The following is a 144,179-nucleotide window of genomic DNA, read 5'->3' on the forward strand; positions in this document are numbered from 1 at the left end:
TTTCCTACTTTCTTCAATTTCTGTCTGAATTTGGAAATAAGGAGTTCATGATCTGAGCCACAGTCAGCTCCTGGTCTTGTTTTTGCTGACTGTATAGAGCTTCTCCATTTTTGGCTGCAAAGAATATAATCAATCTGATTTTGGTGTTGACCATCTGGTGATGTCCATGTGTAGAGTCTTCTCTTGTGTTGTTGGAAGAGGGTGTTTCCTATGACCAGTGCATTTTTTTGGCAAAACTCTTTTAGTCTTTGCCCTGCTTCATTCTGTATTCCAAGGCCAAATTTGCCTGTTACTCCAGGTGTTTCTTGACTTTCTACTTTTGGATTCCAGTCCCCTATAATGAAAAGGACATCTTTTTTGGGTGTTAGTTCTAAAAGGTCTTGTAGGTCTTCATAGAACCGTTCAACTTCAGCTTCTTCAGTGTTACTGGTTGGGGCATAGACTTGGATTACTGTGATATTGAATGGTTTGCCTTGGAAACGAACAGAGATCATTCTGTCGTTTTTGAGATTGCATCCAAGTACTGCATTTCGAACTCTTTTGTTGACCATGATGGCTACTCCATTTCTTCTGAAGGATTCCTGCCTGCAGTAGTAGATATAATGGTCATCTGAGTTAAATTCACCCATTCCAGTCCATGTTAGTTTGCTGATTCCTAGAATGTCCATGTTCACTCTTGCCATCTCTTGTTTGACCACTTCTAATTTGCCTTGATTCATGGACTTGACATTCCAGGTTCCTATGTAATATTGCTCTTTACAGTATCGAAACTTGCTTCTGTCACATCCACAGCTGGGTATTGTTTTTGCTTTGGCTCCATCCCTTCATTCTTTCTGGAGTTATTTCTCCACTGATCTCCAGTAGCATATTGGGCACCTACTGACCTGGGGAGTTCCTCTTTCAGTATCCTATCATTTTGCCTTTTCATACTGTTCATGGGGTTCTCAAGGCAAGAATACTGAAGTGGTTTGCCATTCCCTTCTCCAGTGGACCACATTCTGTCAGACCTCTCCACCATGACCCACCCGAACTGTATGATTAGAAAAGATTAAAAAGAACCCTTATTACTGGCGCAGGGCTTTATAGTCAATAAAGAAGTTTTGCATCTTTCACTTCATTTTATTTTCAAGAGTTTGTGGAATACCCATGAAACACATCACTCACACTTGGTCGTTTAGTCCTAGGTTGTGTCTGAATCTTTCGTGACCCCATGGACTCTAGCCCACCAGACTCATCTGTCCTTGGGATTCTTGAGGCAAGAATACTGGAATGGGTTGCATTTTCCTTCTCTAGCAGATCTTCCTGACCAGGGATTAAACCCGCATCTCCTGCATTAGCTGGTGCATTCTTTACCAGTGAGCCACCAGGGAAGCCCCTCACTCACACTTACAAGTAAGAAATTGAAGGTTAGAGAGGTCACATTACTAGTCCAAGGTCGCATGATAGAACTGAAGCTAGGGGCCTGATCCTCTCTGGATCATATGGTTCAAAGTGGCTGCTTGGTTGTGTTTATTACTGGGTTAGATTCCCACCCCCCACCCCCATTTTAAGCCCATGAGCCCTGGTGGGCAGAAATGATACAGATATCCTTAGTGAACCCCGGGAGTTTTCATCTCATCCAGAAAGTTGGTGACTCTGGATAGCTAAGGCCACTTTGAACAAACATCATGCGATCAGGACACAGCAGTTATTTCATGGTGGGAATACAGTCACCCCTATTTCACTGGGTACATCACTCCTCTGACCCTGGCCCCAAACAGGCTGTGTCATGGACTCAAGAAGCATTTCTATACTCAATGTATACTCTTTTGCTGGCTCACCAGATGATCCTTCATAATCATGATGGCTTTATGCTGCTCTAAAGCCTTAACCTCAGAAGAGACGCAGACACAGCTCCTATTAGAATTTGCCGAAAAACAACCATGTTGTTCTAAGAGATGATTCCACAATATATTGAGTACTGGTAAGATGATACAACTTATAGAGCATAAGATGAGGCGTGTTCTTTTTGCTCTGGCCAAAGCCATGGACAGTAACGTCAATGCTCAGTGAACTGTTTAAAGAGGCAAGTCTCCAGGAAAGCTTCTGAGAGTCGAATTAGCCTTGGAATTAGTCTCTGGTTGAAAAACATCTGGGAACATCTAATTTTGAAGCCTCTTATCTACCAGGTGACCTGTTATGAATAGGTCACCAGGATAGAAGATGGAGAAACGCTCCCATCTGAGTCAGCCCAGCAACAGTCACCACTGCCGATTTTGCCAGCAGCAAACTCCCACTGAGCGCCTACGTGTGTCCAGAGCTGGGCCTGCCCTGAAATCTAAGCTTTAGTTGTCTTGTTTCGTCCTTTTCATTACCTAATACGAACTTATGAATTTCAATGTAAGTACTGTGGAATTGATTATAGATGCTTCTCTAAGCAAAGATACATATATTGCAAAAGGGATATGGGGACCTCCCTGGTGGTCCAGTGGTTAGGACTCTGTGCTTCCACTGCAGAGGGCACAGGTTTGACCCCTGGTCAGGGAACTCAGATCTTGCCCAAAGCCCTGTAAAATTAGACCATGAGGTCAGAGTGGTAAGGAAGCAGGGGCAGATCATGGAAGACTTTGGGGCCAGTGTAAGGACTTAGGTGTTTACTCTGAATGAACTGAGTAACTACCTTACACATTCCCTATAACAACAAATAAATAATCTGATGACTATTTCAGACCATTGAATCCTTGGGGATAATCAACAGAAGGCAAGAGCATGCTGACTCTAAAAAAGAAGTGATGCTTTCTTTTTGACTATAGATGACCATAACCCTGGAACTAAGGAAATGATGACTAAGACCTAATGATAGTATGGAATTAAAGTCAGATAAGAAGTATGTGAGTGTATGTGTGTGTGTATGTGAGTATGTGTGCACATGAGTTCTCTTACCAAGTACAGTTTTGATAGTTTGTTTTGTTAGGAGGATATTAACTCGAGAAAACTTGGTTTGGTAAAATAACTAATACTGGTGAGAAATGAAGCTGTATATTCAGAAGTCACAGATTGTTTTTAAAACTCTGAAGCTCACATTTCAGTGATTCCCCTTGTCAAGTTTTGGGCTCCACTTAACCAGTGCCTTCATGTTCATCATCAACATTTTAATAGGTTGATTTTCATTCAAGAAATATCAAAACATACACTGAGAATAACTACTGTATGTGGGAGTCTTTATGATACCATGATTAAGAGCTCAGTCACTGGAGGCAAAATACAACAGACTGGGTGGTGGATAAATAATAAAAACTTATTTGTCACAGCTCTGGAGTCTGGGAAGTCCAGGATTAAGGCACCATCAATTCAGTGTCTGGAGAGAGCTCACTTCCAGGTTCACAAATGGCTTATTTTCTTGCTGTGTCCTACACGGTGGAAGGGGCAAGAGAGCTGGGGTCTCTCATAAGGGCACTAATCCCATTCATGAGGGCTCTGCCGTCAGCTCCCAAAGGCTCAACCTCCAAACACCATCACATGGGGGCTTAGGTTTCAACATATGAATTTTAGAGGGACACAAGCATTCAGTCTATAATACTGTGTTGATGTTCTAGCTCAGCCTCTACTAAGGAAATGACCTTAAACATCTCTCCAAATCTCAGTTTCAGCATTTTTAAAAAATGTAGAATAATCATAAGTATTTACCTAAATGGTTTTTGTGAGGGTTAACTGAGATAATGCCTAGAAGATGTTCAATAAACATAACTTATTTTTATTATTATAAGGCAGTTGGCTAACTGGTTTGGAGAAAAGGAGAAAAATAAGATAACATTTAGTCTCAAGAAATTGGTAAGCAAATAAGTAAACAGTTAACCATAATAGGCTTCCCTAGTGGCTTAGACAGTAAAGAATCCGCCTGCAATGCAGGAGACCCGGTTTGGATCCCTGGGCCAGGAAGATCCCCTGGAGAAGGAAATGGCAACCCACTCCAGCATTCTTGCCTGGAGAATCCCATGGACAGAGGAGCCTGGTGGGTTACAGTTCATGGGTTTGCAAAGAGTTGGAGACGACTGAGCAACTAACACCCTCCTCCATCCTAACCATAAAAGGAGTAAGAATAAGATATATGATAATAGAAACATAAGCAAAGTGTTTTGAGAAAAAATAAATTCTGCCTAGAAATATTTAAAGAAATCGTGAAAAAGGATAGTTTAAGGCTTCATAGTGAGTTGGATTCCATTCATAAGGGAGGGACTGAAAAGTCAAGCCTATCAAAAGTGTAATAATCTCCCAGGTCACCCGGAGCCTCCCAGTGAAGCTTCCCTGCATTACATTCCTACTGAGGAGTGTTGCTTAAGAACATGGCAATCTGTGGCGGATTCATGTTGATGTATGGCAAAACCAATACAATATTGTAAAGTAAAATAAATAAATAAATAAATGCCATGATAGGCTTCTAAAGAAAGAGAAAAAAAAAAAAAAAAGAACATGCAATCAGTATTAAGTCCTAAGGCATGCTCACCCTACCCTACCCTTACCCCTTGAAGTGATATTTCACGGTTTCTCCACCACAGCTTGGTCTTCTGCAGCATTCTTTTCTTGAACTCAACCTCTTTTGAGGGGTGGTGATTGTGTATTTCAATGTAATGTTTCATTCTGTGTGTGTAGAATTTTATTTATTTTTAAACAGTGGCAGCTTAAGAATCTACCTAATTTAAACCAATACTGTTATGGAGACTAACTCAGAATTCTCCCCAGCATGTTCACAGTGCCTGGTCACCTTTTCTCATGTATTAAACAGTGATTGTCACAAAGAACCCAATATTCATGTGTGCATGTGTGCTGTCGTGTCCGACTCTGCGACCCCATGGACTGTAACCCACCGGGCTCCTCTGTCCATGGAATTTTCCAGGCAAGAATACTAGAGTGGGTTGCCATTTCCTTCTCTAGGGGATCTTCCTGACCTAGGGATCAAACCTGCGTGTCTTGTGTCTCCTGCACTGGCAGGTGGATTCTTTACTGATGCACCCCAATGTTTTATTTTGACATTCATTGTGGGTCAAGACACACCAGTTTAGCATATGAATTTTGAAGGGTCACAGATAGCAGTCCATAGCATCATCATTCAAAGCATTTAAAATCTACTTGCCCTCCACTCCATCCCACCTGTCTACTGCTACTTTTTAATATTCTCCAATATATAATCTCAGATTTAATCAGTCTTCTGACATCATACCACACACATTAAACAGTGTGAAAGTGAAAGGCTCAGCCTTTCCTCTTCACTCAACTGATTCTCTTTTCAGTCACTGTCCCAATGTCTTGACTGGGATTTGATTCTATCCCACTTACAAGTTAATAGTCAACCTGTTACTGTATCATGCAGGCTGGCAGAAGAGATAAAATTTCTGGGCCAATGAACAAAAACTCTTAATCACAGCAGAGCAGACAGTGTGAGTGTTGTGTTTGCATTGGTTCCCTTTGCATCCTATGTTCTCGGGAGAACAACACAGAAAACTAAGATGGTTACCTGCACAAACTGTGCACGATGTCGTAGGAGAGAACACTGAACTTGGGTCATCACTGTTTCATAGCAAGAAGTAATCAAACCTGCTTTTTGTCCAAGAGAGAGATTATTCTCTCAAGGCAGGTTGTGCAAACACAACCCTAAGAGATGACCTAGTAAAAAGCAGTCAGAGCCTTGCGTTCCGGGCATACTAGTAAGACATGCAAGAGCACAAGAATTCATGGAGGGCTATCTCCCATCACACAATATCTTCCAACTTTCAAGCCCTGTTTCAAATCGTACCTCCCCCTCAATGCATTCCCCAACTACATCAGTCCACACAACTTCCTTCTCTGAACTCTCGCAATGACACCTCTCAAACTCAGTGTAGCACTTGATCATATACCTGTTTTGTTTCACATTAAAATTGTGTGTTTTCTCTTCCAAGAATGATTTTATGCCTTCTGAAGACTTAAAAAAGAGATTATCTTGTAAATGTCACAAAACAACAACAAAATTGATTAAAACCAAGTGAGAATAATTAAATATATTTATTCTTTCGTTAAGAAGAAAAAATAGTTTAAGTATCACAAATACTTCTTGAAATTTTAAGACACAAAACCCATGACCATGAAAATATATCAATAACCAGAGATTGCATTTTGGTCAATACACTACCATTTCTTGACTTGAAAACCATGTGTTTGTAAATTATGTGATTTTTTTTAATGTTATTTTTTGGTCTTTTGTGTATGGTACTCCATTTCTTAAAGGCAGATTATAGCAAAGGAAAACAGTTACAAAAATATATTTAATTTTTTTTTTTTGCATATAGGAATGAAACAAAACTTAAAAGACAAAAGTTTTTCCTCATGGAGTATCCACTAACAACTTGAGTTACTGATGTTCCACAGACCACAGTTTGGGACCCAGTACCTCCGATAATCAGAGACAGATGGAAAATCAACTGTTGTTTGGACTGCCTCACAGTATTCTCAAATCATATAGTCTATCCAAAAATAGCAACTTGAATGAACTCAAGTCCGAGACATGGTCAAGTTATGGGGCAACATTTCAACAGCCAAGCAAGTAGATGGATACATAGGGGATTCATTAAACTGTAGTTTATTTCATGGAGACCAGATCATCATGTGTATAGGCATCTTTAAAGATACTTAAAAGCACTAGGAGAGAGGGCAGTGCATAAAATAAAGAACAGATGTTGTTCCTCTTAAAAATCAAAACAATCCTAACCCCTTTCTCAGCTCCCAGCTCTGCTCAAGATTTCTTGATGAGACAACTGTTCCAATTCAATTTCTATGCAATCTAAGAAGACTAACTTTAACAAGCCTACATTATTTACCTTTAAATCTGCTTGCCACTGTTCATACCAACAGAATCCCACAATCCTGCCAGCTTCTAACCACTGACACATTTATTCCCACTAGGTGCTGCCTAACTCTCTCTGCAGACGTGTGCTAAAGCTCTCTCTATAAAATGGGCATTATATTTTCCAAAAATCTACATCTTTACTCTGTATCCTCTATATCCCCACTCCAATTTGAGATTCAGTAATTTATACTTGTTTAAAGAATGCTTAATAAATGCAATCATCAGCAGTGAAAGGCAATCCAAAGAGGTACTTCTGGTTAACATGGTTGGTTTGAAAGTATGTATTCAACCACGATCAAAATGAAAAGTTTTTTTTTTTTTTTCATGTCATAAAGCAACCAGAGAAAAGGAGAGGAAAAAGCAGTAGATTTTTTGGAAGTTGGAAAGCAGATGGTAAGTGGTGATTGTCCTAACAGACCTGGGTGAAATCTGAATCCCGAGCCAGAACAGGAGAAAGATAAGAAGCAATATGATTCGTGCCATGGAATCTGTAAAAATGCATGAGGAATCAACAGCACCGGTCATCTCGAAATGGGGCTGGCAGCAGAGTTAAAAGTATGATTGACTGAAACCTGGTTTAAGAATTGATCCCTCAGATGACTGCCTCCATTCCAAGCAGCTGGACAGCTATTTTTCCCTAACTTAGCAAACATGGGGGTTTTAATTGCCAGATAGAGGGTTTCTTTTCTTTTTTTTTAATGTGGTATTTTCATCTTTATTCAGTTCAAAATTTGTCTTCTTGGCTGTGCAGCATGCAGGATCTTAGTTCCTCAACTAGGGACCGAACCCTCGCCCCCTGCAGTAGAAACACAGAGTCCCAACCACTGGACCAAGGGAAGTTCCTAGATACAGTTTTTTTTCAACATTTCTGAACTCAGACAACCGGCTAGTTGAAGGCAGGAGTACTGTACTGAACAAAGTGGAATAAAAGTTAAAACATACATACTGAATTTTATTTTCCCTTGCTTGGCTCCCAGAATGCTGGCATTTAGGCCTATATTCTCCAGGCAGTAGATCAGAAGAATAGCAAATTGAACTACCCAAGAGAAGAGGTCTCAATAAAATGACACATCTTGAGATTCACATTTAAGTTCCCCAACTTGCCCTACTGCCAGGGTGGCAGGCAGCTGGGACAACTAACACCAGGTCTGCAGTCTAAGTGGCAAGCCCACCAATTCCCTGGGGTGCTTTTAGCACACCAATTTAAAAATGCAAAATCCTTTAAGAATTGATTTTTTTCTCTTTCTGTCTTCCCCACCTTCTAAAGAAGGGCTGTGTATCTCACTTATCATTCCTGCCCCTCTATGAGCCTGAGTTTTAGTGCCAGGGCTCTCACACAAATCCAGTTTCACATCCTGAGTGGAATATAATTTCACAGGAATATCATTCTGGAATGATCTCACATCCAGCAGAGGCTGTGAACAAACTTCAGGCTTGTCCACTCACACCCAGAACCAAGGAGAATGCAGACCCCTCTCCCTTAAACAGATAATGTGGTTGGGGCTCACAGCAAAGTCTACCAGCTGCTCAAGGATATTATCCTGCCCACAGCCACCTGTCTGCTTGCAGACTGAAGCCTGGGCCCAGAACGGCCACCACCTCAAATTACTCAGCACGGTATGAGGAGAGACTCAAGAGAGCATCTGAGCAAACAGGCCTTGCCTCATAGACACTCCCTGTGTTCCACGGGAGAGATCTGGGTCAGGAAACACCAGCAGAAATGATTAACATTCCCCTACACAGTCCCATGAGAGAGAAGGATGTCCAGAAGCCAAATGTTAAGGATCCCTCCTGTACCTGCCTGCCATCCTTAACTCTCTCAGTTGCTATCCAACTCTATTGACAGAGTCAGAAAGCAGGCTATTTAACTCTGAAACTCAATGTCAAAGCCAGGTCTAGCTCAGTCTATCAGGGCTGAGATAAAGTGGGACCAGAGAAGAAATAATGTGCTTTCAGAAGCTTTCTAAAATCCTAGCTGAAAAATCACCAGGTTGTAATTTTTGGGAAAAAGTCCTTACTCCAATCTGTACCCCACTCCCAATGAATCGTCATAAAATGATCCAGAAGAGGAGAAAACAAATGAGTGGCCTGCAGGGTTATAAATCTAAAGCTACTTTAAAGTAAAATGTTTACTAAAATTAAAAAATGATAAAATAAAATCTTTCAGTTTGTTATTCTATGTTGAAGCCCATAATCTGCAAGTTCCACCAAAGTTCATATTTTATTCAATATGAGCAGAAAACCAAGGAGCTCCAGTGATTTGAGAAAAGTATGAAAGAAATCAAAACAAATGGAAAAAGTTACTGGAGGATGCAAACTGCACTTTGAAGAAAACTTAAAAAAAATCTTCCATTATAGATTTTAGAGATATAAGAGGAGACACGACATATATGAGATGAGAACAGAATTGTATTAAAAACATTTAAAGACAAAGGAATTCTTGTGAATTAACAGCATGATAGCAGAAATTAAAAACTGCAATGGGAAGTTTGGAAGATAAACTTGAGGAAATCTCCCAGGAAGTAAACTATTAAGATAAAGAGATGGAAAGGAGAGAAAATAAAAATAGAGAACCAGTCTAGAATATCTAACATCCTACTAATAAGAGTCTAGGGGGAAACAGGAAAAATGGATAGAATAGGATAAGAAATCATCAAAGAAATAATTTGATATGTTTTTAACCAAATAGATGATAGGTTTCTATATTGAAGAGTTCATCAGATGATCAGCACATTGGAAGGACACAGACCCAGCATGAGATGCATCATGGCACAATTTTGGAACAATGAGAATAAGAAGATCCTAAAGTTTTCCAGAGAAATAACAGACCAAGAATCCAAAATCAAATGGCACTGAATTTCTGAAAAACAGTTGGAAGCTTAATGATCATGTTTTCACAGACTTTGTCCCCTGTTCACTCTTTATCATGAAGCCCCTAAGGTATGCAATTTCAGAAGAGGGAGGATTCTAAGAAAGGAAAGTCATAGGATCAAGGAAACAAGGGGTCTCATAGAAGATGGAGGACAAGGAAATCTTTATGACAGTGAGAGGAAAAGGCAAAAATGATGGTAAAATTAGCCCCTGATAATAAGATTAGCTAGCTGAGATTAGTTGAGGGCTAGAGAGGAAGTTGAATCATGCAAAGATGCCGGGATTCTTGGCCCCCAGAGGAGACAATTTCAATCCGGGGCCAGAGACAAGGCTTGATCGCTTAGAGCTTTTGTGTAATAAAGTTTTATTAAAGTATAAAGGAGATAGAGAAAGCTTCTGACATAGGCATCAGAAGGGGGCAGAAAGAGTAACGCTGGCTCTGAGAAGGCAATGGCACCCCACTCCAGTACTCTTGCCTGGAAAATCCCATGGACGGAGGAGCCTGGTGGGCTGTGGTCCATGGGGTCGCTAAGAGTCGGACATGACTGAAGCGACTTAGCAGCAGTAGCAGCATGAGAGAGGAAGTTCAAAACGTAACAAAATTATACCTTCTTGGTATTTTGAAGGAAAACCACTGAGACATCTTTCAAATAGCATGTGGTGTTTTTAAAACACCTTCCTTGAGGAGATAGAGATGAGGACTTCCCTGGTGGTTCATTGGTTAAGACTTTACCCTTCCACCGCAGGGGCATGGATTCGATCCCTGGTCAGGGAACTAAGATCCCACATGCCATGTGAGCAGTCAAAAAGAGAGAGAGAGAGAGATGAATTCCCTTTATTGATTGTGAGCTGAACTTAGTGACTCATTTCTAACAGATGGGAAAACAGTGGAAGCAATGATACTGGTGTCTTCAGAACTTAGGTCATAAAAATGTGCTGCCGCCTTTTCTCTCTCTCCTAAATTGCTTTCTCTGGTGGAGTTTAGTTGCCAGGTTTTGAGGGTGATGGAGCAGCCAGTGGAGAGGCCCATGTGGTGAGAAATTGAAATTTCCTGCCAGTAACCATGTGAGTGGCCTGTCTTGGAACTAAGCCCTCCAGTTTTCATCAGCCTTCGGATGGCTACAGACTCTGCTGACATCCTGATCACAGCTTTGAGAGAAACCTTGAACCAGAATGAACCAGGGTTAAGTGTTAGTCACTCAGTCATGTCTGACTCTTTGTGACTCTATGGACTGTAGCCCACCAGGCTCCTCTGTCCGTGGGCTTCTCCAGGCAAGAATACTGGAGTGGGTTGCCATTCCCTTCTCCAGGGAATCTTCCCTACCCAGGGACTAAACCTGGGTCTCCTTCATTTGCAGGTGGATTCTTTACCATCTGAACCACTAGAGAAGCCCAGAACGAGTCAGGGTAAGCTGCTACTGAATTCTGGACCCACAGAGACTGTGAGATAGCTAATTGTTATTAGGTAATTATTTTTAATTATATTAACATTTTTGGAAGGAAGAGGAACTAAAGGAGAACGAAAGAGTCTTTGAACCAATAGCCAGCTAAAATGGAGAAGAATCAGGATGGAGAAATTTAAGATATGTATTTTAACAGAGAATTGTCCAGTTTCAAACCTGGCATTCTGTCTTTATTTGGTCTGCGATCACAAAATTTCATAGGTTTAGTGGCTTAAACAACAACAAAAAAATTTTTTTTCTCACAATTCTGGAGGCTGGGAAATTCAGTATCAAAGTGCAGGCAGATTTGGTGTTTCTGAGAGGCCTCCTCCTGGTTTTCAGATGGTTGCCCTGCTGTACCCTCACTGGGCCGGGAGAGAGAGCCATCCTGTGGCTCTCTTCTTAGAAGAGAATTAATCCCATCATGAGGGCCTCACCCTCAAGAACTAATCTAACCCTAATAACCTGCCAAAGATCCCACCTCCAAATATCACACTGGGGTGAGGGCTTCAACCTAAGACATTCTGTGGGAAACCAACATAACCAACATTCAGTTCATAGATTAGTCTTTCTGCTAAATTATTATTTTTTTTAAAGTTTTCCAGTGAACAAATCAAGGAGACATTGGTGGTCTATTAAAGAAGCAGTGTCAAAAATATATTTTTTGTTTTTTTAGGATTGTAGAGACTTGAGCATACTTTTAGGCTAATGAGAAGGAACCATGTGAAGGTGAAGGCAGATAAGTGACTAGGAAAGGTTCCTGAGGAGGTAGTGGGAGCTACAGTGGGCCTGTGTCTCTACAGGCAAATCTATAGACTGGAAATTATTCATTAATTTCTCTTCCTGGGGTCTTCCTCCTGACATCAATATCAAGCCTTCAGGTCTCAGTAACCTTATTAATTTTTTGAAAAGTAGTACTTTCCAAATGGCTCAGTGGTAAAGAATTCACTTGCATTACAGGAGAAGCAGGAGACTTGGGTCTGTTTCCTGGGTCAGAAAGATCCCTTGGAGAAGGAAATGGCAACCCACTCGAGTATTCTTGCCTGAGAAATCCCAGGGGCAGAGGAACCTGGCGGGCTACAGTCCATAAGGTCACATAAGAGTCGGGTATGACTTAGCGACTAAATGATAACAACAAAGGATACTTTAGATAATCTCGAAGACCATGTTTGGTACTCAACTTTTATTTTTATAGCTTTTTCTATAAAATCTACCATCCCAAAGCTGAAATGAACTTTCTGGGTTATCACATGGTCTGCCTCCCTACCACCAAGCCAGATTTGCTGCAGACATTTTTACCTCTAAAAGGTAGCTACCAGGCATATCACTGTGTTCAGGTACATTTAACTTTTGACTATCAACTAGCACAAATCTTTGCCAAGAGATGGTTGGCCCAGTCTGTGCATAGAAACACCATCTTATTCAACTACTGGACCTGGAGAAGTTGAATTCTTGGCAAAAAATTTGCCCCTGGAGCTGTCTAAAGTGAGGCAACTAGTATTGGCCTCCTTTCCCCCATTCATTCATTTTGGTTTGACATCCTTAGGAGAGACCCCACCCAGCGGCTGTTTAGAAAAGTTTAAAGAGGCAATTTCCACCTCTCGAGGGGGTTGAAAGGCACACAGTTCACACCTGGAGCTCTTCCAGACTGTCTGAAATCTTTTAGGCGGCCATATGACAGTTATAGGTTACAGATTTTAGGGACTGCTGATAGTGGGGATGGGGATTTGCTTCTTTCTGTTATTTTTTAAAATTTAACTTTTGTTTTATGTATGGAGCATAGTTGATTTACAATGTTATATTAGTTTCAAGTATACAGCAAAGGGATTCAGTTATACATATACTCTTTCTGTTAGTTTTAGAGTATCTCTGCAGCAGTAAAATTTATGACCATGGACATTTTTTACTTATTGGATCCAGCTTTCATACAGCTTTTCCTGTTTTTTTCTTTTCCCTAATAGTGGCATTTGTCAGCTTTTTACAGGATTCTGTGTGAACCTTTGGAAAATCTTTCCCAAAGAGAAACTATGCCATTTCTTCTAATCTTTGGTAAAATCGTTTTGGAAGAGTTGGTCATTCAGCTCTGTGACTGTCCATGGCCATCCTCAGCGGTCACTTTTTGGTGTGTACCAACAGCAGTTTCAGAACACAGGGCATTCTGGAGCAACTTTGTAGCCACAGTTCTACCCATCACGAGGAAGAGCTCCTTAAAAGAGCCCACTGCCGAATCTCCCCATCTCCTTCCCAGATGGAGGGAATTTCGCTTATGATCCATGTGGAGTCTGAGGGAAGAGCACCCAGTGAGGCTGTTATAGCCCGGGTGTTGATGCCAGGGTGCAGGATGGTCCGTTAGGGCTCAGGGGAAGAAAAGGTGATCTGTATTTTCCCCTCAGGCTTGTGTACAGTCTTCAAGCTGAAGGTAGGGCGTTTTCTGTTTCTGGGTGTGAGTGCTGAGAGGATGGGCCGTGACCTGCCCCAGCAGGTATCTTCATACAGCCTCTGCCCACCTCCATCTCCACAAAGGCCTTGCATATTGCTTCAAGGCAAAGACTGAGGCCGGGGGTGACAAGCTGCATCAAGGTCTACCCCTCACGCTACCAATCCCACTCCTGTGTGTGCCCACGCTCACCATCATCACTTTTCTGAGGGGAAGGGTAGTCTTTTTGTTGTTTAGAGTCAAATGTTTTTCTTATGATCTGAATCTTGTCCGTTTCTACCTTCTAACAATCTTATTTTATCAATCCTTCTCTCTCTCCTGTATTTTTATGCCTGCATTCTTTAAAAATAAAAAGGAGAGAGCAAAAGCCCAACTTTATACCAACTATCCTACATCTCTTTCTACTTATGGTCAAGTTCCAAGAATCACCTGTCCTAGCATCTCACCTTGCACTGACCCTTCAACCTACCATAATGAGGCTGCTGCCTTCGTCTTGCCCTGTAGCTACCCTGAGACAAAGACCCTCTCCTCATCAATCCAGTGTCCCTTTTCTGGACTGATTTTCTTGGCTGTTCTATGGCATCTAATCCCTTGACCACTCTCCTCTCCTTGAAACTCTCTTGACCTCAGTATTACCAGTTTCCCCATCTCCATCTCTGACTGAAGGTCCAGCCTCACCTGTGTTCTTCTTTCTGTGCTACCTCTTGAATGGTGATATTTCTCAAGATTCTATCTTTGCTCCTTGTATTTTGTCTTCTTTCTTTCATCTTTTGGCTGTGTGGTACAGCATGTGGGATCTTAGTTCCCCAACCAGGGATTGAACCCAAGCGCTCTGCTTTGACAGTGTAGAGTCTTAACTACTGGTCCACCAGGAAGTCTTGCTCCTTGTATTTGCTGAGGTCCATGCTCTCCCCGGATGTGGCCATTCTTATCCTCTGCTTTTACTATTGTTCATATACTGATGACTCCAAAGTCCATCTTCAATTCAGACTTCTGAGCTCCTCATATTTTTTGGATGTTTCAAAGGCATCTCAAGACTCAAAATACTCAAAGCTTGTTAGCTTCTTTCCTAAGCTGCCTCCTTTTCTTGCATACCTCACTCAGCCTCTGAAGTCTGATTGCCAACTCTCTTGACTTACTGCTTCCATGAATAATTCACTTAAGGCAGGCACATTTAGACCCTTTGTGGTTTCAGCTCCAGCCCCTTCTCTCTGTTACCGACTTAATACCTCACAGCTTGTTAAGAAAATGAAGTGACATACCACATAATTAACATGCCTAGCACCTGATAGAAATCTTAACTGAATTTTAAACCAAGAAAGCAGCCTTTCCAGGTGTTTCTGTTGTTTGGTATACACGGACCACTGGGAGTTTCAGCACTTCCTTTTTTAAGTCATTAAAATCAATGTGGTTCACAGGCTACACGGAAATAGCAAGTCACTAAATACAGTTTGCTGACTTGAAAGATTTAGGCCACTGGGAGGCTCCAGAAATTAGAAGGTTTTGACTTGGAAATCCTCAGGTGACTCCAGGTGTGATTTAAGTTTTCAGTAGAAATAGTTGAAGCAGCAACTTGAAATGTATGATTTTTTTTTTTAAAGAGCTACCACTGATTGCAAATGTCTTCTTTCTATGAAACTTCATTTTTCTGGAACCTGTGCCACGTAGACACACACTATAATTCAGGTTCTATTCTCTGTCCTGTAACCTTTTCCTCTCTGTGAGGAAAAGAGCTATTGTCAATTCAAATTTTATTCCACTGAGCAATCAATCACGTAAAAAAAAAAAAAGCATTGATAAAGAGTTATTCTCTTTGGTATTCTCCAGTGTGTTGCAAATTGTCTGGCCTATCACATATTTATCATGCCATGAACTTTGCTGCATTATTTTAACAGAAACCCAACTCTGTTTGCTTAAGGAATATAGTACATTTATTGCCTCATGTAACAGACAGGTTTTTTTTTTCTTTTCAATCCATTCAGTCTCAACCCTTCCCTATGTCAGCAGTGGTGATTCTGTTCTGGCCAATGCCATGTCCTGATTGGCTTGGAACTAGGTGGGATTTTCACCCGGGAAAAAGCCACTATGCCTAGCTAATAGCAGTGGAGCTGGGGCTGTGGATGACTTACCCTGAAGTAGACACATTGCCTCATAAAATGGGGGGCACCTGAATAGAAGCATGTCATTCTTTTAAGAGGGGTAAGATACAGTCAGCCAACAAATGTCCATTACATGAAGCATAGTGATCGAGAGAACTTAAAAAGGAAGTAAAGGAGTAGTAGGGACATTTCTTTGGAAGAAAAGGTGCACGCAGTGGCACTAGACCTCCTAGAAGAAAAAGAAAGTGGAAGACAAAAGAGACTGAAAGAAGAAAAGCAAAGAAAGATCTAAGTGGGAAAGACAGAGTCTGGGTATAAGGGAGAAGAAGGAATTATCCTAGGACATTTATTTCTTAACTGTTTTTAGTGAAGTATTTCCAACTGTTCATGTGCTTTGTTTAACCTCTTGTCTCTCTCTCTTTTTTTTTTTTTTTATTTAACTTTACAATAAGCTCTCGTCTCTTAAGGAAACACTTGAAAAATAAAATTTTGCTTTTCTGTGGCTATGGCTTTTTTTTTTTTTTTTTTCAATTTTAGAGCAACTATTGCTGACTGAATAAAGACTACACGTTTCCTTCTCAGATCACAAATAGGTACCTTATACCGACTGCATCTCTCTACTATCTGCTGATTATTTGCCATAGCCACTATAGGATGACCACTAGTCATGTCCAGTTACAGTTCTGGAAGATTCCCAGAATAAGGAAGTACAGCAACTGGACTGATTCTTTAAGGAATATGCAACGAAGTGTAAAGGAAACTCAGCTCTCTTTTTTAAAGAGAGCATCCTTTGTTACACCAGGTTTCTAGGGCTGGGAGGCACCCTCATCAGGGACAGCTTCAGTGTTACTGAGAAGAAATGAATTAGACTTTGTAGCTGGTGGATGAAGCTGTGAACTATCACAACTACCCAGAGTCTATGGTCCCAAGTGGAGAGACACTAAGCAATGAATAATATATCTTTTAGCATTTACTGTATTACTTAACCAGAGAAGGCAAGTACTGGCACCCCGCTCCAGTACTCTTGCCTGGAGAATCCCATGGACGGAGGAGCCTGGTGGGCTGCAGTCCATAGAGTCACTAACAGTCGGACACGACTGAGTGACTTCACTTTCACTTTTCACTTTCATGCATTGGAGAAGGAAATGGCAGCCCACTCCAGTGTTCTTGCCTGGAGAATCCCAGGGACGGGGGAGCCTGGTGGGCTGTAGGAGTTGTAGGGACATTTCTTTGTCTATGAGGTCTCACAGAGTCGGACACGACTGACGCGACTTAGCAGCAGCAGCAGTGTTACTTAACATTGAGCAGATATTGGTTAAAGTGACCTCTTTGGTTATAAAATTTTAATATCATCTTTGCATGTCAAGCATCTGGGTTTCCGAATTTCTACTTTGGTCCTTCATAAACGAGGAGAGGGAACTTTCCACTTATTCTTGATAGTCCATTGTAACTAAAGAGATCCAGGCTTCCAATAACTAGTGGATGAAAGTGAGAGATTTGAGAAGACAATAAATAGATGAGCAGGCTGCTGAGAGACATGTGTCTGATTCCTGGCAGCTTTAAATGGCGAACAGGCAACCAAGGCAGGCCTCCTCGGCAAACAGCTGGGGAACCATTTGACGATGCCATTTGAATAACCCCAAATTACTCCTCTGTCCCAAACCTTTCTTCCCTTTTGGCTTTACCAAGATGATAGAAATCTCTGCATTGATCAAGGTTTGGGGTTCAGAGTGAAAGCTTTTATGAAATAAAGATATTATATAACTCTGTAGTTTATGCTGTGCAGTTTCCATGTTCTTTGTGTAAAGACTCAACTTCACACAAAGGCAATGAAGAGACACTTGGAGCCCAGCAGGTGGTGTGCAACCTTCCTTTACTAAGAAATGTTTCTGTTTTCTTGGATTCCCACTCTGTTTGCAGAGAGACACCATTTCATGAATCTTGGATGTTCTCCCTCCTCACCTTTTATCTTTTCAATTCATCTCTTCTGTCCCTCTCCATGAACCTGGATCCTTCCCACTTATTCTTTATGTTCAAGGTCGATCCCCTTTGACAGAGAATTCTGGACCTGTGTTACATAGTACAGCAACTGAAGCCACATATAGCTATTGAACATTTATAATGTGACTAGTGTGACTGAGGAAATGAATTTTTAATGTAGTTTAATTTTAACTAATTTAGATTTAAAAACTGAAACTATTGAACAACACTAAACACTGTTTTGTTGTTTTGGTAGAACTGCATTTCACTGTAAATTTACACTTTGAAAATTTAGCATTGAATTGAGATGTGCTAAAAGTGTAAAATACACATTAGAGCTCAAAGATTTAGTACAAAAAAGAATGTAATATATCGATAGTAATTTTTATATTAGCTAAATATTAAAATAATATTTTTGATAGTCTAAATGAAATAAATTATTAAAATTAATGTTACCTATTTCTTTTTATTTTTAATGTAAAGAATTTAATTAGAAAATTTATATATGAGTCTCATAATTCTATTGAATGGCACTTTCTAGATTCTTATTTTTCAGAAAGGAGCAACAATTGAATACAAACAAGCCACTCTCTTGGTTACATGGATCACCTTTCATAGAATAAATTCAAGGCCAAGAGAACTGTCTCCCAGGGTGAGGAAAACAAAAAAGAATAGAAAACAAACCTCATCCTGAAGCCACTACCAGTTTCAACACTCAGTGCCACTGAGAGTATTAGATTAGCTGCCTTCAGAGGGTGGGTAATGAAGACATGCACCAAGTGAGTTTTGATGACTGGGTTGGGAGAGAAAGGAGAGGATGGTGTAGACAAGTAGGAGAATACCCCAGGGCCTGGAACATTTGCAAGATGGCTAGTTGAGTGCTATCTTCAGAGGGAGGCCCTTAGACATGAATATCTTGGGTTTCTGGAGGAGTGAGTCTAGTATAAAGAAGAAATAGAAAGCTGAGCAGAAGATGGAAACATTCCAAAATAAGTTTTGGGGTGGACTGTAGGCCAACATTCTTCTTGAAGGCATCCATGGAATTGTGATATTATCCCTTCTGATACAGATAACATCCTTCTTCCATCCTTCTACTCCTGGTCTTCTGTGCAACTGGCTTGAAACTCCTTCCACTGATGCTGCAGCTGCTCCAGTGACCTTAACTGGTTCTTGATACCTACCTCAATGTCCTTTCAAAGACACAGCTAGGGAGATGGGGAACAAACAATTTTCCATAGCCTTCTCAAGTCCAAAAATATGGAATTTCAGTGGTGGTTAGTTATATCTTTTAAGCTCATTGGTATAATTTCAGATATTTATCACATCCAATCCTCTCAGTTTACAGATAAGTGAGTGAGAGAGACAGAGGCAGAGAGAGGCTGAGAGATGATGTGCCAGGATCAGCCACTGGTCAGGATTAACTGAAGCCACTAGAAACAGAACTGAGCCTGTATGTTTAGGTTCCTGAGACGTAGCTGAGGTCTATCACTACCGTATCATTCACACCAGCTTTAACTGATGGTGCCACACTAACTGTAACTTTACTTATCTTCTGAGTTCTCTGCAGAGCCTAGTAGATCCTGGACTGCTATATGCTTAAGTGAGTGAAGTGGCTCAGTCATGTCTGATTCTTTGCGACCCCATGGACTGTAGCATACCAGGCTCCTCCTTCCATGGGATTCTCCAGGCAAGAGTACTGGAGTGGGTTGCCATTTCCTTCTCCAGGGGATCTTCCCAACCCAGGGATCGAACCTGGGTCTCCCGCATTCCAGGCAGACGCTTTAACCTCTGAGCCACCAGGGAAGCATAAGCTATATGCTTATGGTCTGGTAAAGATTATCATTTATTTAATCCAGTACATTGTGAATTTTAAGTATGTTCTGGTGACAGAATATACTTTGTACAATTATTTTTAAGGGATAAAAATGACCAAAATTTCTAACTGAAAATAAGAAAGTATTCTCAAAGAACATTATGTATCTCTCATTTTATTTCCTGGCCTGACCAACAGCAATATTTCATGAATAAAGGAAGGAATTTAGTTACTACCAGCTATCTAAAAATTAAATTAATTAAAATTAAATGTTATTTTAAAATATTTCAGAGTTACCATCCAAATAAATAGGTTGTCTTGATAATTATAAACCAGTAGTAACTTCAGGAGGCTGAAGCTATAAGCCAAGCCAATATATGAGAAAAGTCTATGGCTATAGATATTTAGTCTATATCTACAGCTTCATAAAACTATGGAAAATTGTGGCAATTGATATCATTTCTATAGAGAATGCAATACACAATATCTAGAAACTATCTTTATATAGTGAATTTTATATCTTTTCATCCATTTTTCCAACAAGAAGAGATAAATACCCCAACTGTGTAGGTGGTATGCTTCTTTTCCATTGCCATAAGTAAATGAAATAAACAGACTCTTTTAGACTAGACTATATAATATATAGAATTCATGCTTGCTATCTTACAAGGAGTTATTTGTATGTGAAATCTTGTGGACTTGAGATTGAAAATGTGTGATTTACAAGCAAAGAAAAAACAGCTTTAAATCTTAATGCCCTGCATTTCAAATTTCTGGCTGATTTATAAGCCTTTTAAATCCCATGCTATTAAGAAATTCAAAATTTATATGGCTATATATATTTAGCTAATATTAACTCCTCAGCCAGCCAGCCTGTGGCATTTTGCATGCTTTTCTTCATTTTTTCCATCTGTATTTTTTCTCATCTAGCTTTTTCAGAAATGTTATTCCTATTTCTGTCACACTGTCGCCTTTTAGTCTGTCTTGCAAGAATGTAACATCAGCCGCCAAATGAACCTAGGGGGGAAAAAAACAGGCTTATATCATTCAGCTTTTTAAAAAAACTCTTAAATTTTTCTATTTTTCAGTTTGATATACCCCATAAAGAGCTCACTTTCCTTGTGGAATGATAAAAAGGGCTTGTTTTGTGGACGAAGGACCCTTTACTGTCTGTCTTCCTCTGATGGTCTGGCTGTGGTCAGCTCTGTGTGTGAGTCTGCAAAGAGAAGGGTGGTCCAGGACAGGCTCAAATCATCCTGGTTGATTGTCAGGCAAGCCCAGAATGTGGGCCCATTTTTGCTCACAGTATAGGTCTAAACTGTGGATCCATCTCAGGAAGAACACAAATTCCCAACTCAGTGATGGCCTTGACCCAACGTGCCTTGCCAAACAGAACTTCCAAGGATAAATGGCTTCTTAAACGATTCTTCTCCAGCTGACTTGCTATAAGTCATTCTGTCATTAGCTCAATAACATAATCATTTGTCCTAACAACATTTAGCAATCACTTACGGCTTTGAGAACTATGAAACAACACCAACTAAATAAATTATAAGTATAAAATTAAACATTGAGATTGTGGACTTGAATATTTGATACCCAGGCCTTCTTTTCCATGATGAAGCATTTCTCATTTCTCAGACATTGAAGTAAACCCTTAGGGCTTACTTCTCTATTTGTTAAAATACTCACAAAAGAGCAGCATATTGCTGACCTACCCTCAACAGAGTGCCTTTTCAGTTATTTTAAGTCACAGGAATACTGCTAAGTCACGTCAGTCGTGTCCGACTCTGTGTGACCCCATAGACGGCAGCCCACCAGGCTCCCCCGTCCCTGGGATTCTCCAGGCAAGAACACTGGAGTGGGTTGCCATTTCCTTCTCCAATGCATGAAAGTGAAAAGTTGAAAGTGAAGTCGCTCAGTCGTTTCTGACTCTTCGCGACCCCATGGACTGTAGCCCACCAGGCTCCTCCGTCCATGGGATTTTCCAGGCAAAAGTACTGGAGTGGGGTGCCATTGCCTTCTCCGAAGTCACAGGAATAAATAAGATAAATAAGCAAAAATACCTAGTAAAAGCAAATAAGTGAAAAAGCCTGAGTCTACTAATTAATATTTATTGAGATCTGACTCATTCCCCTCTCTTACTAAGAATTCCTTGGTCAACCAGCTTGCCTTTGTTAAACCGTAGACTTTGGTGTGCCGAATTATTTGCTATTTGAGTGCAAAAATATACCTTTGTGATGCCCATCACCTGGTAAAAGGATATACACTGCACTTTGAAATAAAAAGCCTCTTGATGAAAGTGAAAGAGGAGAGTGAAAAAGTTGGCTTAAAGCTCAACATTCAGAAAACAAAGAGCATGGCATCTGGTCCCATAATTTCATGGGAAATAGATGGGGAAACAGGGGAAACAGTGGAAACAGTGTTAGACTTTATTTTTTTGGGCTCCAAAATCACTACAGATGGTGATTGCAGCCATGAAATTAAAAGACGCTTGCTCCTTGGAAGGAAAATTATGACCAACCTAGATAGCATATTCAAAAACAGAGACATTACTTTGCCAATAAAGGTCTGTCTAGTCAAGGCTATGGTATTTCCAGTGGTTATGTATGGATGTGAGAGTTGGACTGGGAAGAAAACTGAGTGCCAAAGAATTGATGCTTTTGAAGTGTGGTGTTGGAGAAGACTCTTGAGAGTCCCTTGGACTGCAAGGAGATCCAACCAGTCCATCCTAAATGAGATCAGTCCTGGGTGTTCTTTGGAAGGACTGATGCTAAAGCTGAAACTCCAGTACTTTGGCCACCTCATGCAAAGAGTTGACTCCTTGGAAAAGACTCTGATGCTGGGAAGGATTGGGGGCAGGAGGAGAAGGGGACGACAGAGGATGAGATGGCTGGATGACGTTACCGACTCGATGGACATGAGTTTGCGTGAACTCCGGGAGTTGGTGATGGACAAGGAGGCCTGGCGTGCTGCAATTCATGGGGTCGCAGAGTCGAACATGACTGAGCAACTGAACTGAAACTGAACTTGAAATATGGAAGTTAAATGCACTCTCATTTTTTTCTCATAAGATCTTTCTTGTATTTGTCATAATTTAACTGAAAATCAATTAAAATAATAAGAAGACTACATCGAAATTATTTGAGTATATGGGACCACATGAGGTCTGATACATATATGTCATTCAGCACATATAATCAATTATCCATGAAAACTGAAGAGACTTCTTTATCCTATTTTGGACTTGACTTTTTTTCTCTATCTATATGCAATTGACGCTGAATTAATTCAACTTCTTTGTCCCTTAATGAAACATTTTTTGTATGCTTTAGGGCATAGTTCTCCTTTTACCTGGAATATTATTTTCTCCTTCCCCCAAGATCTTCTTGTCTGCTTCTTGATCTTCTAACTGCTTTGTCATCTTTCAGATGTCAGCTCACAGTTTCCCTAGGAAGGCTTCCCTCTCCCCACCCCTGTCCTGCCCCAGATCCTCCCATGATCCTGAGTCATTTGGCTCCTATACTGGACAAAAGACTCTCGAAGGGCAACAACTGTGTCTTGTTCTTCTCTGTATGCTCAACGCTGCTTCACAGAGGCTGATCCCTATCTTAGTTAAATCAATGAATGATTAGATTAGATTTGATTTAACTAAGCCTCCAGCGGCCCCCAGTGACCCCACCTCCTATCATTCAAGTAGTTCCCTCCAAAGTCCAGCAGAACTGACAGCACCTGTGGTGATTAGAGCACTACGGAGACCTATGTGACAAGGAACTTGAGGAAGCCTCTGGCCAGCTGTGAGCAAGGCACTGAGACCAGTGAGTGAGCTTGGAGGTAGATTCCCAGCCTTAGTCAAGTCTTCAGAGACTGCAGCTCCAACCATCTGCTTGACTGCCTGTGCACTGCGCCGTGAAAGGCTTTGAACCATGGCCACCTAGCAAGGCCGTCCCAGGTTTCCAGTCCTCAGAAACTGTGTGAGACAATAAATGTTTGTTGTTTCAAGCAGCTACCTTTGAGGGTAATTAGTTAGCCAGCACTAGATAATGAATGCTGTGCCATGCTTAGTCGCTCAATCATGCCCAACTCTTTTCGATCCCATGGACGGTAGCCTGCTAGGTTTCCCTGTCCATGGGATTCTTCAGGCAAGAATACTGGAGTGGGTTGCCATGCTCTCCTCTAGGGGATCTTCCCAACCCAGGGATTGAACCCAGGTTTCCCACATTGCAGGCAGATTCTTTACCATCTGAGCCACCAGAGAACCCCAAGAATAGTAGAGTGGGTAGCCTATTCCTTCTCCAAGGGATCTTCCCAATCCAGGAATTGAACCAAGGTCTCCTGCATTGCAGGTGGATTCTTTACCAGCTGACTACCAGGGAAGCCCAGATAATGACTGTACACCTGGCAAAATAAAGTATGTGCCTTACCATTTCCAGGGCCCCTCTGATAATCCCACAGAGTAAGTTGCAGTAGCACAGAGAAGACCGCCCAGTGGGGAGCTCTTCCACAAACTCCACCAGAGGATTCTTGTCTAGAATCAGGGAAAATTCATTTCTGCTTGTGTTGTTACAGGTCACACTTGGTGTAATTCCTAAGTACATCTTGAAAGCAACCTAGCAAATAGGAAAAGAAAAAAATTACAAAACTTGGCCTGGAATAAATAACTATTAGTGGAGAAGGAAATGGCAATCTACTCCAGTATTCTTGCCTGGGAAATGCCCGGGACAGAGGAGCCTGACGGGCTACAGCCCATGGGGTCGCACAAGAGATACCACTTAATGACTAAACAATGACAGCAAAGTGGCTGAACTGCGTTGTTGTACAGGAGAAACCAACACAATATTGTAAAGCAGTTTTCCTCTGATTAAAGAATAAATGAATAAAAATAAAGAACTGTTAGTAAGACACCCAAATACCATTCCAGGCACAATTGTTAAGCTTCTGGAGTTCATAGTCAGAAAGCCTGAGTTCACGCTCAGCTTTGAAATTTACTGATCTTACAACTTGTACAATTCTTAAACTCTTTTCATGGAATCTCCTAAAGTATTCATTTTCTGTGGAAACCATATGGTTTATGAAACACAAAGTTAAGGCAATATTTTTGGAAAAAAAATCTTTTTCAAAAAAAATATTCCTTAGAAGGGTAAGAAATTAAAATATTACTCATCAGCAGCATACTAGCATAATATTTGTTACATGAGCCCAGCAAAGTCTTCTGAATTAGAAGGGACCCAAGACACATGTGCCACAACAGGAAAGTGACAGAGTCGGGGACAGAGGGAGTCGAGGAAGATTAAACCCAAGAGTATGCTTTGGGAAGTGGAGGCAGTCATATCACCAAGAATAACGTCTCTGAGAAGGAGCAAGGGCCCACGGTGGCAGGCACATAAGTGGGTCATAAAGTAGCTTTTCAAGAAAGTCCGCTGTTTTAAAGAGCTTCAAGAATTTTACAAGGTAGAGATAGAGGAAACCTTGGGGACTATTTCTTTTTACCTCCAGCTTCACAAACGAGTAAACTGGGATTCAGAGAAGTAAAACGACATGGCTAAGGTTACACTATAACGTAGCTCCTTGGCTTCTAGTCCAAGTGGCTTTCTTGTCACGAAATATACAGACCTGGAAACTGAGGTTTGTTAATGGAAATTTGTCAGCTTGATCGTTGTTGTCTTTCAAGTGATTTCATTAATTTTCATATTAAAAGCAGTGTATTTAATATTAAAAGCAGTGTAGAAGCGAAGTGAAGACAATTTCCTTAAATTATACATAATTAGAAGTACTAAAAGGCTCATGATTCAGTCATTCATTCAATAGTACACGTTGAGCACTGCCTGTCTAGTACAGTGACTGGCACACAGGGGAATTCAACAACTATTTGAAAAACGAATTATTGAACAGGCATGCATTCTGTGTTTGACATCATCTTTACACCCAGAATACAAAATGTATTATGATGTAGTTCCTGTTTTATAAGAGCTTACAGTTAAAAAGGAGCTGCTGCTGCTGCTGCTGTTAAGTTGCTTCAGTCGTGTCCGACTCTGTGCGACCCCATAGACGGCAGCCCACCAGGCCCCGCCGTCCCTGGGATTCTCCAGGCAAGAACACTGGAGTGGGTTGCCGTTTCCTCCTCCAATGCATGAAAGCGAAAAGTGAAAGTGAAGTCGCTCAGTCATGTCTGACTCTTAGCGACCCCATGGACTGCAGCCTACCAGGCTCCTCTGTCCATGGGATTTTCCAGGCAAGAGTACTGGAGTGGGGTGCCATTGCATTCTCCCAAAAAGGAGCTATAGATATTCAATAAATAACTGCAATATTACGATAAGCTCCACAAGTACAATGTTGTATATTAGGAAGTAACCCTTGAAATATTTACAGAGGAAGAAGCTTCTACACTGTTTGTGAATACTGAGTGAGTGTTTGCCAGGTAGACAAGGTCAGGTGTGTGTGTGTGTGGGCATGGGGTGGGGGGTGGGGATATTCCAGATAGAAGGAACATGTCAAGGGCACAGAATACCATGATGAGGTTCAGGTAAAGTTTGCATTTATCAACTTGTGGGCAACAGGGAGCCCCAAAGATGTGAGTAGGCTAGGGAGGAACTGGATTTCTATATTAGAGGGATCTCCTTCGTGTCAGCATAGAGAACGAATTTAAGGTTGAGAATGGGGGCAGGCATGAAGTCAAAGGCAGAAATACCAATCAAGAGGTTACTATGATAGTCTAGGAAAGAAATGATGAGGACCCTTCTCACTTTGTCTTTCACTCAAAACTCAAACTCTCTCTGAACTTTTCCATATAAATTTCAAACAGCTCAAATCCAAAAATATGATAAAGTACAAGAGGACATAAAATGAAGCTTCCAGATCTTAAGTCAAAGCAGCAAAAGTTCTTAGTAACAAGAGAAAAATACCATCATGAAAGTCTAGGCTAGGAGACTTGATTTGGCTCCCAACCAATTGGCTGAAACCCGATTTCTGCTAATGTTTATTCCTTTGGATGGAAAATTCCTAAACTATTATTATCTGTAATAGTCGGAATTTCTTTCTGATTCTCAATCCAAGCCACATGGAAATAACATAAAAGTGGGGGCTGTTCACTGTGAATTTACTCTTATTCCCAGTGTTTTGGCTCTAGTTTCATGGCCTAACATCCACCAGTAGGAGGCATTATCTGAACACTGTTGGGAAATACTCATTCCTAGGGAATGACATTGTTTCCTTATCTGGCTGAATTCAGTCTGAGAAGGAGGACTGTTGTTTCTAATGAAGAAAGAGCTCCACCCTCGGCCACTGCCACAGCGGCTCTGCCAACAAATAAGAGCAAAGCGTTTTCCCTCTGTGTATCTCCAACATGGATGCTCTTCAGGGGTTTCTAAAATTCATCCTCAACCAGAAAACTGTCATTGGCTACAGCTTCATGGCTCTGCTGACCGTGGGAGGTGAGCGTCTCTTTTCACTCGTGGCTTTCAAGTGTCCCTGCGGCACTGAGAATGTGATCTACGGGCTGGCTTTCCTGTTTGCTCCCGCCTGGGTGTTACTGATCCTGGGATTCTTTCTGAACAACAGGTCATGGAGACTCTTCACAGGCTGCTGTGTGAATCCCAGGAAAATCTTCCCCAGGGGCCACAACTGCCGCTTCTTCTCCGTCCTGGGGCAGATCATTCTGAGCTCATTGGTGGCTCCAGTGATGTGGCTGTCTGTGGCTTTGCTCAATGGGACTTTTTATGAATGTGCAATGAGCGGGACCCAAAGTCCAAGACTCCTTGATCTGATTTGCAAAGGCAAGCCTGAAGAGTGCTGGAAAGAACTTTACAAAGTATCTTGTGGAAAAACCAGCATGACCCCCACGGACAACGAAGAACTGAAATTGTCGCTGCAAGCCCAGTCTCAGGTAAGAAGGGACACAGGTGCCTTTCCCCCACACCCCCCTGCCCCCCAGCGTGAGCTTGAAGTATTCTCTCTGTACTTCGTTCAGCCAGGGTAGAGCCTGAATCCTGCCAGAACATTCTGAAACTCTGGAAATTGGAATGTGGTGCAGCGTTAAGACAGTCTCAGGAAAAGCTTTTCCGAGGTTGGATGGCTAATAAAATTGCTGATTGGATTGTCTTTTCCACTTTCGAAAAGAAAATCTCCTCTTGAGTTAGACATCTGTAAACACTTAAGTACTTTAAAACAATCTCTCTGGGTTGACTTTGTAAATGATGCATGACACTAACTCATTATAAAGTGTTAATGGCAGAGCTGTAATTAGAAATTACTGCCTTCTATTAATTATTTTCAAACTGGTTTTTCAGAGAAACACACACATACATGCATAGCATATATCCATTAAAATACAGCTGAATCAAGTGAGCTAATACTTTTCAAAGTTGCACATCATATAATCAGTGTAGAGATTCCCTTGCATGATTTCTGGCAACTGCTATCTCTATGTGTAAATATTGTTAAGATGGAAAAGAATTTCCTGTATAAAATGGGGTGTTGGCAGACTTTAAATAGCCTTCAGTGAAACAGGACCATATTCTCCAGGGAGTTTTCCTCCTATGTTCTGTGCTCTATAGCTAAAAAGTTCTTCTTACGTTACTTTAGGAGCTCAAGATTTGGGGCATTGTTTTATTTAACAGAAGGAAATTGTAGCTTTACCTAACTGATACAAGGAAGTAGCTTGTCATTCTTTCAGAGACATGAGCACAAATCCAGATGTGAGCCTGGCCCTGGCCTCAGGAAAAGACTGAATTCCTACTTGTGAGGAGCAGGAATGATATTCCACAAATCAAAACAAGCAATAGGAGTAGATAAACAGGTCCACAGTCTGTGAGGAAGGCTATTTGTTTAAGAATAAATGCGCTGAAAATACTGAGACTTTACTCTTTTTTTTTTTTTTCAATATAGACTGGTCTTTTCAACAACACATCAAATCAAAAATTGTGTCCAAACTGGTTGGCAATATATTCAGACTCTCTTTATAAACTAATAAGCCTATAAATGCTCCTCCATAAAACCCTTTGTTTAATGCATAAAGCACATTTTAGACAAAAACATGCCAGGCTGCCAAATATCTTCCTTCTTTTGCTGAAGGAAGGTCTTAATTACAAATGTGATGATGCAATGAGTGATTTATGATTTGTGTCCTGGGGTACCAGGCTCCATTCAGGTAGCAGCGGATCCAAACACTTACCACTGGGTGAGCTTTTCCATCTCTAAATACAGGCATAAGGAAATCATGCCTGTCCTTGCCACAGCTGAGCCTGGGCACGCTGACCTGTTTATTTTTCAGAGGAATGAGAAGGACCCGGGGCTGATTCCTTAGGGGATGATGCATAAGAGATGCGGACAAAGGGAGCTGTATCAGCAGGTGCTGACCGCAGTGCTTCCGATAGGCAGGGGCAGCAAACAGTCTGGACCCACAGCTGGGTATGTGGGTGGGGGTGGAAAAAGTGCCACGGTCCATGGGTGGGGCAGAGGAACGAAATCCAGCTGGGTGGCTTTCCGTCCTTTGGGTAGGTAGAGTAGTGGCAAGAACTCCATCTTGGAGTTGCCTAGCCTTGGGTTTGATCCTGATTCTACTGCTCACCAGGTATGTGACCCAGAGCTACTGTTTGACCCCTGAGAGCCCCAGTGTCCTCAGTAGTTGGGGGTAATAACACCTACCCTTGAAAGTACAGAGATGATGGACATAAATGGGCATAAAACTGCTGGCACACAGTATTTTAAACTGATGAGAAAAATGCCAAGGTTTGAGGGAGAAGACACATGCAGAATGGTGTATTATTGAGGGCTGGGGTGGGACCATCCATCATGTCTAGTTAGATCCTGGGTACCATGAATTAGTGAAGAACAAGAGGGCTCAGTGCTCAGCACTCACGTGAAAGCAAGTGGATGCTAAGGCCACGCAATGAGGGGAGGAGGGCCTGAAGCTGATCAAACAGTGAATAACTCAGCAGAATTGGTTTAGATACTGAAGTGAGATGGCCTGCAGGAGGATGGGCTGTGTGGAAAAAGATAGAGGTTAGAGAAAAGAGGAAAATCTGATGTAGCCAACCACAAGTGACTAAAGTAAATATAAGTAAATATAAATCGCGTCAGAAAGATACCCTATGTTCAGTAATGCCTTTACATAGACATGGATATGATTGAAAAATAGCAGCCCATGCTAATAGCTGATACTTACTGAGTCATGTGGATTTCTACATCACCTCATTTTAATCCTCTAAATTACATTCTGAGGAGGGTAACCCCTACTTTACAGCTGAGGAATCAGAGGCACAGAGAATACCTGTAAAAAAGTGAAAGCTGAGATTTAAACCCAACCAGTGCCAACCCAGAGCTGGCACTCATGTAGGGTCTGAGATCCTGCACAGTGACCTCCGTAGTCTGAGTCAGAGTTTGGAAACCATTGGTTTCCAAATAAACATTGGAGCTTATTTGTTGTTCTATTATGGTCAGCATGGGTTCATTTGCAGATTGTTATTTTTATGTTCAAATTATGTTCAAATATTTTATGTTCAAATGTTCAAATAGTATTTCTCATCTGCTGAGAAATACTAAGGGCCATTTAACTAAAATATTAAGAGAAACTTGGAAAGAGCTTTTTTAGTTGTTCACATATGAAATTAACTCCAATTATGAAAAATATTGGGTTGGCCAAAAAATTCATTCCGGTTTTGTTTTTTTTTTTTACATAATATCCTTTCAATGTGTTATTTTTGAGAACTGATGTCCAAAAGTTCATTTTTTTCCCCTTGGCTTTTACACAAGCTTCTGATTCTTATAACTTCAGTTTCCTTATTGTGTTACATTTGTCTTGCTTTACAGTGAGATAGGATAGGGTAATGAGTGATGCTACTTCTCTCAGGAAGGGTCTGCAGTTCTCTGTAAACAATGTAACGTGGGAAAAATCAGTCACTGGTCATGAATATCCACGTATCAATGCCTGAAGATACTCCACTAAGGAACTGGTAATATGCTCACACACAGAATTCTTTCCTTTAAAGCTAGAACTATATGAGGGCTTGGTTCTTCCGGTTCTTGGATAATCTATATTTTTACTCATTTCCATTTGCCTGCCTTCTGGCTATTTCTTTGCATACCAGCAATAGTGGGTAGGATGGAGTACAGAGGTTAGGTAAACCTTAACTTTGTTAAAAACAAAAACAAAAACAAAAAACAAAACTTGTTAATTAAGATGAAGGATGTCAACTGAGGTCTGCTATTAAATTAGCCATACACTTCCCAATAACATTACCCCGTCTCCTTGAGAAGTGGCTTTGCTTTTGGTATGCTCAATATTTCTTTCTTCTAAGATTCTAGGATGGTTCCTGATTTGTTCCGCATCTTTCTTCTCTCTGCTCACCACGTGTTATGCTCGCTGCCGATCTAAAGTTAGTTACCTTCAGCTGAGTTTTTGGAAGATGTATGCACAGAAGGAGAAGGAGCAGTTGGAAAACACATTCGTGGACTACGCCAAAAAGCTGAGTGACAGAAACCTGAAATGCTTCTTGGAAAACAAGAGGCCAGATGTCTTCCCCATGCCCACCTTTGCAGCCTGGGAGGCTGCTTCGGAGCTCCATTCGTTCCACCAAAATCGGCAACACTACAGCACCCTCCACAGGGTAGTAGAGGAGGGTCTAGACCTTCGTCCAGAGGATGAGGAGACCACAATGATGCTTATGGGTACAGCCCAAAACATGCAGTTCACCCACCATCACTGACTCACGGGGTCCAGACATCTTCCTCCTGCATCAACAGCTACCGGAGTATCTCTGTGTTTTCTTCCATTTAGTATTTCTTAATCAGACAATAACACAAAGGGAAGCAGCTTTTTAGACATGACAAAGGTTTCACATGCTCAAACTGATGCTGAGTGACTGGCCAAAGATGGTTGGGGGTTGGGAGTCGGGCTCAGGGGCTTCAGGTTCTAAGATTTGATGACGGACAGTGAGACTCATGCAAGAAGTTCTGGCACTCTATGTAAATACAGTCACAGAATCCAGGGGGAGCAGTGGTGACTTGTGAGTGAGCGTGGTCCCCTTAACAGACTTCTGTTATTAACAGACTTCCCACTTCCACACAGTGGGATATGCGGTGTAGTTGGTAGAAATCCTCGTAGTAAATCTATCTTACTACCTTCCAAGGATGTAATGAAATGCTACCATTTAAAATTCATTTCCTTGGAATCTGAAGACATCAGTTCTCAAAAATGATACGTTGAAAGGATATGATGCCAAAAATTCAGAGCTTTTCTCATGTTTCCACTATGCATTGAAAATAGACCCCTGGAGTCAGAGCTGTATTATGACTCTTGTGGGCTCTAGGCACTTTTGCCTTCATGGGCTTCTTTCTACATTAAAAAATACACATGTACACATACACACAAGCACACACACACCTATACTTATGACTATTGATATAAGTGAAAGTGAAGTTGCGCAGTCATGTCTGACTCTTTGCAACCCCATGAACTGTAGCCTACCAGGCTCCTCCATCCGTGGGATTCTCCAGGCAAGAGTACTGGAGTGGGTTGCCGTTTCCTTCTCTAAAGGCATATATTAATATTGTATAGGGCTTCCCAGATGGCTCAGTGGTAAAGAATCTGTCTGCAATGCAGGAGGCCCAGGTTCAATCCCTAGGTCAGGAATATCCCCTGGAGAAGTAAATGGCAACCCACTCCAGTATTCTTGCTTGGGAAATCCCATGGACAGAGGAGCCTGGCAGGCTACAGTCCATAGGGTCACAAAAGAGTTGGACATGACTAAACAGCAACAACAGTATTAATATTATACGTTAGAACTTTTTTCAACCTTGAAGTTCATTTATTACCTTGTGACTTTATAAGAAACTAAAAACACTTTAGTGGGCTCCTACAGGATACAAATTTTGTATTCTATTGTATAATATATCCACATTAGTTTAAATATATAGATACATTAGTTCCCTCTAAATCTCTGAATGGAATCAATATTTAAGGAAGAGGTACCATGCTTTATGCTGTGGCTCACATCTTATACCATGGAGGGTCCTTGCCTCCTCATTGGAGAATCCTGGGGCTGAATTCCTTATTATCATGTGGCATTATCCCAAACTGGGGAAAGGATTCTATAGGTATAAGACCTGACACATATCCTTGGGAACCTGGAGGTGCAGAGTCAGGGGGTGTGTGTGTATGTGTGTGTGTGTGTGTTTATGTGTAGGTGGGAGAGTGGGAGGCAGGGGCTGTGAGGTTGCAATATTGTTTGGGTTTTAAACATGGTGTGTGACAAATGTGTAACAATTGGTTCCTGGAAAAAAAAAGTGGTTATTTGAAGTGTTTGCCCATTTCTATGTTGTAATTTCAAGTTACCAAGGTGATGTCACTGAAATCAGAGTTAGGAAGAGACGATATGAGCCAGAACTTTCTAAGAAGATTTTGTGGTGCATTTACTTTCATTCTAGCCAAACTGTCTCTGGTACCACTTTGGTGGATCTGAGTTTCACTGCCATAAGCCCTAACCACGGTAGATTAAACATGGCTTAATGGCGCCAATTGAGAGAGAGAGAGTCTTTTACTCTTTTCCTTGAGTCTGACCTTAACGAATCAACAATATGTAGCAGAGGTGAAGCCAGGTTGCAGAATTATTCCAGCTTATGCCTTGGTCTCTGGCAATGATTACTCTGGTAAAAACCAGCCACCATGTAAGAAATGCAATTACCTTAATGAAGAGTCCCAAGCCCTGAAGAAGGCTAAAGTAGCCAAGTGGAGAGAGACTGAGACAAAGAGAGATCATAGCTGGCCAGCTCCAACTGTTTGAATCCTTCTAGGTTGGTTACCAGGCATATGAGTAAAGAAGTCATTTGGACATTCCAGCTTCAGCAGACAAGACATGGAGAAGAACCAGAGGACCCAGCAAACAGCCAGGAAAAAGACCCTAGATCTATGGTCTGAGTGAAGCCACACCAGCCGTGCAGACTTCTCAGCCACACCATCTGCTGCAAATATTAAAAAAGGGTCCCCACTGTGTCCTGTCCAAATGCCCTGAGCTTAAATAAATGTTGGTTGTTTGAAGCCAATGAAATTATGGGCATTATGAAGATATCCTGAACACTAATATGTGAAAATCAGAATTTGTTAAATGAGAGATTAGAGGCACATTGAATTTATATATAGATTATGCAAATATCTCCTTATGCATAGATTTTTCTTAATAACATTTACCTCTTGATTTCAGTAAGTAGTGAATGAGCTGTGGAATGATTTGATAGATGCTGAATAGTTACTTCTCCAAACTGGCTCCACCAAAGCCTGAGATTCATTTTTAATGATTTTTTGTTAAATTTGGTTTGAGAGGAACACACTGCTATGAGTTAATTTGGTTTAAAATAAACAAATTACTGAGAAAGTGACATATTTTTAGCATTAATACCCAGAAAAAGATGACAGTGGAAGGCACAGGACAGGCTGGCCTTGAGTAAGTTAGAAACAGATTGGTCTTCTAGCTTTGCTCCTCAAAGTGTTGCATTCAAACCAAAGCATCAGCATCATGAGGGAGCCTGTTAGAAATGCAGAATCAGACTCCATCCCAGACCTGTTGAATCAAGCCGTCCATTAAACGAGATCTTGAGTGATTCTATGCAACTTAAACTTTAGAAGTGCTGGTTCTCAAACTTTAATGTGTGCCAAAAATCATCTGGATGGCTTGTTAAAATGTAGATTGCTGAGCCCAAGTGTCTGATTTGACACGTTGGGGGTAAGAATTTGCATTTCTAACAACTTCTCAGATGCTGCTGCTGCTGGTCTAGGGACCACATCTTGAGAACAACAGCTGTAAAGCACAAAGCAGGCTACACTGGGGAAGGCAAGACAGAAGTAACTCAGAATCCTGGGCCTCACCCCAGATCTACAGAATTAGACTCTGTGCTATTATCAACCTTTCTGAGAACATGGGGTGACTTTCCATGTATTTTCTCTTTATTCAAGGCTACCTTTCATCACTTAGGGATAATTTTAAAGTTTTCCTCACCTAAGTTTTGCAAATATTGTACATCTTCATTCTTCTTTGCCACTAGTCTAATGTTTTCTTTTTTCCATGGTATTTTCTAAGTGCTAGTTATTTGAGTACATGAAAAAGCTATTACTTAATGAATATATAAAGAAAGATAAGCGCAGAAGAATTGATGCTTTTGAACTGTGGTGTTGGAGAAGACTCTTGAGAGTCCCTTGTACAGCAAGGAGATTCAACCAGTCCATCCTAGAGGAAATCAGTCCTGAATATTCATTGGAAGGACTGATGCTAAAGCTGAAACTCCAAGACTTTGGCCATATGATGCAAACAACTGACTCATTTGTAAAGACCCCGATGCTGGGAATGATTGAAGGCAGGAGGAGAAGGGGACAACACAGGATGAGTTGGTTGGATGGCAACCAACATGCTATTCAGTTCAGTTCAGTTCAGTTCAGTCGCTCAGTTGTGTCCGACTCTTTGCGACCCCATGAATTGCAGCACGCCAGGCCTCCCTGTCCAACATCAACTCCTGGAGTTCACTCAGACTCATGTCCATTGAGTCAGTGATGCCATCCAGCCATCTCATCCTCTGTCGTCCCTTTGTCCTCCTGCCCCTAATCCCTCCCAGCATCAGAGTCTTTTCCAAGGAGTCAACTCTTCGAATGAGGTGGCCAAAGTACTGGAGTTTCAGCTTCAGCATCATTCCTTCCAAAGAAATCCCAGGGCTGATCTCCTTCAGAATGGACTGGTTGGATCCCCTTGCAGTCCAAGGGACTCTCAGGAGTCTTCCCCAACACCACAGTTCAAAAGCATCAATTCTTCGGTGCTCAGCTTTCTTCACAGTCCAACTCTCACATCCATACATGACCACTGGAAAAACCATAGTCTTGACTAGACGGACCTTTGTTGGCAAAGTAATGTCTCTGCTTTTGAATATGCCATCTAGGTTGGTCATAACTTTCCTTCCAAGGAGTAAGCGTCTTTTAATTTCATGGCTGCAGTCACCATCTGCAGTGATTTTGGAGCCCCCAAAAATAAAGTCTGACACTGTTTCTCCATCTATTTCTCATGAAGTGGTGGGACCAGATTAGGAGGCACATAATATGTGGTAATTCAAGGAATTGTTCATTTTTATGTGCCTGATAATAGCATGTTCGTTTGTTCTCCTTTGTTCACTCATGCAACCAGAATAAAGTTAATAGTTGACTTTTTGACATTTGCAGCCTCTTACCTATGACCTAAAGAGCAAGGAGCGTTGGATCTGTACATGCTCCTTTTATGTGGCAGCTGCAAGGATGACTATTCTCATTGGTGTGGTTTCAGCCTTGATTGTTATCATGTATTCAACCAATCTGTTCATTCCCCAAAGTTCCCAAGGGAGCCTAGATTGCCCTCGGGAGCTGACACAAGGAAGGATCTGGCTCCAGTTTTAATTGTTTAATGCAGTGGCTTCTTACTAAAACTTAATGAAGCCCTAAATGAGTACTGGGACATAATGAGGTTTTAGGAGAGGTAAGGAGTCAAGCTGAGCTACTGAGGCTGACCTTGAACATGGAGGGTAGCCCCAGAAGGAGGCCTGTGTTACTTGCAGGCAAGGCAAGTGCCAGTGCCTTTGTACTTACACCTACTGGAGTAGGGTTTTGGTCAAGAGCATTAGGTTAGTTTAATTCATTTTGGAGGCTGGAAGATTCTTCTTACAAATATAAAATGTCATATTTGATTCTGGAAGAAAACTGCTTTTAGGCTGCTTCAAATAATATTTTCAAAGTTCAGTTGTTTGTTAAAATTGAGTTATGCAGAAAGAATATTTGCCTAGCCAAATAAAAGGATATTTGTAAGAGAGATTATATTCTAAATTTTGCTACTCCACTAAAGAGGAAAGGGAGAATTAAAATTTGTTAACCAACTATTATGTGTTGGATGTTTTACATATAATTTGTATTTAAAATTTCAAAAGCATACTGGGAAAGATGATTGTTTCTACCTTTATGAATAATATTAAATTTCAAAAAGGTTATGTTTAAGCCACAGGTAAGAGATGGAGCTTAAGTTTGGACCTGAATTGGACCTGAATTAGTGTAATTCAACTTCTGTCACATAAATACTGCTTCATGGTGGTGTATTCTCAAGTGTTCATTTAGTCTTTTAAAGTGAATTTCCTCACTTGTAATATTTGAGTGTTGGATTAGTACATCAGAGTTGTTTTCAATTCTGTTGTCCTGAGTCTTAAGGCAGTAGTCCATAAATTCCTAGTCCGTTGTCTTCTGGGTGTACTCTTGGGGATTGATGTCTGTCTCCAAGTTGCTTGGTCTCTATTTGGGCCCTTGGCCTCTTTCCCTTTCTGTACAGTGTTTTTACTTGGGTTTCTAGACATTTGAGATAGTTATGCTTGAACTGTGCTTCTCGTTCACCGTATTGATGAGGTGAACCAGAAGCACAGTTAGAACTCAGCATCACTATCATATTTTATTTCCTCGGGTAAAAATTACAATTGATAAAGAAGAAATTTTCAGCAATGGAAAGTTCATAAAAGATTTAGAAGAGTACCCAAACTTGAATATTTTATCTTTGAGAGCACATCTTTCTGTCTGTCTGTATGACCAGCTGTCTTTTCACAGTTTCAAATTTCCTGACCCTACAGCCGCATCAGTGCCAGAAAAAAAAAATCTTTAAAACATTTTAAATTGTAGTGGCTGAGATTAAATTGGGGAAAATGAATTAATTTACTTAATCACATTCTCTAGATCGTTTCAAGGAAGAGGATAAAGTAAGAAAAGTTATTAATTCAGGTGATGTTGAATAATTTTGCTTTAGAAAATACCTCAAAATATACACATCCTTTGGCAGAGTACACAACCTATAAAATGGTTACTAGTTGCATGGTGGTAGTGGTTTAGTCACTAAGTCATGTCTGACTCTTTGCAACCCCATGGACTGTATGCTTTCAGGCAAGAATACTGGAGTGGGTTGCCATTTTCGTCTCCACTCTTTGCATGGTAACAACATTTTATTCTTAGATTTTTAACATAAAAGGATGTGCTTCTGCAGTAATAATAATAATTGCTGATGGTATCAACAGATCAGGAAGATTTCTCCCAGGTGTTTTGTTGGTGTTTGTGCCAAGAGACGAAACATGAGAGATAGTAATCAGGGTTTTTAAAAGGCTTGCTTCCTTAAACTATTGGCTAACTATGAGTGAGTTTCTGCTGCTGCTGCTAAGTCGCTTCAGTCGTGTCCGACTCTGTGCGACCCCATAGACGGCAGCCCACCAGGGTCCCCCGTCCCTGGGATTCTCCAGGCAAGAACACTGGAGTGGGTTGCCATTTCCTTCTCCAATGCATGAAAGTGAAAAGTGAAAGTGAAGTCCCTCAGTCGTGTCCGACTCTCAGTGACCCCATAGACTGCAGCCCACCAGGCTCCTCCGTCCCTGGGATTTTCCAGGCAAGAGTGCTGGAGTGGGGTGCCATTGCCTTCTCCAAAGAGTGAGTTTCACCGGATACTAAAAAGGAAGTAAAGCAGTTAAAGAAATACGTAGTTGCAAACATACAGTTACAAATTGGTGTTTGATCAGTTTCATCTTCTTTGGAGTGAAGGTCCTGAAAGAAGCAGTTTCTTTCCCTACCTCCTCCCTGATGGGATAAACTAGTTACCCCAACACTGGCCGGCATTGTTTCAATCAAGACTCTCCTTGGTTACAACCCTCTAATGTTTTCCACTTTTTTCCCAATTACATTTTATTTTATTTGAAGCACTTAAAGGAAATAAAAGGGAGTGGTAACTCTGGAAGCATCTGAACTGAGGGAAGGAGGAGTAGCAGTCCCCACATACCACCCCACCTCTGCAGTGATCACCCTGGGGCATCAAGAAAACCGTGCTCTAAAGCAGTGTGTGCCATTAAAGATCACATGCGTGTGTGAGTGCATGCTAAGTCACTTCAGTCACATCTGACTCTTTGAGACCCTGTGGCCCACAGTCCACCAGGCTCCTCTGTCCATGGGATTCTCCAGGCAAGACTACTGGAGGGGTTGCCATGCCCCTTTCCAGGGGCTCTTGACCCAGGGATCAAACTCTCTTCTCTTACGTCTCCTGCATTGGGAGACAGGTTCTACAGGCACCACTAGCGCTGCCTGGGAAGTCCAAAGATTACAGAGGGAGCATTTTAAAATTTCTGATGCCTGGGCCTTTTTCCCAGAGACTATCATTTAATTGGTCAAAATTAGGGCCTGGGCATCAGAATTTGGGGTTGGGAGGAGCTGATGATTCTAGGAAATAGTCAGGGTCGATAACCATTACTCTGGCACAGCACTGAGAGGTCAGGGCAAATCCGGACAGAATCTTACTTCTGACACAAACTACGAGACACACCAAGCAGGGCTCACCGACCCAGAACGTGGCTGGCCTGCCCACGTGTCTCCGAATCTCCGGGCTCAGGTAGAGCTTGCTTGAGCTTTTGGGGTTTTGTTTCTCAGTGTTTCCTCAACTGTTTTCACCCCCTAGTCAGGAATTTCATGATAAATTTACATTAATGAAATGCTCCCAATGCTATTGCTGTTTTCAACCTGAACACTTAAGTTTGTTTCATAAGTCAGTCTCTTTCAAGAGTTTCTTCCAAATAAGTTAAGCCACAGGAATAAAACCAAGAGTCTCCAATGGAAACTTAAGGACAGCCTGGATTTCATGTGCTGAGATACCTGAAAGATTGAACACTTCCTTCTGGAACATCTTTGGTAATAGTGCTAAGGAGACAAGATGCCTGGAAAGAGCCAGTTTGCCTGTAAGACTTGATCATGAACAGAAGTGGAAGATAGACATTCACAAGTAAGGGGAGGTAACTTGCAGAATTTACTGAGAGTCGAGCCTTAAGAGATACTTCTATGTGTCTAAAAGAAAAATAACATTATACAAATGTAGTCTATAAAAAGTTAAAGGGTAATTTTCCTGCAGGTGCCTTGGCTTCATACTGAGAATCTGCCAAAGCAATTGATGCAGTCCTCTGGGTTAGACCCCCTCAGCCTACAGAATCCGCCGACCTTGTGGTTATGCACACAAGCTTGTTCACAAAGGAAAACTTCCCACGCTTTTTTTCTTTCACCCCTCCCAGAGCTACAAAGGGAACAGAGAGAGTGTGGGGGTGTTTATATAAGTCAGTTCTTGCCTAATCAGAGGGGAAAAATTCAGTCTAAATGGTTATGTTTGCTTAAAAAAGTTTTCTGATTTTTAAGAAACACATTTCTGGACCAAATGGTAAGAATTTTCAAAATATTTTGTGTGTGCCCTTTGCTGTTAATATTCATCATTTTTAAATATTGAGAATTTTCTGACTATAAAGGATTTTTCTTTCCTTTTAGTTTTTCTGTCTTCTCTGCTCGACAATGTTATGAACTAGGAAAATGGTCTGACATTCAGCTAACTGTGAGACCAGCCTTCCCTGGAATGCTGTGTGGTGCTGTGCTGTGACTTCCATGGAATTTAATCCCTGTTTACTAAGGGCTCCCACTTACGTTAATACCATATGTTGGAAAAAAGTAAAGTAAGTCAGTAGGCCTCTACCACTAGATTATGAGCTAGCCTTTGAAAACTAGCAATTAATAGCAAAGAAAGATGTTCTGTTGAGGCTTAGTCTGATTCACTTCCATTGCTTGACTGCGGGATGAGAGGAAGCAGGAATCCTAGGAAGGAGCTGGGGATGGGCACGTGTGGTGTGTCAGCCCTGAAACCCACATCCACTGTGCTGTGTTAGGAACAGCTCTCTGACTTGCTCTCCAGTTGCCACCCTGTTGGTTGTGAACCTGACCCTCCTGGTCTGCCCAGACGCTTCTGATGAGTGACCCAGGCTTTCACTTCGCTTCTTTCCCACCGCTGCTTCAGTTCCCTGTACGCATCACAGGTAAGGAGTGCCTGCCTCCTGAATGCCAGGTAGATTTCTGAGGACTCACTCCATTGTTCTAGGACCTCAGTTTCCCACTTCAATCTTTTGGGTGCGGATGGGAGCCCATATCATAATGTCTAAATCCTCAAACATCTACTTAAAAATTATTCTAGTATAAAACAGTGGCAAGATACCTAAAAATTCAGGATTGGGGGCTCTTTGTCCCAGAGTCACAATTGTTGGCTGTTAAACAATTTCATGGAGGTGAAATTAGCGGTGGCCCGCTGCACCCTCTCCCTCTTCCCACCCCACAGTGTTAGGATTCCTGGCAGGTTATCCGCATTACGGCTTTGAGTTGCCTGACGTGGAGAGATTTGAGCTGAGTGTGGAGAGCACGTGTTGCAGAAGAAGGAAGGTGTGTTCTCACTGGTGATGCTGACCACTAACTAGGCAGCATCAGAGGCGTGCTCCTGGTCCTGAGGCAGTAAAAGCAGCATGAACGCATTACCAAAAGGATCAGCGAAAACCAGGCCTCCACATCAGTGAGAGACTTTAACGAAGGCCAAGTGTTGCCTAGCCATAAAAATGTTCCAAGGCTCCCTTTATTTTATGCCATTCAGGCTGCATTTCTTTGTCTATCCCTTTAAGTAAGTGGTGTGTAAAAGGCAAGTGTGTGTATCTGTTTATGTGTATCTCTGTGTTGCGGGGGTTGGGGAGGCATCGTGGGAATGGAGGCAACTTTAAAATTGAGATTTAAATTTTTATCCTGGTAAGAGAAAAAAAAAAAAAAAACATTTAAAGCACAGAAAAAAAGCCTCCCCCTTTTGTGCACAGAATTAAGGTGTCAACATAATCATGTATGTTGTGCATGGTACTGGGTGCATTCCATTTAGGCTTACACTCAGAATTGGAAGGCAACCCACCCCAGTATCCTTGGGCCTCCCTGGTGGCTCAGTCGGTAAAGAATCCACCTGCAATGTGGGAGACCTTGGTTCAATCCATGGGTTGGGAAGATTTCCTTGGGGGAGGGCATGGCAAACCACTCAAATATTCTTGCTGGGAGAATCCCCATGGACAGAGGAGCCTGACGGGCTACAGTCCATGGGGTTGCAAAGAGTTGGACACAACTGAGTGATTGATTATTACCAAAGAATTGTGAAATATGGTGATTTTCGTGGAAGGTATTTTTTTTTAAAAGATAAAGTATATTGTTAAGAAAACGAAGGAAGCCAAATACAATCAGGAAAAAAAAAAGCAAAAGTAAAATACAGAAGCATAAGGAACAAAACTGTTTGCTTTGTTTTGTTTTTAAGAGGAGAAAAACACCCTAAAATACACTGATGTCTCTGACTTGAATGGCCTGGTTTAAGTTCACTTCACCCAGGCAGTTTCTCTATTCACATAAAAATATCAGGTCATCTCTGGTAACAGTCTCTGAAAAAACAGAATGCCAAGAGAAAGGACTGCAAGGGATTTAGAAAAAGAGAAGCAAAAGCAAAACCCTCATAGGATTAGAGGACCAGAACTTTTATGATTGGTTCTTTTCTTTTATTTTTTTTTTTAATGATTGGTTCTTTTATAAGAAATTGAAAAGAAAAACCAAATACTATCTACTGAAGCACAACATAATTTTTGTCTTAGAAGAACTTGGTTATCTCCCTTCCACCAAAGTATCTCTGAGTTTAGTGTTCTAAGAAATGTCTGCCCCACTCTTGCTAATGGTCTAAAATATTTACTTTGAACTAACAATGTGGTTTCACTTGGACTACTTCCTAGGGGAAACCTTTTCTTTTTTTGGAAAGGTTTGCTTACTTGATTATTGTCTGCAAAATGCATAACAATGACAATTCCCTTCTTCAGTACCTCGTAGCTAGCATGCTAAATGGAGCCTGCTACACTATTGTATACAGGAATTCTGGCGGCTGGAACAAAGGAAAACAAACAGTAGCATCCGTAAGATGAATAAAACAAGTAGAGTGTTCACAGGTAAAGTAAGACCCATAAATTACTGCTACCAATTTCCTAGATGGAAAGAATAAGGTTCTTTTTCCTTTTCCCCATTTGGGAAAGTCTCAGGATGTTTTTTGGAGAAGGCAATGACACCCTACTCCAGTACTCTTGCCTGAAAAATCCCATGGACGGAGGAGCCTGGTGGGCTGCAGTCCATGGGGTCACGAAGAGTTGGACACGACTGAGCGACTTCACTTTTACTTTTCACTTTCATGCATTGGAGAAGGACAAGGCAACCCACTCCAGTGTTCTTGCCTGGAGAATCCCAGGGACGGGGGAGCCTGTGGGCTGCCGTCTATGGGGTCACAAAGAGTCGGCCACGACTGAAGCGGCTTAGCAGCAGCAGCAGACTGTTTTTCATGCCCGAGTTCCCTTTCTGAGGCGTTCCCTCTGATGGCCGTGCTTTATGTTTCATTACCCTGTTGTTTCCCCTGGTGGCTCAGATGGTGAAGAATCTGCCTGCAATGCAGGAGACTTGAGTCTGATCCCTGGGTCAGGAAGATCTCCTGCAGGAAGGCATGGCAACCCACTCCAGTATTCTTGCCTAGAGAGTTCCACAGACAGAGGAACCTGGCAGGCTACAGTCCATGGGGTTGCAAAGAGTCGGACACGACTGAGCACAGTGGACAAGGACAGGCATTTGAAAACCAAGACAGTCAGTCCATAGTTTGGCTATGGGTCTGTGGAAGTGGCTTAGTGTAAAAACTCTACCCAACAGAGGGCTAGTGACTGGCTGTACTGGCTAGAGGCTCTCTTCTTGGGATTTTGAATGTGAGACACACAGAGAGAATCACAGATTAGATGATTGGGCAGAAAGCAAAAAAAATGCCTGGAGTAAATGACTAAGTAGAAATAAAGAGGAGGCCAAAACTGTGAGGCAGCAGAATCACTGAGATGGAGAGAAGATAAAGAAGAATAAAACGATATTAGTAGGTAGCTGCAAGAGCTTAATAACCAGAGTAATTGAGTCACTAAAATGGCAGAAGACTGAAGTAAGGAACCATAAATGCCGGCTACTGAGATGACAAGATAGACTCCATTTCTATTCTTCCATGAGGCCCCGAACATCCTCATAACAGGCCCATACAATGTGACAACCCAAATGTTAACAACATAAAGTCTCCCTAACACAATTTTGTTCCATGAGGAGTTTTAGGATACATTTCAAACATTTTCCATAATAAATGGGAATGATTTATTTAAATGATCAATTTTGTCTCTAGCTTCTCAAGATTGTAAAACTTAACCATAAGTGTGTTTGGAAAGCATGAGAAATATTTTTCTGTAACTTAGGAGATGTTTCTTAGATCTTAGACCAGAGAAAGGTACAACTGTATTTTCTATTTGCCCTTATAATAAACTGGAAGACATATGAACCCATTAAGTTAAATGAAATGGTATTGGATTACCTCTTTAATGCTTGCATTTTGTAATCACAATTGACATCAATGTAACAAGAATGAATCTTCTCCTGAATATTTCTACACTTCTATAAATCATGGAAAAAATAAACATTTCAGTAAAATTATCAAGATGAGTTCATTGTCTATTATTCAGTGAGAGTCTGGAGAAGGCAATGGCACCCCACTCCAGTACTCTTGCCTGGAAAATCCCATGGACGGAGGAGCCTGGTAATCTGCAGTCCATGGGGTCGCTAAGAGTCGGGCACGACTGAGCGACTTCACTTTCAGTTTTCACTTTCCCCGAATTAGAAAAGGCAATGGCACCCCACTCCAGTACTCTTGCCTGGAGAATCCCAGGGATGGTGGAGCCTGGAGGGCTGCCGTCTATGGGGTCGCACAGAGTCAGACACGACTGAAGTGACTTAGCAACAGCAGCAGCAGCAGCGAAAGCGTTATTTTCCTGTTCAGGATCCTTTTGTAATTCAAATCTTGTTATTGCTGATTTGCTGTGTGAGCAACTAGAGACTTTTAGAGCACTGTATTTTCACCGTAGTAAATATTACTTGAAATAAGGGGGCTTTTGCAGGTAATGAGAGTTACAGTAAGAGAGGAAGAGAGGAGTCTATTTGGCAATGAATACGGCCCACTGCCCTCTTCTGGACAGACTAGGAAGAGCAACAGTGTAGATGTGAAAAAAAAATCTTCAAATACTTTCTAAATTCATTTCAACAATATTTAATGAATGTCTACAATGTGCTGGTTTGCCATGGCATGATGGGCCAAACCCCAAGAATGCCAGAAATTATCCTTCCCTTTGAAAAGCTTACAGACATGACGGGGAAATGAAATTCAATATAATTTTTCTGGATAATCTATTTAAGTATCAAGTCAAATTTTATGTGTATTACCGTAACTCAGGAAAACTTCATATTATTTTCATTCATTGTAAAACAGTCTTGTTCTTGTTGGATGGAGAACAGAAATACATATAAAAGAAGCTGGCCAGCAGCAAATTCTTGGAAGATCAACAGGCATAAAACACAGTGAAACTGTGTGTCATGGCCTGATTAAAAGATTGAACTAAAATAAAGCCTTATGTTGCCCTATTTTCATAATAAAGATGTTCTCAGTAAGGCTGATCATGAGTTCCTTTACCTTTCCAAGGTTTCAACTTATACTATTCAAAGTAAAAGATTTCGCTTTTGCTTTTCAGAATTTATTGCAAGCACAATATATGGAGTTCCAATTTTTTCAGCCTAAGGATCAGAATTTCAAGTTTTATAAGTCTGTTATCTTTTATATATTTTATATCATATTTTTCTCTATTTAAAAATTTCATCTTACTGTGACAACACCAATGATGTGATGTTTATTCTAGAAAACCATAAATTTCGTCTATACCCCTCAGGGCAACCATCATAATGACATTGACCTAACAGTAAAAAGCTTTCCAGGCTTTGATGAACAGAGTTTACACCTGGCCAACTATTTGTAAACACTATCAGTAACGAGAAGGCACAGATGCTCTGAGAGAGACTTTGGAAGCTACAATCAACATACTCAGCTGTTTATGATTACAGTTCTGTGTCCAGAGTTTAGCTAGGGACAGCAATACCTGAAAATCCGGAAACCACAGCTGGAAGAGGTCTCACCTGATACATGTGGACATTGACCTTTGGACAAGCTGTATGATTTGCTCAGGGTCGCAGAGAGGGAATGTGGCAGAGCAGGATGTGGACTCATATTTAATCTCCTGGATGTGAGAGTTGGACTGTGAAGAAGGCTGAGCGCCAAAGAATTGATGCTTTTGAACCGTGGTGTTGGAGAAGACTCTTGAGAGTCCCTTGGGCTACAAGGAGATCCAACCAGTCCATTCTGAAGGAGATCAGCCCTGGGATTTCTTTGGAGGAAACGATGCTGAAGCTGAGTACTTTGGCCACCTCATGCGAAGAGTTGACTCATTGGAAAAGACTCTGATGCTGGGAGGGATTGGGGGCAGGAGAAGGGGACGACAGAGAATGAGATGGCTGGATGGCATCACTGACTCGATGGACGTGAGTCTTAGTGAACTCCGGGAGTTGGTGTTGGACAGGGAATCTTGGCGTGCTGCGATTCATGGGGTCGCAAAGAGTTGGACACGACTGAGTGACTGAACTGAACTGAACACTGAACTTGGTTAGACTACTGCTCTGAATCTGATGAGGATCGGAGCTCCTCATGTTTAAGCTACTCTTATAGGCAACATTCCAATAATTCTTGTCAGGCCCATCCTTTATTATTATCTTGATTCAATGGTGAAGTTTTTCTCTGATTCAATTCTTCTAATAATAAAATTTTTAACATAAATGTGTTTGGAAACCATGAAGCACATTTTTGTGTAATAAGGAGCTCTCTTTTAGACCTTAGACCAGAGAGAAGTACAATTTTATTTTTGACCTGCTCTTACAATAAACACAGGGATGTATGCCTGTTAAGTTTAAACGCTCCAATATTTCATTACTACAACTAAAATCATCTAGGGTAACTCTACTGCAAATTCTGCATTTTCATTTTTCTCAGAATGGTGGTCATAATAGGAGAAAAATCTTCAAAGGTACATTTTATATTTTTATTGGAGTATAGTTGATTTACATGTATTAGTTTCTGATTCGGTTATATATATATGTGTGTGTGTATATATGTATATTCTATTCAAAGGTCTATTTTAAAGAAACAATTAATTTTTGGAAAAAGCACTGGAACAAAGTCAAAAGAATTAAATTCTAAGCTGGCTTTTTTTCTCTGAAAGCTATACATTTTAAAAATTGAAGTATAGTTGATTTGCACCTTTATATTTGTTTCAGGTGTATAGTAGTGATTTATATTTTTATAGATTATACATATTATTAAAACTATTTTCTATATTTCTTGTGCTGTACATTACATCCATGTGACTTATTGATCTTATGACTGATAGTTTGTACCTCTTAATCCCCTTCAACCATTTCATCCCTCCTCTCAAATCTCCCTGCTCTGGCAAACACTAGTTTGTTCTCTGTATCTGTAAGTCTGTTTCTTTTTTGTTATGTTTGTTCATTTCTTTTGCTTTTTAGATTCCACATATAAGTAAAGCCATACACCATTTGTCTTTCTCTGTCTGACATCTCACTTAGCATAATACACTCTAGGTCCATCCATGTTGTTGCAAATTGCAAGATTTTATTCTTTTTTATGGTTGAGTGTAGTCCATTATATACACACACACATGTGTATGTCTGTGTGTGTGTGCGTGTATTTCACATCTTCTTTATCCATTCATCTATTTAGGGGCACTTAGGTTGCTTCCATATCTTGGCTACTGTAAACAATTCTGCAATGAGCATAAAACTTTTCCAATTAGTGTTTTTATTTTCTTCAGGTAAATACTCGAGTGAAATTGCTAAATTTTATGTTAGTTCTATTTTAACTTTTTTAGGAATCTCCATGAAAATAGTGAATGCATCAATTTAGATTCACATCAACAGTTAAACTGGCTTTTCTTCTTTATGTGTTCGTGGTGACATCATCTAAGTCTTAATTACATTGTCAGTAAAATGAGGCTAATGACAGATGCCTTTGTACTTCACACGGTTCTTGTAATAGAAAAATAGATAATAGGTGGAATTACTTTGAGCTTTTCTGAAGAAAAGCCCTGTATTACTCATGTTTTAAAATATTATATGCTGCTACATATCAGGTTATAATGCTAATTACATATTGTCTTACTTAAAATTTGTAGTTGTATTTTGAAGCAATAATCACAAAAGGTACACTTGTATATGACAAAGTAACATTAGAAATTCATACATGTTTAATGTTTCAGGAAGTTGAGTTCATAATTAGCCTATGTCCTTTTTTCTATAAAATGTAAGGCTGACTATAAAAATTCTTTAGATCAGTGATTTGGTGTCTGGCATGAGATTTCTTCTCACACCACTAGATGGCGCAATTTAAGGGTTCAGTTCAGTTTAGTCAGCCGTGTCCGATTCTGCGACCCCATGGACTGCAGCACGCCAGGCCTCCTTGTTCATCACTAATTCCAGATGTTCATCACTAATTCCCGGAGTGTACTCAAACTCATGTCTATTGAGTCAGTGATGACATCCAACCATCTAATCCTCTGTCATCCCCTTCTTCTCCCGCCTTCAGTCTTTCCCAGCATCAGGGTCTTTTCAAATGAGTCAGTTGTTTGCATCAGGTGGCCAAAGTATTGGAGTTTCAGCTTCAGCATCCTTCCAGTGAATATTCAGGACTGATTTCTTTTAGGATCGACTGGTTGGGTCTCTTCACAGTCCAAGGGACTCTCAAGAGTCTTCTCCAACACCACAGTTCAAAAGCATCAATTCTTTGGCACTCAGCTTTCTTTATAGTCCAACTCTCACATCCATACATGACTACCGGAAAAACCATAACTTTGACTAGATGGACCTTTGTTGGCAAGGTAATGTCTCTGCTTTTTAATAAGCTAAGTTGATAAAGACTGTCAAAAGAATTTGTCAGCAGCCTAGTGACAGAGTGACAATCTGTTGTGTGGAGAAGATGAAGAAAGCTAGAGAGGGGGAAATGTTATTAGTATCCAAAGTCAAATAGTTGTCCCCTCTCAGAGGCAGAGGCATAAAGTCAGGAGACCTGTTCCTACGTGCAGTCTTTCACTAACCAGCTCTTCGGAGAATCACTTCACTCATATGGGCATAGATTTCTTCATCTGGTCAATTTCCTTCAAATGCATCCTCTTTCTCTTTCCTGGTTTGGAGCCAGGACAACAATCATGAATTCTGTGGAAGCCATGACATGTCAGTATACAGTAGGTACTCGGGAAGAATGATGGCGGTGTTCTGTTCAAATGCGTGGTCTGAGAGGGCAGCCAAACGGAAGTCTCACCATTAGGTTCTGTTCCCGATTGTGCTGTGCCCCACGGCAGCACGTGACTAGGTGAACTCCCTCTGACCTTGCCCCACTTCTCTATAACACCAGCTCTGGAACATTTTACACTTGCCTCCTCCAGGAGAGTTTACAAGGGCTAATGAGATAATGCTACGGAAAGCCAAACCTTTTAACAAAAGCTACTAATTATAAGCAAAGCATCAGTGGCTGAGTATAAAGTCTGACCCATCATCTGTGTTAAAATGCTCTTGAACTGGGTGACATCATCCCCACATGTAAAAGAACACTTTGCTGGGGAGGTGGAAATGATCAAGAGGGAGGAAATCAGGTCTTTGAAGGCAAGGGCAAAGGCCAAGAGACAGCCTCTCTGCACAAGAGAAGGGCGAGGTCCTTCTTATTCTTCATTAATAAGGAATCTTGTATGGGAGTGAAAGTGGATTTTTTTCCCAATCACTGAGGATAGGAGGGGCTGACAAGAATTTACATGACATTGGAAAGACCAAAAAGACATAAAATGTTTAGAGAAGAGATATTTGGAAAGTGATGTTGCACATGTTCTTAGTTTTATATCAAACAGACTTGTTTCTTTTAAGTCTTTTTTTACAACAGACCTCTAGAACTTACTTTTTTGGTGGGGGCTGCATGGCATAGCACATGAGATCTTAGTTGCCCAACCAGGGATCAAACCTACATTGGAAGCATCGAGTCTTAACCACTGGACCATCAGAGAAGTCTCATAGAGCTCATTCATCTTGCTTGACTGAAACTTTATGCCTGTTGATTAGTGATTCCTTATTTCTCCCTTCCCTCAGCTGCTGGCAACCATCATTCTACTCTTTGATTCTGTGAATTTGACTATTTTAGATAATTCATATAAGTGGAATCATACCAGATTTGTCATTCTGTAATTGACTTCAACCATGTTGTTGCATATTGCAGAATGTCCCTCTTTTTAAAGACTGAGTAGTATGCTATTGTAGTATTGATCACCTTATCTATTCATCAGTCAATCAACTTTCGGGTTGTTTCCTAGAGTACAGGAGTGCTAGTATCTTTTCCAGACCCTGATTTCAATTCTTTCTGGTACATATCCAGAAGAGGCATGGTAGGTCATATGGTAATTGCATTTTTTAATGTTTTAAGGAACTTCCTTACTATTTTCCACAGTGGCTGCATTTTGTATTCCCACTGACAGTATGCAAGGGTTCCAATTTCTGAGCATCTTCAGCAACATTAAAAAAACCACCAGCCATTTTGGCAGTTGTGAGGTTATATCTTATTGTGGTTTTGGTTTGCATTTTCCTGACAGTGACTGTTTTCATATACCTCTTGGCCATTTGTATATTTTCTTTGGAGAAATGTCTACTTAGGTCCTTAACCTATTTCTTAATTAGGTTATTAGTTTGGTTTATTCTTTTTAATTAGAGTTATAGAAATTTCTAATGTATTTTGGAGATTAATTCCTTATTGCATAGGTGGTTTCAAATATTTGCTCTAATTCCATAGGTTATCTTTACACTCTGTTGATTGCTTTCTGTGCAGAACCTTTTTAGTTTGGTGTAATCTCACCTGCTTATTTTGCTTTCGTTGCCTGTGCTGTTGATGTCGTATCCATGAAATCACCAATGTCGTGAGACTTTCCCCTATAGTCTGTTTCAGGAGTTTTAGAGTTTGGGATTTTATGGTTTTTTAAATCCATTTTGAGTTGGTTTTGTGTATGGTATAAGATAAGGGTCCAAGTTCATTGTTCTGTGCTTTCTCAGCACCATTTGTTGAAGAGGTTGTGCTTTTTCCATTGCCTTACTCAATAGTGAAAACTAAGGGCTTGTCTTCTAAGATCAGGAACCAGGTAGGGCTGCCTGCTCTTACTATTTCAACTTGACATAGTACTGGAAATCACAGTAAAAATGATTAGGCAATAAAAAGAAAGAAAACACACCCCAATTGGATAAGAAGTAAAACTCTCTTTTTGCAGATGATATGATCTTATACATTAAAATCCTAACAATCATACAAAAAACTGTTAGAACTAATACATAATTTCAGTAAGCTGCAGAATACAAAATCAACATACAAAAATCAGTACTGTTCTATACACTGACAACGAACTATCTCCCCTCAAAAAGAAAAAAGAAAAAGTCCATCTATAGTAGCACTGAAAAAGGATGAAATTCCTAGGACCAAACCTAACTAAGGAGGTAAAAGACTTGTATACTGAAGACTGTAAAACATTAATGAAAAAAAATTAGATAAGACACAAAAAATAGACTTACATTTTATATTCATGGATTGGAGAAACTTGCTATTGTTAAAATGTCCATACTACCAAGCGATCTAATGATGCAATGCAATCCTTATCAAAATCCAAATGGCATTTTTTTTTACAGAAATAGAATACAACCATGCACATTTATACATTTTAAGTATTTACTTTCCATTAAAACAGCTAGTATTCTTGTAGCATTACCCATAGCAGTGATTGAGTGAAAAATTATTTCATTTTTCAAATTACTGCTTCAGTATCTTAGTTACCATCTGCAAATATGGAAAGAGAATTTTTTTAACCTGTTTAGTGGTATTATAAACTGACTACGCTAGGACTGGAAGACCTGGATTTTAATTTCAACTACATGATTCACTAGCCACAAAATAATGAAAGTAATAATAATAATATGTGAAAACATCTTTCATTTGGTTGTGTTTTTTTTGGTATAATTTTTTTCACATATACTATATTCAGTTTTTATCATATTCTTTCTGGAGCTCAAGATTTCTTCACTGTCTACCTCATGGAGATACTTTTAGAATGAAAGACAAAAAGTATGTAAAATTTCACTTAGAATCACAAAGCACTATGTCAAACCATTATCACCACTTAGATGAAGAGTCAGTATGACAACATAGAATTATATTAAGAATGGGAGAAAAGGAAAATGATATGGACTTAACTGGTCAGTTGTGTGAACTGGAGGCAGCTTACTGACTCCATCAATATCTCATGTCCATGCCTGTTTTCTAGGGCTCCCACAAACAGACAGCACCAGGTTAATAGCCATAAGACCTGCAGATTAAATGAATTTTGGCTAAGGATTCAGTTCCTAATCTTATATCCAAGAAATCTGAGCTTGTGCTGGATGATTCAAAGTTATTTCTTATATATAAGGGCTATGAAAGTTCTTAGAGCACATGCTTTTACAGGAAGCTTATTTTTTCCTCTGGGGAAAACATTGTTCTGGGAACAAAATGACTATACCAATATTCTCTGAGCTAACCAAAGGTTACCTCCTTCCATGTGCTAAAACTGATTATGCAAAGAAATTAGTTTGGGGCGTATGTGTTATATGCACGTTAAGTTGCTTCAGTTATGTCAGACTCTGAGATCCTATATACCGTAGCCCACCAGCCTCCTCTGTCCATGGGATTCTCCAGGCAAGAATACTGGAGTGGGTTGCTATCCCCTTCTCCATACCCTTATATGTGTTATAAGGCTGCCTTTTACACTGTCTTTCTGTTTACCTTCTCAAAACATTTTTCCCAGTGTGGGACATACACACCCCACAAGTGGTCAGAAAAATCAATAGATATTTAAAAGCCTGGCAGCATTTATCTCTGGTCACAGTAGCTTTATCTCTGTGCAGAAATAAAATGCGTTTTGATCAGAATTCCTTCTCTTAGCACCTAGTAACAAAAACAGTTGAAACCCATTCAATTGGAGAAGAAAACCACCAAACAGGACCAATCAAAATTTTTCAAAACAAACTGCCAAAGCTAAAATGCACTTACCTGGGCAATTATGTCTGCAATTTCTGAATAACTGTGGCATCTTCTCACACATGATCGAGCCAAAAAGTCTTCTACCAGCCGTGTTCCAATATCGTATCCCCTGTGGAGGAAGGGAAAGAGTGTCCTATGAAAATAATATTTGAGACATCAGTGAAGTCCCTCCATGTTTCAGCATGGAATCATCTGTTAGGACATTTGTAAATAAATAATAAAGTAAACCAAGTTGACAAGTCAAATGGCAATTTGGCAGGGGGTTCCTTATGACCCGGAGAAGGCAGTGGCACCCCACTCCAGTACTCTTGCCTGGAAGATCCCATGGCCGGAGAAGCCTGGTGGGCTGCAGTCCATGGGGTCGCTAAGAGTTGGACACGACTGAGCAGCTTCACTTTCACTCACTGGAGAAGGAAATGGCAACCCACTTCAGTGTTCTTGCCTGGAGAATCCCAGGGACAGGGGAGCCTGGTGGGCTGCCGTCTATGGGGTCGCACAGAGTCGAACACGACTGAAGTGACTTAGCAGCAGCAGCCTTATGACCCATAGAGCACAACTCATCCAGGAAATTTTAACTAGTCTCCTTTAAGCAAAAGAGTCTGAGGAGTGAAGGCTGACCCAAACTTGACAGTGTAAATTAAAATTAAAAGAGGTTGGTGTTTGCAGCCTAATGTGTCTCATTGGCAGCTAGCTTTCTCATCACTGGCCATTATCAGAAACAGAATGAGGCTCTAGCTGACTTGGCTGCTACAGGTGTGGTACCTAGATGCTCATCTTTTCTTAGCATAGTTTCCATGGTAGGAGAGCAGGTATGTCTGGGATCGGTTCTGGAAGGAGAGGAAGAAGGGAATGGAGAAATAATTTTTTTTGTGCCATTTAGTTTTCAGCTACACTGAAGTTGGAACACTGGTTTAGTGAAAAGAACAAAAAAAGCAAAGTTCAGAAAGTTCTTTTTTTTTTTTTTAATTTTAGGGAAATTAAATGTATGGGACTTGGGAGAAGGTATTTGTATTATGTGTTCACTCTACCTCACAGCAGATGGCTTGAGTGGTACCCAAAGCACAATTCTGCAAGCATTTTATTGAGATGTGATAATATATCTGAGCAGACAGATTCAACAAGACAGACCTAAAACTTTCAATCTACTTGAGGAATTATGAACTTAACAGTGGAAATAAAAGAAAGAAGATTGTTTTTGCTTACCAACTGGCACAAAATCAGTCTTTTAATGTCACAGTGCATGCCGCATGTCCATGACTAGTGAAACGATTTGAACAGGGCAACAGAAAGCTCAACAAGTCAAAAGACATCACAGTCTGTACGGGGCTATATTTGTTCCACAGGCCTTGAAAAGTGTGGGAGTGGATATTCAGTGACCAGTCCACTGGGAGAGGAAGGTGGATTTGATGTCAAAGTGATTTACTAAAAGTTATCTGTTTATATTTCTGAGTAGACAGAAATATTCAGTTTAGCTTACTTGCCTTCCAAGAAAAGTGCTTTGTGATTCTAGGCAGGAAGTTCACGTTGAAAAGACTTTTAAAAAATAGAAACTATAGAAATAGTTGTACCAGGATTTTAGAAAAAAACGTTTCCAGTGTTTTCTATATTATGCATATCTGCAGGCTCAGCTGCTAGGACAGGTAATGGAAAGGCAGAATGTTGTAGTCATTGTAGTATATATCTTGCTTTGGTCAAACAGTATATTTCTGCAAAGCAGATATTTTATATATCAAATTAAAAATGTAAGATGCTGTCAGCAGAAGCTATTAAAGAAATCCAAATGGGAATTATTGTTTTTCTTATGGCAAGGCCTTTCTACAGCCTCTCAAAATGCATTCTTTAAATAATATTTCATTCATGTTTATTAAAATACGCACCCAAGTAGCTACCCATAGGTATTTGGGGGGGGGGGAGTGTCAAATAAATGAGTGTCTTCATTTTATGCTGCTGTTCTGCAAAACAATGGAAATTTAACAAGTTAAATAATCTGACTTCTGAAAATATTTTATCATGTGTTTAAGAGTGACCTAAATATAAAATAGCTTAAAAAGCTACCACTGTTACAGACAATTTAGCTGAGGAAGTCCTCCTGACTAATTAAGAAATTTTTTAAAAGAATATGTGGACCAAAATGAACAGAACTTATAACAATGAAAGAGAATTTTCTGATAGAAAAAGGATAAGCATATAGAAAGGGAGGAAAGCAAGAGCTCACAAAAAAATCTTTCAAGCTTTTCTTAATGTCTTTTTTCTGTATTTCAATCAAGAATATAATGAGTGTTTTAAAAGAGGTCCAAAATGCTCATCTACACTAAATTTCCTCTTCAAACTTTCTAATGGAACCTTCTAACTAGTACAAATTTTCCAGTCATTGCTGTTAGAAACCTTTTAAGGATCCATAATTAAGAGATTCAAGTATATTTATAGATGTTTTATTGTTAAGCAGTAATGTAATAATCATATAATTGTTCTGAAAATTAAAGGCTGAATTAGTGTAGGAGAAACGTCTATTAATAAAGGAGAATGGACTTTTATTTTAAAAGGAAGGAATGAGTTCTTTATTTAATATGTTTTTAAGTAAAACAGAGTAATGTTAAAAGTGTTCAGATAATAAACACACTATGTAAGAAACAGTAAATCTCCCTTCTACCCATAATCTCCTGCCCTTCCCCCCAGTTCTCTCAGGCAACTACTATTAGCAGTTTTTTCACAGATCCTTCCATAGATAGTCTATGCTTACATAAACACACATTTACATTGGAAGAAATTATGCTAGAACAGAAGACTTGAAAAGAAATGTGATGACCCACCATATTCTTTAAAGAGCAATTTCAGTTTTACCACGTCTTTTGCTTACAGAACACTAGCAAATAAATGATTTCTAATAAAAAAGAAAGTGTCACATGATTGATATTCTTGGAATAAAAGCCCCTTCTTATTGCTTTAGGCTTTATGGCAACTTAAATGGCAGTTATTAGAAATTATGTTCCTCTCTAGATGGGATTTGTTGAAATAGAAGAGCAGCTAAAATGGAGCAAGACAAGTCAAAAGAGGAAGACCAACTACATTCCACAAGAATAAAAGACGTCTACTCACATTGTATCTAAATATTTATTCACATCTTCATCTTTTTCATAATCCTTACAGAGTTGGGCAACCAGAGCTCCATAGGTGAGGACAAAGAGATCTTTATTCTGGGGAAAAAGAGATAGCTTTATGTTATTGGCAAAGTTATGGGAAATATACTACTGGTCCTTTATAAAAAGTTTTCTAGCCAGAAGCAGCCTTTGAGATCATCTGTTCCTTTCTTCCATCCCCTTCCCCACTAAGTGTGTGTGCTCAGTTGTGTCTGACGACTGCAGTAATTTTCACTCTTGAGAACAAATTGTACCCATATTTGGATACTTTGCTGGGGGAAAAAGAGCTCTGAAATTAATTTCTTAACATGCGAACATCTTTCTATGCATTTGCTTATACAACTTACAATACGTTTTCATGGAGGAAGTTTTTTAAAATGCTAATTGCTAATATAAATTCTTATTGTTCTAGAATGGCCTTTGGTATATTTTGACCATGTTTTCACTTGGAAGGAAAAATTGGGTGAGATGTCTCATGAGTCTGCACAATCCCTAATACGTTTCAGATCTGCTAAGGAGACCATCAGGCTGAATCCAACTATAGCAACAAATTTAGAGTTTTTCTTTATACTTAGAGAAAAAAGGAGAATTTTTCCTTTTCTTATAGATCTCTAAAATATGTAATATTTTTCAGAATAAATTAAAAATGAAAAGTAAAACTGAGAATAATTTTGGTTTAGTTTACCAAAGATATGTTGAAAATATGGAAAAAAGAAAACACAAAGTTTAATCAATCCCTTTTAAAAAGTTTTTTTGGTTCACTGCAGAGCTATTTACAACAGGTAGGACATAGAAGCAACCTAGATATCCATCAACAGATGAATGGATAAAGAAGATGTAGTACGGATATACGATGGAATATTATTCTGCCATAAAAAGGAAAGAATTTGAGTCAGTTGCAGTGAGGTGGATGAACCTAGAGCCTGTTTAGAGGGTGAAGTAAGTCAAAAAGAGAAAAACAAATATTGTACATTAATGCATATATATGGAACCTAGAAAAATTGTACTGATGAACCTATTTGGATGGAGGGATTGGAGACATAGACATAGAGAACAGACTTGTGAAGACAGTGGAGGAAGGAAAGGGTGGGACAAATTAAGAAAGTCAAGAATATCGAAGTGGGTTGCCATGCCTCCTCCAGGGGAACTTCCCAACCCATGAACTGAACTAGAGTCTCCCGCATTGCAGGTGGATTCTTTACCAGCTGATCTACCAGGGAAGCCCCATATATACACTATCATGTGCTAAAAAGATAGCTAGTGGGAAGCTGCTGTATAGCACAGCGGCCCCAGCCTGGCTCTCTGTGATGACCTAGAGGGGTGGATAGAGGGGTGGGAGGTAGGCTCAAGAGAGTGGGGGATATATGTATAATTATGACTGACTCACGTTGTATGGCAGAAACCAACACAACATTATAAAGCAATTATCCTCCAATTAAAAAAAAAGTTTCTTTGTTTTGTATCTGCTATTGAAAACAAAGAAATAGAAGAAGATATCTGAGATAATTTACTACAATTCCCTCAATCTTTCAGAGCAGGGAATGAGGCCTCAGGAGGAATGAGTTACTCGCCCAACTGGCCATGATTGGCAGAGCCCAGGTGGAGTCTGAGGCTGCAGGCTCCTCTCTGCTGTAGCAATTTTCTTTGAGGTGCACAAAAGAAGGCACTGCCTGGAGTAGAGGTGAGTGGGAGAGGGAGGTAGGAAGGGGTACCATTGTTAAAAATAATCTTATTTTGTGCATAATCTTATATTTTCATGAAAGATCAAATATGGATTCCAGGTTAGAAGAGGTGTTTTTACCTACAGGCTCAGGTATCTTGTGTAGCACAATATGGAGGGAAAGATAAGGCCTGATAATATGTATTCAATTATTTTTTCTTAAATAAGAAGTAGAAATGACTCAGAAAACCAATAAAATAGTTTATTCAACCAAGTGACTTCTTTGAAACGTTATATGATATTGATCCAAATGCTTCCAAAATTGACCCAATACCACCAATGTCCATTCTCTTATGAATAGGTTTATATCACGATAAATATGTTTCTTTAATTGGGTAGAATATTTATTATAACTTTGTAAATTTTAAATTATAATTTAATTATAATTTAAATTTTAAAATTTAAATTATAAATGATAAATCAAAAGAATCCAAATAGTATATGGTGCATAGGGACAAAACTTCTGTTGAAAAGCTAAATCAAAATGTCATAAACATGTGTAGAATATACATTAAATACATTAATTGACATTAAGCACTAATGTACACACGTCAGGCATAGGAAAAAATGAGTACATTAATATTTCTAGTAGGAAACCAATGATGTAAAGCATGTGATTTAAACAAAAATATTTGTTAAGCAAACCACTGAAGGGTCATCATGTATTCAGTTTTAATTCCGTTCTTATTTAAACCTTCCAAGAACCTAATCATAAATCACAAGAACTGCCTGTAAATTTTACAGAAAATATCTGCCTTACATATAAGGAGCTACAGCAGAAGATAAATCACTGTTAAAAGCCAATATGACAGTGTAAGAATAAGCCAAGTTGAAGGGGAGAGAGAAATGAATGAATGTGGTTGTTGCTGCCAGCAGTAAAACAAAAGAATTTGAAAAATAGAGAACAGGAGATAAAATTATACCTATCTATGTGCCATACCTTCAACATTGTGCCCATTTATAATTAAGGCTAAACTGAAAAAAAAGCATTTTCTTTTCTTTCCTCTCTCTCTCTGGTGGGTGGATACTAACTATGTTTTACTTCTAGCTGAGTTTCAAGCTTGGTGCCCATAAAGGCCAGTGTTCTTCATTTTGTTTCATGGTCAAAGACTGTATCTTGAAACACATGTCCAGAAGGGTCTCAGATTGATCACAAGAGAAATCAACATAAATTTATCATCACAGTTTTGAAAACATAAAAATCAATATTTTTTTACATAAAAAATAGAACACCATTAATTATTTCAGGAGGTTTTGGATATATCAAGATAAAAATGTGTTTTAACTTATATATAAATTAAGTGACTTAGGTATAATATGAAGCACGTACAATATTTTTCAGCATTTTAGGAGTCCCATAAAAAAATGAAGATTCCAGACTGGCATCTACAGCCGTTTCCAACTGGGGTATGCGTGGGTTAGTCATACAATCCTAAGTATTCATGCCCAGAGTTACTTTTATGTAATGCCCTTGAGTCTGCTGAAATAATTAACAGAGTTTTAAACTTAATGATGAATTTTAACATCTGTAACTTCTGAATACCTCTAAACCATAATAAAAGAGAGTTAAAGAACAACACTTATCCAAATCTAATCCTCAAATAGTTTTAAAAATAACTCTGAACTTGGAATATACAGGAAAGATAAGAGCCCACACCAAGTCACAATAATAATCATATTTAAGACTAGAAAATATAGTTTAAAGGCAATCTTTTTAGTATTGAGTTTTTGATAGCCTATTCCTACTTAATGTAATATATAATCATCTATTTTGTATATGTTTCATTTCCTATTTCATGAAGTATGAAATACAACCAGTTACAAGTATGAAATACAAAGAACTGCTTAATCTTTTTACTTTTACTATTAGAGATAGAAGAAAAATTTGACACTTCTCTAGATATAATTAGTCAGAAAAGAAGACTTTAAAATATGTATAAAGAATTGATTATTCTCTCACAGTATGTAAAAGATCATTGTAACTATTCCCAGAAGTGTCATTTATGTTTCTCTCCACAAAACACTTCCTTTGCTCCACTGAAAAAGTCTACTTAATAGCATCACCTTTCAAAATAATTCAGAAATCACTTGGGAAAACATTTTCTCTAAAGCAGGAAAAAAAAATCTCTGAGAATATATTTATAAAGAGATCTTACTATTTTACGGTATTCTGGTCTTCTGTGTGCAGGACGAGACATTGTGCCTGGCAGGTGAAGAAAGTTTACCGATCTTTGTCTTTTCGTATTGCTTCTGTCGTTCCTCCTTGCTCTGAGACACGGGTGCTACTTTTGCACTCTACTGCTTTTGCTCTCTGATGAACTGGAGAGGAAAAGAATCGCAAATAGGACTGTCTTATAGCCAAGTACAGTGCCAGCAATCAAATACTGCTTCACTTGTAGGGACGAGTTGTAAACTAAAGACATAAAAGCTGAGAGTGAAAAGTCAGATCAGAAGCACCAGCTACTGAGAATTCTTTGGCCCAAGGGAGTATAAGAGTGGTGTTTTGATCTCATGCCAAAGCATTGTTTTAAAATCACAAACATAAACCTTCACAATCCAAGATAGATCTAAATGTTAGCATTATTCAGTCTTTGTATTGATTGTTGTGTGGATTCGAGAAAGGATCAGCAATTTATAGACACTAAATCCTGGATTCAAACCTAATCGACAACTCTAATGGGTTTCATTTTATCCCCCAAATAATAAGTATGAAAGATCCCCACTTAGTGTGATTACAAATCCAAATTTGGTAACTTTTTCTTTTTCATAAGCAGCCATTTAAGGTGTGATAGAATTCGGGTGATAATATTTTCTTACAAAACTGTTGGTCAAAATGCATGTTCTACAGCTTAATAATGTATAATGATTCTGGCAGAGAAAACAAGCCCTTAGCTTTCTTTCGAAAGTACCTAATATATTAGCTATTGAAGGCTGTTTTATTTATGCAGAAGTAGAGATACCTCAAGTTAAAAACAAGAAACCTTCTCATCTTGACAACTGCAGGGTTCAGAGGATCAAAACTCTTCCAGAAATAGAAGCATAAAATTCAATTTGAGAAAGTAGTTCCCCATTTCTTACCGCCTGAGTCGATTAGCCTTATGTGTTCTGGAAAATTCTTGCTATATAGTGACAGACTACTGACTACTTTGGAGAACAGTGTGACGTAGTTCTAAGAGCCTAGGAGGCTTTGGAAGGCTAGGCTTAGCTGCGCTTCTACCATTTACTGGTTGGTCACCATGCGCAAGGCATTTGATTGCTATTTGGATCTGTTCTCACATCTGGAAAATGGCAATAACTGTGCCCACCTCACAGAAGAGTTGTATCAAGGAGATGATGTGTGCTACAAACCAACTCTTGGCGACCCCATGGGCTGTAGCCCACCAGGCTCCTCTGTCCATGGGATTCTCCAGGCAAGAATACTGGAGTGGACTGCCATTTCCTTCTCCATTATCATGTGCTATACAAACATGAATTAGTGTAGATGGTTTTCATAGGTGATGTATCAACTGGAATGCTGCAATACTGAAGGCATTTCTATTAGTGCTTTTCTTCCAGGATACCATTATCAGGAAGAGCAGTTTTGCTGGGTTGGGAAGTGTGGGACTTTTCAGTAGCAGATTTTAATAACATCTTATGTTTATATAAACTGTACAGTTTACAACCTGTTTTTCATTTTCTTTGGTGGTGGTGGTTGTCATTAAGTCGTGTCTGACTCTTGTGACCCCATGGACTATAGCCTGCCAGACTCCTCTATCCTTGTGATTTCCCAGGCAAGAATACTGGAGTGGATTGCCATTTCCTTCTACAGGGGATCTTCCGACCTAGGAATTGAACTCACATCTCCTGTGTCTCCTGCATTGGCACACTAAGCCATTTGGTCTCATTTTAATTTAATTACACCCTTGAAGTATTCAGTACTGTAATCATGACCATTTTAAAGGGTAGAAATCTAAAAGTCAGAGCTTAAGAAATTTGTTGAAGGTTAGCTGGAGAGTTAAGAAATTTGTTCAAGATTAGCTGATACTGAAGCTGAAGCTCCAATATTTTGGCTACCTGATGTGACGAGCTGACTCATTAGAAAAGACTCTGATGCTGGAAAAGACTGAAAGCAGGAGAAGGGGATGACAGAGAATGAGATGGTTGGATGGTATTACCGACTCAATGCACATGGGTTTGAGCACGCTCTGGGAGCTGGTGATGGACAAGGAAGCCTGGCTGGCTGCAGTCCATATGGTCACAAAGAGTCAGACACGACTGAGTGACTGAACAACAAGCTGGAAAGTGGATAACAAAGAGGAATTTGCACTAAATCTGCTGACTCCAAATCAGCAATGTCTTTTTTTATTTCCACTGCTCATATGCTACTTACGTTAGAGCAAAATATTTTAGAGGTCAACTCACAAAATCTCAGAAGGTATGCTGACAGTATGTTGCAGGGCCCAATTTGGGGATAATTCTGGGTTCTAGATGAAAGATCCAGAGAAAAACAGAAAAGGTCTGTGTACTTGGTGGGAGGCAAATTATGATACAGGAACTGATTTCACTAAACCAATGCTGTGGTGACATCAGGGCCGCTGTGAGAATTCAGGACATCCTAGATTCATCAGAAAAAGCCAGGGCTTCCCTAGTGATCCAGTGGATAAGAATCCACCTACCAATGAAGGGCACTCAGGTTCAATCCCTGGTCTGGAAAGATTCCAGATGCCAAGGAGCAACTAAAGCCTATGTGCTACAATTCCCCCAATCCCCGCCGCCCATCACCTCCACCCCCAGAGGATGCTCCACACAAGAGAAGCCGCCATAAAGGGAACCCACTGAAAAGAAGAGTAGCCCCTGCTTGCAGAAACTGGAGAAAGCCCGTGAGCAGCGATGAAGACCCAGAGCAACTAAAAATAAAGAAAGAAAGAAAGAAAACCCCAGCTCTTTCCCAGATGGTTGGGTCTCCCCCGTCTCCCTCCCCTGCAGCCAGGACCACGGGGCTTAAGATAGGAGCCCCTGCCTGGCGGGAACTGACTCAAGCACAGCTCTGGTGTTCAGACCATGAAATCTACTTGCCTTTAGTAGCTCTTCTGATCAGAGCGAGCCTTGCATTCCCCAGGCTCTTTCTTTTTTATGTAAAACCATCCTTCACTTAAATAGAGAGGGAGGCACAGAGATTGTGTTTCAAACAGGTTGTTGTTGTTTAGTCCCTAAGTTGGCTCAGACTCTTTGACGACCCCCTGGACTGTATGATTCTACTTTTCTGCCTTGGCAGCAAATTAGGAAGATGAATCATTTCAAAATAATGCAGGAGAGGAAAGTTTCCCTCTTTCGTTAAGTATTTTTTCTGTAACTGAGGACTGAATTTGGAGCCTGGGTTGGAAAAATGACACATTCATCAATCTCATCTTATCTGCACAGCAGCCAATCACCACAAGTAAGTGGTGAACTTACTTGTTCACCAAGTAAGGCCACCCCCTATACCGGCCTTTGAAGAATTCCCCGGGGCAGCTGAGTCGAGAACTGGGGAGATGCAAAGAGGAGGACACCTACTGATTTGTCAGCAGAATGTTTACTATCTGAGCTCATCCACAAACTCTCAGACAAGGCAAAGCCACTTCCAAATACTATAACATCTGGTCCGGGGGCTTGTTATCTTTTTGCAGCTTCTTTTTCTATTTAAGCCTGCTTCTGGTGTTTAAGTGAATTTCTTTATGTAAAATCAGTGTTAATTTGCTCAGCATCCCTACGCCTCTGAGAACAGCTCTGTCTCTCAGACCTGATTCCCCACACCGGTGTTACCAGTGTGTGCTCTGTGAATGAGCTAGGGTATTCCTGCCAAGGGGTAGATGCTTTACGTTGGCTAGACCGGCAATGGGATTCCCTGTGGCTTAGATGGTAAAGAATCTGCCTGCAATGCAGGAGACCTGGGTTCGATCCCTGGATTGAAAAGATACCCTGGAGAAGGAAATGGCAATCCACTGCAATATTCTTGCCTGGAGAATCCCATGGACAGAAGAGCTGGGCAGGCTACAGTCCATGGGGTCGCAAAGAGTCAGACATGACTGAAACGTTAACACATTCACTTTCATTCAGACAGGCAACAGCAGACTAACAAGGACACCATTTGGCTATAAAGCCCCAAAGAAAATTATTATCCATGGATGTGACCATTCATGATCATTGACAAGGTATGTGCTGGTACTGCAGACAGAGTCAATTCTTTCAATAGTAAATGCAAATAAATACTTAAGAATCTGTAATCAACAAATTTCTTTACAGCAAGTCTTTGACTCTTCAATAATGACTTCTAATCAATGTTCCTTGAAAGAGTGGCCTACAATTTCCTTCTCCACTTTCTTACCATATAGTCTATTAAATGGAGTTTTAAAACATTATATTATAAACATAAGGAAGATGTAGTACTTACTACCAAGCTCTACTGAACAAGTTGCTATATATAATTCAGTTTTTGTTTTAAGCATTAAAACAATACTGATACAGTTGAAATATTCTGTACCCTTCTTAATCTTATTCTTTCCTCCTCAGTGGTCACCACTACTGAAACTTGATATTTGTTATTTCTGTACATGTTTCTAAATTCTACAGATGTCAGCAACCACAAAGAATATATAATATTATTTTATTTTAAAACTTACAGAATGTAACATGCTGCAGGCATCATACAGCTTGCATTCTGAAAAATTATTGAAGCTTTATCTCTATTCATACCGTTCATTCTAGTTTACTTATTTTTCACAGAGGCTCAGCAAACTTCTTCTATAAAAGGCTGGATAGTAAACATTTTCAGTTTTAAGGCCACACAGACTCTTGTCACAAACTACTCAACTCTGCTCAGGTGATGGGAAAGCAGCTAGACAATTAGGAACCAGTGTGGATACGTGCTAATAAAACTTTATAAACACTCAGATTTGGATTTCACGTAGTTTTCACACGTCACAAAATACTGAAAAAAATTCAAACCATTAAAAAAAATTATTATTGGTTTAAAAGCTTACAAAGCAGGCATTGGGTCAGTTTGGTCCCTGAATTATATATAGGTTGCCAACTCCTACTCTATAGTGTTCTTTTACCATGGTTTTTCAACTTGTTTCCTTGTTATTAGACATTAATGCTGAAATTTCCTTTGTGATCTTGTGTATGATCAGTATGTTTTACCAAGTGATTTATAGAGAACTTATAAAAATAGTGCATTCTCTATTTTTAGGGTATGGAATACTAGATGTTAGACAAAGCTCGCTAATTTTGTTCTTCCATATCTTTTATATCCTTTCAATGTTTATCTCCTAATGTTTATTTGATCACTTCTAATATGTTAAAAATCTCTTTGATTATAAGAATTTCTCCTTATAATTTGATATTTTTGCTTTATATATTTCAGTAATACAGTCATAGACAAGTTGATGACTGTCATATCTCATAATGGATCATTCCTTTCTTATGATTGAGTCTTCAAAATTAGCCCTTTTAATACTTTTTTGCCTTTAGCTCACTTTTACAAGCAACAGTTAGAACTGGACATGGAACAACAGACTGGTTCCAAATAGGAAAAGGAGTATGTCAAGGCTGTATATTGTCACCCTGCTTATTTAACTTCTATGCAGAGTACATCATGAGAAACGCTGGGCTGGAAGAAGCACAAGCTGGAATCAAGATTGCTGGGAGAAATATCAATAACCTCAGATATGCAGATGACATCACCCTTATGGCAGAAAGTGAAGAGGAACTAAAAAGCCTCTTGATGAAAGTGAAAGAGGAGAGTGAAAAAGTTGGCTTAAAACTCAACATTCAGAAAACGAAGATCATGGCATCTGGTCCCATCACTTCATGGGAAATAGATGGGGAAACAGTGGAAACAGTGTCAGACTTTATTTTGGGGGGCTCCAAAATCACTGCAGATGGTGACTGCAGCCATGAGGTTAAAAGACGCTTACTCCTTGGAAGGAAAGTTATGACCAACCTAGACAGCATATTGAAAAGCAGAGACATTACTTTGCCAACAAAGGTCTGTCTAGTCAAGGCTATGGTTTTTCCAGTGGTCATGTATGGATGTGAGATTTGGACTGTGAAGAAAGCTGAGCCCCGAAGAATTGATGCTTTTGAACTGTATTGTTGGAGAAGACTCTTGAGAGTCCCTTGGGCTGCAAGGAGATCCAGCCAGTCCATTCTGAAGGAGATCAGCCCTGGGATTTCTTTGGAAGGAATGATGCTAAAGCTGAAACTCCAGTAGGTTGGCCACCTCATGTGAAGAGTTGACTCATTGGAAAAGACTCTGATGCTGGGAGGGATTAGGGGCAGGAGGAGAAGAGGATGACAGAGGATGAGACGGCTGGATGGCATCACTGACTTGATAGACTTGAGTCTGAGTGAACTCCGGAAATTGGTGATGGACAGGGAGGCCTGGTGTGCTGCAATTCATGGGGTCGCAAAGAGTCAGACACGACTGCGTGACTGAACTGAACTGAACTGAATGTTATTTCCAAGGGTATACATTTCAGCACCTTTAGTTTTCAAGCTTTGTGTGTTTTAGGGGTGTCACTTGTGAGTGGCATGACTCTATTTTTTAATCTCTGTACATGCATTTACCCCAGCTCTGGTGTGGTAGTTAAAGGCATGTGCCAAACCACCTGAGTCCTGGTCCCGGCCCTTTCCCTCATCTCTGCATGGCCCTGTGCAATTTCCTTTATCTCTCCACAGTACACTTTTCTCATCTGTAAAGAAGCTGAGGATAATATTAGTACCTCATCATAGGATTATTATGGAAATTAAATAAGATAATGTTCTTACCTGGCATGTAGTGAGCACTCAATAATTGTTAGCTATTTTAAAATGTTGTATGTGTGATTATTGTATGTGTTTGGTCTCATATCTACCATTATTTTCTGTTTTCTGATTACCATCCTTTTTCCTCTATTTACTATTTCTTTTCCTATCATTAGTCTTTTTTTATTTTCCTTTTTTCTGAGTGATCTATGCACTGTGTTTCTATTGTTTAATAATTATACTTAAGATTGTTACTGCTTTATTAAGATGTAAGTGATTTTGCAGTTTGATGAGTTTTGACATATGTATACACCCCTGAAGCCATCAAATTAATCACCATAATTAATATATCCATCACTCCGGTTTTATAACTGTGTTTTCTTTGATTCTTTGTCTAATTTGCATCCATTAACTGCACAGCCAATTTAACAGCTAAATAGTTTGTATCTCCTGCGTGACCCAGAGTCCGTACTCTGACCCACCTTCTTATCTAACTCTCATACACCAAGCCAATATTTCCTCTGCTGTTAATCAACCCAGGACCACGTATCAGACAAATAGCAACATCCCCCATGCCCTGAAGGCCACCAGAATCATTTAAATTAGCCAGTTCTAAGCTCTTTCCCTTCACCTGCCTTGACTTTCCCACAGAAACCCCAGGGAACGCTCTGGCTTCGGCTTCCCCTCCTCCTTTTCTGCCTCCAGCCCAACCTGGTGCTTCCCCAAGTGGCCCTGCATGGACTGGCATGCCCCTTTCTCTTGATGAATGTAAGTAATAAATTTTCCTTTTGATGGCATTGGCCTCTCTGTCATTACTCAGTCACCTCCACAAATTAAAATCGTGGTTCAAATTTATACATTCCCCCACAGTCTTCCCATGCCCCTGGCAACCCCTTTGTTCTTATTTCTTCTCCACCACTCTCTAGGTGAGCACTAGTTTGCTTTCTATCAGTAGAGGTTAATTAACACTTTCAAGGATTTTATATAAATGTCATACATTATGTATTCTTTTGCCTGAATTCTTCCCTTTAGAAAATTATTTTTAATTCTTGTTTTCATTCTTGTTACTGTATATATTAATAGCTTATTCCTCATATTTTTCTGAGTAGCTTTCCCTTACATGGATATAGAACAGCCTGTGGATGGCTTCTGTGTTGTTTCCAGTTTGCAGCTATTGTAAATAAAACTTGTGTCATTCATGTACAGGTTTTCGTGTGGACGTACGCTTTCATTTCTCTTGAGTAAATAACTAGGAAGTAAGTTATGTTGTATGGCAGGTATATACAGGTAACTTTTAAGGAAACTGACAATTTTCAAAAGTGATTGTTTCATTTTACATTCCTAACATGAGTGTAAGAGTGTATATGAGTTAGTTGCTCTACAATCCTTACCAACATTTGGTATGGAGTACCTTTTTAATTTTTGCCATTATATCAGATATGTAGTGATATCTTACTATAACCATGGATTATCTTATTTGTATCTTTCGAAATAAAATGTAGTTATTTATAGAAATAACTAATAAATAAAGGAATTTTTAAAATATAGTTGTACTCATCATTATTTTTTGCTCCTATGTCTTTCCTTAGAGTTTATTTTTCTCCTTGCTGAAACATATCCTTTAATAAGCCTCTTAAAGAGGTTCTATGGGTGGTAAATTCCCTTAGTCTCTGCGTGCTGTCTTTATTTTGCTCTATTTCAAATGATGGTTTAGCTGGTACTAAGAACTCTGAAGATATTGTCTTCTGGTCTCTATTGTTACTGATGAGAGGTGTGCTGTCAATATATTGCCACTTTTTGATAGGTTATCTATCTTTTATTTTTGACAGCTTTTAAGACTTTCTGTTTTTCACACTGTGCGGTTTTAATATGATGTGTCCAGTGTGAATTTATCTTTAGTGAAACTATTTAAAATAGACAACACTTTCCTGATGTGAGGACTTTCTTTGATTCTGCAAAATTCTCAGTTATTTCTCTTCAAATATTGTCTATTCCTTCATTTTTCCCTCCAGAACTCCTATTAGACAGGTCATGGAGTTGCTTAATCTGTTTTCTATTCCCTTCAACTGCTTTTTAAAATATACTGTTTTATTTCTTTATCTTTTTATACTGCACTTTGGGTCAGCTCCTCAGCATTATGTTTCAATTCACTGATAATATATTTAACCAAGGCCAGCTGAGATTTATTTAAGAGGAATTTGTATCTTATTCATTTTTATAAGCCAAAGCAATATGGTTTTAAAAAGCCACTCTTTAAACAAAAAGCATTTGATGATTAAATATAGACATTTTATGTGTTATCATATAATTTCTTATCTGTATGTATATAACTTTATTAATTACCCAAATATATTTTCACATAACAAATGATAGCATATTAACAAATTTGCAACTTAACTTTTAAGACAACACATTATTATATTATGTTCTGTCAACACAAACATATTTTTATGCAAAGGTAGAATGTTTTTGTTGTGATTTGACTTTATGGGTACCTAGGTCTTGATCGTCTCTTTTGGGAAAACTTTTGGAATCTATATGGAAGAACTCTGAAATTATGGATGCTCCAGACAGACCTAAATTTCTATTGTTCTAGTATTAGATAACTTCCATGATTCCTTATGCTATAATTTTATAGTAACAAAATCTTGGACTAGTACAAAGGTAAGAATGTTCTGATTTTCTTCAATACTGTATTTGTTGGTGCTAAGCATTTTGTGTCACACAAAGGAACACATAGAAAGATGGCAGCAAGTTTGCTTTGCAATCAAGTCATCCTCTTTTTAGTAGAAAGATATACTGAAGATGGAGAAGGAAATGGCACCCCACTCCAGTATTCTTGCCTGGAGAATCCCATGGACAGAGGAGCCTGGTGGGCTACAGTCCATGGGGTTGCAAAGAGTTGGGCACGACTGAGCGACCTTACTTTACTTTACTATACTGAAGAAGTTTTCCCTGTTACTCAAGCCAGATGAAACTCTCCCTCAGGTCCCTCCGGCTGTACTCTGAAGTTCATTTATTAGCTCAGGATTCACAAAGTACACAAGGAAAGATGCTAGAATCCTTTAAACATGTAAGGATGTTGGGTTGTCTGACACAACCAGTTAAACCAGTAAGATCCCATAAAATGGTTATAGCTGGTGGAGTCTAATGATCAGAAAGGGCTACGAGCTGATTTGTGAAGGAGCTTCTCAAGATGAGCCCAGCTCTCTGGGACATTGTATCTTCTCTGCAGAGAAGTGGAACATTTATCAACACTTTAATTGCTGCTTTGACTATCTGTGGGCAACAACTCTTCTCCTCTTTCACATTCAGTTGTCCCTGTCAGGTTGGGAAAAATTTCTACTATGGTTCTGCTTTTCTGATCATTCCTGCCTTAATCCTTCTGGTTGCCGGCTTTGCTCTGAGAAGCCAGACGTGGACAATCACCAGTGAATACTGCTGCAGCTGTGTCCCTCAGCTCCGGAGAATCAGCCTCCTGGAGCGCAAGCTGGCTTGCCTTCGCTTCTTCAGCATCACCGGAAGGGCACTTGTTGCTCCATTAACGTGGCTGGCGATGACCCTGCTGACAGGCACGTACTACGAATGTGCAGCAAGTGAATTCGCATCTGTGGACCGTTACCGAGCGTTTGACAATATTAGTGCCGGCGAACAGCAGGAGATCCTAGCCGGGTTTCCATGCTGCAGATCAGTTCCATCCAATATGATCCCGGTCAGAGATGAAGTAGCTCTTCTACACAAATACCAGTCACAGGTAAGTTCTTGCTTTTTATTTTCAGCTCTGCTATCCTGTATTAACTGGTGCTTCCCTGGGGGCTCTATGGTAAAGAATCTGCCTGCAGTGCAGGAGATGCATGTTTGATCCCTGGGTAGGGAAGATCCCCTGGAGGAAGAAATGGCAGCCCACTCCAGTTCTTGCCTGGGAAGTCCCAAGAACAGAGGAGCCCGGCAGGCTGTAATCCATGGGGTCGCAAAAGAACTGAATAGGACTTAGCCACTGAACAACAGCAATCTCATGTTAACTACAATCATTGGAAATATTTTCCATTTCTGCTGCTTCTCATATTGTCTGATTATAGAACACAAACTGGATGCCACTCATCAGTTAGATTTCTACTGAGCGGCTGCATAAATATGGTTAGGATGTTGGGCTTTGGAGTGAGCAGACCTGCATTTGAGGCTTGCTTTACCATGTATTAACCTGCAAAACCTTAAGCAAGTTATTTAACTTATCCATGCTTCACTTTTCTCAGCTGTAAAATGGAGATATTGTTAATATGATCTGTCATATAGGGTTGGAGTGAGTAATAAACAAGTTAATGCATCTAAAGCACTCAGTACTGTGTTCAGAATCTATTATATATTAAAAACAAGGAATTTTCAGTTAAGTCTCTCAGTTGTGTCTGACTCTGCGAACCCATGGACTGCAGCACTCCAGGCTTCCCTGTCCATCACCAATGCCCAGAGATTGCTCAAACTCGTGTCCATTGAGTCAGGGATGCCATCCAACCATCTCATCTTCTGTCATCCCCTTCTCCTCCTGCCTTCAGTCTTTCCCAGTATCAGGGTCTTTTCCAATGAGTCAGTTCTTCGCATCAGGTGGCCAAACTATTGGAGTTTCAGCTTCAGCATCAGTCCTTCCAATGAATATTCAGGACTGATTTCCTTTAGGATGGGCTGGTTTGATCTCATTGCAGTCCAAGGAACTCTCAACAGTCTTCATCAATACCACAGTTCAAAAGCATTAGTTCTTTGGCATTCGGCTTTCATTATGGTTCAATTCTCACATCCATACATGACTACTGGAAAAACCATAGCTTTGACTAGATGGACCTTTGTTGGCAAAATAATGTCTCTGCTTTTTAATATGCTGTCTAGGTTGGTCATAACTTTTCTTCAACAGGGAATTTTAGATATTGTTATTAAAATATTATTACTAAATCCCATCTTTCTGCGTGTATATTCTTAAATATGTGTTCTTATATATTTAAATCACATCTAAAATTACAGGAGGCTTAATTATAATTAAAAATAAACACTGATGATAGTTCTAAATTTCGTGTCATTAGATAGGTTTGTGGGAGGGAGTGGAGTCAAGTGATGGGAAGGCCTAAACCTACTAGGTTTATATGTTGAATCTAAAGATGTAAAAGTACATTTTTGTCAGTACAGAAAGAATCATTGGTGTTCATCAGTTTCTCCCAGGGATTTGGGAGAAAAACACGTTTCAAATCACTGCAATGCCGTAAGAACAGATTCATGTTTTTTAATTTATTTTTTATTTTATATTGCAGCATAGTTGATTTACAATGTTGTGTTAGTTTCAAGTATACAACAAAGTGATTCAGTTATACATACCCATCTATCTATGCTTTTATTGTTTTTCAGATTATTTTCCCATATAGGTTATTATTGAATATTGAGAAAAACACATTAATTTTTAAACTACTTATTGCAAAGGCCTCTCTTGACCCATCACTTTTCAGTTATTGAAATTTAAAAGTGCTGATGATATTTAGTTGAAAAAATTACTGTCAACACAACAATATTGAAGTGTTATGTATGGACCAGTTGAAACAAAATTAGAAATCTTATTAAGAAAGGATTTGTCTGAACCTATTTATGCTGGCCTTAAATGTCAAGCAGAGGAGCTGTGAAAAGTGAAAAAATCAGTGGGACAATTTTGACGTTAAAAAATGTTCTTGCTTTAAAAAACTAAGGTATAATACACAATGGTAAGATGTTCTTAAGGTCAAAATAAAACATCTTGTCTCATGATACACAGACTTCTGTGAAAAGACAGTTTTATAACTCTGAATACCATGAGCAAGTGGATTTTTTGATTTAGTGACACCACCACCAATATTTGGGCTTCCCTGGTGGCTCAGACAGGAAAGAATCTGCCTGCAATGCAGGAGACCAGGGTTCGATCCCTGGGTTGGGAATATCCCCTGGAAAAGGGAATGGCAACCCCCTCCAGTATTCTTGCCTGGAGTATTCCATGTACAGAGGAGCCTGGTGGGCTACAGTCCATGGAGTCACAGAGTTGGACACAACTAAGTGATATTTATTGACCACTAATATTTATTGAGATGCTTATCCTATAGTGTACAAATACATTATATCTTAATTCTAATCTTCATAATCCTAAGAGGTAGGTATAATCAACCCCATTTTACGGATGAGGAAACTGAAACTCAAAGAGTTTATAACTTTCATAAGTTTATAGAGCTAATAAATGGCTTATCAAGCTAGCCAAAGACCATGGGCTGTTTCTATTTGCCCTCCCACCTTCTACAGTTACCTCATACTCCAATCTCATTTGAGGAATATGTACTATCTTTCTGTCGGATAATTCTGGGTTGACCACCAGATCAAATTAAGTTTAAATCCTGTCTCTGCCTGTACCTTCTGGACATTTATTTCATCCCATTTCAATACCTTCTATACCCATGCCCAAATCATCTAACTGCAAATTGAATGATGAACCCTCCCTCTACCCCTGCTCCATGCACTGTCACCCATATAAAGTCCTTCAGTGATTTTCTACCAGCCTAAGCACAAATCCAGATTCTTGGCCTGACATACAATATCCTTCAATATGTGGCCCCTGACCATTTCCCCATATGATTCCTATGACCTTGTGAATTCAACTTCTTGGGGTTTTCCCAACTCTTCACATGCTTCTTCTTCTGACTTCTTCCCTAATTGGAATTCTCCTCAACCTCTTGCCTCTGGTGAACTTGTCTTTAATAAGTTAAGTTTGAGCCTCATCATCTCTCCTGGGAAGTGCTCCCTGACACTCTTCTCTTTAAACAAGTTCATGTGTCTTCATTGTCCTTCCTTGGGCTTTGGGATTTGGAAAGAGAGACTGTATCTAAAATTATCTGGATCTGTGTCCCAGGAACCAAGCAGTATGTACAGCACATGGTGGGAGGTCAACCTCGGGCTCAGTAAATGATAGCTGATGAATTAATGGGCATCTGCGATGACCTTTCCTCAACCATGCTGGCCTCTAATAAGTTAAATCATGACAGGATGAGTATCACTTTGTAGGCTTCAGCCTCTCTAGAGTGAAGCTATCTTGCTGTGCACACACTGGTGATTCCAGGCCTGTTGGTGAATCACAAGCTGTGGAACAGATCTTCACCATTTAGATTCTGGCTGCATACTGGTGGTTTTCCTAAATGTGTGCAGCCCATCTGTCTCACTCTACATAACAACCACTAAATATTGAAAAAAGAATAATGAAAAGAAAAAAAAAGGATTCTAAGCATAGAAAACAGTTATTTGTTATTTGTCAGTCTTTAAAAGTGGAAACTAAATAGTTGCAAATAAAATCTAGTTGACTTTCCTTTCAAAGTATATTTCAAAAACCAACCATAAAACTGGCCAGCAAAAGATTATTTGAAGGGAGAGGAAGATGAAAAGGAAAACAATAGGTGGTGCACATTTAAGGGCATGAGAGTCTGCTCATTAACTTTCTTCAGTCACAAAAAAATAAAAGGAAATAGTAATTTGGGAAGAAATGTCAGTGAATACTTGCTGGAACATCATTGAGCTTGGTAGCTTATAAAACTACCATTATCTATTATATCATAATTTTCATCACTATCATTATTAAATATTTATTAAGTGTCCAAAGAAATGTATAAGCCTACGCCTGATGCTTAAACTAAAATAAAAAATGTGGTTTATGTCCCTTATGCAAAGATAATAGGCAGGTTATAATGTTTGCCACTTCCAGGACAGTATCTAGAACCCACTTCAAAATCTTTGGAAATTTCCCAAATCCAAAAATCCTTGGTAATCCCAAAGCCAAGTTGAAAATGGTTGGGCCTATATCCTGTGTCACACCTGCACCCAGGATCAAATGAATAGCACCTGTCAATATGCTAAAGACTAGAAAAGCAAATTTCTTACCCATATTTTAGTTCTCAGATTTGTGGGGATCCCTCCCATCATGGTTGTTTCTTGAATATTTAATATAGTGATGCTTTCTGTTTTTCTTTTGAATAATTATGTGAAGATGCTGGGCTGGATTCTGATCACCTTGGCAACCATCACTGCCCTAGTCTCCTACTCTTTGGCGAGGTGCTGCTCACCCCTCACCTCCCTGCAGCACCGCTACTGGACCAACCACCTCCACAATGAGAGGGAGCTGTTTGAACAAGCTGCGGCACAGCATTCACGGCTCCTCATCCTGCAGCGTATAAAGAAGCTATTTGGCGTCATTCCTGGAAATGAAGATGTCAGACACATCCATATTCCTTCATGTCGGGACTGGAGAGAGATGTCAGTCCCCAGCTTTCTCTGCATGGGTAATGACGTCCAAGGTAACTACAGCTTCCTTGGAGGCAGGGTGGATGAAGATAATGAGGAAGGCAGATCAGGAGGTATTGAATTAAAACCTTAATCATAGCACCTTTCACAATTCAAATATTTTATTTTTATAAGGACAAAATTTCCATGTAATCCCTTCATCTTTTTCTCTCTCTTCTGATATTTGTTTATGTCAGTTCATCTGAAATGCTATTTCCGAAATCAATTTATCTGATCATGGTAACAATTTCTCGTTTTGAAATTTCACTGATGGTCTTGTAGTGCATATATTAGCCTGATTTTTTTTTTACAAATGTGAAAATTGTAGTCATATCAAAATTTGGATCCTAGTTTTGTTCCTTAGTAGCTGTGCAAAAATGAATATCTTCGAGTGCTATTTTGTATCTGCATTCAGATAGCAGCTACTTCTGAGATTTGTGAGGACACATATGACAATTAAATATGATAATACAAGCTAAGTACTCAGCACAGTGCCTTTCATAAAATAAGTGCTCATAAATGTTATTTTTGCCCTTCCTCTTTCCATTGCTTGTCTTTTATCATTATTTTCGCCATTTCTAAGTTTTGTTTTTTAAAATTTTCTCCCTCTGTATAATACCCAGTGACTTTTCACTGCTTCTTCCTCTTTCTTCAAGCTTAAATATCTGATCTTTTGGGAATCAAGATAAAAAAAAAAACCTTTATAAATTGTTACCACGTAGGGGGGAAGCCCAGGCAAGAAGGTCTTGAGTCATCTTGCCATGCCCAAGGAAAGATGGACACATATTGTATCCTCACTGGTGTTATAAATGTTATTTGTGGCACCTCCATAGTGGAAACATTTTTACAGCTATGATATAGAAAGTTTATTCTAGAAAGTTCCCCCTGTGTTCCACTACCAGGACAGCATCTATGTCTTTTTGTTATCACACCTTTGTACTCAAAACCCATTTTAGGAAGGAAGGCTGTAAGCTATATTTGTAGATCTATTATCTAAACTCTAAAAGGGAAGACCTACCTAAATTTTCACTTCTAAAATTTGACAGTTTTCTATTTTATCCTCATTATTTCTGATATATATATAGTCTCATGCCTGATTTTTGCCACATTCACTTGAACAACTGGTTCATTGGTCAAAATAAGCAAAGTGAGGGTTTTTCTTTATCTTTTAAGCAAAATAATGGCTACTTACTGGGCAATGGACCAACTGCCAGTAGTCAAGGTGACTTTCAAGGAGACCAGAGAATCTGACCATCTAAAATGCAGTCGCTTACCTGGTAATCTTACAATCATGGAAGAGTCCATTTTGTGTGAAATTATGGGTCTTTCAAATTTAATAGAAACAATAAAGATGAATATTAAGAAGACTATTTTTTTTTTAACCAATAAGAGATACATATTATAGTAGTTTGCCAGGACAGGAGACCTGTTCCTCCCTCTCCATCACTTACTGGGCAAATTGGTTAGTCTTTCTGGAATACAACTGTTGCATCTGTAGATTGGGATAGTGATACCTTATCTGCTGCAAGGGAAGGGACTGAACCAAATCAATTCTTGAGATCCTTTCTAAGTCTAATAAGATGTTTATACGTATACAGGTGAATAAGTGTACATTCTTCTAGAGCGCTAGTAGCTTAGGTTGTCTCTATTGAAAGGAAAATATCACCGAGCTTGCTTCTGAGCTTTCCTCTCTAGACATTCACTGGCATTCTACTTTAAAAAAATGTTAGTGTACTGATTTTTTCAAGTGGCTGAGAAAAGTTATTCCACTTATCTAATTCTGTATACAATTCTGATATGACATGACAAGAGGGATCTTTAAAAAATGGAAGTAGGTATGGAAGTAGGGTCTTGGTCTGCTCTGATATAAATGAGCTGTGTAATTATGGAATTGATGCTTTTGAACTGTGGTGCTGGAGAAGACTCTTGAGGGTCCCTTGGGCTGCAAGGAGATCAAACCAGTCAATCCTAAAGGAAATCAATCCTGAATATTCATTAGAAGGACTGATGCTGAAGCTCTGATACTTTGGCCACCTGATGTGAAGAGCTGACTCATTAGAAAAGACCCTGATACTGGGAAAGATTGAAGGCAGGAGGAGAAGGGGACGAGATGATTGGATGGCATCACCCCATCAATGGACATGAGTTTGAGCAAGCTCCAGGAGATGGTGAAGGACAGGGGAGCCTGGTATGCTGCAGTCCATGGGGTCACAAAGAGTCAGACATGACTAAGCGACTGAACAACAACACATTATGGAAAGCCACCTCCACTTTGTTCTTTGGTGTCTTCTCCAGCTCCAAATCCCATGGCTCTGAGAATCTTTGAAGTTTTTTTGTATTGGGATACACTAGTTAAAGTAACATTTTATACCATGATCCGAGTTATTTTATTAGTTTTCAGGAAATATACTCTGATAGAATAATATACAGAAATTAGAATAAATACTCTAGTAAGATTTTCAGTTATCTAAATCAGAGTGTATGAGGTTAAAGCTTTATATTATCAGAAAGAATAGTTGTTCCTATACTGACACCAGGAAAGTTTCTTTCCACTAAATTCTAGAAGCACTTTCTAAATCAAGCTGTTTCAGAGTATTGCATACAATTTATCTTTTGGACCACTTTATCATGATCTTTCACTTTTGGTCAAAGGATTGTAAGTATTTTGGAGCTCTTCTGTATAGCTTCAAAGGGTTTTATAGCATTTGTATGAACATTTAAAGGATAGTACACATTCTTGAGTTTTATTGTATCTTATCTATTTCAAATTAAATTAAATTGCCAATTTTTTTTTTTTTTGGTCAAAGAATATTCTTCTGTTCCATAGCCAGTTGAACAAAACTTTTCCATTAAGAAGATTGTGCTTCCTCTCCTTTATGCTTAATGGATTTATGTAAGTTTAAAACATATAATTAAAATCAATTATGTGCTAATATTACCTTATATTTTGCTACCAAGTGGTTTTGGATACTACATCAAATGCTGTGGCTTGGCATAAATACAGACTTGCTCATTTCTTACCTTCATCAGCTCCCACATCTGCATCCCATAATCCAAGCTGCCTCCTTCCCAGGAGACAAATACAATCCCAATGTTTAGACATGTTTTACTCTGCTTATTTATGCTTTCCAAAGCTGAACTGCAGAATCATACTTATACTCGTCATCTTTGTCTTCTTTCTCTGTTTTCAGTCTCCAGTTCCATTAAAAAAATTCTAGCATGTGATTGTAATGCTGCTGCTAGGTCACTTGAGTCATGTCCAACTCTGTGCGACCCCATAGACGGCAGCCCACCAGCCGCCCCCACCCACTGTCCTTGGGATTCTCCAGGCAAGAACACTGGAGTGGGTTGCCATTTCCTTCTCCAATGCATGAAAGTGAAAAGTGAAAGTGAAGTCGCTCAGTCATGTCTGACTCTTAGTAACCCCATGGACTGCAGCTTACCAGGCTCCTCTGTCCATGGGATTTTTCAGGCAAGAGTACTGGAGTGGGTTGCCATTGCCTTCTCCGATGATTGTAATAAGAAACAACAATCTGATTTTACAAATTTTTTTTGCATTCTGTTTGTAGCACAAGGGGAAATCACATTAACCTTAAAACCTTGAAATATCACAACCAATCAGAGGCCTTCCAAATGCAAGACTCAGCAGCTATTTGCTACTTCAAAATATATGGTTTAGAGTTTGCATTTTAGCTTCTAAACAAACCTACCAAAATTTGGCATAATTTTGGTTACTAAATGAGTAGATGTTGGCAAGCTGTCCTTAGAGTAGACAGCTACACAATTCGCTCTGTGAGCGGTGGGGCACAGTTATAAATGTGACCTCTGGACCAAGGAGCAATGATGGTACTTTCAGAGAGACAAATTTCATTGTCCCTGACCCTGAATTACTCTTCCGTTCAGTTCAGTTCAGTCGCTCAGTCGTGTTGGCCTCTTTGCGACCTCATAGACTCAGCATGGACTCGGTCTCAGCATGCCAGGCTTCCCTGTCCATCACCAAATCCTGGAGCTTGCTCAAACTCAAACCACCAAGCACAATTAAATTCTAATCTCAGTATACTGCTGCTGCTGCTAAGTCGCTTCCGTCGTGTCCGACTCACTAGAACGTCAGAAATGTTTTTCAAGTTTTGTTTCCTCTGCTGCCCTCTCGTGGTATAGACAGATGGCTGCACTCAAGTAGAGTGGTGGCCGCAGCAGCCACTGTAAAAGGAATTCTTTTGTTGTTGCTTAGTCACTAAGTTGTATCTGACTCTGGAGAGCTCATAGACTACAGCCCACCAGGCTCCCCGTCCATGGGATTTCCTGGGCAAGAATACTGGAGTGGGTTGCCATTTTCTTCCCCAGGATATCTTTGTGACCCAGGGATCAAGCCTGCATCTCCTGCATTGCAGGCGGATTCTTTACCCTTGAGCCACCTGGGACGCCCAAAAGAATTCTTACTATTTACGTATTATGAAGCTAATTTAAACAAATGACCCCATTCTTTTTTTACAGCAAAATGGTAGAGTCACATATTAGAAAATGAATTGCTGAAATGACATTAATGACATAGAGAATGTGAGGGAATTCTGAGTGGTGTAAATTCTTATATGAATAAAATGCTTTCTTAAGATATAATTATTTTTATTTGATAACTGGTGAATCATTGTTCATATTTGAATCCAGTCTTATTTGACCCAAATAAAATAAGTGCTCGCATTTTATGGATGAGGTAGACTGAGATAGAGAAGTCAAGCAGTTTGCTCAAGTTCCCTGCTAGTCTGACTTTTGACACTGCACTCCATAGCACTGAATACAGCAACATGAGGCATATCACAAACCTTCCAGGGCCTTGTAAGACGTCAGGGGGTTCTCCTCCTACCCCTGTCTGTGAATCACTAAAACATCCTGAGTTCTAAAAATAAGATGCCTATCTTACCTGCCTATCTCTTTCTACTTCCGCTGCACCTACATATATAACGGTTCACTTTCAAGGCAGTGTTGTTATTAGCAAAGTGACTTGTCTGCTGTCACTTTGGACCTGAACTACTCAACAACCAGCGACAGTGATTTTATTAGCTACAGACTAACTGCAAGCTTGCCCAGGAATCTCTAGTGTTCACGTTCTCATTCTGGTAGTGGCAGAACACTGCTATAATCTGTCGATTTGTTTTTCATAGGGTATAGTTATGAAGGGTCAAAGTGGAACAAAGGAAAACACACTCTCTCATCATTCATACTGTCTTGTACAAGTCAATCTCTCTGGAACTAATTTCCCTTCCAAAAGATAGAGAGGCTGATCAAATGGTGGGAGTTAAGTGTTTAAACTATCCTGGGTCACAGACCCTTTGAAGGGCCATTCTGGGAAAAGTTATCTTGAGGAAATATCCAGAGACTGTGTGCAAACATACCCATACAGGCCCACATACCTCAGAGGCTGTGTACTGTGGTAGACTAAATGTTGGCCTTCTGAACATGTTCACATTCTAAGCCCTAGAATTTGTGAATCTTACTTTATAGTTTGCATGGCAAAAGAGACACCGCAGATGTCATCAAGTTAAGGATCTTGAGACAGGGATATTATACTGGAATATCCTGGTGGACTCACTGTAATCACAGAGGCTCTTATAAGAGGAGGAACCAAAGTCAGAGAAAAGACCAAGTGGCAATGAAAGAGGAGTGTCGTGGAGTGTCAGGGTGACGTCTGAGAAATTAGCCATAGTTGGGCTAATTTAAAGATAACGAGGATCCTGAGCCAAGGATGCAGCCAGCTTTCAGAAGCTGGAAAGGCTGGGAAATGGATTCTTCCCAGAACCCCTAGAAGGAACACAGTCCTGCTGATACCTTGATTGGAGCCCACTGAGACCTGTGTCTGACCTGTGTTTGACAGTAAGAAATATATACTATTCTCATAGCTACAAACTGTAAGATTATACATTTGCATTGTTTTAAGCCACTAAGTTCGTGGTAATTGGCTACAGTGGGAGATAGGAAACAAACACACATATCAATACATTTCAGGAGTTTATGACCCCACAAGCCTGTCACGAGTGACATGCTTTGGATTAAGGCCTCTTCAAGGTACTTTCTAGCATAAGCATTTATGCATTGATACTCTGCCCTAGAGAACCGCTGCTCTAGGAAAACAAATATATTTATACTATAATATAAAAATATAAAATATTCTAAAGGTATTATAAAGTGCTGAAAGAACAGCTGAATATACATTTTATGTTTCTATAGATGTTTCAATCCAAACAAATAAAAATATTTAAATTACATTTGTCTTGTGTCCTTGCCAGTTAATGACATCAACAGAACCATATGTTATACTCTATGACATATTGTGGATATAATCCAGCATTTGAAATGTAGGAAAACAAATGCCAAAGGGAAAAAACTAATCCTGATCCATGTGGTGTTTTATTTATTAAATTTCATAAATTAAGAATAGTTGGCTAGTAAGTTCATGCTTGCCTTTCTTTCCCTTGGAGATAACTTGAATTTGAGAGAGTATAACATACAGTTCTGATGATGTCAAGCATCTTTATTCCATTAATGATTTAATGGATCCTAAGAGTACTGTGAGAAAGACCTTTATTTTGCAGGGAAGATAAAGCGAAAAGCAAAAACCATCCAAGTTATTACGGGCAGAGTTAGAATAATAAAACGGAGTAAGTACGCAGTTCTGTGCTGCCTGTCGTCAGCAAGCTCTGCGTTTTGAGCTTATTCTTGGAGATTTTCTGGGGCCCTACCGCTTGGGCCGGTTTCTTTATTTCCATGCGTTCCCCGACCCTCTTCCCCGAGCTTGGGGTGCCGGGGGTATTTCGACCAGAGGTGCCAGCTTCCGGCTACAGCGTCCGAGTTGGCCGTGACGCCGGCCCCTCTGTTCGTGCGCAGCACCGCGGACGCTCAGGGTGGACTGCGCGCCGGCTGCCCGCCTCTGACCAGGCAGTGGGTGAGAGTGGGCGCGTGGTTGGGTGAGCGTGGGCACCTGGGTGGATGGGTGGGGGCGGCGGCAACAAGTACTCAGACGGCCTTCTGATCGCGGTCCTCTCTGGCTGCTGACGGGGTGATGACGCTGTGCTCTGCTGGGTGGGTCAACTCCCTCCTTGCATGCAAAAGGGACCCTTGTTCTGGCCTCGCTGCAGTTTCCTGTCTGGTCCTCCCAGCTGGTGGTGATGTGTGGAAGGCGGCGTGCATCCAACTCCAAAACAGATCCCAGGCTAGGGATGCAGTGATTACGGCCCAAAGAAATCAAGACATTTTTGGAAGATGGTAAATTTAACTTGACTGGAAAACAAATGGTCATTCACATTTTCCTGCATATCCTGAGTAAGAATTGTATTTGTGGACATCATCTAGAGGTACATTCTTCAAGAAAATCACTGGAAGCCTGTGTTCAGGAGCAGCACCATGATGATGGAGTTAATGAGTAATGATGTCACCCGCGAAATGGTTTTAGAATACTGCAGAGGCAAGAACTATATTGTTTCGATAGAAATTACAAAGAGCCACAGGATTGACAATAGTATCAGCACTGCTATGTTTAAAAAAGTCATTGTAGGAGATATGAAATTAGATGGAACCAGTTTATCTGACAATAAAGAACAGGAAGAGATGGGGGTTCAACCTGAGCAGGGAGGGATGATGCATGGACACTGATTAAACAGGAGACTGATGTGTAGGTGTCTCCTTTATTATTCTACATCAGTTAACCACTGGATCTTACATGAGCCCATGAATTTTTAAAATACATCTTTTAATATCATTACTTATTTTATCGCCAAAGACCCCACAGAAATGTTTGCCCAGGACTTTGCACAAACTTAGGGGCATCCCTGGCTCAACCTTCACTATATTTTCTTTCAGGAAGCCAAAAATGTAATCTGACTTAAATTTTGGCTTTCCACTTTAACCTCCAAGTTTGTTTTCCCTCCATACATTTAAAAAATCATATTGCATTTCACTAACCCTATCTTCTTCCACACCTCTTTTACTCCTTTATTTTCTTTTCCTTCTCCACTCAGTCCCTTTCAAATTCAAAGCAAAGTGCATGTACCCGTGAGTGCATATGAGCCTGTGGGACAGAGAGAGAGAAGAGGGAGGAAGAGTAAGAGAAGGAGAAAAAAAGAGAACAAGTGGTCGAAATGGTCCTTAAGAGGTGGAGAAAACGAACATGTACAGATGCTGCTTCTTGGAAACAGCATACGTCATCTTTATGTGCAAGGTAATGTTGGAAGTGCAGCCCACTTAAAATTCACATCCCCACTTTGTTGTGCTCCAGAATGGAGGCCCCCATCTTGTTATTTGGTTCAAGAACATTAGTGTCAACGTGTTAGGGTGTTAGGAATGTAACAACTCCACCCACACATACCACTCTTGTGGCCATGACACCTTGGGTCAGAGATGTTAAGCACTAACTTTGATTTCACACAACTATCTTCAGTATATACATGACCTTGAGGAATCATAGATTCTTACACATAGAAAGCATCACGAAGATAATTTTTGCCCAACAGCCCCATTTCACAGATAGGGAAGCTGAGACCCAGAGAGGATGGGTCTTATCCAAACACATATGGTAATTGTAAAGAAGGGTGATAGTTTTATAACTCCCCGGTCCAGTGCTTTTAGAACCATACCATGTTATCATTGCATAGGATTCACTCCTTCAGAGACTATATATATTTTTTGAGTGCCTATTCTGTGTCAGGCACTACCCTATATCATAAAGTACAACAGTATCTAAAATCACTGACCCTAAGGAATTTACATTCTAATAGAATAAACATAATATAGTGTAATTTTAAAATGTCATGAGAAAAATAAAATAGGATAAAGGGAATCAATAGTGGCTGTAATTTTAAGTACAGTGGTTGAGGTAGCCTCATTGAAAAGTTATATGTGAAGAAGATCCCAAGGAGATGAGGGAGTAGACCATATGGGCATGGGAGGAAGAGCATTCCAGATAGAGCGAACAGGAAGTCCCCTTGCAGGAGGGCAGCCTATCTTGCATATTTGAGGAACAGCAAGGAGGCTAGTGAGGCTGAAGCACAGAGTAGGTGACAAGAGTAATAGGAGGTAAGGTCAGAGAAATTGCGAGGTGCGGGTGATGGTCAGGGAGCCGCTTGTACTGGCAACACATGGGCCTTTAATCTGAGATGGGGAGGGAGCAGTCATGAGCGAAAGAGGAACATGACCTGATTTACATTGTAACAGATCACTCTGGTCCCTTTATGTTGAGTCAGTCAGGAAGTTAGTCAGTCAGGAAGTTAGTTGATCTGAATCAGTGCTTCACTACCATTCAGAGGAACTCTCAGAATCAGAATTTCATATGGGTGTTAGCACTTATGAGGGTAATGAGTCTTTGAAACAACTGACTAAATGAAACAGTAGCCACATGAACTGTTTGAGAATTAAGATTAACCTTTAAATAGGGAATTCTCAATTCTGCACCTCTGAGAAAAGTGAGATGGCCTAAAAAACTCATAAGCACAGAAAAGCAAAAATAAACTTCAAAACACATTTTGAAGACTGCTAATATTAGGAAGTAGCAACTGTGACTTTGCATTATTTGCAGAAAGAAACACAAATGATACAATGAATCTCTCACGGACATTTTTCTTTAGCAATAAAGATTAACAGAAGAGAAACAACAGAACTGCTTCAGAGGAATATATACATATTTCTATATATTTCTAATGACTAATACTGATAACCTATTTGAGAATTTGCAGTGTGCTTTCACATACGTTGTTTCGTGTTACTCGAATGATCTTAAAAGTTTATATAACCTGTAAAGGTTAGTGCTAAGGCTGGGCTTCCCACTCTGGCTTCAGATCCCATGATGCTTGGCTCCACTATATCGTTTACCTGTCTGCGGAGCTTGAAACACACTTATCCTGTAACATCTTTAACTACAAATTAAAAATGAGACACTGAAAGAAAGTCAGTCTGTCTCATAAAAATCACCCACTTTCAGATGGGTGTTCTGTGAAGTGTCTGTGTCAAAAGGAAATTAGAAATCAACCAAAAATGCTTAATGATGCCCAAATAGGTAACACAAAGATTTGGAAGTGAGTTCTCTTGCTTACATTAGCACTGGAAGTTATCTTTAGTATTAAAAATTAAAGAATCACTCTTGAGCATCCTGAAATATGAAGGTTTTATAGTAAATATACAACAGAATTGAAAATGTTTTACCAAAAATTCTGTTAATAAAAAAGTAAAGGAGATAAAGGGGCACTCCATTTACAAGATTAAAACTTGTAACCAACCTTCTTTTCCTAATATAAAGCTTAAATTGGTTGCTTCACTGCACCTATTTTGATAACCTGTGTTTTGATTATCATTTAGAAAATTAAAAAAGTTTTTACTTGGTGTTTTTCTTTGATCCATGGATTAAAGGTGCTATCAACTTCCTTGCCAGACTCATTCTGTCTTCCTCATTTGTCATTTTGGTCAAAAGAACTTCATCTTTCCAGTTGTTCCTGCCAAATATCACCCCTTACTCATCCTTTTCTTACAACCCATATCAAATCCTGACACCTTCAAAATATATCCAGAATCTGTTTGGTCCTATTGCTTTGGTCCAAATCATCACTGTCTTTGTTTAGATTATCGCCATGGCCTAACTGGTCTCCACACTTTCAGACTTTGTCCCTCTTCCACCTAAATCCTCCAATGATCCTACATGATCTGCAAGCTCCTACACCAGTTCACCATGCACCAGCCACACTGGCTTCCAAAATAACAAGTGGGCTCTCCCCTTTGCACAGAACCTTCTTCTCCAGTAACAAATCAGTGATTTCCCTAAACCGAGGATACCCAGAAGCACCCTGTATTTGCAAAGTGACTTCATGTATTTCATGAGATTCTTACCATCCTCAGAAGAGTTCCCATTTTTTTCTTGAAAATTTAAAACAATGCCCTGCTGCTGCTGCTGCAAGTTGCTTCAGTCGTGTCCGACTCTGTGCGACCCCATAGACAGCAGCCCACCAGGCTCCCCCGTCCCTGGGATTCTCCAGGCAAGAACACTGGAGTGGGTTGCCATTTCCTTTTCCAATGCATGCCCTAATAACCCTTAATACGGAAGACATGGAATCAGTACGGAAGTGACTATGTTCGTTTTCACATATCCTTCTGCTAAGTAAGCAGTGTGTGTGTTAGTGGCTCAGTCATGTCCGACTCTTTCCTACCCCATGGACTCTCGCCCGCAAGGCTCCTCTGTCTATGGAATTCTCCAGGCAAGAATACTGGAGTGGGTTGCCAAGGAGGCAATAAGTCCCAACAGAATATCAAGATAACATCTGGTCCATGGGACATCATCATTTTAGCAAGAGAAAACTTCAGAGCCTTTATCTCTAAGATTTAATACAGAAACAAAAAAAAATACAGACAAATATGAAAAATATTTTAATGTTCTTATATTTTTCTGCATTAAAAAACTAAAAATCTTCCTTTATTATACACATAAATGGATCTTTAGCTTTCATTTCATAAAAGTATCATGTTTGGCCATTTTCTTAGTTTGTGCCATTACAGTTATTTTTTGAAAACTCTCTTTGTAACTGCTGTGATGAACTGGAAGATAAGAGATGTATATGTATTAAGTACTATTACTTCTTCAGTTTCATCCTTCCAAATCAAAGGTTCTGAGTATTTTTCGGAGACAATACTTAACCAAAACTGTTACCGAAACTTACACCCCTTTCATCAGTTCAGAAATATGCGATCTCAGAATATTTAGATCTACATCCTGCCGCGTTCATTTTACAAATTCAAAAGATCTCAGGACTTTCACTTGCTTTCTCCCCCAGATCCACTCTGACTCGTTACTCGGAAGTTGGGCCGAGCTTCCTGGACCCGCCTGATGCACTACGAGAGCTGTTCCTCTGCCCACTGGATTCTACAGTCTTGTAGGATGCCGGAAACTTGGAGGTTCCAGAAACGTAGAAATCACCTGGGACACGCCATTAGTCAGCACTAGGACGTGGGCATCCGCCCTCTGGACGCTGCCACAGGGTCGCAACCCGGAGACCCGAAGCGATCAAGTGCAGGGACGCTTGAAGCGTCCCGCCTCCAGCTAGACAGTCCCTCCCCGGTACCCGAGGCTGGCCTTAAGACCAGACTAGTAGAGCAAGGATGCGGCGCTGAGGGCCTTCTCAGGTTCTGGTTCTGCAAAGCCCAGTAACCAATCCTTAGGTGTCTGTGGCAAATGCCAGACCAGGTGTTTTCCCCATCCCAGCAAGTCCCGAGCGGGCGTGGGACAGTCAGCCCAACGGCCAGGCCCGACGAGTCGAACGCGGAACTAGGGAGCAGGCGGAGGCCGGCGCAGGGCTGTTGATCAGCAGGCCCAGCCTGGCTGTGGGCCCCAGGCCTCTCTGCCTGGGACTCTGCGCCTGCGCCCGCCCGGCCCCTGCCTGCTCTCCCGGCACGGCCGCGGTCCAGGCTGCAGCACGCCGCCTGGGTATCTGGGCGATCCATGGGCTGCAGCGAGGGCCGCGATGACAGATTACGGCGAGGAGCAGCGCAACGAGCTGGAGGCTCTGGAGTCCATCTACCCTGACTCCTTCACAGGTGACTTCCACGGCCACAGGCCCGCAGCTACCCGGGGTGGAGTGGGACGGGCCGCTCCACGGCCCTCGACATCTCCGGCCAGGATGGAGAAGGGAACAGCCGGGCCGCGTGGCCACCTCGCTTGCCACTCTCTCCTCTAGCTCTTCTCTTGGAGTGATCAGACATTTACTAGTAACTCTACGGCTGTTCTGTCTTCGCTAATTCCTTGAAATCTGAAAGTCCGGGCGAGGCTAGCAAGGTCCCTGGAGTGGCAGGCCTGGAATTCAGTCAGGTGCACTTTGGTTTCTGTGTCGCTGCAGTCCATGGGGTGGCAAAGAGTCGGACACGACTGAGCGACTGAACGGACCTGAACTAACAGCAGCGCGAGGTTTAGTGAAATACACGAATGAAGGTTCTCCAAGTGGGAATAGTCTTTCCAGAGCCGCAGAAGTATCAGTTTTCACATTTTCACCATTATTCAGGCTGTTTTCTCATATTTGGTGTTTTAAAGTTTGTGGGATTCAGAATTCTCAAAGTTACCCAGGATCAGTTTTGAGAGTAGTCTTGTCCCTGAAGTTTGTCGTTTTTCTCTTCTCTCTCTCTTTTTTTTTTATGTTCTGACATCTTCAGATTGCCCAGTGAATGAGTTGGCTCAAATTTCAGGTCCACTGTAAGATCACAGGTAGTTAGACTTGTAGTAGGATATTAGACGTCATCTAGGAGAAGGAAATGGCAACCCACTCCAGTATTCTTGCCTGGAGATTCCCAGGGACAGACGAGCCTAGTGGGCTGCCGTCTATGGGGTCGCACAGAGTTGGACACGACTGAAGCGACTTAGCAGCAGCAGCGGCAGCCTGGCTTCCTCTTGCTAGAAGCAAGGTAGTGGAGGCTCGGGAAAGGCAAGCTGTTGGCTCTGGGTTGGCCAGCAAGTTAGTAGCAGGACTGGTAATAAGAGTTAGGTCTGGGACTGGGGTTCCACTCCAGCTGGTATGACAGGGAGCAGAAGGTTACTTGGTAAGTTGGGCTAATGTAAAATGGTAATGAGAAGTTCATTAGGTATATTTTCAAGGAAAAGAATTCTTCTGTAGTAAACCATCCTTCTGATGATTCTGAAAATGCTGCAAGATAAGCGTATCAATATGCCTTCTCTCACTTTACACTCAGGTTTTGAGAGGTGATCTAATAAAGCCAATATGAGCGAGTATAGCCTAGGTTTGTGGGACTTACCTTCCTTACCCCGTCATTGAGTGTTGTGCATAACTGACTGTCAGAATTCAGAGTGTAAGGTAATGTTATTTTAACTCATAAACTCCAACCCCTCTCCCTTGTCATTGTTTAGCTTAGTTTTCTTAGCTCTACCCTTTGATCACTGCTTGCAATGGTAGCAAATTTTGTTCTGCTTTGCCAACAGGCTTATGTCTCTCAGCTATCCCTGTATAGTTCCAGTCCTGTTCATGTTCTCTCTCACCAGCAGTTCAGCTGTGCTGTGAGGATGTTAAGGGGATGAGTGAAGAGGGGTTTGAGAGTGTCATTAACTGGGTGAGTGTGTATGGAGTCTGGCTCCCTTCTCTATCCTTGCTTATGTATCAATGTTTAAATAAAACAGAATATAGGGTCAGTTGTTGGATATACTCTTAATCATGACATTTGGTCATTTCTGATACATTGGAAATGGGACAGGCATGAGCACAGCATAGGCAGACTTAAAGCACAAGATGTGCTCTTCTCATTTCTTTGGACATTAAGATATACTCATTAAATATTGTGCTTATAAACATTTGTAAAAGTGATACATTTTAACCCTAAAATAATTGGATGGTTCTTTCAAATTGTATTAGGGTCTGATATAGTTGGGCATGTGAAATTCTTGTCAGATGCAAAAGTGCTTGAGAATTCTGAGCCAGGTTAATAAAAGAAAATTTGTGGATCTTGGACGCCTCAAGTATTCTGCAGTATCAGCTGAGCCCTTCTGTCTCTTAATTCCTATCAGCACCCCTACAGTTGCATTAAATAAGTTAAAATGAGCTGTCCTGATTTATAGTTATTTAGGAACTTTGGTCAACTTCTGTATGAAATCTCAAGGCAAAGGCAAGCGGACTTTGGAGTCATTTATTTCTGTGTTTGGTCTTTTGGAATCTTTTGAGGATTTGCAAGGTGTACTATTTTTTTTTATAGCTTTCTTATGTGTTGATGATTTCGTACTTTAGTATTTTCATACCTGGTTTAAGAAAGAGAGCTTGTTTGTATTAGTTTGCCAAGGAACAATAACTGGTAGTTTTCAAATCTCATTTTGAATTTCATTGAATACTAGAGTTGGTAAGTGCTCAATGCTGTTGATGAAGTGTGTGTGTAGATATATATATAATTTTTAAAATAAATGATAGAGTGCTGACAGAGAAGCCTTTGTTAAGTACATCATGGCCCCCTTGTGGAGGCTGAGGAGGCACTGTTCATCCAGCCGTAGACCTAGGCACATAGACCTAACCTGACTTGAGAACTGATTTCCTGGCTATTTGCAGAGAACTTTTGGCCCAGTGTTGCATTTGTTGTGAATTCTAACAGATCATAATACAGTTTCTTCTTTGTGTCCATTCTGTAACTTGATTGCACACTAATCCAATCCTCCTAACAACTAGTCTTCTAAAATATACATGGATGCTCCTGATGCCACATCCTCCTTCAGAAGTGCTTCACTTGACAAGATCCTGCTACGATAGTTGAATTTGGTTATTTCCATTTCTATATCAAAGTCCCTGGCTATATATGGGGAGTTTTGTTGGATCAAATTGGTTAGCTTCAGGCTAGCCAAAAGTCAGGTTCCCTTAATTCTGTTTGACCTTACAAAGAGGGGTACGTAATCCTGTATTTGCTTGTGTTAGTACCTCTGAGTTAACAGCCGTGAGCTTAACAGTTAGAATTGCATTTAGACTCGGGGCAGAAGTCATCTTGTGAAAGCAGTTTTTCTAGGACAGTTGCTCTCTAAGACCCGTAGGGACTTCCTTTAATAGGCTTATGACTATACAGTGGAAGTGAGAAATAGGTTTAAGGGCCTAGATCTGATAGGTAGAGTGTCTGATGAACTATGGAATGAGGTTCATGACATCGTACAGGAGACAGGGATCAAGACCATTCCCATAGAAAAGAAATGCAAAAAAGCAAAATGGCTGTATGGGGAGGCCTTACAAATAGCTGTGAAAAGAAGAGAAGTGAAAAGCAAAGGAGAAAAGGAAAGATATAAACATCTGAATGCAGAGTTCCAAAGAATAGCAAGAAAAGATAAGAAAGCCTTCTTCAGCAATCAATGCAAAGAAATAGAGGAAAACAACAGAATGGAAAAGACTAGGGATCTCTTCAAGAAAATCAGAGATACCAAAGGAACATTTCATGCAAAGATGAGCTCAATAAAGGACAGAAATGGTATGGACCTAACAGAAGCAGAAGATATTAAGAAGAGGTGGCAAGAATACACAGAAGAACTGTACAAAAAAGAGCTTCACGACCCAGATAATCACGATGGTGTGATCACTGACCTAGAGCCAGACATCCTGGAATGTGAAGTCAAGTGGGCCTTAGAAAGCATCACTACGAACAAAGCTAGTGGAGGTGATAGAATTCCAGTTGAGCTATTCCAAGTCCTGAAAGATGATGCTGTGAAAGTGCTGCACTCAATATGCCAGCAAATTTGGAAAACTCAGCAGTGGCCACAGGACTGGAAAAGGTCAGTTTTCATTCCAATCCCAAAGAAAGGCAATGCCAAAGAATGCTCAAACTACCGCACAATTGCACTCATCTCACAGGCTAGTAAAGTGATGCTCAAAATTCTCCAAGCCAGGCTTCAGCAATATGTGAACCGTGAACTTCCTGATGTTCAAGCTGGTTTTAGAAAAGGCAGAGGAACCAGAGATCAAATTGCCAACATCCACTGGATCATAGAAAATGCAAGAGAGTTCCAGAAAGACATCTATTTCTGCTTTATTGACTATGCCAAAGCCTTTGACTGTGTGGACCACAATAAACTGTGGAAAATTCTTCAAGAGATGGGAATACCAGACCACCTGATCTGCCTCTTGAGAAATTTATATGCAGGTCAGGAAGCAACAGTTAGAACTGGACATGGAACAACAAACTGGTTCCAAATAGGAAAAGGAGTTCGTCAAGGCTGTATATTGTCACCCTGTTTATTTAACTTATATGCAGAGTACATCATGAGAAACGCTGGACTGGAAGAAACACAAGCTGGAATCAAGATTGCCAGGAGAAATATCAATAACCTCAGATATGCAGATGACACCACCCTTATGGCAGAAAGTGAAGAGAAACTAGAAGCCTCTTGATGAAAGTGAAAGTGGAGAGTGAAAAAGTTGGCTTAAAGCTCAACATTCAGAAAAGGAAGATCATGGCATCCGGTCCCACCACTTCATGGGAAATAGATGGGGAAACAGTGGAAACAGTGTCAGACTTTATTTTTCTGGGCTCCAAAATCACTACAGATGGTGATTGCAGCCATGAAATTAAAAGATGCTTACTCCTTGGAAGGGAAGTTATGACCAACCTAGATAGCATATTCAAAAGCAGAGACATTACTTTGCCAACAAAGTTTCGTCTAGTCAAGGCTATGGTTTTTCCTGTGGTCATGTATGGATGTGAGAGTTGGACTGTGAAGAAGGCTGAGTGCCAAAGAATTGATGCTTTTGAACTGTGGTGTTGGAGAAGACTCCTGAGAGTCCCTTGGACTGCAAGGAGATCCAACCAGTCCATTCTGAAGGAGATCAGCCCTGGGATTTCTTTGGAAGGAATGATGCTGAAGCTGAAACTCCAGTACTTTGGCCACCTCATGTGAAGAGTTGATTCATTGGAAAAGACCCTGATGCTGGGAGGGATTGGGGGCAGGAGGAGAAGGGTACGACAGAGGATGAGATGGCTGGATGGCATCACTGACTTGATGGACGTGAGTCTGAGGGAACTCCGGGAGTTGGTGATGGACAGGGAGGCCTGGCGTGCTGCGATTCATGGGGTCGCACAGAGTCGGACATGACTGAGCGACTGATCTGATCTGATCTGGTTTTTTGTGGAAAACCTGTCATTTGTGTGCTCCTTTAGTGTACCTTTCAGCTACTACTTCCGTTTTCTCTGCTTTTGACAAAATTCTTAGTTTTGTGTAGTTTACCATCATCTGCCCCTGTGTCACCTAACACTTCTCCTGCCCCTCCACTGGTTCCTTGAACAGTGCCCAACAACTGTATTCTTTTTTTCAAAAGAATTTTGATCCACTCACAGTGGTGGATATCTGGTCTCTTGGTTGTTGTTTTTCAGTTGCTAAGTCATGTCTGACTCTTTGTGACTCTGACTCTTTGTGGCAGGCCTCCCTGTCCCTTGCTATCTCCCAGAGTTTGCCCAAGTTCAAGTCCATTGCATCGGTGATGCCATTCAACCATCTCATCCTCTGTCACCCTCTTCTCCTCCTGCCCTCAATCTTTCCCAGCATCAGGGTCTTTTCCAATTGGTCAGCTCTTCACATCAGGTGGCCACAGTATTGGAACTTCAGCTTCCACATCAGTCCTTCCAGTGAACACGTGGGGTTGATTTCCTTTAGGATTGACTGGTCTCTTTAGTGAAAGCTAATCTTTCCTCAACTTGCCTCAGCTCACAGTACAGTAGTAATGCATTGGAATAGGATTATCACTTCATGAGAACTCAGGAATAATTCATCTTTGCAAGTTCAATTAAGTAAGTTTCCCTATTTTAGTAACCTCCAAGCTTTGGAATATTATCCCTTTTCATTTTCTGCGTTTTTTTTTTTGTTTGTTTGTTTTCTAAATTAGGTTTAGCTATGACAGAAAACCCCAAATAGCTGGTTTTAAAAAGGTAAAAGTTTATTGCTCTTGCACATAAATGAGACTTGTGTAGCTCTAGTTCAAGATTTCTTCAGGGACCCAGTCTTCTTCCTAGTTCTCTGTCATCCCTAAGATGTAGTCTCACCCTCATGGTGAGGATGGCAGCATTCCTTTTCCAGGCAGTAGGATAGATTAAGAAATGAAGGGAGCTGGGAAAAAGAAGTAAAAGACAGCAGTTCCTTAAGGAAATTTCCTCAAAAACTATCAGAGGACTTACTTCCTTCTATCCCATTGGCTGTAACTCAGTCATTTGGTGAGACCTAACTGGAGGGAGGCTGGGAATGACAGTTTTTATTCTGGGTGGGCAGTACACTCAGTTGAAAATGGTGTAACTGAAAAAAGGGGAGAGTGGCTATTGCAGAAATTAGTATTGTTCTCCAAAATCTTTGTTCCTGATTCACCATTTTTTCTCTGTAATGGCAATTTGGTGCAGTGGGTATCAGCTCTCTGTCCTTGGACAAATCATATAACCTCTCTAAGCCTTCGCTTCCTTATCTATTTAATAAGGAATAATGTAAATGTGAAAGAGTTAGTTGCTCAGTTGTGTCCGACTCTTTGCAACCCCATGGACTGGATCCCACCAGGCTCTTCTGTCTGTGGAATTCTCCAGGCAAAAATACTGGAGTGGGTAGCTCTTCTCTCCTCCAGGGGACCTTCCACCAGGGGGCTTCCCAGATGGCTCAGGGGTAAAGAATCCATCTGCCAATGTAGGAGGTGAAGGAGACTCGGGTTTCCTCCCTGGATCGGAAAGATCCCTTGGAGGAGGAAATGGAAACCCGCTCCAGTATTCTCGCATGGAGAATCCCATAGACAGAGGAGCCTGGTGGGCTACAGTCCACGGGGTTGAAAAGCATTGGGCACAACTGAGCATGAGCACTGATACTAGTGTGGAAACTTCATAACTGTTAAACAAATATAAGATACCGGTTCCTGGAAATTTGCCATCTTAGTTGCTGCTGCTTCTGATACTTCTGATGGCTTCATAACTCCTGTCTTTATCAACAGACAGTTTTGATTTCTATTTCCTCCAGCTGCATGGGGTGATAGTCACAGCTTGGAAATGCCATCTTTAAAATTTTCGCCTCTGAAATTCCTCTTTCCATCCATAAACTTTGTAGCCCTGCAGTTCTTTCATTTCCAGGCTTTTACTGAACATGGCTTTCATCACAAAATCTCACGGATTGGTAGTTTATCAGCTTTTATCTTGTTCATCATGGTCAGGCAGTTCAGTGATGTTCTTGCTAGCGGTCCCCTGTCCTCATTTACCAAATGGTTTCCTCACTTACCAAATATTTACTGTCTGTACTGTTAGGAGCTCAGTCTCTTAGGCAAAGATATCACATAAGTAATTTACAACACCATGGGATGATTCTTTCATGGAGGTACATATAGAATGCAGCAGGAACTGAGGGAGAGGGGACTGAGTTGTTCTGGAGAGCTGAGGGGTCATGTGGAGCTATATAAACGAGACTGGGGGAGGGGGCACATGTGCAGACTTGTGACTCTGTGAGAGCCATGTGTGCAAAGGACAGGTAGTTGGGTATAGCTAGAATGTAGAGAGACACAGAAAATGAGGCCTGCCACGTATGCAGGGGCCAGATCACTAAGGGCCTTGTTAAGGGATTTAGGTGTGACCTTACAGGCTCCTTCTCCATGACCCTCACCCTAACGCCCCAGACACACATGGCGCACTGGAGGTACTGCCTCGTCAGACCTGCATCCCTCGGTGCTTAGGCTTCTCTTGAGGGTTGACCTGTCATGACTGCTTTTCTTTCAATCTCTGGAACTATTTCCTCCTCTTGCTTTTGTTCCCCAAGTTTAGGACTCCTTACACAGCTGATCTTGGCCCTTATTTCTCTCTCTGCGTTCTCTCTGGTGATTTCATTTAGTCAAATGGCTTTCCCTGTTACCTCTCTGTGGATGATCCCAAATTAAATTCCAGCCCAACTTTCTTCAGCGTCATTTGCCCATTTCTGATTACTTGATATTTCCAGCTAAAAGTACCCTGTGTCCTTCAAATATGTCTGGTCTTTCATTTCTAGTCCTTGTTTTTGTTGGTGGTCCTGCCTGCAAATTCAGGTTGTCACCCATCACCATCTTCGATTTCTTCCTCTTCCCTGTTTCCATTGCTACCAGCCTAATTCAGAACCTCATTAACTTTGCTGAGACAATTTCAGTGGCTATCTAGTTTCATCCTGCCTCTAGTCTTATTTTTCTCCTTCTGTTTTATGCACCATTGCTAGATTTATCTTCCGTGTTTAGAAATAGAATTCTGACCTTATTACTACCACTAAAAAAAGCTATCACTATCCATACTAAACTTTCAGCTGTTTATTTTCAACCTGTTTTATTCACCACATACATCCACCAATGGAATAATTTCTAATTCCTTGTATGTTCCTTAAGCTCTCTTACCATTATACCCTTGCTGCCACGTTACTCTAACCTGCATTCCTTTTCTCCATCTCTACTTACAGAGTTGGAGAAGACAATGGCACCCCACTACAGTACTCTTACCTGGAAAATCCCATGGACGGAGGAGCCTGGTGGGCTGCAGTCCAAGGGGTCGCTAAGAGTCAGACACGACTGAGCGACTTCACTTTCACTTTTCACTTTCACACACTGGAGAAGGAAATGGCAACCCGCTCCAGTGTTCTTGCCTGGAGAATCCCAGGGATGGCGGAGCCTGGTGGGCTGCTGTCTATGGGATCGCACAGAGTATGCCTTAATCCACCACCTGGCTCCAATGACTTCCCTGGAATTTCTCAGCTGGAATTTTTTTTTTTTTTTCTTTTTAGGTGAAATTCTATACAGTTTATTTAGTCCTGCCAGTTGTATAGCTTTGGGCACATTATTTAAAAGCTTTTTATCCCTGTTTCCACATCTATAAAATTCGAATGATATATTTAATTGATTCTAAGACATCTTAACATTTAAACATCTTTGAAGTCTGAATTTGTTGTACAGTTGACTACATATCATAGTTTAGTTGGCAGTTCCTTTTTTCTTTCTTAGTGGTACATAAAGTAGGGTGCATCATATACTTGATGGCATCTTAAATTTGGTAAAATATGATAGTATAAAACCACCATTTTGGTGTGAGAAATAAAGGATCTCTGTGTAAATGCATAGAAGAGCACAAGTGCAAAGTAACGCTCAATAAATGTTAGCTGTTATTGGTGTCAGATCAGATCAGATCAGGTCAGTTGCTCAGTCGTGTCCGACTCTCTGCGACCCCATGAATCGCAGCACGCCAGGCCTCCCTGTCCATCACCAACTCCCGGAGTTCACCCAGACTCACATCCATCGAGTCGGTGATGCCATCCAGCCATCTCATCCTCTGTCATCCCCTTCTCCTCTTGCCCCCAATCCCTCCCAGCATCAGGGTCTTTTCCAATGAATCAACTCTTCACATGAGGTGGCCAAAGTACAGGAGTTTCAGCTTTAGCGTCATTCCCTCCAAAGAAATCCCAGGGCTGATCTCCTTCAGAATGGACTGGTTGGATCTCCTTGCAGTCCAAGGGACTCTCAGGAGTCTTCTCCAACACCACAGTTCAAAAGCATCAATTCTTCGGCACTCAGCCTTCTTCACAGTCCAACTCTCACATCCGTACATGACCATAGGAAAAACCATAGCCTTGACTAGACGAACCTTTGTTGGCAAAGTAATGTCTCTGCTTTTGAATATACCATCTAGGTTGGTCATAACTTTCCTTCCAAGGAGTAAGCATCTTTTAATTTCATGGCTGCAGTCACCATCTGTAGTTATTGGTGTAGGTTCCCCTAAATTACAGCCTCATTGAACCCTTATTTCTGTAGTTGCAGTGTTTATATTTCATGACATGTAAATGCTAAAGTTGGTTATGAAAAAAATGGGAATGAAATACATCTAATATATTTTACACACATTTGTTAGGAAAAAGAGGCAGGGCCAGTCATGTTATAAAAGCTTTACTACTATAATTGCCTTTTAGGGGCTTTTTCAACATAGGCTGGACAGCCTGAGACCTATTAAAATGTGCGTCCAGTGAGTCTTTTTTCCTTTCTGACAAACCCTCTCTACTAGTCATAGGTGTTCATCATTGCTTCAGGTAGTTCCAAACTTCAATTAGAATGAGGGCATATGTCTTGAAAATTTTATCGATAATGAATATTTATGAAGACTTCAGAAGTTACTGAGTAGGAAAAGCTGAGTCCTTTTCATGGTGACGTCTTCAGGGAGCCCCTTATCAGAAAGAGGCTGCTGAGCTGTTACCAACCTTGGTAGGGTAGCGGTTAGTGCTTTCCAGGCCTGAAGTGAAGTGTAGACTTGTGGGCTCAGCAGTAGTTAAGGGTGGCTTGAATTTTCCTTTTTTAGTTTTCTGATGGTTCTAAATATGAGTTTTATTTGTTATTGTCTTTCTCTTTTTATTGTTTAGATCTTTCATCGAGCCAGAATTTATTGAGTTTCTAGATACTGCCTGGCACTGATCCAACAGTTCTCCGAGTTCTTACAGTATTCTTGTGGGGGAATAGATCATAAACAGATAAATAGTATCAGATAGACATCAGGCAGTAAAATAGCATATAAAGATTTCTTATTTACAAAAATGCTGATTGACATGTCTTGCTTAACAAATTGGAAGTAATTTGATATTTGAATTCATGGATAATTTTGTAATTCCATGAAAGATGGTAGGTTTCAATAATTTGTGAAAGAGACAATGTGGGAGAAAGAGATAACTAGAAGATAGAAACTCTTACAAATTGATATTTACTGATTGTCATAGAGATTCTGAATTGTGTTTCAAAATATATAAGTAGAAAAATTAGTGATAATACTGAGTATTTATGGGTGGGTAGGTTCTGATGAGAAACATCAAACTTTTTTTTTTTTTGCCATTTCATTTGGAAATTTTTTAGAATGTGACTTTCCATGTGTGGGTGAAAATTTTGAATTAAAATATAAATTACTTAATTGATACAACTCCAAGAGAGTATCTGTTACAGGTGTTTTTTCCCAGATTAAAGAAAACCCTAGATTTAAATAGAAATTGATGGATGTTTTATCATCTGAACTGTTGCTATTAAGTCTGTATTTGTGGAAATGGAAATACAGGCTAGGGATCAGTTTCCAGAACTGGGAATTGGTATTTTGCTAATAAGGAAAAGCATGTGCCTTATGTTAATAACTTAACCTCTGTGTATATTTTCTTGCAGTATTATCAGAAAATCCACCCAGCTTCACCATTACTGTGACGTCTGAGGCTGGAGAAAATGATGAAAGTAAGTCTAATTAAAAATACTTTTGAATTTTCTACACTTCTCTCAGGAATTTTATTCCTTCTGCAGCCATTTAGCAGGCCATTGGATGTGTGGAGGTGCTAAGGTTCTGTTAAGAATTTAGTATGATTGTTAACATATTTCTAATAAATTACATAGTATTTACTATGTAATAATGACTTCTGGAGAAACAGAGAGGAAGTCAAGGAGATTTTCTGGCAGAAAAAGCTTAATTTTTAAAAGTGAAACAGAAATGTTAACAATATAGCGGGTAGAGAAAGGGGAGGAAATTTTTGTCAATAAGACTTTCTGCAAGCATAATGTAGTGGTTGTGTGGTTTTCCATGGCATGCCATCGACTTTTTCCTCATTGGATATTTAGATTGTTTACTAGACATTTGCTGTTATAAACTGGGCTGGATAAATACCTACCTGTATTTTCCCTCTGTCTTTTTAGATTGGATAGTGTACTGTTATTTAAATATGTATATACATAAAGCTAGATAAAAACCAATATTATGTAACTGTCAAACTAAGACAAATATACAAATTGAAATAAGGGAGCTATAAAATTAATAAGATCAAATTAATTTGGCACATGTTGGGAGAGGCGTATCTTAAGTTTATTTCTGCTTTGGTCAAGTTCAATTAATATTGTAATTTGATAAAAATGTTATATAAGTTGGCATTAACCCTGAGAAATTTTTTTTTCCCCTGTTAAGCTAGGCAACTAAAATTCTGTCATGAGTAGTCAGTTACACCAATTTTAGTGATATCACTTGATAATTCTAAATCTGTCTTATAGAATTGAAAATGAGGTTAATACTGATATTACTGAAATCTGAAATAAAGAGATATTGGATACAGTTATTAACATATTTATATAGATGGATTTTATTTATATGTATAAAGTCTCAATTACACATGAGGATCCTTTGACATTTTGTTTAAAAGACTATATGCATAGAGAGATACTTTAAAGTATCCTTTTAATAGTACTTTTAAGATACTTTAAAGATACCAAAATGGTAACAGTGATCTCTTTCTGAGGATGGGATCATTATTGATTTTGTTTTTCCTTTAATATATTGCTAAATTTTATGTAATGAATTTCTGTTATATCATATAGTGGAATCACTAAACTAAAAAAAAAAAGAAAACTTGTGCTAGCAATAAAATTTAGAAACATGTTAATTAAAAAAGAAAGAAAATGCCAAGAGACACTATGTATTTCTTACCTGACATTCAATCTTATATCCATAGATTCATAAAATTCTTTGTTGACATCATACACAAAAATACCAAGCCAGCAGATTTTGAGGTGGTTTTTTTTTTTTTTTCCATTCCCATGGAGAGAAATGTAGATCTTAGTTTAAATCATCAAAAGCAGGAGGTTTTAATAATTAAAATATGAGTTACAGGAAATGGAGATAAAGGGTCTTGTTGACAAATAGGTTTTAACAAAAAATATTTACCACTACTGCTCTGTTTTAGATTGCCTGGCAAAACTGAGAATTCATCAGACTAGGTAGCAGAGAGATACTTCCCACTTACGTGCCTTTAAGAGTGTCACACCTATACTGATGTCCTATCTGTGAACTGGCACAGGCCAAAGACTGAGGCAGAATGTCAGTGAGTCAGGTTAAAAGTTTCTCAGACAACCTCTCAAACTGTCCAGTTTACAGCCGTGTCCTCCAGCAGTCCCTCAGCAATGCTCTGCTGGCATTGTGCAGATACAAGTATGGACTCTGGAGCTAAAGTCAGGTCTCCTGCACTGGACGCCGGCTCTGGGAGAGGCCTGGAACTGAGCCTAAGCGGGTGCTTTTCTGTGTGTCATGTCAGTGCCTTTTGTTCATCGTAAGGAGGGCTTTAAAAGGAGTGTCTTCTTCATCCTCTTCTGACATGCAGTAAGATAAAGTACTCATAAGTAGCAAATGTATTTCAGGGGTTAGATGTGATCTTTGGTATCCCTGTGATTTGTTTTTACCTATACTTGTGGAATATGTTATGTATGTTAATGATTATCTGGTCTCATAGTAACCTTGTTTTCCTTTTGTAGGAGAATCTTTTGTGCTACTTTTCATTGACACATTGTAAATTAATTACTAATTCAACAAAGATTTTGACCTCTCTCTACATTTTAAGGTATTTGTATTAATCTCTTCTCTTATGTCTTTAGCTGTCCAGACAACCCTCAAGTTTACATACAGTGAAAAATACCCAGATGAAGCTCCCCTTTATGAAATATTCGCCCAGTTAAATCTAGAAGATAATGATGTAGCAGACATTTTAAAATTATTAGCATTACAGGTAAGGAAATAACACGTTTTGTAGTGGCATTATTTTATTGGCCTTAAATATTATACATTACTCTTGAGTCAGAAAATTAAATATGTATAATGAGTGTACTGAACAAGCAGAATTCATGATGTATGTGTATACACACACACACACACACACACACACATTCACAAAGCATCTTTATTATTGTTCCCTCCCATACCTTTAAAATTTGAATAAGAGAAGTTCTCCCTATACCCTTGTTTGAAACTCAAAAAAAAGCTCCTAAGCCCTCTGATCTGTTGCAGTCTAGTTACCTGCAATTTGGTGAGAGGAGTGGTGATTGATTTTTTTCTTTCCTATCTCTCCTGCTCCCTAAACTTATGAACAGCAATAATGGTTTATGACCCTTCCAAGAGCAGGTGTTTACTTGGAAGAAAAAATGGGTATTGGAAAGTTCTTACCTGGCTAGTTCTCTGATGGGTCAGGCTAGTCACAGTCTAAGCGTGGTGGATATTTAAAGCTCTCTTTTACTTGGGTAGAGTTTTCATGGATTCTTCACAGTAGAGAGTAGGGAGGGCAAATAAAATCTTACTCCACCGTCTTAAAAGCAGAAGTCCTAGTTTTATTTGTTTTTCTAAGAAGAACTGACAGAAAACGTCTCCACTGTAAATATGACTGGTATATTTCAAGAACTGTGGGTGCCCTCACTGTTGACCTTTTAAAAATATCTGGAGCTGTTAGAGAATGAGGAGGGAAAGAAGATATATCAGACATTACTTTATGCTGATTCTAGGTCCTGTTGACTTCATTACCCAGTGTGAAGTCATATTATTTCTATATCATTTAGTTTAAAGTGGTTCATTTGGAAACATTGTAGAAAACTGTGTTCAGTCACTCATGTATTAATCTAAATCTCTTGATCTGAGTGATTTTTGTTAATATGCATTTTATATTTTATTTATATTCAAACTCCTTTCTTTTAAAAATTAAGTTTTCATTTCTGATACTTACCTGAGATCAGAGGTATTTAGGGCATATTTGTATCTTTTTTCTTAGTTGTATTCGTTTTTAGTTATCAAAATACTTTATATTACAAAAATACTCAGAAAATACAGAAAACAATGAAGAAGAAAATAAAGATTATTCTTAATCTCACCAGTCAGGTATAACAGCTTATTAACACTTGGTGTGAATTCAGAAAACTTTCTCCTGAAGTAGCTAGCAGTGTCTAGCATGTTATCATCATTTTAGTTCTTTGGGGATGTTTTGAGATTGTGACACTAACCTGAAGGCAAAAGGATTTTCTAACATAATAACAATGTAGATACTTTTATGATTTATCTTTATGTATCTTTTTTCTTTCTTTTTGTAATGATTTAAAGCTAAAATGATGAATATATGCTGGAGAACTGATGTTAGCTACTGTAGGAAAAGGTTTTCTGAATTCTCCCTACATATATGATTATTACAGAGAATCTATTGAAATACCTGTTTTCAATTGAATATAGCAAATTATAAGACTTTTAAAATTTAAGATGTTGTATATGGGCTTCCCTGGTGGCTCAGCTGGTAAAGAATCTGCCTGCAATGTGGGAAACCTGGGTTGGGAAAATTCCCTGGGGAAGGAAAAGGCTACCCACTCCGGTACTCTTGCCTGGAGAATTCCAAGGACTGTATAGCCCATGGGGTCACAAAGAGTCGGACACAACTGAGTGACTTTCACTTCACTTCACTTTGTGTATATACACACACACACACACACACACATCAATTCAGTTCAGTTCAGTTGCTCAGCTGTGTCCAGCTCTTTGCGACCCCATGGACTGCAGCACGCCAGGGTTCCCTGTTCGTCAGCAACTCCCAGAGCTTGCTCAGACTCATGTCCATTGAGTTGGTGATGCCATCCGACCGTCTCATCCTCTGTCGTAAATGATCCAAGTCTGAACTTACGGTGTAACTGAATTAGTGATCATATTATAAATGTATGAGTGTAGTGATTGTGCTGAAACACCTCCCGCCCACCACTGGTTGGTTGTTTTTATTTTTCTGAGAATTATGTTTCTAACTACAACCTGTTTTTCTTTTCTGGTTACATAGGCAGAAGAAAACCTTGGTGTGGTGATGATCTTCACCTTAGTGACAGCTGTGCAAGAAAAATTAAATGCAATAGTAGATCAAATAAAGACCAGAAGAGAAGAAGAAAAGAAACAAAAAGAAAAAGAAGCAGAAGAAGCCGAAAAGGTATATTTAAAAGTCATATTTTCCTTCATTATTCTTTAAATCTGTCATTTGGGGGTTTTTTTGTTTTGTTTTGGAGATTTCAGTAATTTGAGAGGAAATCACAAAAAGAAGCACAAGTGAAATTTAATAAAGCTTTACTAAGTAAAATTTTAGAAGGGCCCTCATTTACTTGGTGGGAATCGCACAATAATGATCAATCAGTTGGTTAAAGGTTAATAAAGTGCATGCAGGTAAAATCAAGAAATATAAATTATTTCACTTACAGTATAAAGTTTAGAATTATAAAGCTCCTATCAGAATAATTTAAATATTTACTGAATTTAAAGAAAACCTTAGATTCTAAAATGAAGTAAAAAAGGTAAGCAAGGATGTCAGTGTTATGAATTGATGTATATTTAAACATATTAATATTGACAATAGCAACTTTCTTCTTAATTGTGAATAACAATGGGAACACCGCACATATTATCTTTGGTTTTTTGTAGTAATATAAAAACAGACTTTTCTAGAGTAAATTGCCAAAACCAATGAGAGTAGCCAGTGCAGATAGAAATTAGACTAAATATTATGGACTTGAAGCCATTTTTCTCTTTGCTTCCTCTCAGTGGCTGTGTTCATTAGTCTAGAAGTTCATTAGGCTTTATTTTCTAACTGTTGTTTCATTTATCTGGTGACGTGTTTTTTTCTTTCCTAAGCAATTATTCCATGGTACTCCTGTTACAATTGAGAATTTCTTAAATTGGAAGGCCAAGTTTGATGCAGAACTCTTGGAAATTAAAAAGAAACGGATGAAGGAAGAAGAGCAAGCAGGAAAAAATAAATTAAGTGGTATGACACCACCTCCCACCCAATATCCTGTTCCCTTTAAGCCCTCCTGTATTACTTCTTGTATAGCAAGAGGATCATTTGAATAGATTTCTGTAAGAAAATAATATACTTAGGCATATAGGGCAAAAAGAGAGTGTTATCGCCATATGATGTTTCTTCACACATAATTATCATTAATTTTATGGCTTATCTTTCATCTATTGCAAGGGATAGATCTTCAGATAACAGCTGCCAAGACTTTTAGGATTACAAGGCTTAAGAGTGGTGGAATCAAACCCATTTGTTTTTCTGGGACTAAGCTTTCACGTGTTTCATTTTAATGCCAATACATTTCATATGCCTTTTAGCTACTTACTGAGTTCATACATTTATTGAAATTCAAAGAAAAATGGGTTTTCAGATTTTTTATATCTTTAACTTTTTAAAATTATTACACCTTTTAAAGGTATTGTAGGGAAGATGGAGAAAAACTATACCATTCTAATTAAATATGTTTATTTCTTTTAGGGAGACAACTATTTGAAACAGATCATAATCTTGACACATCTGATATCCAGTTCTTGGAAGATGGTAAGATAATACTACAATTCCATATGTACATAATGTGCTGTTTTTAATATTAAACCATGAAAATCATAGTGATAACTTAATGTAAATTTTCCTCCAAAGGCTCTAAAGAATCACACTTTGAAGAATAAATTCTAATGTTTAATCAGGTTATACATTAAACTATGGAGAGTGTATTTTTAAAAAGTTTTGTAAAAGGAAAATCAAAGATAGCAATAGGAAACAATATGATCACCTTTGCCTCTAACACTTGGTAAACCAGGTCACTGTGACTCAGATCACCTATTTTCCTCAAAGTTATAGTATCACAAATCTACGGGAACTGTAATCCGTGGTCTGTCACGGAGCTTTATAAAAGCTGCAAACCTGGAACTAACCAAAAGTCTTATATTTCACACCACTCTTACTGTCTTTGGAACATCTGGTTCTTTCCTCGTGCTTTCCTTCTCTTTTTTATCCTAACCCTTATCCTCTTGCTGTCTTCATCTATTCATTTCCATCCACCCACAAATATCTATTGCATCCCTGCTATAAGCTTGGCATTGTCCTGGGCACTGAGGATACAGCAGAGAACACTTCGGATAAGTCCCTTGCCCTCACGGAGCTGGAGGCCAGTGAGCGTCTCTTAAATGTAGAGCTCCTTACTCAGCCACCCTCCAGTAGCTCCCCGAGTTCCGTACTCCATCATTCTTCTGTCATGCCCATCACTCCTGCTGGGATCCTCTAGCATCTGGCCTTTTGAACTTATTCCTGGACTACCTTTTGGAGACGGGAAGAAGGTTAAGTATCAAATGTCTTTTTATTTTTATTTTATTTATTTATTTATTTTTTTAAATTTTATTTTATTTTTAAACCTCACTGTATTAGTTTTGCCAAACATCAAAACGAATCCGCCACAGGTATACAGTCTTTTTAAAAAAGTTTTACTGTCTTTACTCATTTTTGACTCTTTTTCCTGTTTGGTGGATCAAGTATCTCTTTATAGCCAATAACTTATCAAAAGTGCTCTGTTGATTCTGCCTCTGAAACGTCTTTTCGACTCTTTCCTCGTGATTTGAAAATTTGTTATTTTTCAACTGGACTTCATTAGGAGCTTCATTATTTCCCTCCTCAATCTCTTCCTCCTAGTGCTCTTACCTACCTTGTAGCTACCACCTCTGAGGCAGTATTTCTAAAACCCATGTTTAATTGTGCCGTTTCTTCCTTTAAAATCCTCTGGTGGTTCTCTGCTGCTTAGAGGAAGGGGTTGACCTAATTTGATCCCTTGATTTGGCCTTCATCTGTGTTATTTTCAGATGTTTTTCTTCATGAATCTTGTGTTCTGCTTTTGCATAATGTTCTACCTAGAATCGCTTCATCCTGGCTCCTTTTCTTCTGGGTAGTTTCAAATTTTTCATGAAGATATTTCAGATGTCATCTGCTCTGTGAAGGCTTCACTACTTCCTCTCCCAGGCCTAGTCAATTACTCTTTGGCCTGAGCATACCAAATTGTATTTTATTACTGAACTGCTTTTAGGCTTCATGAAGCAGGGTTTCTTCTCACTGAGTTGAATGTCAGTGGACTAGAGTCTGAGAGGGAAAGAAGGTGAACAACGTTCGGTGGTTTAAGAGTACTGTAATATCCTACTTATGTGTACTACAGACAGACTGAAGAATGAAGCTATTTCATGCAAAGCCTGAGTATTGCTTCCGGTAGGGCTTAAACATTTGGAATCTTGGAAAGGCATGCCACTGGTTACAGGGGAGGTGGATGAGAGTGAAGAGCAAAATAAATTTGTCAGCTGATTATATGTATGCTGCTGCTGCTGCTGCTGCGTCGCTTCAGTCGTGTCCGACTCTGTGCGACCCCATAGACGGCAGCCCAACAGGCTCCCCTGTCCCTGGGATTCTCCAGGCAAGAACACTGGAGTGGGTTGCCATTTCCTTCTCCAATGCATGAAAGTGGAAAGTGAAAGGGAAGTCGCTCAGTCGTGTCTGACTCTTAGCGATAGTTGAGCTTTAATGATGTATATACATATCTTCAGCACGGAAAGAGATGAACTCTTGGTACAGGTCTCCTGGTCAGTGATAATCAACTTTGTATCATCGGTGTTTCTAGCTTACAACATGCCAGATCATAAATAATTCATTCTAGGAAGGCCTTTTTGGTATTGGGTCTTTTTAGACTATGAACTGGAAGCCTGAAGATGCTCTTGAGATGTGTGAGTCTCTGCTGACCAGTGCAGATCATCGCTGGTGTGATTTGCAGTAGGAGTTCAGGATTTTGTCACGTGCACTACAGCTGCGTGTTTAAGAAGCCTGTTTGGTCCTGCCAATGGGTTGTATCTTTTATTTCTGAGTGTAGAACTGAAGGGGAAATCTTCTGTCTTTTGCAGCTGGAAACAACGTGGAGGTAGATGAGTCTTTGTTCCAGGAAATGGATGACTTGGAGCTGGAGGACGATGATGATGATCCAGACTACAATCCTGCTGACCGGGAGAGTGACTTGACCGACTGATGGACTATTCCCATCTGCAGAAAGGCTTGACTGCCACAGCATCTGTGGCTATGCTGAGAGGGTGTTGATTTTCCTTTCTTTTTTCTAAGAAAAAAATAATTTTCAGGAGAATATTCTTCTGATGGCTTTCATCATTGAACTTAATAAATTGATCTTAAAAATTTCAAATATTAAAATGTTCACTTCCTCTTATTGGTGGGAAGAAGGTCAAATGTTTATAAAGTCATTTAGTGTTGGAAAGAGATCCTGCCAAAAACACTCAGGCTGGAAGATGTGCCATTGCTGAACACAAGTGTGTGTTTATGTACAAGGAATTGGAGTAGGAATTTCTGTGTGGAGATAGTGGTGACTTTCAAACTCTAAGGGTTTTCATTCATATAAAACATTAGAAGACTGAGTGAGCAGGGCATTAAACCTGAATTCTAGCCTTCAGACATGATAAATTTAAGTCTTAAAACCAGAAGCCCATATAACAGTCAGGAGTAAAATGGACTTTAGTCCTATAATAATACCTGAATCAGAATCATCTTTGGAGTTACGGAAGAGTACACTGCTAGACCATTCTCAGTGAAGCTTAGTAAACTCTGAGCCTCAATCCGAGCCTTACGAGTGAGGTCTCGTGCCAGAGATACAGAGGCCGTGCCGCACACTCCTGATGAAGAGCCGCTGCCTGCACTTGTCAGGCCTGTACACTGTGACTTCCCAACTTCTCTAACTGACAGTCTGAAGGGATCTGAATCCATGGGATTGTTCACTGCACACGTTCACATTCATGCACACGAGACCTTCATGATAATATGGAATGATTGACTTGGGGGCTCTAGGCAGGAGAGCCAGGCTTCATGCAAATTATCCAGTCTCTGCTGTTTTGGAGTATTGACTCTTAACCCCAACAGGAAAGCACTTGTGCTATTACAAATGGCTGTCTGTGTTCAAAAGTACAAGAACTGAATACCCACAGAGCGGCAGTATCCATGTTTATTTTTAAAGTCAGGCTTTATGATTAAAGTTAAGACAAAAGCATCATTGAAGAATTTAATACTCATCACCTACTTTGATCTTGAACAATAAAAAGAAATAGTAGTAATATTCAGTATTTCTATGCAAAGAGAAGTCCAAAAGTTTGTTATGTGAGATTGTACTTTTCCTAAGGTGAAATCCTTTCTGTAGCTAGTCAGTTGCTTAAGAACCTGAAGGAGTGGTTCGGTTAAGGTTAAGAAAAGCAGTGGTGAGCTGTGTAGCATGAGGTCAATAAAGACTTGACCTTGAAGTGTAAAGAATGGTTACACTTGCCCCTCATTTAAGTCTATGTTTTATACCTTTTCTACAGGTATCGAATATGCACCTTTGTCATTTCAAATGTAGGCAGAACCCAATGAAATGGAAATGAAGACAACCTGGTTAGTTCTAATGATACTCCCACATATGTTCATCTGCATAAAAATACACTGTTGACTTTGTATTCTGGGAATTAAGCAAAGACTGCTTCTCAAACTGAAGCACACATAATTGCAAGAAGTGTAACAGCGTGTGTGCGTGCTAAGTTGCTTCAGTCGTGTCCGACTCTGAGACCCTAGGGACTGCAGTCCACCAGAATCCTCTGTCCATAGGATTCTCCAGGCAAGAATACTGGAGCGGGTTGCCATGCCCTCCTCCAGGGGATCTTCCCAACCCAGGGATTGAACCCTTAGGTCTCTTAGTTCTCTTGCCTTGGTAGGCGGGTTCTTTACCACTAGTGCTGCCTGGGAAGCCCCACCCAGTAACAGCATGACTGGCTGGTATTTGAAGCAATAATTGGCTCGTCTTGAATTACCAGTTTTGCTCTTTGAATCAGGGAAAATTGTTTCAGTTTTTAACTCGTGTTAAATGGTATACAGTATTACTAGGTGAAACACCTACACAAGTATTTGTGTTCGTTGCTGTATCCCTGGAACAATGGCACTGAGTAGGCACCTGATTATTGAGTGAATGAATTATGGAATAGAATGCAAGATGACTATGCATTTTAAAGATAAAATACAAGATTTCAAAGAAATGTTCTGTTTGCTGTCTGCAGCTTTGAATAATGCTTCTAGTTTCCACTTCACATTCTTTGATGCCTTAGGAAAAACAGTGGGTAAATACTAATTAAACACGTCTAAAAGATTACATGAACATTTCCTAGTTGAGGTAAATCTAAGAGAGATGGCAATAACATCTCTTATGAGTGAAAAGGATGAGGTCATTGATGGTAGTGGGACAAACTCCCAAGATACATGTGCCAAGAAGTAAAGCAATGCATTCTTGGATTCCAGAAGAAAGGAAATTGTGGGTTTTCAGTATTTATGTGCTAGCCAGTTAAGTGTTATGAAGCTACAAACAGTAGGTAAACTAGTTCAAGTAGCTCCCAGTGTTAGTCTTTCAGAGAACGCACATGGCAGGCAGCAAAGTTAGGGATTGTATGATTATAAATGAGTCACACATTTCAAGAACTAGGAGTAATTTCAGACCATTGATTTCTAAAGAGACAGGGAAAGTTTTCCACAAATGACACATGAAGTGTGAATTCCTATAAACAGGTAAGTGTGAAGGACACTAGCTTGCTTGCTGCTTTAGGACCTGTGTCAGGGTAACAGAGATGACAGAATGTTGCCCAAAGGTCTCTTTCTCGTGTCACCTTTGTTGGGCAAACTCATCAAAGGACTTGGAAAGAAAGAGGGTGGGTTGGATTCCAAATGTACTAAGTCTCTTCCATTAATTAAGATGGGAAAATGCTAGGGAAGGTTCAAGAATATTATAAAGGGTTATCAAAAATTTTGACAGCGCTGTGGAGAGCCATAATGGCACCTGAGGTAAAAGGAAAAATTCGTCAGCTACCCATTTAACATTAATGAATTTTACAGCAGGTATTATAAATCACAACTCAATTTAAACAAACAAGTATTATGAAAAAAGACCCCCTCCCCCCGAGGATATGGGGGATGATAGGGCTGAAAGTATTTTGTCTAGGACATAAACTCCCCCTAGCTCTTATATAAAGGATGAAGAAGGGATAATAGAACCTGACCTGGAGTAGGGGGATAAGGAGGCTCCGAGGAGAAGGAACTCAAGGCCTCAGGCAAAGCAGGTCCATGGTCACCATCAGTAGCTGCCAGTTTCACGCAGCATACGACTACGCTGGGGGCCCTGGTGGAAGGAGAGACGTCTCCCCAGGGTCTGCAGAGCTTGAGAAGACAGAACACAGGCCGGACTAGCTGAGCCCACCCCACCCCCCCTGCCAACCCCGAAAATGCAGACACTCAGCTTCTTCTGTGTCATATTCCCTTTTGAGAAGGAGAATAGGATGCAAGATATGTTAGGAGGGGAGAAACAGCCCTGACAGAGAATTTTAATTGTCTTAATTAAATTTACCTCAAATCCATGTTCAACACTCGAGGAGATATAATCTTATAGTTTTATTACTTATTTATTTTGTTGGCAGGAAGGTGGATTTGAGAATAAGATGAATTGGTACAGAAAACAGAAAATATTTATTACTTATTTCAAAAGTACTTAAGCATGGAGTGTAATTCAATTTTGTTAGAGGAGAATTAAATTGAGGTAATATAATTAAAGCCTTGTCTTGTATTCGACTCACTGCTAGGAGGCAGTTTCAAGGTAGCAAGTAGTTTAGCTAATAAATAAGCATGGATTATACTCTATTAAAAGTCCCCGTGGGTATGGAAATCATGCCAATCTTGCAGTTAGGCTTCAAGAACATTAAGTTCTAGCAATATAAAAAGACAGCAGTGCTTATGTTGTAGCAAGTGAGAGGAGTTTCTTTTTTTTAATTCATATTTTTATGATAAAAAATAAACAAGGATAAGCATATGCCAAAGCATGGTTATGAACAGAGGAGTAAAATTTTTTGTGAATTTTACTCTGGGTTACTATATGATACAAATACATTACTACCATTTCATAAGAAATTTTTGTTCATAATAGAGTCCTAATTGTTAAGCACACTGTATTACTGAGATTGCTTGTTCACTCTGTAAATGGTATTAAATTTAAATGCTTCTTTTGATTATGAAAAGGCCTGTATCCTATCTATAAACCAAATTGAGTAAATTGTCTTGAAAATTCTGGTTAACTGGTGCCATCTAGTGGTGAAGGAATCTATTGCTTTTTAATCACCAGTGTTTTGGGACTGCAGTGGCTGGCTCCAGGGACAAAGCAGGCAAAAATCAAAACTTAACAAACAAAAAATAGGCAATCATCCCCTACGCGTGACCAATTGTTCAAGTTTTGTGTCCCCTCCACAAAATTTCTGCTTTTGTTTACTCCTTGGTATCTTCGTCTAGTTGCGTGTTTTTAAATTCACTTGTCCAGAGGGTTTATAGATATTTGAAAGATGGGCGAAGGGAATTAATGCCACCATCCTGCAACCGGAACTTGAGTGATAGGGTTTTGATTCTAGAATTTTATGGTCCTTTGAGTGAACTTGATGGGCTTTAAATTCCTCTGGATTGGATTGATATCACACAGAATTCTGTTTCCCAGATAGGCTTCTCTCTCTCTCTTCTTGCATGAATAATATTTTTATACAGTAAAAAAGGCACCTATAGTTGTTCCTTGAAATGTGGCCTGTCTTAGGTTTCCTGCCTAAATTTTCCTGCATCCCCATTTTTCCCAGGAAATGACTGTACTGCATTTAAACCTTAAATCAGCTCCCACTTAGAAAAAAATTTCAAAAAGATTTTTTTTTTCCCAACTCTCAATCACACCCATTGAAATAAAGAACCCAGAGAATGACATCAGCATCTTCGTGGCATAAGATATTCACTTTCTCCTCTCCTTTGATTTATAACTAATTGGATATGTATAAGCAAACAAAAGTGCCTCAGTGCAGAGCACTAGACGGCTGGGAGACACATCCATTGTCTGCATCTGAAAGGGAATGGATTGGACCTCAGAGGAGACTAGGGGGCCGTGAGTATCACAGCTGCTGTGGAGGGAAGGGGCGGTCGTGGCCTCTCTAGCAGAGGAGGTGGGAAGGGAAGTGTTTAGTGAAAATCTGTCTGCCTGCTCAGGTATAGCTGGAGAGACCTGCTGCTCTCCAGGAGCACCTGGATCTGTGAAGCAAACTCTGATGTAGGAGGGAAAGGAAAGGGAAGAAAACAGACAAAGGGAATAAGAGGATCACATTTCCTGTTGTCCACTCCATGATCTCAGCAGGAAGACAACTCAGTCCCCTGGGATTCCCTACTGGGCTGCGGACATAGCCAAAGCCCCAGGTCCCATGCACATACCTCCCCACTCTGCTACCAGCTTCTTTTTAGGCCACAATTTTTAGGGTCACTCCTAACTTTTTTGCAAGTCAGATCCACTCAGAGAAACCAAAAATTTGTGCTAAGAGCCATCTCCTGGAAAACAAAAAAAAGGTTTCTGTCAATCTGTTGAACTGTTGAATCAAGGTAAACACAATCTTCCCTAAATAAGAAAGGCATTTGCCCTTTCAAATGAGATTTTTATCACATGTTATGAAATAGCATAGTAATACAGTATCGCAGGAAGAAAATGGCAATTCTTAAGCAAAGAAACTGAAAGACACATAATATTGCAATATAACTGATAAAGAATTCAAATGGCTGTTAGGAAGAAATTCAACAAGGTACAAGATAACTCAGAAAGACAATTCAAAGAACTTAGGAATAAAATTAATTTTATGGAGCCTGTTTCTCCAGTTTCGTCATTAGCCTTGACTAATTCAGCAGCCTTCTTCCTCGCAATGATCACTAATGTCTCTACTTTTGTGCATGTTCATGTGTTTTATCCCCATTTTACAAAAATCTTGGCTTCTTAGGTGTCAATCCCATGTCAGCAGGTAAGGAATTTGCTGCAATGCAGGAGACCCCGGTTTGATTTCTGGGTCAGGAAGTTCCCCTGGAAAAGGGAAAGGCTACCCACTCCAGTATTCTTGGGCTTCCCTGGTGGCTCAGATGGCAAAGAATACACCTGCAGTACGAGAGACCTGGGTTTGATCCCTGATTGGGAAGATCCCCTGGAGGAGAGAGTGGCAATCCACTCCAGTATTCTTGCCTGGAGAATCCCCATGGACAGAGGAACCTGGTGGGCTATAGTCCATGTGGTCGCAAAGAGTCGGACACGACTGAGTGACTAAGCACACTGGGTCAGTATGTCTTAATAATCAGCTAGTAATTGTCCTAAGTCGTGTATGAACACCTTTACTCCACCTTCTTGCTGAGGTATATGGGTGTGAGTTGGTGTGCACATTCAAAAGTTCAGGCAGTTAACAAATATTTCATGATTTTTGCCTTTTTGGTGCACAGGACATCGTATTTAACTCTAGAATGATGATGGGTGGAGAGCAATACAGTCTCTTCTGTGTGTGCATGCATCCTTGTGCGTATGTTCAGACTGCCAGACCCCCTGAAACATACAGTTGATTATCAAAGTCCACTTATGACTCTCGCATCCTCTGGATGTCTCTGTTAACATTTCTGGTTTTTCTGTTCATTATGCAAGCCAGTTTCACATCTGCAATATTGACCTTCCATGAAGGCTTCCCACCATGACTATGATTATTTTTAACAATGTCCCTTGGCCTGGGGCTTTTCCAGGTTCTAGCCCAAATCAAACATTCAAATCAAACGCAACATTCAAAAAACAAACATTGTGGCATCTGGTTCCATCACTTCATGACAAATAGATGGGGAAACAGCGGAGACTGTGGGACTGACTCTATTTTCTTGGGCTTCAAAATCACTGCAGTTGGTGACTGCAGCCATGAAATTAAAAGACGCTTGCTCCTTGGAAGAAGAGCTATGACCAACCTAGACAGCATATAGAAAAGCAGAGACATTACTTTGCCAACAAAGGTGCATCTAGTCAAAGCTTATGGTTTTTCCAGTAGTCATGTATGGATTTGAGAGTTGGACCATAAAGAAAGCTGAGCGCCAAAGAATTGATGCTTTTGAACTGTGGTGTTGGAGAAGACCCTTGGACTGCAAGGAGATCCAACTAGTCCATCCTAAAGGAAATCAGTCCTGAATATTCATTGGAAAGACTTATGCTGTAGCTGAAGCCCCAATACTTTGGCCACCTGATGTGAAGAACTGACTCATTGGAAAAGACCCTGATGCTGGGAAAGGTTGAAGGCGGGAGGAGAAGGGGAGGACAGAGGATGAGATGGCTGGATGGCATCACTGACCCAATGGACATGAGTTTGAGCAAGCTCTGGGAGTTGGTGACTGACACAGAGGCCTGTTGTGCTATCGTTCATGAGGTTGCAAAGAGTCAGACATGACTGAGCGACTGAACTGAACTGAGTTTTCAGTTTTAAACCTGTCTATCTTGAATCAAGATCCAGTGCATAGTAAAGGTGCAAGAATCTGGGCTGGGAGGACTTCACAACCCTCCCCAGAGGAATGGATAAAGAAGTTGTGGTACATATATATGATGGAATATTACTCAGCTATAAAAAGAAATGAAATAATGTCATTTGCAGCAACATGGATGGACCTAAAGATTGTCATACTAGAGCTTTGCTGGTGGCTCAGTGGTAAAGAATCCATCTGCCAATGGAGGAGACATGGATTCAATCCCTTGTCCAGGAGCATCCCAAGTGCTGCAGAGCAACACATGCCTGTGTGCCAGAACTATTGAGCCTGTGCTTTGGAGCCTGGGATCCACATATACTGCTTCAGCTATTGAAGCCTGTGAACCTAGAGCCCCTGCTCTGCAACAAGTCACTGCAATGAGAAGCATGCACAACCTAACTAGAGAGTAGCTCCAGCTCGCCACACGAGAGAAAAGCCCCCACAGCAACGAAGACCCAGCGCAGCCAAAAATAAGTAAATAAAATTTAAAAAATATTGTCATACTGAGTGAAGTAAGTCAAACAGAGAAAGGCAAATATATGATACAGCTTACAAGTGGAATCTAAGAAAAGGGTACAAATGAACTCACTTACAAATCAGAAATAGAATTACACATGTAGAAGAAAAGTTTATGGTTACCAGAAGTAATGGAGCAATAAATTGGAAGATTGGGATTGACATGCACACACTAGTATATATAAAATAGATAAATAATAAGGACTTACTGTGTAGCATAGGGAACCCTACTCAATACTCTATAATGGCCTATATGGGAAAAGAATCTAAAAAAGAGTGGATGTATGTATATGTATAACTGATTCACTGATTCACACCTGAAACTAATACAAAATAGTGTCAATAAATCAGCTTTACTCCAGCAACAGTAAAAAAAAAAAAAAAGTAAAGGTGAAGAAATTACAAACATTAAAAGAAGAAAAATATTTTGTGCCACATGCAAATTATATGATATTCAAATTTCAATGTAATGGATGAAGTTTTGTTGGCACACATGCTTATTTGTGTACATATGTCTACGGCTGCTTTTGCACTGCAATGGCCAGGTAGAGTGACAGAGACAATTTACAGTGCTCAACAAACTCTTTGCTTCCCACTACTGCTCATCTCACTGCAAATCACAATGATGTCTTCATAATTTGGCTACTGTTAATAATGCCATGATTAGCATGGAGTGCACATATTCTCTTAAATTATTTCTTGTATTCTTTGGATAAATACCCAGAAGTGGGATGGCTAGATCATATGGTGGTTCTATTCTTAAATTTTGAGCCGTCTCTATACTGTTCTCCAATATGGCATGCATGCTAGGTCGTTCTGTCATTTCCTGCTCTTTGAGATCCCATGGAATGTTGCCCGTCAAGCTCCTTTGTCCATAGAATTTCCCAGGCAAGAATACTGGAGTGGGTTGCCATTTCCTACTGCAGGGGATCTTCCCAATCCAGGGTTCAAACCCACGTCTCTTGCTTCTCCTGCATTGGCAAGTGGACTCTTTACCACTGAGCCACCTGGGAAGCTTGTTTTCCATAGTAACTACACCAATTTACGTTCCCTTCAACAGTGGCTCAGAGGTAAAAGCATCTGCCTACAAGGCGGGAGACCTGGGTTCAATCCCTGGGTCGGGAAGATCCCCCGGAGAAGGAAATGGCAACCCACTCCAGTATTCTTCCTGTAGAATCCCATGGATGGAGGAGCCTGGTAGGTTACAGTCCACGGGGTCACAAAGAGTCAGACACGACTGAGCGACTTCACTTCACTTCACTTTACTTCAACAGTGTATGAGGGTTCCCTTTTCTCCACATCCCTGCCAACACTCATTTTTTCTTGCCTTATTTGGTAAAGTCATTCTAACAGATGTGAGGTGATATCTCATTGGGGCTTTTATTTGTATTACCCTGATAATAGTTTTGTTGAACATCTTTTCACGTGCTTGCTTGTTGGCCATCTGTATGTCTTCTATTCTGCTCCTCTGCCCATCCTTTAATTAGGTTGTTTTTGTTGTTGTTGAGTCATATGCATTGTTTATGTTCATTATGGCATCATTTACAATAGCCAAAATGAGGAAACAAACTTGGTGTTCAACAACTGATGAATGAGTAGAGATGTTTTACATGTATATGAAATGGAATATTTCTCAGCCATAAAAACATGAAATCTTGCCATTTGTGACAACATGGATGGAACTTGAAAATACTATGTTAAGTGAAGTAAATCAGACAAAGAAAAACAAATACTGTATTACTTCACTCATAAGAGGAATATAATAAATAAACAAACAAAAAATCCAAAATAAATGAACAAACAAAACCAAGCACATAGGTACAGGGAACAGAATAGTGATTATCAGAGGGTAAGGGGCTGGGGCGGGTGGGGTGGCAGTGTGGTAGGAAATATGTAAAGGGGGAAGAACTGTATGGGAATAGATGGAATGAAAACTAAATTTTTAGAGTGAGCAGGCTGTAAGTTCTTCAGAAACAGAAATACAATGTTGTTCATTTGAAACCTACATAATCTTATCAGATCAGATCAGATCAGATCAGTCGCTCAGTTGTGTCCGACTCTTTGCGACCCCATGAATCGCAGCACACCAGGCCTCCCTGTCCATCACCAACTCACGGAGTTCACTCAGACTCACATCCATCAAGTCGGTGACGCCATCCATCCATCGAGTCGGTGACGCCATCCAGCCATCTCATCCTCTGTCGTCCCCTTCTCCTCCTGCCCCCAATCCCTCCCAGCATCAGAGTCTTTTCCAATGAGTCAACTCTTCACATGAGATGGCCAAAGTACTGAAATTTCAGCTTTAGCATCATTCCTTCCAAAGAAATCCCAGGGCTGATCTCCTTCAGAATGGACTGGTTGGATCTTCTTGCAGTCCAAGGGACTCTCAGGAGTCTTCTCCAACACCACAGTTCAAAAGCATCAATTCTTCGGGGCTCAGCCTTCTTCACAGTCCAACTCTCACATCCATACATGACCACAGGAAAAACCATAGCCTTGACTAGACGAACCTTTGTTGGCAAAGTAATGTCTCTGCTTTTGAACACGCTATCTAGGTTGGTCATAACTTTCCTTCCAAGGAGTAAGCGTCTTTTAATTTCATGGCTGCAGCCACCATCTGCAGTGATTTTGGAGCCCAGAAAAATAAAGTCTGATACTGTTTCCCCATCTATTTCCCATGAAGTGGTGGGACCGGATGCCATGATCTTCGTTTTCTGAATGTTGAGCTTTAAGCCAACTTTTTCACTCTCCACTTATAAAGTGCCTTAATAAAAAATTAAGAAAAATCACAGTGATGTCATTATTAGTAAATGGCACTTCATGTGCCATTGTATGGCCATACTCTGATACTGTATTATTTTATTACCAATACATACTCATCAAGTAAAAGCAAGAAAAGTAGATTCAAGTGTATCGTTTTTAAAGTACAATGATGTATGGATTACTTTGATTGAAAAGTTGGTAAACAATAACACTTAAAGTTATGCTGAAAGAATATAGTATGCCTCAACATAACCAGACTAAGCAGTGATCACAACATTCCCAAATGACAGGAAAGAAATGAACAAAAAAATATAAAATTTTAAACAGAATACCTCATCACAGCAGAATTGTTTCAGAAAAATAAAAATAAAAGTGAGGCTACAATCAAATTTGAAGTGGCTCATTTGTTAGTCAAGCAAGATAAGCTATTTATTAGTGTGGAGTTATCTAAGGTGAGTTTGAGTAAAGCATCTCAACAAATGTGTGCAAAGAATCTAAACAAACTTGCCAAAGACTCTCAACTTCTCCCCCGGGTCCTCCTACTCTGGCCTCTGTGAGACAACACTTAGAAAACGAAGACTTCACTAAGCTTTGGAAAATCCGAAGAAACAAAAAGGTTGGTGTCATTTCTTAGTTGCTTGGTGTACCATATCACTTTTTTTGGCATGGATATGAGGAAACTAAAAGAATGCCTTTGGTCACAGACATGATACCTATTGTCTTTTTCACTCTGATATTATTACAGAGTTATCTAGAAAGAAAAAAGGGGGAGGAGATCATAAGTGTCTCAAAAAGTTCCTAAATGATTCAGATAAATGAGAATTCATGATATGAAATCAGAGATTCTTTGCTGAGCAGCTCATTTTAATAAGTGTTCTAATATCATTGATTCCTAATTTTCAAGTTATGCCACACTCACAAAATGAACTATTATCTTAATTAACAAATCATCAATTCTTCGGCACTCAGCTTTCTTCACAGTCCAACTCTCACTTCCATACATGACCACAGGAAAAACCATAGCCTTGACTAGATGGACCTTTGTTGGCAAAGTAATGTCTCTGCTTTTCAATATGCTATCTAGGTTGGTCATAACTTTCCTTCCAAGGAGTAAGTGTCTTTTAATCTCATGGCTGCAGTCACCATCTGCAGTGATTTTGGAGCCCCTCAAAATAAAGTCTGACACTGTTTCCACTGTTTGCGCATCTATTTCCCATGAAGTGATGGGACCGGATGCCATGATCTTTGTTTTCTGAATGTTGAGCTTTAAGCCAACATTTTCACTGTCCTCTTTCACTTTCATCAAGAGGCTTTTTAGTTCCTCTTCACTTTTTGCCATAAGGGTGGTGTCATCTGCATATCTGAGGTTATTGATATTTATCCTGGCAATCTTGATTCCAGCTTGTGCTTCTTCCAGCCCAGCATTTCTCATGATGTACTCTGCATAGAAGTTAAATAAGTAGGGTGACAATATACAGCCTTGACGTACTCCTTTTCCTATTTGGAACCAGTCTGTTGTTAAGCATTTACATTTTTCATCCCCATAATGATATTTAGCTGTGACATTTGTATAAGTCTTCTTTCTTATAATTTGCATAATTTTCATACCCTTAGGATCTCAGAAGTTCTGTGTTAAAATTCTGTGAATTTCTGGGGAAAGAACTGAATCAGGAAGCTGTGGATGATGTTTTTAGGCCACATTTGAGAATATGAAGTATGACCCAGTAGCAAGTTATGAAACTATAATAAGCCAACATTGTTTGTCAAGAAAAGAAGGCCATTTCCTTCGAAAAGGTGAAGGTTAGCCATGAATGGTTGTCTTGGACTGTGGCGCAAGTGAACCACAGTGTAGTGTGTGGGTTTCCTTCCAGAGTTTCCAAAAATGGTGTCCCTTTGGCCTTCTTCTCTTACCTAGTTAGTTGCATTTCCGTGATTCTTGTCTTACAAGAAACTACATTATGTTTTCCTAGAAGGTATCTGATAAATATCCTAAAATTGTAAGTTCTTCCTACCTGACACTTGAGAATCTACCAATGCTTAGCACAGTGCCTGGCACAAAGTGGTTTTTCATTTAGTGTTCATTTAATGTTAAACTCTTTCGCCTCATTAACAAGACCACAGAACTGATGATGTTTGATGACTGTACTGTTGTCCATCACAGGCTGCTTTTACATCTCCATAATTTATCCTGAACCCCCCCTAGGGAGATTTAATAACACAGATGACTTTCTTTCACTATTGAGAGGGGCTATTAGAGATCTTTTATTATACCAAAATCTCATATCATAAAATTGATAAAAACATCTCATTTATCTGACCTTTGGTGATTTGAGTTTGCAGAATCAATGAATTCGTCATATGACAAATAACTTGGAACACATGAAAGGTCATATGCGTCTACGTCCAGCAGCAATAAACATTGGCTTTGTATTTCTCTAAGTTAGTATTTCTTTCACTTAATCTGAGGTATAATTTTCCCCTTTCTCTTGAAAAATAAGAACTGGTAACTAAAGACTTTACCAGTCTTCACTAAGTTTTTGTTTGTGTGTTCAGTTTATTTGGAGTTTCATTTGTTTATATTTCCATGTATTTTAAAAATCACTTTCTTTTATTGCTACTCCTCCTATCAGCTGCTGTTTGTCATCAGAAATCAGTATCTCTGTAAGTTTAGTTTAAGGCTATCTCACATCTAAACTGGGTAAAGGTGTAATAATTTTAGCTTTGACATTATAAATGTATAACCTTGGACTACTTATGAAAATCTCCATGTGAAATTCATGTCCTCATTGCTAAATATTAGCTGACTGATCTTATGGAATTTTTAAGTACTTCTGTAATGTACAGTAACCAGTGTTAGCCTGGAACAAAACAGTCATCAATTTATAGTAATTTTCTTATTTTCCCAGGTAATTGAAGGCACGCTCTCTGTATGTAATTATAATATAAATACAGTGGTAAGTTTGTTCACATGCTTCCATAAAGTGGGTGAGTCATGGCTTTGTGGAGGCCTAACTGGGAACTTGGCAAAGAAAAAAGTAAAAGAGGAAAAATAATCCTTTTTTCCAACACTAGGTTATCATGTTTCCCCATCCTTAAAACTTCACCGAAGCAATTTCTTTGCTGTCCATCCCAGGTACTGTGAGAGACTGGAAAAATCATGTTGTCTATGGCTCAGAGTGAAAAGTTTCACAAGATTTTCCAAAAGAAGATGAAAGATTTCCCTTGAGGTTCATCTGGGATATAAATGAAGAATAAAATTCTCAGCCAAATACATTTAATCCTAAAAGACCAAATCCCAAAGACAATTTTTTAAAATGTTGTGATCCTTGACTGCCTTTGGCTCATCATTGAAAAACCTCAGGGATTAATAAATATTAATGTAGTAGCTTTATATCATGTGCATTTGTGACCTGTTCTTTATTTCCAGGGATTCCTCAGTTTCTGATCAAAAAAAGATTCCCTTAATATTGTGGCAAACAATTACGGGATATCTCTAAATTTTTCATTCAGTAATTCCTGAAGTTCTTGGGCAAAAGGGGTGGTCATAACAAGTGATCAATCTGTGATCTTCAGGCACTGTCAATTTAAAATAAACTGCTTGTGGGCTATTTTCACTTTTAAGATTTTAATTTTTAAGTAATCAAATGACTCAACCGTGTTTTATGACTTATACATCCTTTGTTTTACTTATGAGCATTTGTATCTCACAGAGGAGCCTGGTGGGCTATAGTCCATGGGGTTGCAAAAGAGTGGGACGTAACTTAGAAACTAAACAACAATTACAACATCTGTATCTCAAGTATTACCATATATTCATAAATTATATCTTATTTCATCTGGATATTATTTTTATGTTTAAGAATACTCTGTAATGAGTATTCCCATAATCTAAAATATGTATAATCTATGTATATGAATAACTGATTCATTGTGTGATACAGCAGAAACTAACACAACTTTGTAAATCAACTATTGTTGTTGCTGTTGTTGTTGCTCAGCTGCCCAGTTGCATCTGACTCTTTGCGACCCCATGGACGGCAGCACGCTAGGCCTCCCTGTCCCTCACCATCTCCTGAAGTTTGCCCAAGCTCATGTCCCTGGCATTGGTGATGCCATCCAGCCACCTCATCCTCTGTTCCCTCTGCCCTCAATCTTTCCCAGCATCAGGGACTTTCCAATGAGTCGTCTGTTCACATCAAATGACCAAAATACTGGAGCTTCAGCTTCAGCATCAGTCCTTTCAATGAGTATTCAGGGTTGATTTCTCTTAAAATTAACTATATTCCATATAAATTTATTTTAAAAAATTAAAAAAAAGAAAATGTATTTTTTTCAAATAAAGCAAATTTACCCAGCATTATTTATTGAATATTGTATCATTTTCTTACAAACTATAATAGACTTCATTATCTTGTAAATAATTTTATGTATATGATTTGATTCTTGTATAATGACACATTGGCTGATAAACTTTTTGCAGAAAATTGACATTTTAACTTATAAATTTATTGCTCTCATAAAGAATCCTATTGGAATTTTGTTATTGGTTTAAATTATAATTAATAAGTGACACCTTTACAAATTGAGTATTTCCATTCAGAAATACTGTACTTACCATTTATTTCTGTTTTCTTTCAGGTAACTTGGTAAAGAACACTGCTCTTATAAAAGCCTTGCTCCTTTCTTGTTAAATTTATTCCTAAACCTATATAGATACGTTTTTAGCTCCTGTGAGTAGAATACTGTTTTAGCTACATTCTCTAACTGCTTTCTGTTGCTCCTGATTTTTGCTGGCTCCTTGAGAATCTGGGTTCCTGGAAGTTAATCAGGCTGAGGGGGAAGCGATGCAGTTTGTGTGAGGTCCACAGTACAGCAGGTGCTGCACCTCCACCCTCAGATTCTGCGTCCACTGATGCCGGGCTTAGTCACTCAGTCATGTCCGACTCTTTGCGACTCCTTAGATTGTAGCCCACCAGACTCCTCTGTCCCTGGGGATTTCCAGGCAAGAATACTGGAGTGGGTTGCCGTGCCCTCCTCCAAGGGATCTTCCCACCTCAGGGATTGAACCCAGATTTCCTGCATTGCAGGTGGGTTCTTTACCATCTGAGCCACCAGGGAAGCCCCCATCTACTGGTACTTCTCTGCTAATTTGTGCTCAATTTAGGGTTTCTGGCTGCTTCACTTGCTTTGATTTCAATTTGCTCATAACTCTGTTTATCTTTCCCAAGAAACATAAATGATTTTCTTTCCTAAGTTCTTACTTTAAACAAGGACAGAAGGAGTCCTGATTCTTGCATCAGAAGGTTTCTTGTTTTCCAGGTCTCCTCCTGGTTTTACCTCCTGCCTTTCTGAACTTCTCTGTTGGAAGGACTCAGAGCTACCACACATGGACTGAGGAAGGGACATATGTCTCCAGAGAAACATTTTATTTTTTCTCCTTTATTCTTTTCCAACAAAGGTTTGGGTTAGTAGTTACAAAGTTTATATAATACAACCCATGTTACCTCAAAAAATGATCACAATAATGTCATAAATAAACTACCTTTCAGAGTACATATGACCATAACTTTAATAGTTTACTTGTTATTACCAGTACATTCTTATCATGGAAAAATAAGAAAAATAGATTCGAATGTCATGCTTTGAAGGCACAGTGAATGGATTACTTTTATTGATGAACAGATAAAGCAGTGTTTTTATTACATGATGATGCTATATTGTTGTTTTAGCTGCTCAGTCATGCCCAACTCCTTTGCGACCCAATGGACTATAGACCACCAGGCTCCTCTGTCCATGGGATTTTTCTGACAAGAATACTGGAGTGGGCAGCCATTTTCTTCTCTGGAGGATCTTCCTGACCCAGGGATCAAACCCACTTCTCTTGCACTGGCAGGCGGATTTTTTACCATTGAGCCATCAGGGAAACCCTAATAATACTATAGCTAAGCTAAAAGGATACAACATACATTCATCTAAGCAGACTAAGTAGTTGTCACAATATTCCTAAGTTACATGAAAGAAACGGACAGGAAAAATACAAAATTTTAAACAGAATTTCTCATCTCAACAAAATGACTTCACAAAAATAAAAAATGATTCTGCAGTCAAAATAAATTTGCAGTTTCATTTGTTAACCAAGCAAGATAAGCTATTTATCTATTTTGGGTCTAATAGTTTGAGTAAAGTATCTATCACAGGGTCGGGAAGATGCCCTGGAAAAGAAAATGGCAACCCACTCCAGTATTCTTGCCTGGGAAATTCTGTGGACAGAGGAGACTGACGGGCTACAGTCCATGGTGTTGAAAAGAGTTGGATACAGTTTAGTGTCCAATAAAAGTATCTAAATAAACATGTCCATAGAAAATATACGACTATAAACTATCTCCTAACATGTGTGACTCTGACCTTGTCTTTAGTAGATGTGTATTACAAAGAATTAAAGTATAAGCTTGAATGAATTCTTACAGAAAAATCTGTGGATTTTTGTTTCTTGTTATATAAATACTTACATAATAGTTGTGCTGTAAAACTAAAACCTTTACTGGCCTATTACCAAAAAGTTTGCCAATACTTCTCATTAGGCTCATATCTTCTTTCTTATTTAAACAGTATAATATTGTCATTATTTATTTTGGTGTTTCAGATGTCCCAGAACTTCTCAGATGCCTTGAGTCCAAGTTGGCGCTCGCGTGCTTTGGCGGCCTCCAGTGTTCTTCGCGTTCCCTCTGGTGTAGGAGGTGTTCCAGCCTCATTTGAACTTTCTTGCACCACCCCTGCAATCAGTCACTTACTATGAGTCCTCTAAATAGAGAACGGTATTTAGAAATCAGGAGCTGGGCTTTAGGTATGCTCATCGCTTGGACTTCTCATCGCTTCCAGGTCCCCCAGCAGATAGAACTAGGTAATATAAAATGGTATAATTTTATGTGATGATATGATGGGCTCCCAATTACTTCTACTTTTTGGGCTCCAGAATGACAACATGAAAAGATTACTTGATTACTTAGAGTGAAGAAGAGAACAAACTGCAGCACAACCTCAAAATTATATAGGCCTTTCAAAAACATTTTCTCCATTTCACCTTGAGTTAATATTATGGGCAGACCTTTATTGGAATAGGGCATCCCCTCCAACATTTCAGAAAACTAAGACTTCAGTAATCATTAAAAGTGCTGAGGAAACAAAAAGTTACTAACATTCTTAGTTGCAAGCTGTACTGTACCTTTTTTTTTTGTTACGGAAATGACAAAATTAAACCAATTTTTAAAATTGTAGATGTGGTACTGTCATTTTCACTCTTATGTTATTAATGACTTGTCTAAAGAGAGATGTCAAGCATCTCTAAAGGACCCTAGAGAATTCAGTTCAATGAAAATTCCTGCCATAAAATCAGAAATTATTGGGGGAGCTATTCACCTTTGTAAGTGTTCTAATCTCTTTGATTCCTACTTTTCAGGTTCTCAAAATGTATTAGTGTCTTAATTCATGAACATTAGGTGAAACAAGAGAGAAGATGAACATTTCCAAGCATAAATAACCCTCAGATTAAACCCTATTTCCTTATTAGTGCCAATTTGGACATTGAAGGGATCAAAAATCTCCCCTGGAATAAAATTCTGTGTTTAGTGGAAAGCTGAGAATCACTATTAAAGAGAAGCTCATGCAAGCATGATGACTGCTGCCGCTGCTAAGTCGCTTCAGTCCTGTCTGACTCTGTGCAACCCCATAGACGGCAGCCTACCAGGCCCCTCTGTCCATGGGATTCTCCAGGCAAGAACACTGGAGTGGGTTGCCATTGCCTTCTCCAGTGCATGAAAGTGAAAAGTGAAAGTGAAGTCACTCAGTTGTGTCCGACTCTTAGCAACGCCATGGACTGCAGCCTACCAGGCTCCTCTGTCTATGGGATTTCCAGGCAAGAGTACTGGAGTGGGGTGCCATTGCCTTCTCCCATGAGGAAATGTCCAAAAGATATGTTAGGATAGATCTGAGACAAATTTCAATTATTGTTGAGTTCAGGAAAGGTAAGCTGGGATGTGATAATTCCTGGTGCTATTCCTGCTATTATGTTATAATTCTCAATATTGCTTTAGCTATTTGAGGACTTTTGCTGTTGCATGCAAATCTTAAGATTATCTGTTCTAGTTTTATGAAAAATGCCATTGATTATTTGACAAGCATTGCATTGCATTTGTAGATTGCTTTAGGTAGTATGGACATTTAAAAACTACTGATTCTTGTAATCCATGAGCATGGTATATTGCTCCCTTTTTCCAGTGTCTTCAGTGTCTTCCCTGAATGTCATGTAGTTTTCAGAGTACAGTTTTTTTACCTTATTGGTTAAATTTGCTCCTAGGTATTTTATTATTTTTGATGAAATTGCAAACAAGATTGCTTTTCTTCACTTCTCTCTTGGTTAGTCAATATTAGTATATAAAAATGCAATAGGTTTCTGTATTTTAATTTTGTATTATGCAGCATTACTGAATTTTTAGTCTAATGATTTTATATTCTCTGCAGCCAAAGATGGAGAAGCTCTATACAGTCAGCAAAACCAAGACTGGGAGCTGACTGTGGCTCAAATCACGAACTCCTTATTGCGATATTCAGACTAAAATTGAAGAAAGTAAGGAAAACCACTAGACCATTCAGGTATGACCTAAATCAAGTCCCTTATGATTATACAGTGGAAGTGAGAAATAGATTCAAGGGATTAGATTTGATAGACAGAGTGCCTGAAGAACTATGGACGGAGGTTTGTGACACTGTATAGGAGGCAGTGATCAAGACCATTCCCAAGAAAAAGAAATGCAAAAAGGCAAAATGGTTGTCTGAGGAGGTCTTACAAATAGCTGAGAAAAGAAGAGAAGCAAAAGGCAAAGGAGAAAAGGAAAGATATACCCATCTGAATGCAGAGTTCCAAAGAATAGCAAGGGGAGATAAGAAAGACTTCCTCAGTGATCAGTGCAAAGAAATAGAGTAAAGCAAAAGAATGGGAAAGACTAGAGATCTCTTCAAGAAAATTACAGATACCAAGGGAACATTTCATATAAAGATGGGCACAATAAAGGACAGAAATGGTATGGACCTAACAGAAGCAGAAGATATTAAGAAGAGGTGGCAAGAATACACAGAAGAACTATACAAAAAAGATATTCATGACCCAGATAACCACTCTCACTTAACTCTATTGAAATGATAATTTATGGCTTATCAGCCAGTCTATTCTAACTCATTTCTCATGAGTAGAGATTCCCTGGATTTCAGCTTCAGTGAGGAAACCTCTAGCAGGTTCAGTTCAGTCAGTTCACTTGCTCAGTCATGTCTGACTCTTTGCGACCCCATGAACCGCAGCACGCCAGGCCTCCCTGTCCATTACCAACTCCTGGAGTTCACCCAAACTCATGTGCATCGAGTCGGTGATGCCATCCAGCCATCTCATCCTCTGTCGCCCCCTTCTCCTCCTGCCCCTAATCCCTCCCAGCATCAGGGTCTTTTCCAATGAGTCAACTCTTCGCATGAGTCCTAGCAGGTTAGTAAGTTCTTATCTTGAACTTTGGGTGTCAAATAACATCTCACATAGGCTTCTCTGGAGGTTGAGAGAAAACATTCATCAAAACCAAGGCAATGCTTTATCACTTATTATTTTGATTCTGAATTTTTAGTGTGATGGTTTGGATTGCTAAAATGCAGATTTTTGATAACAATCTGCCAAAATTCTGATTCTTCCAGTCTGGTGTAGGACCTATAACCAGGATCATTTGTGCAGAAACCCAGGGACTCTCATGAAACTGGTTTTCTACTCTTATACTCTGTAAACTTCTAAACTTTGACTCTCTTTATTAATCAAGTGAGTTACATTGGATTTTAAAAAAATTACAGTTTTTTTTTCTATGTGATTTAGACAAATCCATATTTGCAAATTTCTAACAAATTTATTTTCTTGGTGTGCATGTGAGTAATGAGTGAAGTCCCTCAGTCATGTCTGACTCTTTGAGACCCCATGGACTGTAGCCTGCCAGGCTCCTCCATCCCTGGAATTTCCTGACAAGGATACAGGAGTGGATTGCCATTTCCTTCTCCAGGGAATCTTTCCGACCCAGGAATTGAACCTGAGTCTCCCGCACAGAAGGCAGACTCTACCATCTGAGCTACCAGGGAAACCTTGGTGTGCACAGAAATTTCAACAATACAGAATGGACTTATGGGGCTTCCCAGGTGGCACAGTGGTAAAGAACATGCCTGCAAATGCAGGAGACACAAGAGACATGGGTTCGATGCCTGGATCAGGAAGATCCCCTGGAGGAGGAAATGGCACCCCGCTCCAGTATTCTTGCCTGGGGAATCCCATGGACAGAGGAACCTGGAGGGCTACAGTCCATGGGGTCACAAAGAGTCAGACATGACTGAGTGACTGAGCACATACACACACAGTGGAACTATATGTTGGTTCTAACAATGTTATTACAACTTCTGGGATATCCTCATCTGTTTAACACTCAAAAATAGATATTTTAGGTAGAGCTAATAAAGAAAAACTTGTCTAGTTTGTGTTTTGGACATATATATCAAAATGCTTGCTTTTCATTTTTATTTAGACTTTCTTATTTTGATTTCTTTAAGATTCCTGATTAAAAAAAAAACAACAACTTATTTTCAAAAACACAATAATTACCATACTGTGTCTTGAAATTTCCTCAGTGGCTCAGCAGGTAAAGAACCTGTCTGCCAAGACAGGAGAAGTAAGAGATGGGGTTTGATCCCTGATTTGGAAGATCCCCTGGAGGAGGAAAAGGCAACCAACTCCAGTATTCTTGCCAGGAGAATCCCATGGACAGAGGAGTTTGGTGAGCTATAGTCCATAGGGTCACAAAGAGTTGGACGCGACTGCATCTGAGCACACATGCACATCTTGAAACTGTATGAGGGCGACATTTCTATTTAGGTTTAGCTCTTATAAAGGAAAAGGCCATGAGTCTTTTCTCTATTACATTTCACTGTGTGAGTGGTTAATGTGCCTCAAAGATACACTGGAATCTAAGTCAATAGGAAAAAAAAAAATTCCTGAGTTTCATGAAAATATCCTAGTGTCTCTCTTTTGCCGCCAAATTTGAAATTTAATACTTTGTTTAATTTTAAAAAAGGACCTTATTTGTACTACAGGGAATGGAGAAGGAGCTGAAGGATGAATCTGAATCACTGCTATCATGGAATCAAAACAATCATAGTGCTTCAGGGTGACAAAAGAACTAAGATTACAATATGCTTACTAATCTTATTGTAAAATACAACTAAACAGAAAAATTTTGGACAAGTTCACGGAGGTCATTAGAAGGATTAAAAGAAAAAACTCCAAATAATTTTGAGACAGACAGATGGGATTCCTATTGAACTGTTATTAAAAATTAAGTCAGAATTAAAAAGAGGATTATTTATTTTTACAGGTACCATCTAGACCCAGCAGGTGCTAAGCTACATTTATTTTGAGGGGCATCGTAACAGAACTGAACATGTGTAAACACTTGGCATTTAACACATAAACACAAGGACTTTCAGTCCTTCCTGGAATACAATCTACACCAACTGGACCCTGCCAAGAGGCCACCATGCCAAGGGACCGTCCTCCTGCCTCTTTGCTTCCTGAATGCTATATTATTTAGCACCAAAAGACCTCAAGAACAAAAGAGCTAAAATACATCATATAAATAGCTAATAGTCCTTTTTATAAAGAAAAATACTTCTTTCAAATATTGCTCCCTAGCACCAATCATCCACATTTCTTCAGGATTATTATAGCTTTTATTATTCTATATATTTAAAATATATATGGAATTATAAACATATAAATAAATTAGGCTGCAATATACATTGTTTGCTGAATGGTTATACAAAATATTTGAAAAATTCTTTTATATCAGGCCATAAAATTCTATCCTTTTTAATAGTTTAGTAGAATTATATTGTATAGCCATGCAATATTGAATGTATATTGATGGATCAGTTCAGTTCAATCGCTCAGTCGTGTCCGACTCTTTGCGACCCCATGAATCGCAGCACGCCAGGCCTCCCTGTCCATCACCAACTCCCGGAGTTCACTCAGACTCACATCCATCGAGTCAGTGGTGTCATCCAGCCATCTCATCCTCTGTCGTCCCCTTCTCTTCCTGCCCCCAATCCCTCCCAGCATCAGAGTCTTTTCCAATGACTCAACTCTGCATGAAGTGGCCAAAGTACTGGAGTTTCAGCTTTAGCATCATTCCTTCCAAGGAAATCCCAGGGCTGATCTCCTTCAGAATGGACTGGTTGGATCTCCTTGCAGTCCAAGGAACTCTCAAGAGTCTTCTCCAACACCACAGTTCAAAAGCATCAATTCTTCAGCACTCAGCCTTCTTCACAGTCCAACTCTCGCATCCATACATGACCACTGGAAAAACCATAGCCTTGACTAGACGAACCTTTGTTGGCAAAATAATGTCTCTGCTTTTGAATATGCTATCTAGGTTGGTCATAACTTTTCTTCCAAAGAGTAAGCTGCAATCACCATCCACAGTGATTTTAGGGCCCAGAAAAATAAAGTCAGCCACTGTTTCCACTGTTTCGCCATCTATTTCCCATGAAGTGATGGGGCCAGATGCCATGATCTTCATTTTCTGAATGTTGAGCTTTAAGCCAACTTTTTCACTCTCCTCTTTCACTTTCATCAAGAGGCTTTTTAGTTCCTCTTCACTTTCTGCCATAAGGGTGGTATCATCTGCATATCTGAGGTTATTGATATTTCTCCTAGCAATATTGATTCCAGCTTGTGCTTCTTCCAGCCCAGCATTTCTCATGATGTACTCTGCATATAAGTTAAATAAGCAGGGTGACAATAGATGTACTTGATGTACAAGATGACTTGATGTACTCCTTTCCTGATTTGGAACCAGTCTGTTGTTCCATGTCTAGTTCTAACTGTTGCTTCTTGACCTGCATACAGATTTCTCAGGAGGCAGGTAAGGTGGTCTGGTTTTCCTATCTCTTTAAGAATAACGTTCATACTGGTCAACAATACAGAACATGCCAGCAGGAGAGAAGAATAATATGTGGTGAATTACATTAGCTGTAATCATTTTCAGGAAAAGCACAGTGATGTATATATAGCACAGGGAACTCTACTCAATATTCTATAATAACCTACATGGGAAAAGAATCCTACAAAAAACAGTGGATACATATATATGTATAACTGATTTCACTTTGCTGTACATGTGAAACAAACACAACATTGTAAATCAACTATATGCTAATAAAATTTTTTTAAAGGGCAGTGATATAGAATCTTTGTGGGTTTTATATATTTGCAATCCTGTGATCTTATTAGGAGGATATAATAAAGACAATCAAATTATTTATTTTCATTGAATAAGTATTTACTGGCTGCTCACTCTGTTCTAGACCCTGAGGTCACATGGGAACAAAAAACTGGTCCCTGTCTTCAAGGAAATTGAAACTTACACCTAAATTTATTATGCAGTCATTGAAATGACTATAGATAAATGAGAGAATATGAACAAGTTGATAAACAAGTGATAAATAAGGTATCAAATTATGACACCCCAAATTTTTTTTTGGTAATAAAACTTGGACACACAATTTTGCAGTTGTGCTTAGAACTGATTCCCAAGTATTCTTGCTTTAGAAAAGTGTGAAAGTGAAAGTCCTTCAATTGTATCCAACTCTTTGCAACCTCGTGAACAGGAGCCTGCCAGGCTCCTCTGTCCATGGGATTTCCCAGACAAATCTACTGGAGTGAATTGCCATTTCCTCCTCCAGGGGATCTTCCCAACCCAGCGATCGAACTCAGGTCTCCTACACTGCAGGAGGATGCTTTACCATCTGAGCCACTAGGGAAATCCTAGAATGCTGTACCTGGCCTTACAGTATATTTTAATTCCCAACATTTTACAACTGTAGAAACTGAAACTTAGATTAAATAACCTGCCATACAAGTAGTAATTCATAGAACTGCAATTAGACACCAGGGCTCCTCTTCATATAAAGTGTAAGTAGTTCTTATCTATTAATTCTACATAATCCCAGTTCCTGAACATTCACAACTCAGCCTCGTATCAGTTGTCTGACTAAGAGCTAGTCTCTGGACACTGCACTTTTAATGGTGACATTGACAATAACTAAATCACTGAAGTGTGTTGAATAATAAATATAATGGGCTTTAGTTTTGTATTACTACATAACACATTATCACAAGCCTATGGTTTAAAATAACACCCATTTATTATCTCAGAGTTCTGTAGACAAAAGTTCCAGCATGATGGCTGGGTTCTTTGTTTAAAATCACCAAGGCTAAAATCAAAGAGTTGGCCAAATTTTATTTCTTTTTGAATACTCTGGGTGGTGGGGGGTACCCACTACCAAGTGCATTCAGGTTGTTAGAAGAATTTGGTTAGTTGTAGTTGCAAAACTGAGGACCCTGTTTACTTGACAGGTGGCCCCTTCATCTTCTAGCAAGCCATGGCCTCTTGAATCCCTCCTGTGCTTCAAATCTTGCTGACTTTCACCTTCCTCTTCTGCCCCACAGGTTCACTGGATCACATTGAGTCCAAATGGATAAGCCAGGATAGTCTCCCAATTTTAATTAATGTCAGCTAATTAGCAACCTTAATTACATCTGCAAAATCCTTTTTTGCCTTGGAAGGCAAACACATGCATAGTTGTGTAGAATGGGGGAACTTCTTGGGAGAAGATTCCTAACTCTGCCTATCCCAGAATGTTAATTTGATTTAAGCCCCATAGCAAGAGCTCATCAGTTTCTATGAGGATGATAGAAATGCTAAGCTACCCCTTTGTTCTCTTGTCCTCTGCCTTTTGATGGGATGGTTAGAGAAGGAAATGGGGGCAATCCCCTTCTTAAGCAAACTGTCTTTTTCTCCATTTAAAAACTTTGAACCTTGGAGTAATGGCATTTATGAAGGCAGTAAATGCTGTGTGGAAAAACTAGGACCAACATAAGGACCACTTCCAGAAAGGGGGAACCTTGCAACTAAAAATGGCATGTCCTCCTTTAAGATGGACCTTTAAGATGGCATGCATGCTGTATCTTAGTTCCCCAACCAGGGATCAAATCTGTGCCCTCTGAAGTAAAAGCACAGTCTTAACCACTGGATGGCCAGAGAAGTCCCCCTTAGGGATTCTTTACCATGGACTTCAGTGAAGTATATCTGTGCAATAAAGAAAACACAAAAGAGAAGAACTTAAATGAAAAGTGGGAAACTAGTCAGATACATGCAGTCTGACCAATGGAAAACAACGGGCTTGTGTGCTCAGAGGACCAGTAACATTATCAATAATCAGGACTATTGCCCAAGTATTACACCTCATACATTACAGTCCACACTCCCAAGTGAGAAACCAGACCTCTCACCTGCACCCTGAATTCGTATCAATGGGAAAGAACCCAGGAATCTGGGGGCATGCCACGAAGTTGGGATAAAAATGGTAATATAGAACATTAGGTTGTCTTTTATTATTTTAGTATAAAATACAAAAAAATTGGTAATTCTATAATTATAAATAAGTCTATAAACTTATTTCCAGTTTTAGAAATAAGGTATTATCTTACCACTGTGACGTATGTGTCTGTTCAAAATGTTAACTAAAGGCAAAATGAAAGAAAGGGTTTAAGATTCAAATTGTTCCAGAATTGGTCAGATGCAATATTTCAAGGCTGGTTCTGGTGTCCTTTTGACATGTCTCCAAGATTGTTTGTATACCTCTTTTCTTTCTGGTATAATAAGATGATCCAAACTCATTTGCATTTTCTTTGTCCCATCTCTGTAATCAGTCATTTCTCCTGATTTCTGTAACTAGAGATTGGTATTGAGAAACCAAGATCTTGGTTTTATTTGTGCTCACTGCTCTGACTTTCCATAGCTTTTATGTCCCCTAGCAGACAGACATAGGAAATATAAAATGGAACAGTGTGAGATGATATGAAATAATGTGCTCCCACTTACCTCAAAGGACATAGAAAAAAAAGATAAAGTGATTATTTGAAGTGAGGAAGAGAAACCAGTTACTACGTCACAACTATATAGAACTTTCTAAATTCTTTCTTCCATTTTACCTTTAGTTAATATTTTGAACAGACAATTATTGTACCATCCAAAACCTTAGAAAGCTAAGATTTCAGTAAGCCTTGGAAAGTTCCATGGAAAAAGAGATTACTAATATTCTTACTTGCTACATGAACCATATCATTGTTTGGTATAGAAATAAGACAACTAAAACAACGTTTTTGATCACTGACAGAACACTATTATTTTTTATTTATTTTTTTCTTTTTTTTTAATTTTATTTTTAAACTTTACAATATTGTATTGGTTCTGCCATATATCGAAATGAATCCACCACAGGCATACACGTGTTCCCCATACTATTTTTTTTTAAACTTGTGTTACTGCAGACTAACCAAAAATAATGGGCGAAAGATCTCAGAGCATCTCAAAAGACATGTAAAGTATTTAGTTTAATGAAAATTCATGTTGTACATTCAGAAATTCTTGACTGAGATATTAATTTAATAACAATTCTTTTAGCCTTGATTTTTATCTTTAAGGCTATGCCACTCTCACAAAATGGATTAATGTTTAATTTACAAACGTTGTAAGAAACCAGATAGATGGAACATTTAGAAGCTTAACTCAGCCTCAGATTAAACACTAGCTCATACCAGTGAAGATTTGTACATTGAAAGGAATAAAAATGTCCTGTAGGATCAAATACTGGGTTTAGTGGAAACCTGAGAATCATTATTGAAGAGCAGCTTATGCAGGTTAGCTAACAGAATATTGAGTGAAAACTCCAAAGAGATGTTTGCACAGATCTGAGACAAATGTTAATTATGTAGAATATACAAAAGATGGGCTGAATCTTCTGTAACATCTAATAAAAAAATAAAGAGCAACGGAAGGCATCATTTAAGTGATGGACAAGTCTGGGCATTTTGAAAAACTGATTTAAATATTCAGTGAGTTAAGAAGGCTTTTGGATATTTCCATAGCCAGTTTTACATGGGATGATATAAAGAAATGAAGAATGCACACCTGCCCTCTGAGATATATCTAAACGATTTTACTAACCTCCCTTCAGGCCCAGCAAAGTTGTTTCTATAACTTTCAAATATTATACATCCTTTTGTGTGTTGTACCGTCCTCAAAGTTAAGTAAATATGACTTACTGGCCACATACATTTCTCTTTAGTATCTCCGACAGTTTTGACTACTTTATTACCGGGGTCCAGCTCCAGTTGGATCCAGGGATTCCCTCAGGAGGACTGTGTTGGCGATTAGAATAGCAAAGCAGAGAGATTTTAGAGGCTCATTGTAACTGATTTAGGCGAAAAATCAATAAAGTTCGTGACACCGAACTTGCTCTGACTACGGAAGCCGCAGGCACCCTCTCGAATCGCTGAAGATGCCCCACCTTAGGCACCTTCTCCAGTGGGTCTTAGAAGCCCAGGCAAGTAAGTGGTCCCAGAAGACCTCCATGCTCCAATTATTTTGGCCTGAAGGAAGATCAGAAGAGAAAAGGAGGAAAAGGAAACAAGAAAGAACGGCACGGGGAGACCAAGCTTTGAGAAAGGCCTGTAGCTTTATTTTGAAAGGGAGCTTATATACCTTAAGTTGTGCATAGAGGATAATTGGGGTGTGAAATCTTGCAAAGTCAGCAGTCTTTGATCCTTATCAAGACCAGGCTTTCTTTTCTGCAAACTTATCATATACAAATGGTTTAGGTGATTTACATCATCTTCTGGCCAGAAGGCCTGTTAACATTTTATGACTCTGATAAAGGTTTGTCAACCATAAGACTTATTTTCTCTAAGAGTAATTATTTTAAAGTTTGGCACCATCCTCCGAAGGTGTTAGATAAAGTTGCATTCCTATAGGGCAAAGGTGCAGTGGGTTTACAACAAGGAAAGAATTTATTACCTTAAGGGTCTAAAGTTGTTAGCATCAAGGCCACTACTTATTTTTTCTATGTACCAACTATATTAATTAATACACTTTTAAGGATACAATACAGGGGATGTGGAAACTTGGCAGCAAGCATTGGCTCAACAATGAAATCTTCTACTAGTTCTAACAATTTCTAACTATCCGAGAGGCTGTATACTATTGGAATATCTTAAGCTTCCCGTGCCTCTCGGGGTTGGGAGACTGTAAACTATGCATAGCTGTAGGAGTCCGGGTAAACCTGTCAGGCAAGTTAGAGAGCCCTCTGAGGGGTTTAGATTGAAACACTCCTATTATGCCCAGGAGGCTAATTAGCTAGAGCTCTAAATTGATTCCTTCAGAGAAAAGGTGGTCAGGGATAGCCCCCCCGTGACTGTCAGAGGAGTTGGTGAAAGTCATGAAGCAGTAAAACAGACTCTGGTTTTGGGGTAGATGCTCAGGCAGGCCCAGAGGGGCATCCCTCGAATTCTGGCTCACCTTGCCCACCAGAACTCTCCCACATGACCCTGTCATGGGTGGGGACTCCCGGCACTTTATTGTTTCTGAGCAACCTGATATCCTTTCCCTAATATCAACAGAATCTTATTCAATTTGTTTATCCACACTGGGCTACCAGCTGACATTCTAGAACACTACTTATTGGTCAAATCAAACTCTGCAAGGAGTATTTCTTCCTCAGCAACACATCAATCCCTAACACCCCTAAGGTTGTATCAGAGTGAATCCTGCTTCATCAGTTGACCTCTAACAGTGAGTAGTAATAGGGTAGACTTAGCCTCTTTCAAGTCTTACCCTCTCTTCAGCACACAAACACATTTAATTTTTTCTCCTTGGTTTGCTGGGTTTCCCCCCACCTCTCCCTTTATTTTAGACTTCAGTGAAAGAATAAGGAGAAACAAGATGTCCTTTCTCTCTACTGTCACTTTCTCCTATATTCATCATGAAGATATATACAAGTCTTGCCAATGCTGAGATCCTGTATGAATCCACCCCATAACCAACTCTTCTCTTGCATCTGTGACAAACAACTCATGATTTTATCTTAAAGCTGTGCAAGACAGACTGAACTATTAATAGCAAAGAAGTGGTATTCAGAATGTTTGTGTGGACTGCCTAATACGCTTTCAACTTCTCTTAACATTCAGTGTCTGGAATTTGTATTTTCTAGGTGGTTGTTTGGGGCATTGTGGGGTGTCAGGTGGTTTGTGATATTGACTCATTTTCATCTTTGCTTGCACTTCAACTATAGTTTCTATTTATGAACTTCTGCATTTGTCCATGTTATACAGTAAAAATGCTGCCTTACCTCACTCCACAGTATGAATTCTCCAAGGTTTTTCATGGAAACATTGTGATGCCATGTCAAAATAGTGCTACAGATATTGAACCCATTCTTTGCAGGTTATCAGTCTATTCTGTTCTCAGTTCTCAATAGTTGAGATTCTGTGAATTGCAACTTGAGTGAGATAACTACAAGCACGTTGGTAGAACTCTAACTGAATCTTCAATTGAGAGGTAAATTGTTGTTGTTGTTGTTTATTCACCAAGTCTTATCCCACTCTTTTGTGACCTCATGGACTATAACGCATCAGGCTTCTCTATCTATGGGATTTCCCAGGCAAGAATGCTGGAGTGGGTTGCCATTTCTTCTCCAGGTGATCTTTCCCACCCAGGGATCGAACCCACATCTCCTGTATTGCAAAGCAGCATGCCCCAAAGACTTCTCTGAAAGTTGAGATAAAACATCAATTGAAACAAAGATAGTGAATTAACATTATTTTGATTCTCATTTTTGGAAAGGCTAGGTTGTTAAAATGCAGATTTCCAAGTTACACTCCCCAGAAATTCTGATTCTGCCAGTCTGAAATAGGGCCTACAATATGAAAGCTTGTCCAGACTCCTGGGTGATTCTAATACAGGTGATTTTTTTTTCTCTTCCTTAGCAAACTAAGCCCAACTTTTATTTCCCTTTAATGATAAGGTGGTCTTTCTCAGGTGGTTCAGTGTACAGAATCTGTAGGCAATGCAGGTTCAATCCTTGTGATGGGAACATGTCTTGGAGAAGAAAATGGCTACACACTCCAGTTTCCTTGCCTGAAAAAACTCATAGACAGAGAAGCCTGGCAGGCTATCGTCCATTGGGTCAAAAAAGAATCAGATACCACTTAGTGACTAAACAACAACAGCAGTGATCAAATGAGTTAGATTGTTTGAAAGGATTAAATGTTGCTTTGTGATTAAGCTATATTTGCAAAATTTTTAACAAATTCATTTTCCTAGTGTGCACAGAAATTTTTAAAAAGTACATAACTGAAATATATGCTGGCTCTAAATGTAATATTATTAGAACTTCTTGGATTCCCTCATCTATTTAACAATTAGGAATAGATTTCTTCCTAATAAAGGGCCCCTAGACAAGGGCCCTGTCCTTTCCTCACTCAGACCCATCAGCAAATCTTACTTCCTGACAAAAAAAAATTATTAATAGTAAAGTCTTAGATATGTATTTAAAAATAGAATAGATTTCTCTGCCAGAGCTAATAAAGAAATGTTTGGCAGGAATGATTTTTGAAGATGTATCTTTAGACTGCTTCCAATTTTTGCTTTCATTTTCTTTTTTAGACTTATTTCAGGATTCTGATTAAAAAAATACAAAACTTCTATTGGAAAATATAACAATTACCAAATAGTATCTTGCAACTATATGAAGGAATATTTCCAGTGTAAATCCAATTGGTATTTCTCCCACACAACATATACCACAATTCATCTGTTAGAGCATATTAAATCCAAGAACCTCAAAAGCTTCTTTCAGACACAGTAGATTCTTCATGTAGCAGAAGAAAAAGAGAAGTTAAAAGTACATTCATTAAAGAAATGTCTACTTCTAAAACAATGAAAAGCATGTAATGTGTAAACATATAAGATCATAGGAAACTGTATGATAAAATGTTTAAGACCATGGACTCTGTTGCCAAATTGTCTGGCATCAAATTGAAAGGTTGTTGCTGAGCCGTGAAAGACACTGGGATTCTTGGCCTCCAGAGGAGAACAATTCAATCTGAGGCCAGCGACAAAGTTTGATTGCTCAGAGATTTTGTGTAATAAAGTTTTATTAAAGTATAAAAGAGATAGAGAAAGCTTCTGACACAGACATCAGAAGGGGGCAGAAAGAGTGCCCCCTGATAGTCTTTAGCAGGATGTTATATAGCTGCTAGCAGTCAGCTAATTAAAAAAGGAAATGTCTCAAAACTCATGAATGGCACCAGGCCCCTCACCCACAACATGCATTTTGAGATAACATTGGCACAGTGTGAGTTGTCCTGGACCATAAAAAGATTGACATGAATCTTGAAGAAACGCAGGTGTCCAAGCAAATACAGTCTCATTAACGTAGCTTAAGAGAACATTTGCTTGAGTAAAACATACTGGTTTGTCAAAGTCAGTTCTGAGTCATAGGCAAGACCTGACTTGAAGACAGAGTCTAGGATAAATACATAGTTCATTAACATAGCATAAGATAAACATTTCCATAAGAAAAATGCATTGGTTAGCTTGAGGTTTGAGAAAAGTTAAGTTCTGGTGGAACCAGGTGTCCTCCTTATGTCAACACAGAATTTTTAAAAGAAATCTCTTTTTAAAAGAAACCCCTTTTAAAATTTCTATAGAGAAGGGGGAAATATCTAACACTTGTAGTTTGTTTCCTCCTGCTGCTTAAGAGAGAGAGAAAAAACATCTGACATTTGCAGCCTATTTCCTCTATTTCAAGACCCTGGCCTTTCTGCCTGTTGCCCTCTCAAAATCTTGCAGCTCTGTTAACTGGGCCACCTTAAGCAGTTTGCTGATTTACTCACCTGTATGTTTGAAATCATGATAATATTTCCTTCAAGGCAACCACTTTAACTTAGTATCTTCCTTTCCTCATCTTTAACATAGTGGTAATAACAATATCTCTAGCAACAAAGGGTTCCTGTGAAGATTAAATGATATACTATATGTAAGCTGGTTTCTCTGGTAAACGAGTTGATCCATATTGAAAATTCAGGAAGTCTTAGTCATCATTGTAAATACTAAGAATTCGAATTGTATTTTATCTGTTTTTACTTTTAGGTGTTGATTATGGATGGTGAAGACAAATATTTATTTAAATTTAAAGGCTATAATTTTACACGTCCTTTTGTTAATATTGACTTACTAAAAAATCTAGATGACTTTGAAATTAGAGATGATGATGTCTTCCTCATTACATACCCTAAATCTGGTAAGTCTGAGGAGTGGCCACCTGTTTCATTCTTTACTCTGGTTTGGTAATACATGTGGACAGATGTACTCTTATCCAGACTTTGACAGTAGCCCAGCCAACAATTAGGTAGCCATTTAGGATCAGAAGAAGGGTTAAACAAACCTCATGTGTCTATCTTATAAGGTCATTTGGACGACCCAGAGGGATGGAATGGGGAGGGAGGAGGGAGGAGGGTTCAGGATGGGGAACACATGTATACCTGTGGCAGATTCATTTTGATATTTGGCAAAACTAATACAATTATGTAAAGTTTAAAAAAAAAAAAATAAGGTCATTTGAAATGCTTATACTGTCATCTCTGTTAGCACCTATGAAGAAACCAAATAGGAAGCCAATAGCCCACCAGGTTCCTCCGTCCATGGGATTCTCCAGGCAAGAATACTGGAGTGGGTTGCCATTTCCTTCTCCAGGGGATCTCCCCGACCCAGGGATTGAACCCAGGTCTCCTGCATTGCAGGCAGATGCTTTAACCTCTGAGCCACCAGGGAAGCCCTCAGGAAACCAATAGGAGATACTTATTAAATGCTGCCCTTGGTCTGAGAATGAAGAAAATACATTTAAAAGAAAAAAAAACAACAACAGGATTTTTGTTAGGAGCATATCTCAGCCAGAACTAATTCATGATTTCGTAGTTCTCTAATTGCTTTGTACTTCCATATAATAAGAAACCCCAGTAGCTCAGAGGGTAAAGAATCTGCTTGCAATGCAGGATACCTGGGTTCAGTCCCTGGGTTGGGAAGATTCCTTGGAGAAAGAAATGGCAAGCTACTTCAGTATTCTTGCTTGGAGAATTCCATTAACAGAGGAGCCAGGCGGGCTACAGTCCAGAGGGTCATGAAGAGTTGGACACAGTTGAGTAACTAACACTTTCCATATAATAAGAAAATAAATTTCTCTAGGACAAATTGTCCTCAACATGAAATTTTTACAACTTGTTTTTTTTTATATTGGGCTTCCCTGATGGCTTAGATGGTAATGAATCTGCCTGCAATGTAGGAGACCTGGGTTTGATTCCTGGGGTGGCAAGATCCCCTGGAGAAAGGAATGACTACCCACTCCAGTATTCTTGCCTGGAGAATTCCATAGACAGAGGAGCCTAGTGGGCTACAGTCCATGGGGTCCTAAAGAGTCAGACACAATTTTTCATATCAGACAATTTTTTATATTACACTGTTTAGAACATAAGATGACCGGGGCCAGTGAAGCAATGTTGTATGAAGTGAATAATGGTCTCAAAGACACATTGGAATCTAAGTCAATGGAAATAAAAACATTCCTGATTTTTATGAAAATACTCCAACTCTTCCTTTTACCATCTACTTTGAAATTCATGACCTTGTTTACTTCCCTGAAATAGTAATACATCCCTTTACTCCTGGATTTTCCCACTCTGCACAACTTATTAACACCTCTGATTTGGTGATTATTTTTCCTCCCTTAGTTATCAGTGGCATCTCGGTCTGCCTAATTTTAGTTCAAACACTGAAGTCCATATCTAGTTTTTCCTTTATCCTTAATTTTGCCCAAGTATTTTGTCAAGAAATAATAAGTAAGCAAAAAAAGTGAAAGAGGTCTTGAGCTCTTAATTTGTCTATTCTTTTAAATGACAAAGCTTCTATATGCAAGACAGCAATAGAGACACAAATATAAAGAACAGACTCTTTGACTCTATGGGAGAAGTCAAGGGTGGGATGATTTGAGAGAATAGCATTGAAACATGTATATTACCATATGTGATATAGATAACCAGTCCAAGTTCAATGCGTGAATCAGCGCACTCAAATTGGGTGCACTGGGACAACCCTGAGGGATGGGATGGGGAGGGAGCTGGAAGAGGGGGCTCAGGATGGGGGACACATGTACACCCATGGCTGACTCATGTCACTGTATGGCAAAACCCACTACAATATTGTAGAGTAATTAGCCTCCAATTAAAATAAATATATTAATTTTTTTTTAAAGAAAGGAGACTAAGGAAATGGAAACAGAGTTAGTCAGAGAAAATTTTGGAAACAGACTTTACTTGAAGTAGAGAAAACCGAGCTGAAGGATGAATCTGATTCACTATTATTATGGAATCAGAACCCCCACAGCTCTTCAGAGTGAAAAAGGAAGTAAAACCCTTGATATCATCTCTAATAATTTTAATGTAAAACACAAACAGAAAACTTGGACCAATTCACTGATGCCTTTAGGGTGGTAAAAAGAAAGAAACTGCTTCAGATAGTTTTGAGATGGATGGCATTATTATTGACATTTATTGTTAAAAATTAATTCAAGGTCGAAAACAAGATATATATTTTTACAGGTACCATCTGGACTCAGCAGATATTAAGCTTGATTTACTATGAGGGACATCGTAACAGAACTGAAATTGTGAACACAGCTGAAAGAATCCCCTTCCTGGAATACAATCTACACAAAAGCGACTTTGAGAAGAGACCATCCCCTCGCCTCTTTTCTTCCCACCTCCCGTACTATTTAGCACCAAAAGGTCTCAAGAACAAAAAAAATAAAGTATGTCACACAAATAGTTCATGAACCTTTTGAACAAACAAAATTAGTTTCTTTACATAATGTCCTCCCAAACCCACTCATTCACATTCCTTCTAATGTGATTATTATAATCTTTCTGATATTGTTCTTAGTCTCCCAGTCCTGTCCGACTCTTCACAACCCCACGGATTGTAGCCCATCAGGCTCTTCTGTCCATGGGGATTCTCGAGGCAAGAATACCGGAGTGAGTGGGTTGCCATGATCTCCTCCAGGGGATCTTCCCAACCCAGAGATTGAACCCAGGTCTCCCATGTTGCAGGTAGATTCTTTAGAGTCTAAACCACCAGGGAAGCCCATGAATGCTGGAGAAGCCTATCCCTTCTCCAGGGGACCTTTCTGACCCAGGAATCAAACCAGGGTCTCCTGTACTGCAGGTGGATTCTTTACCACCTGAGCTACCAGGGAAGCCCTGGTACCTCCTATACCCCACCAAATAAAAATATTACTTTACACATTAAAGCTATATATGAAATTGTAACTATATACATGGATTGGGATCTCACACACATTGTTTGCCATGTAATTATAAAACATATAGCAAAAATGATTTTGCCATCACATAAAATTCTATTGTCTTTAACAGTTTAGTAGGATTTTATTCTATGACTATATGTACAATATATATGATTGTGAATTGATGAACAGATTAAGTTTTAGAAAATGTCTGTACCATACTGCAACAAGCAGTCTTATAGATCTTCACACTTTTTTTGTTCTGGTGAAGTGTTTTCCTAAAAGTGAAAATTTCAGCTTTAGATGACCAAATTTTTAAATGTTTGTAGGTATTATCTACTTGCCTTATAAAATCTATCACTGACACTTCATCAAATAGCATATAAGAATGTTTTTTTTCCTTACACATTCACCAAAGAATGAAATTATAAATCTTTGCTAATGCGTTAGGTAAGAACTATCTTATTCTTGAGTAACTGTAGTCCTTTTGGTTTTAGTAAACTTGAGCCCCTTTCTGTTTATTTCCAGGCCTTGAAATATCCTTTATATCCTTTGCCTATCTTTCTTAAAATTTGTCTTTATTTACTGTTTGCTTGAAGCATTTGTATGGGGTAAAAATTGTTCCACTTAACAGTTACCTTTAAAACTTGTTGAATGCATTTAATTTCATGTAACCAACTTAACAATTTTTCCTTCATAGTATCTTGCTATCGAATTTTGTTAATAAACACTTCCCAGCTAGAAAGATTGTGCAAATACTTTCCAGTTTTCCTCTCTGTTTTTATTTTTTACATTTAATTATAAATTATATCAGATATCATAGGTGATTTGAAATATGACTATTGTGTAATAATTGCCAATGGGATTGGCCAATTGATCCAATATGATTTCAGCATTTAGTCTTTCCCTACTGTTTTCAAGTCTACATTTTGATATGCTATTTCCATATTTCCCTCCTCTGACTATTCATTCTGCATTCCCAAAATTAATAGATATATTTAATATGTGCCCATTCTTCACTGTTTTGAATGATGTAACTGATAAAGTCCCATGAAGTTTATTCTTTAATATGTTAATTTCCCAATAATATTAAATGCTGATTAGCATTAATAAAATAAGATTAAGTCTGAGAAGTCATTATCATAGCTCTTTTCCAACATTCCATCCAGCAATATTCTATTGCTCTTTATTTATCAGATATACATTCGTGTCTGGGCTTCCCAGGTGGCTCAGTGGTAGAGAATCTGCCTGTGAAGCAGCAGATGTGGGTTATATACCTGGGTTGGGAAGGTCCCCTGGAGAAGGAAATGACTAACCTCTCCAGCATTCTTGCCTGGAGAATCCCCATGGACAGAGAAGTCTGGCGGGCTGCAGTCCCTCAGGTCACAAAAGTGCTGGACATGACTCAGCAACTAAACAAAAAGAACATTTGTGTCTACCACAAGTGTTATGATGCTATTTGTATGCTTCCTACATTTTTTTTTCCTGGATTGCCAGATTTTGGTTTACATTTTACACACGTAATTAATTGGTTTTCATTATTGCCTTCTCTATTTAGCTATTACTGTTATAAAGTAAATGATACTGATCTTGTTACACTATTCTATTTGGCTCCACAAATCTCTTCATTTGTTTTACTAATTTTCCCTGTATTCTCTGAAATACATTTTATTTTAAAATAATAATATATTCTATATTTCTCTGCTTTTCAATATTTGTAGTTCTTTCTTTTCTGTTT

The 144,179-nt window shown here is 39.5% G+C and overlaps 5 protein-coding genes and 2 non-coding genes across 7 annotated transcripts in view; 5 read left to right on the forward strand and 2 right to left on the reverse strand.

The window, feature by feature from the left end:
• Positions 1-2,453: 2,453 nt before the first annotated feature.
• Positions 2,454-2,526, forward strand: TRNAG-UCC. Its single transcript has one exon. It is a non-coding gene; the product is annotated as a tRNA-Gly (tRNA).
• A 16,892-nt stretch (positions 2,527-19,418) lies between these two features.
• On the reverse strand, positions 19,419-59,763 carry TRAPPC3L (trafficking protein particle complex subunit 3L). Its single transcript, XM_006055684.4, has 5 exons — positions 59,442-59,763; positions 55,525-55,622; positions 52,438-52,537; positions 23,926-24,111; positions 19,419-20,518 (listed from the first exon to the last, which is right to left on the reverse strand). Exons 1-5 carry the CDS (start codon positions 59,481-59,483, stop codon positions 20,399-20,401), a joined length of 546 nt encoding a protein of 181 aa, XP_006055746.3. The 5' UTR covers positions 59,484-59,763; the 3' UTR covers positions 19,419-20,398.
• On the reverse strand, positions 19,420-19,491 carry TRNAS-GGA. Its single transcript has one exon. It is a non-coding gene; the product is annotated as a tRNA-Ser (tRNA).
• CALHM5 (calcium homeostasis modulator family member 5) lies at positions 26,732-31,482 on the forward strand. Its single transcript, XM_006055683.4, has 2 exons — positions 26,732-27,383; positions 30,796-31,482. Exons 1-2 carry the CDS (start codon positions 26,844-26,846, stop codon positions 31,201-31,203), a joined length of 948 nt encoding a protein of 315 aa, XP_006055745.1. The 5' UTR covers positions 26,732-26,843; the 3' UTR covers positions 31,204-31,482.
• A 9,423-nt stretch (positions 59,764-69,186) lies between the features above and the next one.
• On the forward strand, positions 69,187-74,684 carry CALHM4 (calcium homeostasis modulator family member 4). Its single transcript, XM_006055685.3, has 2 exons — positions 69,187-69,802; positions 74,078-74,684. The coding sequence occupies exons 1-2, from the start codon at positions 69,245-69,247 to the stop codon at positions 74,462-74,464; spliced, it is 945 nt and encodes a 314-aa protein (XP_006055747.3). The 5' UTR covers positions 69,187-69,244; the 3' UTR covers positions 74,465-74,684.
• Positions 74,685-86,707: 12,023 nt separating this feature from the next.
• On the forward strand, positions 86,708-106,657 carry RWDD1 (RWD domain containing 1). The gene is made up of 7 exons (XM_006061660.4): positions 86,708-86,931; positions 98,004-98,069; positions 100,245-100,375; positions 102,446-102,589; positions 103,285-103,417; positions 103,925-103,987; positions 106,360-106,657. Exons 1-7 carry the CDS (start codon positions 86,859-86,861, stop codon positions 106,479-106,481), a joined length of 732 nt encoding a protein of 243 aa, XP_006061722.1. The 5' UTR covers positions 86,708-86,858; the 3' UTR covers positions 106,482-106,657.
• Positions 106,658-139,046: 32,389 nt separating this feature from the next.
• Positions 139,047-144,179, forward strand: part of LOC102395442 (amine sulfotransferase) — a 24,517-nt gene continuing 19,384 nt past the window's right edge. The window contains exons 1-2 of the mRNA XM_025295048.3: positions 139,047-139,390; positions 141,741-141,949. Of these exons, the coding sequence (XP_025150833.2) occupies positions 139,249-139,390; positions 141,741-141,949 (351 nt within the window). The 5' untranslated portion in view covers positions 139,047-139,248. The remainder of the gene's footprint in view (positions 139,391-141,740; positions 141,950-144,179) is intronic.

Source organism: Bubalus bubalis, chromosome 10, assembly GCF_019923935.1.
Source record: "Bubalus bubalis isolate 160015118507 breed Murrah chromosome 10, NDDB_SH_1, whole genome shotgun sequence".
Lineage (NCBI taxonomy): Eukaryota > Metazoa > Chordata > Mammalia > Artiodactyla > Bovidae > Bubalus > Bubalus bubalis.

Bases quoted from the DNA above. Each gene is read 5' to 3' on its own strand.
- CALHM5 (XM_006055683.4), top strand. From the start codon at position 26,844: ATGGATGCTCTTCAGGGGTTTCTAAAATTCATCCTCAACCAGAAAACT. The intron at 27,384-30,795 runs GTAAGAAGGGAC...CTTTCTTCTAAG, and splicing joins CGCTGCAAGCCCAGTCTCAG to ATTCTAGGATGGTTCCTGAT.
- CALHM4 (XM_006055685.3), top strand. From the start codon at position 69,245: ATGAGCCCAGCTCTCTGGGACATTGTATCTTCTCTGCAGAGAAGTGGA. The intron at 69,803-74,077 runs GTAAGTTCTTGC...AATTATGTGAAG, and splicing joins TACACAAATACCAGTCACAG to ATGCTGGGCTGGATTCTGAT.
- TRAPPC3L (XM_006055684.4), bottom strand. From the start codon at position 59,483: ATGTCTCGTCCTGCACACAGAAGACCAGAATACCGTAAAATA. The intron at 55,623-59,441 runs GTAAGATCTCTT...CTTTTTCCCCAG, and splicing joins GACCAGAATACCGTAAAATA to AATAAAGATCTCTTTGTCCT. The intron at 24,112-52,437 runs GTAAGTGCATTT...CCTATTTGCTAG, and splicing joins TTGCAGACATAATTGCCCAG to GTTGCTTTCAAGATGTACTT.
- RWDD1 (XM_006061660.4), top strand. From the start codon at position 86,859: ATGACAGATTACGGCGAGGAGCAGCGCAACGAGCTGGAGGCTCTGGAG. The intron at 100,376-102,445 runs GTAAGGAAATAA...CTGGTTACATAG, and splicing joins TAAAATTATTAGCATTACAG to GCAGAAGAAAACCTTGGTGT. The intron at 103,418-103,924 runs GTATGACACCAC...TATTTCTTTTAG, and splicing joins AGGAAAAAATAAATTAAGTG to GGAGACAACTATTTGAAACA.